Source organism: Aotus nancymaae, unplaced genomic scaffold, assembly GCF_030222135.1.
Source record: "Aotus nancymaae isolate 86718 unplaced genomic scaffold, 86718_ANA_hifiasm-v0.15.2.pri h1tg000040l, whole genome shotgun sequence".
In the NCBI taxonomy this organism is placed as follows: Eukaryota; Metazoa; Chordata; class Mammalia; order Primates; family Aotidae; genus Aotus; species Aotus nancymaae.
In genome coordinates, this window is record NW_026988454.1 from 37,116,471 (window position 1) to 37,260,649 (window position 144,179).

The 144,179-nt window shown below is 38.3% G+C and overlaps 1 protein-coding gene across 2 annotated transcripts; it reads right to left on the bottom strand.

Moving 5' to 3' along the window:
- Nucleotides 1–8,953: 8,953 nt before the first annotated feature.
- On the bottom strand, nt 8,954–95,606 carry TMEM200A (transmembrane protein 200A). 2 transcript variants are annotated; one of them, XM_012458338.2, is made up of 2 exons: nt 95,094–95,606; nt 8,954–11,931 (listed from the first exon to the last, which is right to left on the bottom strand). In XM_012458338.2, the coding sequence occupies exon 2, from the start codon at nt 11,913–11,915 to the stop codon at nt 10,440–10,442; it is 1,476 nt and encodes a 491-aa protein (XP_012313761.2). In that variant the 5' UTR covers nt 11,916–11,931; nt 95,094–95,606; the 3' UTR covers nt 8,954–10,439. The 2 variants fall into 2 exon arrangements, with proteins under 2 accessions (XP_012313761.2, XP_012313762.2); XM_012458339.2 differs by lacking the exon at nt 95,094–95,606 and adding an exon at nt 12,794–13,107.
- Nucleotides 95,607–144,179: the final 48,573 nt, after the last annotated feature.

A 144,179-nucleotide genomic window follows, 5' to 3' on the forward strand; every position in this document is an offset into this window, starting at 1 on the left:
AGAGGTAGAAATAATAAAAATAATTATGCTTTTAAGATAAAGAGGGTTACATTATGAAAATATTATTAAAAATTGAACAACATCAAAATTATTTTGATACCTGTAACTTACTTTGCAATACTTCCTTCTGGACAAAGTAATGTTACTATATGTATATTAGTAATGATGAGTAACTTGGCTGTTGTCACAGAAAATCACGGAAATCTTAGAGGCTTAATCCAATAAAGTATTTCTCAAATCCAACAATATCCAATTTAATATTCATCTTAATATCACAGGAAGAGACCACAGATATCATATGCTTCCTAAGGCGATCCAATAAGAAATACACAATACCATGTATAAAATATTCTTGTCAAAGAGCCCTACCTGCTCAAATGACCCATATGCAGAATATATGGGGCAGAGAACCTTGTACAAACAACACTAAAAGGAAGCAATCAGCTAAATCCAGAAGGTGGAAAATGACGCAGGACAAATTGGCCTGGTTTCTTTAACAAAGAAATTACAAAGAAAATTAAAGATGAGGAAAAAACTAAAAGAGATATATTAAAGAGATATAGTTAACCAATTATGATGTGTGGACCTTATTTGCATCCTGACATAAAGAAACCAACAGAAAAAAAAAAAGAATTATAAAACTACTGGGGAAATTTTAATACCAAGTGGAATATTTGATAATAAAAAATAATGTTACTTTTTTTGGTGGGACAATAGTACTGTGATTCAATTACAATGAGAGGAGACTCCTTTGGGGATACTGAGATATTTACAGATGAAATAGGATATCTTGGATCAGCTCCAAAATAATTCGGTGTCTAGTGGGTGAGACCTTCACTTTAAAAAAACAAAAGAATCTCATTAACAATGGAGACTTTGCTAATAGTAGACTCTAATACTATTAGAAATAGTACTGAAGACAAGAATGGGTGCTTTTAAAGATCTGGCAAGCATAAGAGATTTTGTGTATGCTTGCAAAGGGTAAAACCATTTACTTAAGTATAAATATATTCATTTCATTGTTAGAGATAAAAGGCTCCAAATCAAAATGGAAGCAATTAATTAACAAGCATCAGTGGTCATCTTAGATCTCTTTCTCTTGGGAGCTTAGCTGTTGAAGGATGTTGCTCTCATGACGAGATAGGAAGGGGAGAATAGTGAAGGCTGTGGAGCAAACACACATATATTAAAAATTTCCCTAGGGGCCTCCTCCAGGCTGGGTCAAGTACACCTCCTGGCCTGGGTGCTCTTTCAAAGTGTAGCTAAGAATATATGCTACCTTGCTTCTCAAGTTATGAGAAGACTGTGTTAGCCTAAGGGACTTTTTCTTTCTTTTCTTTTTTTTCAAATAATGATTTTAGTTCTCAGACGATCTTTCACTGAGAAGGCAAAAACCCCAGAAATTACTCAAAGCCATTCATTTACAGGTGACATGACTTAATAATCGTTGAGTTTCTGGATCATCTCAGAAACAGTCTTTTCAAAATTGTTTGCCTTTGGTCTTCCTGGCCTTATCCAGCCTCTTCATTCTGAATTCTTTGTTTCCTTTTCCTCATCCTTCACGCTGTCAGGAGGGGGTTCTCTGCATCTATGAGGTTAGTATAGGCCCCAAGTCGGGAGGATGATCCAGGCCAGAGGGAGTGGTTAGTGTCCAGGGTGGGGAGTGAGCTAAAGGTCATAGCACACGGCCACTTCCCTGCACTAGTGGATGATTTGGTTATTTAAATCTTGTAAGCTCCTTGAAGGATGGGGTAACGTCTTATTTGGCTTTGTTTTCTCAACACCTTACATGATGCCTGATGTATAATGGGTTCTCAAAAAGCGATTGGACAGTGGCTATCTGATGGTGGGATCGTGGGGGACATTTCATTTTCTAAGTCATACAGTTCCATTTTATTTGAATGTGTTTTTATATGGTGACCACACATTATTTCCATAACCAGAGATATTATGCAAATAATTTTAAGTATATGGATAATAATTAAAGTTTTAAAAGCAATGGTGAATTATAGCTTGCTGTGTCTAGTTGAGAGTCTAGACAGGGAACAGTTAATGGAAAGATTGGATGTGGGGCATGAAATAAAATCTAGTGAATGATGATGCAAAGGGTTTCAAGCTAAGCGGTTTGAATGATACAGCTGTCACCACTGAGAAGAGAAAAACTATAAAATGGACTAAATTTAGAAGGAAAGGTATAGAGTCCAGTTTTTGCTATGATAAATTTCATTTGTCTATCAGACATTTAAGTAGAAAAAACAAGAGACTGATATAAAAAAGAGTTTGGGAGTCATTGGCATTCAATAGTTTTTAAAGCCATTAGATCAGCAGTGAATGAGGGTAGATTCAGAAAAGAAACAAAGACAGCTCTAGAGCACTCCATTGTTAAGTGCTAGTGAAGACAGAAAACCCAGCCATGGACACTGGGAAGAAGGGATTAGCAAAGTAGGGAAAAAAAAACCTGGGAGGGTATGGCATCCTGGAAATCAAGATTGAGAGGGAGAAACACAAAGAAACGTAGCTATTATGTTGAGATGACTGAGAGTCAAAATGTTTCCACCTTTCTTGCTACTACATGGATCCAGGTCCCAACTACCCTTAATTTTTCTCTTTGCTTCCAATATTTTCCAAACCTCAGATCATGACCAAGTTTATATTCCTAGAGAACCATTCCTGATATAGTTCTCCTATGCTTACAAAGTCTTACCACTACCACAGAACCTGGTTACTTGGCCTGGCTTTTAAAGCTGTTACTCATCTGAATTACAAGTACCTTTCCAACCTTACCTTCTTTTCCTCTCCAATTAAATTCAATACTCCAGGCAGGCCACGTGTCCTGCAATAGACTTTACTTGTTCCTAATGCTAGGTCTTAACTTTGGCTGTTGTGTTACCCTCTGTAACATTGTCTTTGAAATATTTCCTTGGTTCATACAAATCCTTCAAAGTCTACCTCAAGTTGCTTCATGCAGAGAGCACCACTTTCTTTTTAATGTTCCTTCAGGATGTCAAGGATAGTACAAGTCTCATAGGTTGGTTCCCAATGCCATAACTAGAAGTTACATGAGTGTGCATATGATACTTGAAAGTATTCTTAAAAATCTGTTCTTTACCTGTTTAATAAAATTTATAATGCCAAAATACTTTTCCTATTCAATTTGAAAGAGTGAATATTTGCATCTAAAATTTATTTTCCTACTTTTCTGGTATCTGCTGTTACCAGAACGTGTAAATGTGTAAAATTTCATTGAGAGTAGGTTTCTATTTCAGGTTTACATCTAGGAAATGAAGGTAATTTGCATACACAGGTAATATTAGAATTCCTGGGAGACTAGAGAATGAGAAAAATGTGCTATACCAATGACAGGACCTTGGTAAATGTAATGTAATCTGCAATTCTCATGAAACTAACTGAAAATGGTCATTTTGACTTACAAAATCATGAAATTGAAATATTATGTACACCTGAGTAATTGTTTCATTGACAAAATGGAGGTAGTAGTTCCTTTATTTCAAATAGGGGATGGGCCTTAAGGTTAAATTGAAAATATATGTGATAAAAAGATAATACAAAGTTAATGTGTCAATAAGCTCTTTGGCCAGTTTTGCAAGTATTGAATTCCTTTTGCATGTCAGCAATAGCTTTTATATTTTCTATTTTTTTGAAAAGATATACACAGCCATTGAAATTCCTTTCCTTATTCATTCTGTGTTCAAATGAGACAGAGGACCATTGTATGCATGCCTCCTCTAACTACCTGCAATTGGTTTATAACCTAGTCACTTGCCTTGTATCACTGTAAAACATAAAATTTTGTAACCAGCCACATATGTTCTCCCTTTCCTGTCATAGAGTCTTTGGCAAACGGACCCCTAAGTATGGGACAATGACATTTAGCTTGTATTTTCCACCATGAACTAAAAAGTGAATTAATTCCACTAACGTTCCTTGGGAACCCAGTAGGTACCAGCAGTGGGTAAGCCCTTGATATGTTAAAATCAATTTCAGAATTTTCTGGGCTTTTTGGAGACATATAATATTCAGGGACATATGTGGATTGACAGTAATTTTCTTTGACCAGTGAGCCAATTCTTGACTGACTATGGCAATAGAAGTGGGTGAGTGAAAACAGCACATATAAAAGATATACTTATTTATACCTCCTCTGTCCATTGGACATTTTCACATATTCTCCCCTTTCTTCCATTGTAAGCCCACGGCCAGTGTTACCATTACATTGCAGAATGGTCAACACTCAGTTCTAACTCTCTTTTAACCTATCAATGAGAGAACACATAAAAGGATAGTACAAGTTAACCCAATTTTAGGTGTTAACCCATAAAATTGGGTTAACAAAAATAAATAAATAGTTGAAAGAGAAGGGGCTGAATGAACCACAGATTAAATATTAAGTATTTAAATATTTGAGAGCAGACCATATTTTTAGAACTAGATCTTTTTGGTGGAATTTCATAACATACAATAATTTTATGTCAGAATTTCTTAGTGTATATCATTTCCAGAAAAAGCCTGGTAAGAAAAGACTGGTTTATAGTAAATGTACTTCATAAGTTCCTAAATGCCTTGGTAACCAATATAAAACAATGTGGTGTTCACATGCCAAAGAGAGTGTATTTCACTTACATTACTTCAGAAGAGAAATTTTTCCTATCACTTAAATTATAGTGAGCATATTACACAGTAAGGAATAATTAATTATATCCATATATTCAATTTGTTCCAGATTCTAAATGTCCTTCATATTTTTTGCTCATATATATTTTATGTGACCCTCTTCGGGCCTTGAAACAGTAAGAGACTTTAATAACAAACTCATAAAATGCAAGAGCCTTTGAAAAATAATTCCTTAACTCTTCAACTAACTGGCTGGAATGTTAATTTGACTTTTCAGGTTATTACCTTGTGTTATTTACAATGTTAACACACTTGGAATTTGGAAATGCTTTAGGGAAAAATACACACCTAATAAACATAGAAAATATCTGAGTACAGGAAAAAAAGTGATTTTATTTTTTAAAATAATAATTTCTTAACAGCTTTGAGCTATTGATGACTCATTAGCTGATGACTTCAAATGAATGATTAATTCACTAACCCTTAGGGTGACTGACTCAAATGAACTAGATAATAAGCACTGTTAATGCCTACTAAAATGTATTTTAAAGTCCACTAAGAATATTTTCTCACTGCCTCAGTGATTAAAAATTATAAGCTTGGTTTTATTCCAAAATTAAGTATAAATGGAATGCCTTTTACTATGCATGTGTTTTTAATAAGTAGGAAAAACATATGGCATTCTTTCCTCCTCTCTTATCTCCCAAATACCACACTCCTTCCTTCCTTCCCCCTTGTCTTTTTGCCTTCCTTCCTGTACATGTGGTTTATTGAATATGGATGCAAATGTCTTATTTTAGTTCCATACATCTTGCTGAAAGACAACATAATGATTTGGAAGGGCTTAATGGCACAATTTTCATAGCGGTGTTAGAGAGTTAATACTTTAAAACATGAGAAATCAAAGTAAAATATGAAAAATTCCCATTCTAAGCTTGGTGCTGTCTCCAATATCAGTCCCAAGTATAACCTTAACCCCAACCCAACGAGATGTGTGGACATTTCAACACTATGTTTCCTTTCAGAAATCATAGATACTTCCCTCTTTACCAGTCCTAAGAAACTCCAAATCTAATCAACAGATTTTGTGCGTATGTGTTTTTTAAAACTTGGTTTGATTCTAACTGATGCAAATACTAGGAATCAACAGTCCCGAATTCAGGTCTTGACTCTGCTGACTTCGGTGCTGCACTGGGTGTCAGCCTTAATGTCCTGTTTCTTCCAAATTCCAGGCGTTTCTGTTTCTATTAGCAAATTATTCCATCTTTTGTATTATACTGTGGCCTTGTCCACATTACAAACAGTTGAGCTTTACATATAACTCTACACTTAATTTGTAGAGTACACATGCTCCTGGGGACAGAACATATACTATTTGGTAAAGAGAAAAAACTAAAAAATTATTGTAAGTCTCACACTTTTAAATTGTGAATTAATAAGGGAAAAGACCAAAAAAAGAGTGATATTTTTCCTGTTATTTTTGTGATAAAGCAACTGATGAACCAACCAGGAATAAAGGACTGCGATAAGATGAGAATAGCCCAAGCTGAAGATTCTGCCCAGTTTGCTGAAAACCGCCTTGTGAGAATAACAAGATACTATGCGTAGATACTATGTTTTTTTTTTTTTTTTTTTTTTTTTTTTTTGAGACAGAATCTTGTTCTGTCGTCACCCAGGCTTCAGCACAGTGGCACAATCTTGGTTCACTGCAACCTCCACCTCCTCAGTTCAAGCAAGCATATCCAGCTAATTTTTGTATTTTTAGTAAAGACGGGGTTACACCATGTTGGCCAGGCTTGTCTTGAACTCCTGACCTCAAGTGATCTGCCTGCCTGGGATCCCAAAGTGCTGGGATTACAGGTGTGAGCCACCCTGCCTGGCTGAGGTTTCTTATATCCTCTTTGTTACTTCCTTTTTCTTATGCACTGACAGTAAGAGAGGAAATAAAAACGTAGTTTACCTAAAATGTATCTCAAGAACAGGAATTGATCTGCTGATATATAAGGGTTGAATTTCTTCATTTTGTCACTTTAATGAGCCCTGTTCCTGGGCAGGCATTATTTAAAAATTATTATTCGTTATGAACTGAAGTGTTCCCCCACCTCCAATTGCTATGTTGAACTAACCCCCAGTACTTAAGAATGTGACTGTATTTGGAGATAGGGTCTTTAATTAGGATATTAAGTTAAAATAAGCCTGTCATGATGGGCCCTAATGCAGTCTTACTGGTATCCTAATAAGAACAGGAAATTTGGAATCCACAGTCACCAGGGATGTACAAAACCACATGAGAGTACATTGGCAAGCCAAGGGGAGAAGCCTCAAGAGAAATCAAAGCCACCAACACCTTTTCCTAGACTTGCAACCTCCAGAACTATAAGAACATACATTTTATGGCTTAAGCCACCCAGTTTGTGGTATTTTATTATATCAGCCCTAGAAAACTAACTACTATCTTAAGACGGCATCAACTATTAAGTAAAAGGTACTTCAATGAAGTGGGCCTTTTTCATCTTATGCCATCATCCTGGGAAAAACGGCATATAGAGAGAAATCAATGAGTTACGTCAGTGTGAAAACACCTCACAAAGGACTTTAATCATCAAATGGGAGATTAAAGACAAAGGCCTTCAATAATCCAATAACAACGTTATACACACTGAAAGCTTGATATTAAGGTCTAAAATAGGATTACATATGGGGTCAAGGAAGGGTGACAGATCAATCTGTCGAAAGTAAGAGGCAGGATAACCAAAGTACCACTTTCACAGTTCCTACTTGGAGAAGAAGCGATTAAGATCTCTGAACAACCTGAACACCACAGTAGGCGGATATATGTCAGTGGTGAGCCAGCACTCTAATATTTAAAATGTTATAGGAAAATTATTGATAGACTACTGGATCTTTTTTATATGTATTTTACTTATTTTAGTTATCTGTGGCAAGTATAAAAGCTGACTGCTAAACAAGTAACTCAAAAGTTAGTAAATCATTAAGAGCTACTATAGTATCCATTTTGATCCACACTTGTGTTAAACAATGTTTTTCGTTTTATATTGCCATTGTTTCTTTGAAGATTATGCAGATGGAAACGTATGTAAGCCTGAAAGCTTTACAAGTGATGGATGCCAGGTCTTCTGGCTCCAAAATCCACATGTCCCACCACTCTGCTCTCTTGCAGGTCCTGCCCTCATACTTTGAGAAGCATCCTGCTACAGTGAGACCGGGACAGGCCGTGGATCTCCATCTGAGAGCATCAAGAACGCTGGACCTTTAGAATTAGAAAGAACTTTATGGTTCTTACTCATCTCACTTCACAGGTAAGGAATTCAAAGCTTGACATTAAAAAAGTAATTGAAATTGAGGGACTGATTGGCTCAAGGCTACATAGCCAGGGTGGCAATGGCATTGAGGGTGTATTGCACTCTTCTCACCTACTCTAGACTAAGAACCTTTTCTCACCTCTCCACATCCCCATGTTATGGGCTAATTTGTCCCCCTGAAACTCATATGTTGAAGTCCCAACTCCCTGCCCCTCAGAATAACCACATTTGGAGATTTAAAGAAGTAATTAAGGTAATTAAGATTGAACAAGGTATCTAGAGGCAGTTCTAATCTATTATGGCTGGCGTATTTTATGAATAGTTTTTAATATTCATAAAAGCCTAATGGAAAGGCACAAAATATGGTCTAACTAGAATTCCAGGTTTCATTGCTTTTAGGTAGAATTATACAAATGTGGTGACATCAGCTATTTCATATGCATCTGAAACTTTAATTAGTAATATACATCTTTGATTAATTTCAAATGAGAAAATTATGTATCATTTAACAAAGCTGATTTGCTTGATAAATAAAAAACTAGGGCTTTTTGATGAAGAGAAGATTGAGCAGGAACCACTCCTTTAAGCCTCCAATTCCTTTATTTGGATCATCTAAGACCCATGATATTTAATCCTCCTCAAATTTCTAGAGCTCTTTCAGGGATGAACTGAACAAATTATATGGCTTCAGTCATCTGTCACATCAGGGGTGTTGAGAGCCACTGTTTTCAAATCTCAATGCTACTGAGAAATACAGCTTGCTGGATGCTGTATTTGGTTATTTTCCTGAGAAAAAAATGAAACTTTAAGTGAAAGCAATCCCAAGATAACATTTAAAAACAGTCTAAATAGGTGGATAGACCTAGCTCTTTAACTTAATAGAAGCAAAACTTAAAAGCTGAGATACTCAGTACATGTACTAGGGTATCAAGTGTCTGCAGTAGAACATATCTGAAAGTGTGAAAAACAGTACTTTAAGCAGAAATGTACATTTTATTTAAAAAGCAATAGCAAAGGTGTGAAGAACACAAACTTCTATTAATAACAGAAGTTTATTAAATGCTTTATAGTAAAATATTGAGCCCACTCTATTACAATACACAGGCTTAATGTTCTGACAAGCAAAAGTGTGTCTCGATTGAGGGAAGCTTGTGATGCAAACGCAAGGTGGAATTTTGGGGAGCAGCACAAATGGATCCTCCTTCTGCTCTTCCATAACTACAACACTGATGTTCAGAAATGCTTAGGTATTGGGAGAAACCTGTAGAATTTCCTGAGTATTCTATTCAACAGTTCTTACAATTATGTTACCTTAAAGGAAAACATGAAAATTTTTTGATGGAAACATCCATTTTAATATTTATTATCTTCAGTAACTAAGAAACACAATCCTAAAAACGTATTATACCATAAGAAAGTCTTTGGAGTTAGTTATCATAAGGCTTTCCAGCACAAGGTAAACTTCAAGGCAATTTATCAAGAACTAAATATTTTTGAATTACCAAGCTAGTGGCATGTGAAGGTGAAAAGAAATGTCAAGGTTAGCTGATTGTTTTCCAAATACCAGGATCTAAAACATATTGAGGGAAAATAGGATGTGGGAATGAGGGCTATTGGAAGTAACAGATGGCTAGAAAAAGGTACTGAGACTAGTTAGCATTAACTAGCATGTAATGGCATTCATTAGTCAACATTGCCTTCATGTGTATAATTATTTCAGGATAGTATTTCTACAAAATATATTGGTTTGTTTTATCAAGTCAGCTTGCCAATTTTGATTCTGAATACCTAAACTTATAGCTACTATAATTGCATTTTGATATTTATCCATAAGTATATCTGGCATTGTCAGCGATGGCTCTTGAATACATTGTTTCTTGATATAACATCACTGAAAACAGAACTGATGTTGAAAAAAATACTACCTATCTAAAACTCAGGATTCACAATGAACTTAATCAATTCACATCATTGAGCTCACATTGAAACTAGATCTCTTTCATTTTAAATAACTTAACTAAATCCTACAAAGAACAATTATTCAGAAAATCACATCGTAAGGTTTGCACTCATAGTCATCCATAATACATATTGAGTATTGGGACTGAATTTGTACTCCTGGTCCGCACTTTGGTACCCTATGTTTTCCATATTGGACATTTCATTCTATAAATAGGGCAATCAAAGAACTTAAAAGTAAAGAAAATAAGTTTTAATTTGGATGCAAGTATTTTGCATTCATATTACTGAAAGAGATCATGCTTTCAAAGGAAGAGAAAATAAAATCATATGTGATAATATAGAGTACTGCAGTCACAAGTAACCCAAACATACAACCATCTTCATTACAGAACTAAGCAGCCAATTCTAATATGCTACAAACCATTTGATTAAAAAGGCTTACAGCCAATGCTTTAAGAAGGAAATAACAGTGAAAATAGTTTTTAAATATATACCCTTGTAAAATGATATATTCTTTTAACACTAAAATCTTGTTTCAGAAGTTCCCCGCTTTAGGTTGTTACTCAAAAACTCATCATGTTCAAAACTCAAATTATTGTGAGATCTTGAAATCATAAGAAGCTTCTCCTTATTGGTAAAGTCTTTTTTGATGGCAACTTGGGGCACAAGCAACCTATCCATTGGGTCCTCTTTGTTCTCTAGTTTCATATACCCCTTGCTGTTGTTCCGATCCAACCTAGGCCAACTTGGATGTTTCCGTTGTTCTGCCTGAACAGTTAGAGTGGAGGGACCCCGGTCTAAGTCTAAGGACTTTGAGTGTGATGACAGCAAATGCAAGGATGTATTAGACCCAAACTGTCTTCTAGCAGCCCCAGGAGACAAGAGCTGTCCAGGCCCAGGCCCGAGAGCCCTAGATGACTTGTACTGACTCGACAATGACTCCCCGATGGAATTATTCCTTGGTAGCACTGTGCTGACAGGCTGGAAGGAATCACTGGTGTTGGGCAAAGGAACCACAAGGGAATCCATTGACAAATTCCTTGACCTGCTTTTGAGATTGTCAGCATCTTCAGTGATGTTATCTATACTGGGCTCATCAATAACACAGTTATTAAGTTTGATCACAGGCAATGTAAAAGCACTGATGGATGATGACACAATTGACTTGGTTTCACATTTCTTAGAGCTGCTGGTCTTATCATCAGATGTCTTGGAAGGAGGTGGATAGAGGCCAAAGACAGAGACAGAGCTGTCAGAGAGCAAAGGGGGCATAAGATGCCCAGAACTCCTACTTTCATTTAGCATAAGTTCATCCTCCTCCACGGAGCTGTCCATTCGAAAACTGTTCCGAAAACCCGAGAAAGAGGCGATCGTATTTGCTGCCAATCTGGAGGCACAGGAGCGCCCATTCTGTTTTACTTCTGTTTCTCCCATCAAGCCAGCGTACATGCCGTTCATTTGCCTTTGCTCCTTGATTCTTAGCGTGTGAATGTCAATGACTGTGGAATAGATATCCCGCATGTGTATGATTTTGGTCTCTTTGTCACGGTTTTCATGAAGAATGGCATTAGCACAAATGAAAATGAAAATGCCAATCCCCATGGTGAATGGACCAAGCATTTTCATCTTATCAGAATGCAAATGCTGCTCGAAGAAGCGAACCACCACACCGCCCTCATTCCGAATGACCTGAGTTTCATTTGTTGACAGTGTTGTTTCAGCATCAATAAAATGTTCTTTTTGGGGCCAATATCCAAGAACGGCCATGGCAATTCCTATAATGGAGATGAGCACTCCTAAAACAAGAAAAAATCCAGATGGGGAATAAAGCCGGATTTTACCACGAACAACCACGACATCTGCGCGGGGCCGGCGCCTGACAGGTTTCTTCTCTTGGGTAGCAGGAGATGGGCTGAGGTTGACATGCTGCTGTGATCTGGCAGAGTCTTGCCTTTTCAAGGCGGCCAGGCCAGTTATCACTCCACCAGTTGCTATCATAGCTTGGCCTTTTATTCTGGCAGAAAAAAAGAAAAAGGAAAAAGATGATCTAAATATGTTCTTGGGGTATCAGCATCAATTCAATTAAACAACTGTTTGTTTACATAGAATTTTTGTTGCTGTTACAGTTTCATGTGATTAAATGGGGTAGAATATCTTTTTAATTGACATAGTTTTGGTACAAATTTTATTTATTGACTAACGTAAATTTCTTGAGATTTCTTTTTTGGCTAAGTGAATATTTCTGGGTTTTTTTTTCAGTTACTCTTCTATTGATAAAATGTGAGCTTGAGGAATATGTTGTTTAAATAATTTTATCATTTATAAAATAGTCCCCTGGCCACAAGACTGATGCACTGTCTTTCTCTCTCTCTCACACACACAGAGTTATCTGTGCTATTTTAAATCACTGAACACTCCAGACTGACAAAGAGGATACATTCCAGCAATTCATGGTTCTAAGACCTCTCTTGTGAAAGTCATCAATTAATTCTTAGCTACCACATTTAATTTCTCTCTCTCAATTTTCATCTTCCTTACCTCTCTGCTTCCATAGATATTACTGGCCCCTCCTTTCTCCACACTCTCTCTTCCCTAGTCTTTTATGATGCGAAGTTCTCCTACTTCTGCTCTGACCTCACTATTTCAATAGACTCACCTAAAAGTAGAACTTCTCCCTAGAGTCTTGTTCTTGGCCATCTTCTCTTCCATACTCTCCCCTGGCATTCATATCTGTTCCTACATCTTCCACTATTTCCTTTATGCTAATGAGTCCCAAGTCTATATTCCAGGTCATATCCTGAGTTTCGATTTCACACTTTCCACTGCCCATTAGGGAACATACACACCTCATGTACTGCTAGCGAAGCTGAACTTACCTTCTAGCACACACCGGCTGCAGCACTTGTCTGACTTTTTTTTTAGCAGGGTTAGTTCTCAGGTTTGGCTCTTTACAGTTATCTTCCTCTTCCAATCAGGTTCTAAATCCTAGACATTTCCACTACATGATGTCTTTTAATTTCACCCCCCGTTCTAATCCTACTCTTCCCAGCCTTGTGCAGATCTTATTACCTTTTACTAGACCATTATTATAACCCCCTAACTGGTCTTCCAAACAATTTCTCTCCCTTTACAATCAAGATTAATCATCTCTGAAGTTTGTTTAAAGAGCAGAATAATGACAAAATATTCTCCACTACCTACCAAAGCTTAAGCTGAAATTCTAGACCCACTGACTTTAACTTTGTCTCTGACTTTTCTCTTTAATTTGCATAAAACTAAAATCTAACCAATGTTCTGTATTTCTCATTCATAGTCCATTTTGTATAATTTCTGAGATTTTTGTTAACAATGTTCCAGCTGTCCAGAATCCACCCCCTCCCCACCCTTGGTCATCACATATGGACAACTGGCTAGGCATCAAAGCTCCTATTCCACTTTCCTTATAAAGTCTTCTCTAGCTGACCCACTGCACCTCATGCAAGCATTTATTCCTCAGACCACTTTTTATAATGGCAGGTTTTCTATGGCACTCATACTATAATATCACAGTTCTTCTACTTCTTATGATCAAACATCAAATTTAATTCTTATTTTTATTACCAGAAACATTCACTGTAGTGGCTTCACACGGCCAGTGTTCAAGAAATATTTGCTAAAATGCTGAATCAGGGATAAATGACTACCATATTACTGTACTAACTTTCCTAGTTGAAAATATGAACAAACTATCCAAACAAAAATCAACATTTGGTAAAATATCCTGATTTATAATAAATGGTTCTCATGCTGCCATATCTAGCTGGTAGGAAACAAAAAGATATTTTAAGTCCCACAGGTCTTTGGCAAATTTCAGAGAGAGTTTCTTCAGGGCATCAAATCTCATCTTGCAGCATTGAGCTCTCCTTTTGAATTTCTATTTATGATTTCTAAATTGTGTTTAAATAACAGGGTTGTGGTTGGTATCTACAGTTTCAACAAGCCAGTGAGTAAATCCAGTCTTCAGTTAAATTATAACTAGGATTAAAATAGTTTATGTTGGAAGAACAAACTAAATTGTAATCTGTTGCTCTAGTCTATGAAATTTATCAAAGTATACATACTACAGATTAGAACCTTCCCAAACCTTTGCTAAAATAAAGCTTAGTGTCAACCTATGTTTTCTTGAACCAAAAGCCATTTCAAATGTTTCAATTAAATGCTTAGATTAGATAGCAGCCATCTAGCCCAGTTATTTCCATACGGCAGGCTTAAGGATTTAGTCCGAAATCCTTCTGAGTAGAATAGAAACAAGGGCAAAAGCCTTTCATTTAATTTAAAAGCAATAAAAGTGAATTACATTCCATACAGATTTCTAGTCCTCCCCCACTTTTTAAAACATTAGCACTACCATTTTCTGTTCGGGAGGCTGATAGAGGAAAGGAGGTTAGAAGAGAAAAGATATTTTAAGAAACATATGAGGAAGGAAAGGTGAAAAAGAGAGATGGATAACTGAGCTTGCATGTGAGCATGTGAAGAAAAGTGAGACAGGAAGAAAAAGCAAGGGTAGCTTAGAAGTATGAAAATGTATAGAAACAAAAAGAGGCAAAATTCCAGAGTAGTTCAGAAATAAAGAATATAATGGATGGGGGGATCACAGTTTCTTCAGCCATTCTACCCTGCTCAGGCCCAAAGATTAGCAAAATCAAGTTTGGTGCCAATGTCCCTTAATTCTGTTCAAGGCAATTCAATACTATACAAGGCTCTATTATGACTCAGGGTCCCAATCTAGACCCCGAGAGGAAAGCAAAGGCGAGAAAATTCAATCATAGTTTCAAAGAGCTTGAAACCTAATGAAGGAGCTAACAGATCCACATAAAACAGAATGAGATAACTCCCAGAATGAAAGTTTCCATTAGGGAAGGATCTTTCAATAGGCTTCACACAGGAGATAGCACATAGATCACAGTCAAAAATCAGGTTAGCAGCATTTCAGGAAGGTCATGGGAAAGAAAGCAGGCTAGGGAACAGGAACTTGGCCAGCACACAACTCAGTGCTACAGGAGGTCAACTAGGTAAGTAAGGTCAGAGCAAGAGGAAGGGTCAAGTCTTGGGAGTTGGCAAATTCTATTCCTAAATGCTGGAATTTTATGCACATCTGCCATGGAGTTGGAGTAAGACATAAATAATGCTGTTGTTATTTTAGAAAAATTAACTAGTAGATGAAAGCAGGAATGGGGGACCAATACTGGGAAATGGCATGAGGATGCTAAAGGCAGTTTCACAGTAAGGAGCCTAGTGAAGACTGGGTGCAGTGGCTCACACCTAGTACTCTAGCACTTTGGGAGGCCAGGCAGGAGCATCACTTGTGGCCAGCAGTTCAAGACCAGCATTGGCAACTTAGCAAGTTAGCCAGGCATGGTTGCACATGAGTGTAGTCTCAGCTACTGAGGAGGTTAAGGCAGGAGGATCAACTGAGCCCAGGAGCTGGAGGTTGCAGTGAGTTATGATCATGCCATTGCACTTCAGCCTGGGTGATACAGCAGCCTGGCTCTCTGAAAAAAATAAAAGAGAGAGAGAGAGAGAGAGAGAGAGAGAGAGAGAAGAAGCTGAGGATTTCTGACAAGATGGCCGAACAGGAACAGCTCTGGTGTGCAGCTCCCAGTGAGAACGATGCAGAAGGTGGGTGATCTCCACATTTCCAATTGAAGTACCCCGTTCATTTCATTGGGACTGGTTGGGCAGTGGCTGCAGCCCAAGGAGGGTGAGCCGAAGCAGACTAGGGGTCACCTCACCCAGAAAGTGCAAGGGGCTGGGGAAACTCCCTGCCTAGTCAAGGGAAGCCATTATGGATTTTTCCCAGCACTTTGGCTCATATACTGTGCTTTTCCCACAGTCTTCACAACCCGCAGAACAGGAGATTCCCTCCAGATGAGTGCTCCAGGTTTCTAGCATAAAACTGGGTGGCCATTTGGGAAGACACCAAGCTAGGTGTTTAAGGGGATCCAGAGGGAAAGGTTGGGTTACCCACAAACGAAAGCCCATCAGACTCATAGCAGATCTCTTGGCAGAAACCCTACAAGCCAGAAGACAGTGGGGGCCAATATTCAACATCCTTAAAGAAAAGGATTTTCAACTCAGAATTTCATACCGAACCAAAGCTTCATAAGCAAAGGAGAAATAAAATCCTTTAAAGACAAGCAACTACTGAGAGATTTTTGTCACCACCATGCCTGCCTTACAAGAGCTCCTAAAGGAAGCACTAAACATGGAAAGGAACAACCAGTACCAGCCACTGCAAAAACATACTAAATTGTAAAGACCATCGACACTATGATGAAACTGCAGCAACTAATGGGCAAAACAACCAAATAGCATCAAAATGGCAGGATCAAATTCACACATAACAATATTAACCTTAAGTGTAAATGGGCTAAATGCCCCAATCAAAAGACACAGACTGGCAAATTGGATAAAGAATCAAGACTCATCGGTGTGCTATATTCAGGAAACCCATCTCACGTGCAAAGACACACATAGCCTCAAAATAAAGGGATGGAGGAAGATTCACCAAGCAAATGGAAAGCAAACAAAAAAACAAAAAAAAACAAAAAACAGGGGTTGCAATCCTACTCTCTGACAAAACTGACTTTAAACCAACAAAGATCAAAAGAGACAAAGAAGGGCATTACACAATGGTAAAGGAATCAATGAAACAAGAAGCTAATTATCCTAAATATATATGCACCCAATACAGGGGCACCCAGATATATAAAGCAAGTTCTTAATGACCTACAAAATATTAGATCGAGACAGAAAATTAACAAAGATATCCAGGACTTGAACTCAGCTCTGGACCAAGCAGACCTAATAGACATCTACAGAACTCTCCATCCCAAATCCACAGAATATACATTCTTCTGAGCACTACATCACACTTATTCTAAAAATTGACCACATAATTAGAAGTAAAACACTCCTCAGCAAATGCAAAAGAATGGAAATCATAACAAACAGTCTTTCAGACCACAATGCAATCAAATTAGAACTCAGGATTATGAAACTCACTAAAAACTACACAACTACATGGAAACTGAACAACCTGATCCTGAATGACAACTGGATAAATAACGAAGACAGAAATAATGATGTTCTTTGAAACCAATGAGAACAGACACAACATACCAGAATCTCTGGGACACATTTAAAGCAGTGTGTAGAGGGAAATTTATAGCACTAAATGCCCACAAGAGAAATGAGGAAAGATCTAAAATTGACACCCTAACATCATGATTAAAAGAGCCAGAGGAGCAAGATCAAACAAACCCAAAAGAAGACAAGAAATAACTAAGACAGAAATAACTAAGAAGATAAGAAATAACTAAGATCAGAGCAGAACTGAAGGAGAGAGAGACACAAAAAACCCTTCAAAAAAAATCAATGAACCCAGGAACTGGTTTTTTGAAAAGATCAACAAAATACATAGACTGCTAGCTACATTAATAAAGAAGAAAAAAGAGAAGACGCAAATAGATGCAATAAAAAAGTGATAAAGGGGATATCACCACAGATCCCATAGAAATACAAACTACCATCATAGAATACTATAAATACCTCTATGAAAAGAAAAACAATAAATCTAGAAAAAATTGATAAATTCCTAGACACTTAAATTCTCCCAAGATTAAACCAGGAAGAAGTTGAATCCCTGAATAGACCAGTAACAAGGTTTGAAATTGAAGCAGCAATTAATAGCTGACCAACCAAAAAAAGTCCAGGACCAGACAGGTTCACAGCCAAGTTCTACCAGAGGTACAAAGAGGAGGTGGTACCATTCCGTCTGAAACTATCCCAGAAATAGAAAAAGAGAGAATCCTCCCTCACTTATTTTATGAGACCAACATCATCCTGATACCAAAACCTGGCAGAGACACAATTAAAATAGAAAATATCAGGCCAATATCTCTGATGAACATTGATGCAAAAATCCTCAATGAAATACAGGCAAACCAAATCCAGTAGCACATCAAAAAGCTTATCCATCATGATCAAGTCAGCTTCATCCCTGGGATGCAAGGCTGGTTCAACATATGCAAATCTATAAATGTAATCCATCACATAAACAGAACCAAAGACAAAAACCACATGATTATCTCAATAGATGCAGAGAAGGCCTTCGACAAAATTCAACACCACTTTATGCTAAAAACTCTCAATAAACTAGGTATTGATGATAATAAGAGCTATTTATGATAAACCCACAGCCAATATCATACTGAATGGGCAAAAACTGGAAGCATTCCCTTTGAAAACTAGCACTAGACAAGGATGCCCTCTCTCATCGTTCCTATTCAACATAGTATTGGAAGTTCTAGCCAGAGCAATCAGGCAAGTTAAAGATATAAAGGGTATTCAAATAGGAAAGGAGGAAGTCAAATTGTCTCTATTTGCAGATGACATGATTGTATATTTTGAAGACCCCATCGTTTCAGCCCCAAATCTCCTTAAGCTGATAAGCAACTTCAGCAAAGTCACAAGATACAAAGTCAATGTGCAGAAATTACAAGCATTCCTATACACCAATAGCAGAGAGCCAAATCATGAGTGAACTGCCATTCACAATTGCTACAAAGAGAATAAAATATCTAGGAACACATCTAACAAAGGATGTGAAGGACCTCTTCAAGGAGAACTACAAACCACTGATCAAAGAAATAAGAGAGGGCACAAACAGATGGAAAAACATTCCATGCTCATGGTTAGGAAGAATCAATATCATGAAAATGGACATACTGCCCAAACTAATTTACAGATTCAATGCTATCCCCATCAAGCTACCATTGACTTTCTTCACAGAACTGGAAAAAAACACATTAAACTTCATATGGAACCAAAAGAGAGCCGGCATAGCCAAGACAATCCTAAACAAAAAGAGCAAAGCCGGAGGCATCACGCTACCTGACTTCAAACTATACTACAAGGCTACAGTAATCAAAACAGCATGGTACTGGTACCAAAACAGAGATATAGACCAATAGAACAGAACAGAGGCCACAGAAGTAATGCCACACATCTACAACTATCTGATCTTTGACAAACCTGACAAAAGCAATGGGGAAAGGATTCCCTGTTCAATAAGTGGTGTTGGGAAAACTGGCTAGCCATGTGCAGAAAGCTGAAACTGGACCCCTTCCTTATACCTTAGAAAAAAATTAACTCCAGATGGATTAAAGATTTAAACATAAAACCTAACACCATAAAAACCCTAGAAGAAAACCTAGGCAATACCATTCAGGACACAGACATAGGCAAAGACTTCATGACTAAAACACCAAAAGCAATGGCAACAAAAGCCAAACTGGGCAAACAGGATCTAATTAAAGAGCTTCTGCACAGCAAAAGAAACAATCATTAGAGTGAGTTGGCAACCAACAGAATGGGAAAAAATTTTACAAACTACCCATCTGACAAAGGGCTAGTATCCAGAATCTACTAAGAACTTAAACAAATTTACAAGAAAAAAACAAGCGACCCACCTCAAAAAGTGGGTGAAAGATATGAACAGATACTTCTCAAAAGAAGACATATATGAGGCCAACAAACACATAAAAAAATGCTCATCATCACTGGCCATTAGAGAAATGCAAATCAAACTACATTGAGATACCATCTCATGCCAGTTAGAATGGTGATCATTAAAAAATCAGGAGACAACCCATGCTGGACAGGATGTGGAGAAATAGGAATGCTTTTACACTGTTGGTGGGAGTGTAAATTAGTTCAACCACTGTGGAAGAGGGTGTGGCAATCCCTCGAGGATCTAGATCTAGAAATACCATTTGACCCAGCAATCCCATTACTGGGTATAAATCCAAAGGATTATCAATTATTCTACTATAAAGACACATGCACACATATGTTCATTGCTGCACTGTTTACAATAGCAAAGACTTTGAAACCAATTCAAATGCCCATCAATGATAGACTGGATAAAGAAAATGTGGCACATATACACCATGTAATACTACGCAGCCATATAAAAGGATAAGTTCATGTCCTTTGCAGGGACATGGATGAAGCTGGAAATCATCATTCTCAGCAAACTGATACAAGAACAAAAAACCAAACACCACATGTTCTTACTCAAAAGTGAGTTTTGAACAATGAGAACACATGGACACAGGGAGGGGAACATCACACACCGGGGCCTGTCGGAGGGTGGGGGATAAGGGTTGGGATATCAGGGGAAGGGGGCATAACGGAGGAATAGCATTTGGAGAAATACTTAATGTAGATGATGGGGTGATGGGTTCAGCAAACCACCATGGCACATGTATACCTATGAAACAAACCTGCACATTCTGTACACATACCCCAGAATTTAAAGTATAACAAAAATAGAAGAAAAAAGAAGACTTGTACAACTGTAAAATCTAGAGTGAGTAAATCTACAGGCTCTGCATCTTCAAACTGTAATGCCAGTTGGTCCACAGTGTTCAGTATATGCAAAAAGAGCCCAAAAAATACCTTTTCTTTGTCAGTGCTGCAAAGCTACATGCCCTCCATCCTACACTTTTATGACTGTTTTTCATTTTGTATGTTTTTCTATGGCATGAGGGTTTAAGAACCCTGTTAACTAGTCTCCTCCTTGTAAAAGCCATACTTTTCTAAGTTTTAATATTAGTAATAACGGACCATACTGCTTATGGTCAGGCACTGTTCTAAGTGCTTCAATACAAAAACATTTATTCTCACAACAATTCTGGAGGTGAACTAATTGTAATATCTATTTTTCATGTTTCTGAGGCTAAAAGAGCTTAGGTCACTTGCCTAGGGTCACATAGCTGGGAGGTGGCCCCAGAGCCTGTGGTCTTAGAGTATTTGAAATGGGGAGGGGCCTCCAGATTTGCTTTAATTTGAGGTTTTCTTTTTTCTTATTCTGGTTCCTGTTTCCATAATAACACCAAATGCTAAAGAATGCTGCTCGGCCTTTAAAACTAGGCCTGTGGACCAACCAACTTCCATTTTTCAAATCCCAATGATTGCCTACAAAAAGCGAGGGGGAGTACATAAGTTTGAAGGCCTCACCTTGGGTGAGTATCTGGTCTCTTGCACCTGTCCAGATCCCCTTTAGCATATGAAGACGCAGACTCAAAAGAGACCATATCTCTACTTCCACATCCTCCTCTTTGCTCTTCACCATGGCTGAGAGGGCAGGGCTGGGACTTACTCCCTCAAAGATCCAAGTGAAGGATTTTACTACACTGAATTTCATTTTGTTAACTTGGGCACAGAATTTCTGCTTAACAGTCTCTTTGGATCCTAAGCCTGGCTTCCAAAGTCATGTTGTCCCTCTCAGTTTGTATTCATCTGTAAATATTACAAATCTGACTTCCAAACTTCACCCAAGTTTTTGGAAATTAAAGCATAGAGCAAAGAAAGCTCTGTGATATTCCACTAGATACTTCTTTCTAGGTAGACAATGTTCATTTGTTTAGATATTCATGTAATTCCAATAAAAATGGACACCTGGCATCAAAGTAGACACTAGGCTCAAAATATGTTTCCTGGCCTCAGACTATATTGATCAGCAACCATCATTTTGATGATGTCATTCAACTGGTTATAAGTAACTCTAACTAGAAGGCCAGCCACACTTAATGTTTCCATATACCCCAAAAAGAGATCATGATTTTGTCAAAGGCTGAGTTAAAAGACAAACACGGGCTGGGCGCGATGGCTCACATCTGTAATCCTAGCAACTTTGGAAGGCCGATGCACGAGAACTGCTTTAGCCCAGGAATTCAAGGCCATCCTGGGCAACATAGCAAGATTGCGTCTCTTAATTTAAAAAAAAATGACAAATATGTATATACTCTGCAGACAACCAAAAATACAAAATTAGTTTGGGCTAGCTTTTGGCCACATGTTGATCATCCTTTTTTTTTTTTTCCCATTCCCTGCTCATAAACGAGCCACAATTTTGCTAAGCAATAGACATCAAGATTACCAGCTTGAAATTCACAAAACACTTGTTCTTTAGACTTTGCAAACTAGGATACTGCTGGGCTATCTCCAGGCCTTCGCCATCTTGCATAAATCTGAGTCATTGTGGGTCTTGGAAATCAACTGTAGGAAATCTTATTTTTCCACCTTTCTCACTAGAGAGAGATGTACTCATGCCTGCCCTCAAGCCCACTGTCTGCATGCCTCTCTTGGGTTTACTTCTCTTTGAGCCATGCTTATTTTACCCTTTGCAGACAAAAGCTCTTCTTGAGAGAAGATTTCTGCTTTGTGTATCACATGTACACCACATACCGTCCATTCTAATCTTCAGGCTTACCTCCCCTATTTTTGTTCTCATACTAATCTTAAAAGCCTTATTGCTGTTGTTCTTTACCCTTTTTACAAGCCTAAGCACATTCTGGTATTTGCTTTTTCTGGCACTAATCCATCCAGTTTTCAGTATTCACTCTCAGAAGTTTATTCCTATATATTTAGGTCTTCTAACCACACTGGCCCACTATTCTGACCACATTGTGAGCCTGTAATACATTAGACATGATTCAGTTATATCTGAGATAATGATAATTACATAGACTTACAAGTTGAGAGACTTTAGATATCTTTGGGTTCAGACTTTTTTTTTTTTTTTTTTTTTTTTAGCTAACTAAAGACCAGGAATGTTACTGAAGATCAAACACCTAATTAGCAGACAGAATAGAATTGAAAGACAAGTTTTCAGACTCCCAGTCCAGTGTTCATCCTTGTTTATATGTTCCCCTTTCTACTGTTTTTTTTTTTTTTTTTTTTTTCATGCTGTCCCAGTGCCTGGCAGAGTGCCTGGCATATACTAAATGCTCAGTATCTGTTGACTGTGAACTGAGTTGATGAAGTCTTGAGTATGGTTAAAATGTTCTAGGCACTAGGGACACAAAGTTCATAAAACCTCATCCCTGATTTCAAGGAGTATGGAGTCCAGTGGGAAAGCAATAGAAGTAAACATTTAAAATAATTGCTATGATGGAGTTACAGGAGCTTTGGAGAATGTTCTTCTATACTATCTGGAGGAATCAGGAGAGGCTTCCAAGAAGTGGTGGCAGTTAATGAAGGCTTGGCACACCAGTGAGGGTATGCCATGCAGATAGATTCTAATTCATCCTTGTTCCTGACATTTCATGAGGGTCCCTGCCCTCCAATTTTTCATCATCTTCCCAGTTGAAGTGTGACTTATTTTAAATATAGTTGATACTGACTTATTTATATGTTTGAATTTTTATCTTTATCTGGAGGTTTAAAAATTCACCAGAATGTGAGGCTGTCTGCCCAAAGGAAGTAAAAATTAATCTATGCCTTGAGTACCAAACAAAAACATTATATAAAAACCCCATGTGGTATTCACAAATGTGACAGATGGAAATATTTTCTGTTCAAGCTAGAACAGTTTTAGGACTTTCTTCCCAGTTGAGACATTTCAAACTTTTAGAATAGGATTTTTAATCTATATCTTTACCAGAATTGAAAAGAGAAAATTCATATGGGTTACTAAGAGTTCAATCATATAAAGTTTAAAAAATAAGAATAGAATAAAAATCTTTGGCAGGCATGGTGGCTCATGCCTGTAATCCTAGCAATTTGGGAGGCTGAGGTGGGCAGATCACCTGAGGTCAGGAGAATGAGACCAGTCTAGCCAACATGGTGAAACCCCATCTCTACTAAAAAAATAAAAAGTTAGCTGAGCATGGTGACAGTCACCTGTAATCCCAGCTACTCAGGAAGGTGAGGCAGGATAATCACTTGAACCCGGGAGGTGGAGGTTGCAGTGAGCAAAGATCGTGCCATTACACTCCAGCCTGGGCAACAAGAGTGATACTGTCTCAACAGCAAACAAACAAAATATTTTAGTGTGTAACATAATGGTTTTTCACATCAATACTGGAATCAGAGATGGGGGCCCATGTCTTTGCTTCCTTACTTGGTAGCCATACAAGTGGCTTTTCTTATCTCAGTTCCTCCATCTATAAAATGGCAAAGCCTTCTTTAATACACACAGTATATAGTGCACTTGAGGCAGAAGATCTAGGGGGGCTTGAATCCCTACACAGCACTTAATACTTAATAACCACACTTGAACTGAATCAACCTCTTGGAGTCTCAGTTCCTTCATTTGTAAAATGGGTATAGTAACAGTACCTGTAGGACTGTTGTGAAGCAGAGGAGATAATGAATGCAAAGGACAGCTCAGTGTCTGGCAATTAAAGTCTACATGAGTGATATTAGTGATATCAGCTGGGTCTGACTACAAGGAATTTTCAAAGATATGTATATGATGCTTACTTTTGTGTTGATTATAAGAGGTTCTCAATAAACAATAGCTATTACTAACTCTTCATAGCTCACATTATCCTTTTACTGCTCTGCTAGGCAAATTTAAAATGTACTAAGTTAGGTAATTAATGATGGCTTGCTGTCCATGAAGAGGACTGCAAGTTTGTTCTGAGACTTAGAGTCAAAAAACCGTCTGAATGGAATCTGTATATTTTAGTGGCAAAAGCATTAACAGTTTCGTAGTTAAAAAGAACAGTTGAATTTATGTGAGAAAGACAGTTGGGAGATATAGAAAGAATAAAGCATACCTTTTTAAAATTCATTCCATTTCTTCATATTTGGAGACTTGTCTTGTGACAAACATAAAAGCAATAAGAAAAACAAGGTAGGAAAACCTAAATCAGTCCATCTGATGTTTTTAGTTATCTTAGTGATGTAATTGGATCAAATGCATGAGTAATCTGATCAATTGTGCAAGCACTATTCTGTTTCCATTGGGAGACCCAGGCATAAAACTAACTGAAAATGAAGAGCAATATGGGGCCTGGGCATATGGGAAGTAGAGAAGATGCCTTAAGGGTGATATGATGTGAAAATCTGCAAAATGTTAATTCTGTGGCTACTTTAAGCTATAATTTTAAGGACACATTCTGAAGATCTTTGCTGGTCTACCTTGGAGAGAATTGTTTCTCAATAATCAGTATGGTTCTACATTCGCATGAATGTTGGAACTAAAAGGAAATACAAAATGTTTAGATAATTCACAAAATGATATTCAAGTCATTAAATGTAAAATACCACTTTATGGTCAAGTACATCTTGATCCTGCAGAAAGTGCTAGAAATAGAGACTAGATTGCCTTTGGAAATCTATACCTGTTCTGTTAGTAATACCTTCAAAACCTGCCAGCCTGACAAACTGTAAAATATGGGCCCACACCAATTATGAGCAGTGTAACAATGACAGAGAACAACTGCTCTCCAAAGACTAAAAGCCAGAAGCCCGTAGAATACAGATGTCTCCAGGAGGCTAAGTAACAGATCCATAATGAGTTCAAAAAACACCCTGCTGAGACCCTGTGGGAGATATTTTCTGCAGGAACAGAAGAAATTAGAAGGCTGTTTCCCTCCAAGTAGAAATATGCTTTCCGTTCCGCATCCCAACTCCTCTAATCTGGACAAGCTCTTATACAATCACTGTCACACTCCCCATTCTCTGCATTTCCTGACAGGAAGGAGACTTGAAACTAGTAATAGAGAAACTATCACTAAAAATGTCACCAATCTACTAAGATTCAGGACAGTAGCTGAGATATTCCTGGATGAACAATTGAGGCATTTAAAATCACAAAGTGGACTTTTTATAGAGATCTCTCCACCGCAGGAAAACAAATAGTAATTTCACTTAGAGGATAGTGGCTATGTTTTTGGAGACACCATTGAATAGTGAGACTCTAATAAGTATTCATATCCTTTCCAGTGATTTTTAAATACCTGTAAAATCCCACACACTGTTGGCTTTCCTACAGGACAAGGCGGAAAGCTGGGGGATAATAGCAGTTTAAATTCTAGTTGCTCTATGTACTATTAAATATCTTGCATAAATAAGTCTACGCTTTGGCAGGTAACACAGCTGTGTCCATACTGTTAGAGCTTAACTGCTCCAAATTAGGAGCCATTTCTCACCAAGATAAAATCACCATCTAAATGAGCAATGAGTTGTGCCATCTTTTAAACCACAGACTAATATACTGTACATTAAATTTCTTAAGTTTTCCAATTGATGGTAGCTCAATTAATAGTAAAGCATTCTTAAGAATCTATACAAACATAAGAAAATGGTTCAAATTACATCATTTCTGCTGGAGAATTTTACATTTTTTTTTCCGTAAGTAAAATTTAAGTAAGATCGTCCTTAAAGCAAGGTAGAAAGAGGTGTGAAGGGAGACTTCCTGGGGGATGGCAAGACCAAACTTCGCACCACTCACAAGAAGAATGATCCCACTTGGAAATGCAAATTTCTTTTAGCATTTAAGGATCATATAGGGTTTTTTCAGAGAAATCCCACAGATGAAACCTTAATGGTAAATGTAGTATTAAAAAAAAAAAAGGAAGGTAGTGGAGATGCTTGCAACTATTTCTGGACTATTTCTGTTTTCATCTTTTTCCCTCTCTTCTCCTACTTGTGCAGGTTAGTGGCAACAAGGTGAACTGAAGAAATCATAGATTTTCAGATTTTCATTTTTTAAAATGTATTTCTCAGTCTGTTTTTCTCTCATCTATTTCTCTTTGGAAACTACTTGCTATAGACTGAAGATTCATGTCTCCTCAAAATCCACATGTTGAAATCCTAGCCCCCAAGGTAGTGGTATTAGGAGATGGAGTCTTTGGGAGGTGATTAGATCCTGAGGGCAGAGTCTGTGAATGGGATTCGTGCCTTTATAAGGGGAGTCCCAGAGAGCTCCCTTACCCCTTCTACCATGTGAGGACACAACAAGAAGACAGCATCTATGAACCAGGTATACTGTATCTGCTGGTATGTTGAACTTCCCAGCTTTCAGAACTGTGATAAGTTTCTGTGGTTTATAAGCCATCCAGTCTATAATGTTTTTGTTATAGCAGTCAGAACAAAGTAGGACACTCCACATGCTCATGGTAAAAACCCAGCTGTGCAAAATGAAGAGCGAGTCACTTCAGCCTGTAGTTCCCTTTCCCCAGCGTAAGCATGGTGTTGGATTTCTTATAGCTATATCCAGAGAAGAGAGAAGAATGTTTTCTCATTTATTTTTTCTAGAACTGATTTTTACAATTTTTTACATATTGAGGAAATCAGGTTTCTGGTTATAATATGCATGGCAAGCATGTTTAATTTATATTTTATTTGATTGTATCTTTTATCATATAGGAAAATTCAATTGTATATTCAATGGTTAATCCTATCAGTATGTTCATGGATGGTTTCATGTCATCATTAGAAAAAGCTTATGCAGTCAAAGATTATATTTAAAGCATTCTCTCATGTTTCTTTCCAGTAATTTTATGGTTTAATTCCTTGAATTTAAATTTTCTGATGTACTGAAATTTCTTTTTGTGTAAGAATCAGGCAGGGATCTAACTATTGTTTACAGGTAAACAATCTCTCTTCCCTTGGTTTGAAATACTACCTACATTACATATCAATTTCATATATTTGTACTGTATACCAAATCCAGTATGTATTTGGGTCAATATTAAGAGTTACCATTCTGTTTCATTAAACTGTCAATTAACATGGCAGAACCAAACAGATATTTGAATATCTGATTAAGATTAGCCTATTCTCATTTTTTTCATATCTTATGATTTTCTGGTGTTTTCCAGTGAGTTCTATTGCTTCTGGTTTTTGTTGTTGTTTGTTTGTTTGTTTAGAGATAGAGTTGCCCAGGCTGGAGTGCAGTGGCACAGTCTTGGCTCACTGCAACCTCTGCCTCCAAAGTTCGAGTAATTATCTTGCCTCAGCCTCCTGAGTAGCTGGGATTACAAGCTCATGCCATCATGCCCAGCTAATTTTTGTATTTTTAGTAGAGACAGGGGTTTTACCATGTCAGCCAGGCTGGTCTTGAACTCCTAACCTCAGGTTATCCACCCACATTGGCCTTCGAAAGTGCTGGGATTCCAGGAATGAGCCACCACTCCTGGGCTCATTATTTTTCTTTGTCAGAAGTTTCTAGTCTATTCTTACACATCTTATGTTGCACATGAACTTTAGAATTTGATTTTTAAAAACCTAATTAGTAATTTTTATGGAATCATGCTAAATTTATACATAAATATATGGAAAATTGATGTTACACTGCTGTAGAATTTTATCAACAAATAAGTTTTGTGTCATAGTTCTTTTTTTAACATAGACCTTTCTCATTTCTTGTTACTTTTTATTTCCTGGGTATTTTGTCATTGGATTTCTATCGTACATTGGTATACAGTACAATTGGTATTGTATATTTCTTTTACTCCCATGTCTATTTTCAAGTAGTTGTTTGAATGTTGGAAGGCTACAGATTTTGTGCATTGATTTTGTACTAAACCACATTACTAAACTTGCTAGCTATTTAAGAAAAAGTTTCCATTTCATTCTCTCAAGTATTCTAGAAATACAATAGGTTATGTATTATTATTTGCCTCCCTTTTCCTAATTTTAAAACCTACAAATGCTATTTTCTAACTGTATCACTTAGTACCTCCAGAGCAAAGGGAAACACAACTGGGATGAACGTATACATACTGGCCTCACTCCTGAATTTAATGGGCACACCTATTGTTTCGCCACTGAAGTATCAATCAATCAGTGCCTGCTTTATTAAGAGTTTTCACCTAGAATTCCAGGAGACAAAATTTATTGGTTCAAAGTTGCTGTCAGACAGAAAGCTCTGTACCTAGAGAGGAAAACAGAGAAAGTGAAACAAAGGAGCAGAGACAGGGCAAAGAGAAGAAAAAAGAAAAAGGTGAAGGATAAAGTATAGGAAGAGAAGGAGAAAGTTGTATTGGGGAGGAGAAAACTATGGTTTAGTGACACCATTAAATATTGGAAAGCATGAATAAGAATTCCTATATACCTTCTTAAATGTCCTTACTTCTTAAAAACAGTATCTTCTTTGAAAAAAACATGTATCTAAGGACAGGAATTTTCTGCCTGGGATTTTCAAGATTACTGAATTATCTACAGAATATATGAGGTGAAAAGGGAAAATTGAGAAGAATGATAAATTGCCTAAGATGTCAGGAATACAAAAGAGATCAGAAAGAATGCTTAGCAGTAAAAGTGAGTTCAAGGGAAGCCTCACGTAACAATAACAGGACAAAACAATGTTTCTAGAAACACCATACATACATACTACCAGTTTCTACAAGGATAGTGTAATTTGGAATCATGCCTCAGATATTCTTAACCTCAAGTATCTGCTACAATTTATAATGGTTTGTTTCCTCTGCAACATCCTGTTAGAGATAGCAAGCCAAGAGAAAAGTGGGCAAAAAACTTTGATAGTTGATTCACAGAAGAAAAAAACATAAATGTTGTGTTAAAAAATGAAAAGAATAATGAGCAAAGAAATGCAAACTAAGGTAATCTCAAAAGTAAAAATATTCACTTACTAACTGGCAAAAATGAAAACAAAAAAGTAGATTGATTATGACCATTATTGGGGAGGTTTAAGGAAGAAGCTCTAATAAGCTGTCAATGAGAGGACAAATTGGTACTGTTCGTGAGGGTAACGTGAGAAAGACTTTCAAAAATTGAAATGTCCATTCCCTTTGCCACCCACTGCTTGCTGACTGCCAAGTTCCCTTCTATGAATCCTCTTTTCAAAAGATTTGTCCAAGAATACATGAAACTATGTATAAGGATATTCACTGCAGCACGATAGTAATGGCAACAACTTGGAATCAACTTAAATGCTCAGCAACAGAAAAGTGATTAAATCAATCATGCCGCCTCTATAAAATGGAATAGTATACACTATTTAAAAGGATTAATATACGCTAATAATCAAAAATGTTCATATGATATTTCTGAGATTGTAGAACAGAAATAAAGAGTTAGATCCTGTTTACAGCAAATATACAGAATGTTATTGATGATAGGTAACAGAAGGCTCACTTATATGTAACTACATTACTGATCTTATGCAAGGAACATTCACTGCTTTTATCTCATTTCCAAGTTGGAACTCTAAATACAGAGCAAAAAAAGGATGTTGAATCCAGAAACATTAAGAGTAAAAGGCAAACCAGTCTGGTACCTATTAGGTATACTTGCTCATTTAAAGCAGGTGGAGTGAAGGCTTTGAGGCAAAAATACAGGACCGAAACAACTAGAAAATAGCTAAAATCACAAACCAGACTAAATGAGAAGTTCAGGAAAGAAAGACTTATTTATGACACATTATAATCTTGAAGCACTGAAAATGATTCTACCCACTTGGGTAACACCTGAATCTATTGGGTATAAGGAAACATAGAGGATGAATTAAGAATTGGTGTCTGCCTTTATGAAATTTATACTCAAGAATCTGTTTAAGGCTAATGCTGTGCATTGTAAAGCAAATGAGAAGTAAGCCTTAAACAGCATTGATGAACTTTCTCTGCATCTGGGTCATCGTAACTTATTGACAGCTTCCTTCTGGTCTCCAAAAGGAGGTGGCTTGCTTTCTTTCCCCAAAGCTCAGTTCCCACTATTTCTACCTACCTTCATGCCACCTCATCAGTGATCTTTGGTTGCTCTAATCTTACAACTTTGATTCACATATGGAAATAGCTTCTGAGAATATTCTGTGACTTCAGAATGATTACTCTCATAAAGCATGCAGCCACAGAGGCTTGACAGAGATCTTCAGCCTTGTGATGAGAAGAAAACTGAGCTGGGGCTCCAAAAAGGATTCTTCCCCTTAACCTAATTTACAGTCATCTCATTAAGATGGTGAAGCAAGACTGAATTTTATTTAGTTTTCATGCCTTGAAATTAAATCTCCATTCCACTCCCTCTGTTTACCCTGTTTCACTTTTTGTGTGCTGCACAGCCCTGTTTCTACAGAGACCCATGAGTCATCCCAGTCGGCAAGGGTCTGTTTCATCAAGGCCTCAGGGCTGGAGCTGGGCGAGGAAGTGAGAGGCCACTGTCCCTTGCACTCAAGGGTTACCCCACTGGAGGCTTTTCCCTGTCTACTCTCAATCTACAGAAGGAGTATTTACATATGACTTTTCTTCAAAGCATTACAATCCCTGGGGCTTATTTAAAATTAGTTTATGACAAGGGAGAGCAGTCTCCTACATTCAAATTACTTCAACCATAGTTTTCTTGATTTTTTTCATCAAAATCAAATACTAATAGTGTTATAATGAGTTTTTGATGCGTGAATGCTTTCTAAACAAATACTTAGCATTTGTTTGCATTTCTTGATCCTCACTGGTATCAGATCCACAGATGAGCAAAACTTACTGTAACACTATTTTTTTTTAGCTTTGCTGTGGTTTCATGCAAAACCATAGATTTATTTGTAGTCTTTTGGAGATTAATGGAACGTTTGTTGGCTTAGTCACATACTCATTCACTTAATCCTCATAACAACCCTGAAAAGTGGTTATCAACATCCCCTTAGACAGATGAGCTAAGGTCCAAGAGGATATGTAATTGGTATGTAAGTGGCTGTTTTAGCAGCTCTTTCAACTCAAGTTCTGACTATACAACTTTCGCAGCCACTATATTACTTCTGAACTGGCTGTGTCTTCAAAACGAAAATGATGTAGAGAATTGAAATAATTGCTCATCTTTCTCAGGTTTCAATATCCTTTGCTTTAATATATTTATAGGGTGTCTGGATTATTTTTATATTTTTGAGTGGTGAAGAGGACCCTTCTTTCTTCCTAAATCTAAGATAATGAAACCAAGTAATTAGGTAAATCAAATAGCATTCCTAATTCTTCCAGAACAATGTTGATAATTGGTTCAAATTTCTAGTTCACTATAATTAGAAGCAGACTCCAACTCATCTCTATTTAGCTCTGCTTGTGTTGTTTTCAATCCAGACCAACAATTATAACTTCAAACTTCTATGCTCCTTTATCTAAGGGAATCATGACTTTTATCTTAAACTCTTGTGATGTTTAACATTGATTTCTGCAGAAATATTCAATAGATGCTTGCTGAGCACTGCCATGAGCCGTGACCAGAGTCTATCAATCACTGAATCCAACATCTTCTGTGCTCTAACTGCACTGAGGGTCTAGAAGCAGGGAGATGAGCATTATTAGGAAGCATTCTAGGCACAAGGATGGGCGTATTCATGGGGCACAGAGAAGGCCAGAAAAAGACCTCTGGGGATGGAGTAAGAGGGAGGGAGAGAGCAGGAGAGGTTTCACAAAGAAGGCAACCCTCAAGCTGTTTTCAAAGAAAGGAGGAGGAAAAGCAGAGAGGCAGAGAGGAATTACCAGCCAGAAAAATCAAGAGAAGATGACTATTAGCATAGCATGATTTGATTTGCATGCATTCAGACTGGTTGGGGTTTAGAACGAAGAAGCATAACCTTCTATCACCAATTGCCAAGCGGAAGACAGAATTCACTGGTAATATATCTAGGTTTTACTTGAAGACACCAGTCACCATCACGGCTCCCCCACCCATCCCTGGTGATCCTGGGATAATAATTTCATTCCATAAGATAAGTTGAAGACTATCTACTGTTTAAAAGGTGAACTCAGGACTCACTCAAATTGAAATTAAATAAAGTTAACTAAACTAAGGTCTACAGCCTTAGATCAAAGTAAATATTAGTTAAATGGAGACTTTTTAATAATGATAAAGTCCAGGAAGAAAGAAACAAAAGTTTTATCCTAAATCTTTCCTTAAAGAACTGCCAAGAAGTTTTAAATTATTCATCTGGAGACTTTGGGAGAAAGTATGAAAAATGAGAAGAAATAGTGAAAATTAGAAATGAGAAGCGAACTGGTGTTTATTGAGTCCTGATTTTAGTTTTTAGCAAGTCAATATATATTATTGAATTTAGTTTCATAAAAATGCAGGAGGAAAAACCAATTAATTGAGGCTCAGAAAAGGTCTGTAATTTGTTCAATGTCACACAGCTAGGAAGTGGTAGAGAAAGCTTTCAAATCCAGATCCATTTAGCTTAAAGAACACACAATTTCTTCTTCCTCATACCAAACATTTAACAGAAAAAGGATTAGGAGAAGGAAACATAACTGAAAATTTTGGGAGATAACAGATGAGAAAGAAAGAAGACTTTATGAATTTAGAATGCAGTTAGAAAAAAATATGCTAAAGAAAACATTTTAAAAATATGTTATTTAAAGAAAGAAACCAAATGCATCTCTGAATTGCATGGCACAATGCCTTGCCCTTGATAACTTGCAAGTGTTGCTGAGGACAAAATAAGTTCAACTTCTATCCTTTAAAGGAACTCACTTCTAGAAAAAATTATCAAAACTGTATGTGAGAAGTAATCAAATACCTCAAAACAGAAGCAAAAACAAACACACACCACCCAATGCATAAATCGAGCCCAAATATTCCAAGTAGCATGTAATGGTGACAACACATAATCTATTTAGTTTCTTATGTATCTTGTTATTTGGAGACATAATTTCTGTTGTTTTTATCTCTTTTTTGCTATAGATTGGATCATCTGTCTCCAAAGCTAAGAGAATACTAAAAAAATGACTCCTATCACCCCAAACTGACTGATGTTTTTAAACCTCATCAGGTTAAAATTTCATTTTCCTCCTAAAGTATCACACAGAAATATTAACAAAAGGTTTTTTGTTAGCAACATTTGTATATATATTTTCTCTCTCTCTGGAGGGTAATTTGGCAACATGTACTTTTTTTCTTTCAATTATTTTGAAGCAATGATTTTCCAACTAATTAGGGTGTATTCAAATAAAGGATTTCTATGTAATCATTTAAAAATATAAGACATCATTTAATGATAGGAAGAAATGTTCAGTAAACATGTCAAGTGAATATAAAGACAATGTGGCAAGCAGTCTCATTTATTTGAGACTTTTCCACACATACACATGGCTGGATAATAGATACCAAAATATACACAACTGTCTATATTCAACTGCTGATTCAGCAACAAAAATGTCCCTGTAGTAGCAAGAGGCACATGGAGAAAAGATATACACAGAGAAAATACCCAGATAAGCCATTTGAAAAAGAGCTCACTCCATGGTCTAACTAAATATAATTTTAATTTTCTTCATCTGTTAAGTAAGACCCCAAATAGAAGGCCACTTAAAATACAGCCTTTCATTTCTTCAAAGTCACATATATCTTTAGTCTAAAAAGTCAAATTACTTTGTTGTTATGCCATTTGAGAGCTATAACTATGAATTTCTAGCTTAATCAGTCAATTAAATGATAAAATTCCACGTCAAAATTACAGATACATTAATCTTATCTTCTACGAATATTCCTTTTTAATGATTTCAAAAAGGCCAACTGGCTAATTAGCTAGATACCAGAAATATAATAAGAATGCTCATATAAGTTTTTGAAATAGTTGGTTGAAAGAGTCCAAATGTCCTTACTATTCTGACCATATATAACTTTAAGTGCAGAGTGGAAAACCCTCTCTCAGGTCTTCTGGTACAAAACAGTTCTAAGTTTTGGAATTTGCAGTCCATAACAATCAAAACAACATTCAGGAAGACACATAAAAGACACCCGTATTATGATATTCAAAGGAGAAATAATTAGGATCATTTCAACAGTTCAAAAGCAACATTAAAAACTACAATGGGGCTGGGTGTGGTGGCTCACAGCTGTAATTCCAGCACTTTGAGAGGATGACATGGACAGATCACTTGAGGTCAGGAGTTTGAGACCAGCCTGACCAACATGGTGAAACCCCGTCTCTACTAAAAATACAAAAATTAGGTGGGCATGGTGGCATAGATTTGTAGTCCCATCTACTCAGGAAGCTGATGCAGGAGAATCGCTTGAACCCAGGAGGCAGAGGTTGCAGTGAGCCAATATTGTACCACTACACTCCAGCCTGGGTGACAAAGTGAGACTCCATCTCAAATAATAATAATAATGAGATACCTCCTCACACCTGTCAGGAAGGTTATTACCAAAAGGACAAATGATAACAAGTGCTGGCAAGGATGTGGAGAAAAGGGAGCCCTTGTACACTGTTGGTGGGAATGTACATTAGCATAGCCATTATTGAAAAAGTATGAAGGTTCCTCAAACAATTTAAAATAGGACTACCATATGATCTAGCAATCTCTCTTTCGTGTATTTATCCAAAGAAATAAAATCAGTATGCTGAAGAGATACCTACAGTCCCATTTTCACTGCTGCATTTTTCACAATAGCCAAGACATACAGAATCAACCTAAATGTCCAGTGACACATGAAGAAAATGTGATAAACATGTGTAAATATATATATATACACACACATACATACATATACACACATATACCCACACTATAAAATATTACTCAGCTTTTAAAAAGAAGGAAAGCCTCCCATTTGTGACAACATGAGTCAATCTGGAAAACATTATGTTAAGTGAAATAAGTCAGACACAAAGAAAAATACTGTATGATCTCACTTACATATGGAATCTAAAAACGTCAAGTTCATAGAAGCAGAGAGTACAATGGTGGTGAGCAGGGGTGAAGGGAGAAATGGGAGATGGTCAAAGGGTACAAAGTCTTAGTTACATTAAGATGGTAAGTTCTAGAGATGTATACCAAGGGACTGTATATAGTTGATAATACTGTGTTGTATATTTAAAATTTGCTAAGAGTAGATCTTAAGTGTTCTTAACATGCATACATACATTTACACACTAAGGTAACTATGTGAAGGAATGGATGTGTTAATTAGTGGACTATACTCATCAGTTTACTGTGTCTATGCACATCAAAACATCATGCTGTGTACCTTAAATATACACAATTTCATTTTTTTAAAAAACAACAACAACAACAACAAATAAGCAAAACCAGTACCTGAGAATAAACTAGCATCAGCATGTCTTGGGATGTAAGGAGGTAAGAGAACAGGAAGAGTTCAGATGGAGTAACGTTGCCCAAAGTACGATCCTTGGGCCAGCAACACTGGTATAACCTGTAAGCTTGTCGGGAATGCAAATTCATGGTTCCACTTCTCTCTACTGAATCAGAAGCACTGGACCAAGTGGGCCCAGCAAACTCATTTCATAAGCCCTCCAGGTGATTCTGATGCCTGCTAAAATTTGAGAGCCACTGAGATGGAAGAATTTCTGGCACAGATGCAGCCTCTACTCAGATGAAACAGAAGGGGAGGGGACTTTCTAAAATAAGATTCTTTTTGGAGGGTGGGAGGAGGTGGGGAAAGGAATACTGTTACTAGAAAAACATGACTTGAGGCAGCAGTGTCCAGCATGTCCTCTAGGATCAGGGAGGCTTCTTGGTGCTTCCCCAGTGGTCACAGCCTGGCCATGAAGGATGGAAGAAGAAATGAGTAGGAAGGGAAAGACGACAAGCATAGGATTTCAGGAGCCCTGCACTGAGAAAACGTCCCCTTGTGCTCTCCCTATGCCTAGAATTCCTTTTAACGGGGACAACGCTTCTTGTTGTTCACTCAGTCCATTCTTCACTCACTGTTACTTGAAGACATAAACGGGAACTAAGGACCCAAGGCTGAAGAGTGCCAGAATGTGTACTCCAGAGGAGCTCACAGGCCAAGAATAACACATTTAAGATGAAAGTGCCAACTGAAGTCACATACTCCCATAGGTCCATTGTTTAACCGCAATTTCCCAACCCTATGAAGTTAGGCATAGAGAGGTGACTTGCTTAGGTCAGAAAAATGTGAGTGGAGAGATGTTCATCTCTTCCTAGTGAAAACCTTTAAGAGCTAGTGTGTGACATGACGTGATCCCTTCCCCTTGCCATAGTGACCAACAACCTTCCAGATAGCAATGAGTTAGTCAACTCAAGCTCTCATGTAAGGATGATGTGGAAGAGGGACTGACCAAACCACAGTGGACCTGAGTAAGTGAGAAATTCATCTTTGTTGTTTTAAATACTGATATTTAGGGGTTGTTACTGCACATAACCTATTCTGACTGATACAAGTAGGTATTAGTAATATTCCAATGTTATATATAAAGAAATAAAAGATTAAAACAACTTACTAAAATACAGACAGGTGATGCTATGGTCTGAACATGTCCCCTCCACCAAAATTCAAATTCATATGTTGAAACTTAATTACCAATGTGATAATAATACTAAGAAGTATGGCCTTTAGGAGGTGATTAGATCATGAGGGCTCCACTTGCATGAAGATTAATGCCCTTATAAAAGAGACTTCATACAGCCTTCATCCCTTTTGCCTTTCTACGTTCCACCATATGTGGATACAGCAACAGGTACCATCTTGGAAGCAGAGAGGAGCTTTCACCAGACACTGAACCTGCTGGCCTTGATTTTGGGAGTCTCCCAGCCTACAGAGCTATGAAAAATAAATTTCTGTTGTTCATAAATTACTCAGTCTGTGGTGTTTTGTTATAGCAGCAAGAACAGACTAAGATAAGTAGTGTCACTGAATAAATGTTTTTGGTTTAATTCCTGATGTTTTGGCTTCAGGAGCCAAGAAAATGAAATTACTTGATTCCACAAAGATTCCCTCTTGTAGCTCTAGTTCATACTTTGCCATATTGATATGTGTTTATATCACATGACTAATAATTGATCAGAAATTGCCCTCAACTAGACAAAAAATAATGAATGCTGGAAAGAATGCAGAGAAAAGGGAAGTCCTACACACTGTTGGTAAGAATGTACATTAGTACATCCACTATGAGAAACAGTATGGACATTTCTCAAAAAAATAAAAATAGAAATACCATATGATCTAGCAAACCCACTACTGGTTGTTGATCCTAAGGAAAAGAAATTAGTATATCAAAAAGATGGCTGTACACCTATGTTTACTGCAGTACAATTCATAATGCAAAGATATGGAATCAACCTAAGTGTCCATCAACAGATGAATGGATAAAGAAAACGTGGTATATACACACAATATAATACTATTCAGCCACACACACACACAAACAATCATAAAACCATGTCATCTGAAGCAACATGAATGGGACTGGAGGTCATTATGTCAAATGAAATAAGTCAGTCATCTACGGCCATACCACCCTGCACGCACCTGATCTCGTCTGAAATAAGTCAGGCACAGAAAGACAAATATTGCATGCTATCACTCATATGTGGGACCTAAAAAAGCAGATCTCATGGAGATAGAGACTAGGATGGTGGATTCCATCCTAGGAAGAGACTGAGTGGGAGTGGTGGTATGAAGAGGTGCTGGTTAATGGGTATAAGCATACAGTTAGATGGAAGTTCTCATGTTCCATAGCAGAGTAGGGCAACTGTGGTTAACAACAATGTGTTATAGGCCTGGTGCGGTGGCTCACGTGTGTAATCCTAGTACTTTGGGAGGCCAAGGCAGGTGTATTGCCTGAGCTCAGAAGTTTGAGACCAGCCTGGGCAACATGGTAAAACCCCATCTCGACTAAAATACAAAACATTAGCTGGGCATGGTGGCGCATGCCTGTAGTCCCAGCCCAGCTACTGGGGAGGCTGAGGCAGCAGAACTGCTTGAACCCAGGAAGGGGGAGGCTGCTGTGAGCCGAGATCCCGCCACTGCACTCCAGCCTGGGCGACAGAGTGAGACTCTGTCTCCTCCCTTGCAAAAATAAATACAAATAGAAACTGTAAAATACAGAGAGGATTTGATATGTACCCAGTACATACAAATGATAAAAACTTGAGGTGATGGATACCTTAAATACTCTGAATTGATCATTACACATTCAATGAGTAACAAAATATCACATGTACCCCAGAAATATGTAAAATATATATTAATTTTTTCAAAAGAAACGGCCCTCATCAAAAGAGGCTAAACATATTGCCCACTGTGACTCAAACCAAAGGAAGGACCCAAACCCAGATCATTCTGACTCTAAAGACAGTGATTTTATCACAACGCTACATTGCTTTCATGGCTAAACGTACCCTAAACCAACTAAAAGTTTTGGTCTCAATTCCACCCTTAATAGCAATAATCTTGAGGTAATAATATAAGCAATGGCTTCAAGTTTTTATTTGTAAAGTGGGAATGTTTACTCTCTCTTCCTCACAGGTTGCTATGAGCTAGACTGAGTTTAAAAGGTTTGCAAATCATACATCAAAGAATTACAAGTAGTAAATCATAAAATTTCAGCTCTGAGACACTCTGGTTCGTGAGTGGCTCTAGAAAAAAGTAATAATTTTGCATTCATCTCTTTAGAAGAAAAGCTTTTTACTTTCATTATTTGTGATGGAACTAATACTTCATTCTAGGCTCCTCAAACAACATTAAACATAATTTGATTTTCTTTTGATGACTCAGAGTTGTTTTGGTATGTTTTGATTCTGTCAACCAGGATATGGTTTTGTGCAATACTCTGACAGCTGTGTGAAAAGCTAAGGTCTTTCCTTAAGAAGCTTATCTACATATAATCGAGAATGAGAAATGCCTTTTTAAAGACATAATCATGCCAAGAGGCAAATGTGGTTAATGTGCTCACACTAGTGAAGGTCCGCAGGAGTCTGGAGGAGGAAGAGATGGCCACTAGGCCAATACCACCGTTGATACTGGTGGGTTACTGCAACTGCCTTTTCCTGTCCAATTCATGACTGAAGGTTTTAATTTGCTGTGGCCCTGGAAATGAGATAACGAAGTAAATGATGTGTGTAAATTAAGAACAAGCAAAGTTGAAGTGAAGACTGAGTATACATACGTGTTGGGCTTTATGACATCTATTTGACTTGTTTTTTTTTTAATTTTCTGTGTGTATGTTTACTTCCTGGTTTTGCTTCCTCCTTAATAAGCAAAGGTCCATCAAGTGTAAAGTTATGATACCGTATCGGCCTTTAAATAAGAGTTGTTGAATATGTTGTAGCATTTGAGTAGAGGAAAAATCTGTTCTAGATTTTACATTCCATAAAATACAAAGAATTCATAAAGAATCCTTTCCACTTGTTCAGGGCTTACCAATATATTAAAATGTTTCCACCTAAAAGATTCTTTCTATACACACTTATATGTTGCTAAATCAACTTCAACCTGGGTAGATAAAGCTGTTGATATTTTCAAACTAATTTTTAAAAAGCACCACCATTTGTGCTCAAATTTTCACAATTTAATTTTTTTTCAGACTCAAATGGTCAGAATAATTCAACACCAAAAGTAAGTGTTTGAGTAACATTCAAATCAGTCTTTCTTTGTTCACTCACTTGTTTCATTTATTTATTTTCATTTATCTAACAAATATTTAATTAGCATCAACTATGTGTCAATCACTCTGCCAGGGGCCCAGGGATAAAATGATGAACAACTCAAGACTTGATCCTCACCTTCTTAAATCTAAATCTTGAGTGGAAAGACAGAAATTAAACAAACAATTATACAAGTGATATGTATTAAAAAGAGAAAATGTAGTATGGTGTGGAAGTTAATATCAAGGTGAGCAATCTTAGTCTGGAAGGTTTTAGAAGGCAGTTTGAGGAAGTGACTTTAAACTGAGATAGTGCAGGGAAGGGAGGAAAGAATAGCATGTGCCAAGTCTCAAATACTAGAGTACCTGGTTTCAAAGAAATGAATGAAAAACAATGTGACTTGGGCAGGGAGGTGAGTAGAAAGATAGCAGGGCAAGATCATATGATGTTTCATAGATCATATTAAAGGAGTGCGAACTCCATCTTAGGAGACACAATGAGTAAGCTTCTAGCAGAGATAGAACAGGATCAGATTTGCATTTTTATAATATTCATGCTGCTGTAGGGAAATGGACAAAAAATAGACGTGGGAAGGCCATTTAAGAAGCCCCGACAGCAACCCAGGAAAGAGATGATAGTAGCTTGAACCAGGGTGGCAGTCAGTAGGGTGAACAGAGTGGACAGAACAAACAGCTATTTAGAAGACAGAATACAAAGACCTTGACATTGGATGTGGGCAGAAAAGATGAGCAGCTATCAAGAGGATGCCCAGTTGCTGGCTTGAGCAATTTGATGATGGCACCTTTTACTCGAATAAGAACAAATGAAAAGAAGCGGTTTGAAGAGTTTAGTTTTGAATATATTATTGGTTCTTACATTCCTAGAGACTTGCTGTTAATTGACTGTATATACAGATACACATACACACAGAGAGAGAGACAGAGAGAGAGAGACAGAGAGACAGAGAGAGAGCGAGAGAGCGTGCACAGTTCTATAATCAAAACTAAAAATTTAATCCACTAATAAGCATGAGGCTTAGTGACTGTGAATCATAATAATGTTGTTTCTCTTAGTGAAATACAATCTCTGAATCTTCACACTAGAATCGAATGCTAACTGATGAGTATAATTTGGGACTAATTTCTGTTCTCTTACATCATCATGTAATAGCATGTAGTATAAAGTAATTGTTAAACTCGATATCCTATTAAAAAACAAGAAAAAGCCTGCCTCCAACTGCTTCCAAAATAAAAAATCTTAGTAAAAATCAATGTAATTGTGACATTAAAATGATAAAAGAAAAAAAAGACACAGTATTTATAAACTATTTGGTATATAAAACACTTTGAAACCCTGAAATTCAAAGTAGTATTGTTACCAAATTATTACTAGTTTGATTTTCAAATGACTTGTTTCAACATGGATAATGAATTTTCAGTAATGATGCTTGCAGTGTGACACTTCCTTACATACACATAGCACAGTAATTCATCTACACATCATATCACAGCTTTTTCTTTTAGGTTTGGGCACAACCTCAGACACCCTTCAGTAACTGCCTTGTGGCAGCAGGAAAAGGAGGGTTTCATGACACGTGGGTAGAGGAAAGGATATCTCATGAGCATGGGAGGGGTGGGCAGATTTCTTGTAATTTAGTAAACAATGAAAGTAGGGCTCAAAGAGACCCCTAGCTCCTTTCAAAATGTAAGGATCTGCCATGTTATGGAGATGTCAGGTCTTTTTCTAACTACTGGTAAATAGTTTTCTTTTCATTATACAGAACTGATTTCTTCACCAAGGAATGGTGCAATTCATTAATAATGAAGCTTGTTATTGGCAGGTCAAGTACACAAAAGTAAGGAGACTATATGAAAGTATGCATTCCTCCCGGTTTGAATTTTATCTTTTAGTCTCACAGGGTATACAGGACCTTCTGCTCATGATCTCAAATCCTCCAGTCCTAGTACATTTTGTGCTCAGTAGGAAAAGAAAAACCCTCTCTTTGGGGTCAAACTTCTTTCCAGCCCCTAATGGTCCCTAAGTCCCCTGTTGGGCTCTTTTCCTCAGAGTAACCCCTTTCCTTCTGCTTCCCTTGAGGATAATTCCGCAAGTCCTTCCATTCCATTGAATTGCATTCCACATAGGGTGGCAGGGATGGGCTTTCAGTCCCCATGGGTAGACTATCTATATAGCATTTCATACTGAACCAAATACTTGACCTCCTATCAAGGAATATGCTAAGGAGCCTCTGACTCTTCCTTTCTTTCATATTTCTTATCCAAAGATGAGTTTGGAAGTTCAGTATGGTACCGGCCCCATAAAAACCGTCTGTGCAGAGCAAAGGAAAACAGCCCTCAAACCGTACATATGTATTTGCTAGTTTACTTGTTTACGATGTGTCTCTTCCACTAGATTATAAAGGGAACATTTTTGTGCACAAGTTCTGAGCATAGTACCTGACACATAGTATGCTTCATATGACATTTACTGAATGAAGGTAGAATCTAGAGAACTGGACTTGGCCAAATGATGTTACAGGAATCATTGAACTATTCTGTGCTCATGAGGTTGTGAATTTCAAGAGAGACCATGCATATATTCTTGTACTGAATTATGGACAAGTGACAAATTATTACAGTATTTACAAGCACTGGTAATGAAAATTCATCTTTACCAGAATGAGTCATTTGAAAATTAAACCAGTAATAATTTGGTAACAACACTTTAGGTTCCCTCTTCTTCCAGAGTTTTAAAGTATTTCATACACCTAATATTTCTAGATATTGCAGCTTTTTACTTTTTGTATTTTCTTTTCTTTTTCTTTCTTTCTTTCTTTTTTTTTTTGAGATGGAGTCTTGCTCTGTTGCCCAAGCTGGAGTGCAGTGGCATGATTTCAGCTTACTGCAACCTTCACCTCCTGGGTTCAAACAATTCTCCTGGCTCAACCTCCTGAGTAGCTGGGATTACAGGTGCCTGCCACCACACCCAGCTAATTTTTATATTTTTAGTAGAGACAGGTTTCACCATGTTGGCCAGGCTGGTCTCAAACTCCTGACCTCAAGTGATCCACCTGCCTCAGCCTCCCAAAGTGCTGGGATTACAGGTGTGAGCCATAGCACCTGGTCTCTTTTTATATTTTCAATGTAATAATTACATTGATTTTTATTAAGACTTTTATTTTGGAAAAGTGAGATGCAGGTTTTGTTGTTTTCTTAATAGTAAATTAAGTTTAACAATTATGATTTCCAAAGAGATTCTCCTTCAAGTATAAAATAAACAATATTCTAAGAGAACAAAAATTAGCCCCCAAATCATACACATCAGTTAGCTTTTAATTCTAGTGTGAGGATTTAAAACTCCTATTTGGAAGAGGGAAGATAATGATATTCTAAGCACATGATGCTCAAAGGCTCTAAAGCAGTAAAAAGTTTGATATGTTCTGGGAACAGAAAGAGGGCCAAAGTGGCTGAGGCAGAGAGGGACAAGGGGTTGGTCATGCAGCCTAGATAAAAAGTGTGTGATTTGTTAGGTGTGTTTAAGCAAGTTTATGACACAATCTGATATGCAGAAATCACTCTGGCAGCTGTGAGGATAATGAATCCCAAAGTGGCAAGAATGGAAGCAAGAAGTAGACCAGGTGAGGGATGCTGGTGGCTTGGACCAGGGTTGTGATAGGAGAGGCTGAAAGGAATAGAAGACAGGATGCACTGCGTAGAGGGTGAAGGACAAGAATAAAGGGCACTTCCAGATCTCTGGCTGGGGGGATGGCTGTGCCATTTATTGACACAGGGAAGACTGTGAGTAGGAAGAATATTTGACCTGAAGAGGACAGTCAGTATTGAAACTCATGAGTTCAGGTGTGGGCATGCGGGTCCGAAATACCTGTGAGACATCAAAATGCAGATGTCAGGGGCTGGTCCTGGTGGCTCATGCCTGTAATCCCAGCACTTTGGGAGGCCAAGGTGGGTGGAACATGAGGTCAGGAGTTTGAGACCAGCCTGACCAACATGATGAAGCCCCGTCTCTACTAAAAATACAAAAATTAGCTGGGTGTAGTGGCGCACACCTGTAATCCCAGCTACTCAGGAGGCTGAGGTAGGAGAATCGCTTGAACCCGAGAGGTGGAGGTTGCAGTGAGCCAAGATCGTGCCAGTGCACTCCAGCCTGAGTGACAGAGTGAGACTCCATCTCAAAAAGAAAATGCAGATGTCACATAGATACTGGCTACAAGTACATGAAGCCCCGGGATGCCTACTCAACATCTGTTTTGATCTCACAGGCATCTCAACGACAAAGCTTTAACACAATTGAGACAAAAGAGCAATCCAAAGTATAGGACTTCACAGGCAGTTCCAAGGCCAAAATCTGGGCTGGAATACAAACTCGGGATTATCAGTACATATTCCATGTGTAGAATGAGATCAACCTTAAACCTCTGTTCTTTTTAAAAGACCACAGATATGATGCAAGGCAAATGAAGAACTGCTGGTACTTGATTCTGAAGTTTCCATCATCAATTACTTCAGACTCAACATCCTCTGAAGACAACTTACTCCTAAGTAATTTATGTATATATATATATTTTACAGAAGATATGTTATAAATATATGTTCATTTCTCAATGCAGAATTAATCAGACATCAAAGTTTTGCTTCATTAAAATATGTATCTTCACATTAAAAAGTAAATTGATATGAAGACATTTAAAAAATAATTTCTCTTCAATTATGTGTTCCAGAATCTTGGTTTCAAAATATGAACACAGATACACTGCATTGGCAAACTGTTAGGTAACTTCTAAGTCAACATTCCAAACTAGCATCGAGCCCCATGCTCCTTCAAGAACACATCCCTGAAACATTCAAAGTGGGTGAGCACAGCAGGAATCTACAGCAGAGCAGAGGATTCCTGGTGACCAAAAGTGGGTGTCACGGCTTAGCTAGCATGAGGAGGATGGTTACTCAAAAGGGTGGTAGCCCCAGTGGGGTATTCAAGTCTGAGCTGGTTAAAGAGGGCATCCCCACAGGGAGGGGAGTAGGGGTGTCTAGGCACAGAGTTTCAGAGCCCAAGCTGAGAGAAAAGCCACTTCATCTGGGGCTGTGGGCCAGCACAAGGTGTTAGTATGTGAGGGAGCTGAGATAGGACTCCCTGTGGGAGGGGCAAGGTAGATGAGGAGTGGCAATGAGGGGCACAGCCCTGCAGGGAATCAGCTCTGACAGTGAGAGGCAGGAGTCCCTGTGGGTTAGAGGAAGGGCTGCAGGGATGGGAGACGGTTTGCACACAGAGGGCCTGTGAGTGGCGGTAATATCTGGATAGCAACAAGCACACCCATCATTCAGACCTTGGTTTCTAAATACCATTTTCCACTAAAAAAAAAAAAAATCAGGCTTCTGGGAGAAGTAGCTAATTTCAGAGCTAGAGCAGGGAAAGGACAAGATGAGCTCACAACAATTAGTGCCAATAAATAAATAAAGGCACAGAAACGTTCAAAGAATGATGGAGTATGTCAAAAATGAATGAATATTCCACTGGTCAAATATGGGATAACTGATCATCAAAATAAATAATGATAGTATCAGGTTTTACCTATTAAACCACGAGACCATAATAATATAAACAAATGTATACATTGATAGTTTAAGAAGGAACAAGATATTTACATACATTCAATTTACCCCCTTACAAAAAACTTAGTAATTAAAAATGTAAAACAATATGCAATTTTACAGTGATGGACATGCCTAATCAAGTGATCAAAGTGAACTTCATTATCATGGGACAAACTGAAATGCAGTAACCAACACAATGAGAAGACAGCACCATTTCTGGGATAATCCTGCCAAACTTGAATCCAACAATAAGCTAGCACCAAACAAACTCACCTTAGGAGACATTCTATAAAATCACTGGCCTTTCCAGTTTATTGAAGTCAAACAAATACTGAAGAAATATTCCAGACTGAAGCAGAGTAGAGACCTGACCACTAAATCCAATACATGATTTTGGATTGGATGCTTCTGCTATAAAAGGCATTATTGGAAAACTGGTAAAACTGAAGTGGGATCTGAGAATTCAACGGTAGTAATATGCCAATGTTATTGGTTTGAATTTAATGGTTATGTTACATAAAAATGTCTTTGTAAGAATGTTCACTAAGGTACCTGGAGGTGAGAGCAAGTTACTTTCAAGTGTTTTAGGAAAATAGTTTTTTGTTCTATACTTGCAAAATTTCTGTAAGCATAACATTTTTTAGAAACTCTTAAAAATGGCATTGATTTGTCTTAGCACCCTATAAGCTAAGACATTCAGCCCAACACGGTCAACTACTGGTGTAAAACAAATCTCAAGAGTCAATGTAAAATGCCATATTTATTTTCTTTTTCTGTTTCTTTCTTTCTTTTTTTTAATTAGAGATGGAGTTTTACTCCTTGCCCAGGCTGGAGTGCAATGGCAGGATCAGCTCACTGCAACCTCCACCTCCTGGGTTCAAGAGCTTCTCCTGCCTCAGCCTCTAGAGTAGCTGAGATTACAGGCATGCACCACCACACCTGGCAAATTTTTGTATTTTTAGTAGAGACAGTGTTTCACCATGTGACAAGGCTGGTATCAAACTTCTGACCTCAGTTGTTCCACCTGCCTGGGCCTCCCAAAGTGCTGGGATTATAGGTGTGAGCCACCACACCCAACCTGATTTTCCAAAACTTCCACTCAAGTATGCAGTCTCCCTACAGTAGTCAAGTCTAGAGTCCACTGTGGCTTTCCTGGAGCTTCAGTAACACTGATAACTTATTCTTAATTAAATAAGAAGGTCATGCTCCTAAAATCCAATCTTATCAAAATTAAGACATAAGTTCATCAATATTTCACCTGGGCTTTTGAAGTGCTAATTCTTGTCATGTTTTCTGATTATCACTTAGCTTTGTTGAAACAAGATCTGCCACACTCAACAGGAGCAATGACTTATTTTTGTACATAGGTTCTAAATACTACAAAATTACGAGACCATATGAAATCTTTTCACCCAAAAGACTTGTAGCTCTAGTAGACAATTTCAGAGAAATATGAGGTTTTTCTTTACATGATTCTTTTTCTATTTAAGTAACTTCTATATATTCCCTTTAAATAAAAACTGTCAGGAAAATGCCCACAATTACCATGAGATCATCTAGACTTAGACATTTCATTTAAAAATGAAAAAGTTAATGGTACAGGACCTTATCTCACTCCACAGATTTTGAATTCATTTGACTTTCCCCGGCCCTTTAGTTGTCTCTTACTGATTTCTAATGTGTAAGATGAGAGCAAAGCAGCGAAGCCAAAGCAATGAGCTTGGTCTTCAGCCCCTTCCTAAATCAGCCAGACCGCACAGGGAATTCCCACTCACAGAGAACTCACAAAGAAACTCTGATCACAGGAATACCCAAAAGTCTATCCAGGAGGTAAGTTAAGGCTCAATTCCATAACTTAACTCAAACACATTCACTTTAGTTTCAAAATATATGATATTCAATCCAGCATTTTATTTTAAAGAAATGTAGTGTGTATTGCTGTCAGTCATATTATATAAACTGCAATAAATACCATAAATCTTCTAAAAACTAAAAATTAACTCCTCATACTTTTCTGATATTTAAAGATTGCAATATTCTTCAAGAACATGATTCATTGTTTTTGCTTAAACAGTGAGTTTTCATTAAAAAAAAAACTGAGAGACAGAAAGGAAGTGCCTTTCATACATAAGGCATATTATTCTATAGAGAACAACTGCCTCAAAAATCATATCGAGATTCACTATAATTAATCCTGGCCTCCCAAATTCTAGGTCACTAGCTTTTAAGATGGCGAATTATCCTCTTCTTTTATCTAACCACCTGTTAGTCATGAGATATCAAAATACTTTGTATTGTAAGAATGACAGGGAAAAAAAAAATCCCATCTATCTGAAGCATTACCTGTCCATCAAATCTTTGAATTGGAGGCAATTCTGTCACAGATAGAATGTGGGAAATAGTTCACTAAGTAGAATTAAGCAAAGGCTGGCACCTCCACACTGGTCCCTGGAAGCCTGTCAGATCCCAGGTAGTTGTAGAGACAAACTTGTGCAGAGAAGGCTGGCATGGCCCAAAGGTCCAATCAGTCCTGAGATCATTTATTTAAGATTATTTCTGACTTTATTTAAGTTTATTTCATATAAAGGGAGGCATGCTTGTTCAAAGGGTAAAACATAACCACTTAAAGATAAATAATTAAAAATAGACTTTGAGGTATCATGTGTCAGTTCATGTCCAATGGGAAGCAGACGTCAAGAGAGAAATATGACTGTTGGGAAAACACTTGTGACAAATAAAGAAAAGAGGATACAGGAATAGATAGTGAAAACCTGAGACCACCATGAAGCCTTGGCACCCATGAAAGGAAGGAAAGGAAGCAGGACTGAGAAGGAAAGAAAGGAGATGCATGTGGTTCTGAGAAAGTATCAAGCAAAGACTGCCCATTAGAGGAGTCCCATGCAAGACACAGCAGGCCTGGCCCTCGTATCCCACCATGCTTAGTTGCTGGGAACATCCCAGGGTCGGGGAGTGGGAGGTGGTCCTGTGTGAACACTGTGGTGGATCAGATGTAGCACCTGCAGGCTGTTGGCCAACTACTTATTCCTACGGTCATTTTCCGCTAAAGGGAGATCTGAGTGGCACCCTCATCGATGATGTCAATGCAGAAACAACCAAAATAGAAACAACCAAACTAGAAAAAACAACCAAACCTAGCATGCATATACTACACCGGTAGTTTCATATCACTCCACTACTTGAAAGCCTGTCAAACTTCTCCATTATCCACATAATAGTACCCAAACCCTTCCACAAAGCACATGATCTTTCATAATCTGGACCCTGCTTTTCTGGTCAACTCCATTTCCTACCTCTTTTCCATAAGCACTTTACTACCTACACTTGAGCCACATGTATTTCCTCATGCCCACCCACATGTCTCCCTTGACTTTTCAAATGCTCCTTTCTTTGTCTGTCTGTATCTGATTCCCCAACCCCATCTAAGATGCAACAGCTGCCAAATCCATTCAGGCCTCTGGGGCCATCAAGAGGCTCCGGGGATTATGGAAAGTAGATAAGGAAGAGGTCAGGATCTGAGGATGGAAGCTAGAGACAGAAGCAGTGTCTCAAATACTCAGGAGGGTCTGGGAAGAGGTTTATCACAGACTTCCTCTGGCCTCAGATGTAGTTGGATGAATATATCTGGGGAAGTGCCTACCTGGGCAGAAAACCCAGAATGCTTCCCTCCTCATCCCCCTGGCAAATTCCTATCCATTCTTCAAGACCCTCATTGGGTTCTGAAGCCTCTACAGTCTGCTCTGCCCAATCCATCAAGGTTCGTAACTCCTTCCTTTGGGCCACTACAGTACTGTGCACTATGGGGCACTTTTAATACTATCCTGGGAATACTGTTTCTATATCTGCCTCCGTACTGCTCCAAACTCCTTGACCATGCCTGATCAATCATTGCATGCCCCACACTTTGCAGATGGAGCATGGTAAGTACTCAAAATAGGTTTGATGAATGAATGACATTTACCACAAATATAACCATATAGATGATATGTAAATAACACATCAATATACTTGTATAAAAAAAAAAAGGATAGCAGATGTAAAATTCAGAGACGGTCTGAGATTGAGATGCAGTCTTTTTTTTTTTTTTTTTTAAGAGGGAAAGAAGGCAGGGAGCGGAAAAGCCAAAAGCCAAAAGCCTCCAGCACCCGGTATTCCCAGGCGGTCTCCCATCCAAGTACTAGCCAGGCCCGACTGCAGTCTCTTAAATCTACTTCCAAAAAGAATAAATTCAGTTTGTGATAGTCAAGCTCCCTTCCTATGACCCTTTATATAACTTTTCTTAAATGTTATTTGTAGTCTGATTTGCAGTTTAAATTAATTGTCTGCTTAGTTTTTTCCCTCTACATTAGAAGCAACTTGGAGCTTATTGTCTTTCATCTCTACATATCTTGAAGCACCTATCAGTGTTTTAAACACAGAAGGCATTTATGATACTGACCAAATCAAGCATCTCTATGGATACACCTGTATTCATAGGTGTAAAAGGATCTGAGTAAATGATTATTGAGATAATTTCTCTGAAGAGTGATAACTGAAGCAACAAAGGTTTTGGTTCTGAATTATCTAGATCATTATTTAAATTCTCCTTGCTAAAGTCTGTAAATACAGACAAAATATATCTCTTGACCATTAACAATACTACTGTAGCAAGCTCCTTGCCCAAATGAGAAGAAACTACTAATCCTGTTGCCATATTTCACAATCTTGATGCCCAAATGAACCAAAATGAACCAAATCCCTAAATAAAAGAAAATATTAGATTAGATTTCTTCCAATTAATGTTGCTTCTGTGACCGTATTTCAGATGGTACTTAAAATCCATTTGAGCATTTTCGGATGCAAGGTCAAGCTTCTCTGTCTCTCCTCATTCCCTCATCCACATAGGCTTATTACAACACCACAAGACTTCCAGAATACAACTATAATTCCAGGCACCTTTCACATTATGTAATGGAGGCTTCACTCCCCACCAAGTGAAAATAAAAGGAAAGCTACACTAAAATCAGGTACAATGTGCTCAAAACCAAGAAAACCAGATTATAAACTGTAAGGTTTACATTTAGCATTTAGCAGACAGGAAAAAACAGGCTGCCCATGAGTTTTGTTCAGGAAACTAAAGGAGAAACTTTAAAAAACATGGAGAGATCAGCCATCAAGAGATCAAACAAGGCCCAGATGGGAGGCTAAGACATAAAGACAGTGAGTATGAACTACTCTCACTAAGATTTCAGTCTTAAAGGAAAGGAGAAAGAGCAGTAGTTAGAGATGGGTACACAAGTAAGGAGAGAGGATTGGGCTTGTGTTTAAGACAGAAGAACTGCTTCTGACAAGGCTAACAAAGTCAAACCAAACAAACGATTTCCAGGGTGTAAGACTGAGAAGGAAAGTTCTTTCATTTAGAATTCAGGACATTATGTATCAGGTATAGAGTCTACAGCAGTACACCTGGAAAATGGGAATTGGTTAAGCAAAAACTGTCACATGTATTAACATAACACAGATCAATCTCATAAACACAGTGGAGAGTGGAAGAGCTAGTTTCAGAAGACTATATATATTTAGATTCCATTTATATTTAAAAATATGTGAGACTAAACAAGACTTTTAAGGGATGCATACATGTGACTAAACTATAAAGAAATGCAAAAGGGAATAAATATAAAACCCAAGATATTGTTTAGGGGAATGTGGGAGGAGGGATCACAGCACACAAGGGGTATAGATATACTTAAAAGGTTCTAGTCTTAAGCTGGATAGTGTTTTTCTCAGTATGATTCTTTTTTTTTTTTTTTTTTTGAGATAGAGTCTTTTTCTGTCACTAGGCTGGAGTGCAGTGGTGCAATCTCGGCTCACTGCGACCTGTCTCCCGGGTTCAAGTGATTCTCCTGCCTCAGCATCCAGAGTAGCAGGGACTACAGGCATGCACCACCATTCCCAGCTAATTTTTGTATTTTCAGTAGAGACAGGGTTTTACTATGTTGGCCAGAATGGTCTCAATCTTCTGACCTTGTGATCTGCCTGCTTCAGCCTCCCAAAGTGCTGGGATTACAGGTGTAAGCCACTGTACCTGGCCACTCAGTATATTTCTTTAAGCTGCACATACAGTTTATATTTCTCCTTTGTGCATGAGGTATATTCTATATATTTTTAAAAATCAAATATAATTAAGACATAAAAAAACTTGGCTATCTTATATGTAAATGGAAAGGTGCCAAGAGGAAAAGTTAGATATTGAAGATATGAAAAGACAAGGATCTGATGGAGATAAATCCTGGAGGAGAAATGATGTATGAGCTCCTTCCTAAGGAATGCATTAACTTTGGAGAAGAGGGTCATTTATTCCCAGAAGCCAGGGAATGATAGAGGGTGAAGATAAGCTTGTATTAGTTTGAAGTAGATAAAATTAATGGCTTTGCAAGTCAAAACCTAGTCAAACATGGGCAGTGTCGTATGTGTCCACTCAAGACATGAAGAAGCAACCTGCCACTGAGGTGTTAAGTGTGTGCATTGTCTATCATTTGGATTAGGAAGCAGCCTATCTACCGCAAGCTAGCAGTGTGTTAGGAGGCCTGGGGAGGGCGGTGAGACCCAGCATGGGGAAAGGACACTCCAGGTGTGCACAAGGGGACTGCTGAGCAGTGCTGAAAGCACACAGGCACTAGAAGCTATGACTGTGTAATGGCAATAACCCACTAAATTGCATGATTTTCTCTAGGAACACTGAGCAACCCAGTTGCCAGAGGAAAGTGAGTGTTCCCAGGAATATGAAAACACAATGATTCCTCATTCTCAGAATGGTTCTCCTATCGTGATGCAAAGTCAACTAAAGGAAAGAGAACTGTAAGAAGAGACCAAAACAAAACTGCTGCAGTAGTCGAATTTAAGTGATAAGAGCTATTCTTAAAAGTTTCTGAAAATGAACTTCCATTCACCATTACCACAAAAAGAATAAAATACCTAGGAATACAGCTACCTAGGGAGGTGAAAGTTCTCTACAAGGAGAACTACAAACCATGGCTCAAAGAAATAAGACATAATACAAATGAAAAATATTCCATGCTCATGGATAGAAAGAATCAGTATCATTAAAATGGCCAGACTGCCCAAAGCAATTTATAGATTCAATGCTGTTCCTATTAAACTACTACTGAGATTCTTCACAGAACTAGAAAAAACTACTTTAAAATTCATATAGAATCAAAAAGATCTCCAATAGCCAAGGGAATCCTAAGCAACAAAAACAAAGATAGAGGTCTCATGCTACCCTACCTGACTTCAAACTATACTACAGGGCTACAGTAACTAAAATAGCATGGCACTGGTACCAACACAGACCGATGGAACAGAATAGAAATCCCAGAAATAACCACACAACTATAACTATCTGATTTTTGACAAACCTGACAAAAACAATGGGGAAAGTATTCCCTATTTAATAAATGTGCTGGGATAAGTGGCTAGTCATATGCAAAAGACTGAAAATGTACCCCTTCCTTACATCATGTATAAAAATTAACTCAAGATGGATTAAAGACTTAAATGTAAAACTCAAAACTATAAAAACCCTGGAAGACCACCTAGGCAATACCATTCAGGACATAGATATGGGCAGAGATTCCATGATGAAGATGCCAAAAGCAATTGCAACAAAAGCAAAAATTGACAAATGGTATTTAATGGAAGTAAAGAGCTTCTGCACAGCAAAAGAAACTATTATCAGAGTGAACAGGCAACCTACAGAATGGAAGAAAATTTTTGAAAACTATGCATCTGACAAAGGTCTAATATCCAGCAAAAATAAGGAACTTAAACAAATTTACAAGAGAAAAATAACGCCATTAAAAAGTGTGCAAATGACATGAACAGACATGTTTCGAAAAGACATACATGTAGCCAAAAAGCATATGTAAAAAAGCTCAACATCACTGATCATTAGAGAAATGCAAATCAGAACCACAATGAGATACCATCTCACACCAGTCAGAATGGCTATTATTAAAAAGTCAAAAAATAACAAATGCTGGTGAGGTTGTGGAGAAAAAGGAACTTATATACTGTTTGTAGGAGTGTAAATTAGTTCAACCTCTGTGGAACAAGTGTGGTGATTCCTTAAAGATATAAAGACAGAAATACCATTGGACCCAGCAATCCCACTACTGGTTATATACACAAAGGAATATAAATCATTCTATTATAAAGACACATGCCCATGTATTATGTTCATTGCAGCAGTATTCACAATAGCAGAGACATGGAATCAACGTAGGTGCCCAACAGTGATAGACTGAATAAAGAAAATGTGTTATGTTTACACCAGGGAATACTATGCGGTCATAAAAAAGAATAACATCATGTCCTTTACAGGGACATGGATGGAGCTAGAGGCCATTATCTTCAGCAAACTAACACAGGAGCATAAAACCAAATACCGCATGTTCTCACAAGTGAGAGCTAAATGATGAGAACACATGGACACATAGAGGGGAACAACACACACTGGGGCCTACTTGAGGTTGAAGGGTGGGAGGAAGGAGAGAATCAGGAAAAATGTCTAATGGGTAGTAGACTCAATACCTGGGTGATGAAATAATCTGTATAACAAACCCCCATAACACAAGTTTAGGCAGTAAACCTGCACTTGTACCCCTGAACTTAAAAGTTTTAAAAGGCTATAAGTCATGTTGAAAAAAAGAAAAAACAGCAAAATGAAAAAAAAAGTTTCTGAAATAAGGAGGATTTACTAAAAACCTATAGATGATCCAGGTTTTTCCACTGTAAAAAATACATGTTATCAAATCTTATAAATTTTTCATTCAAAATTCTATAATTTAAAGCATATAATTTGCCTCTTCTAATAATGTTCTGATTATATAAATGATCACCAATGTGAATCAGCAGGTTAAAAGTACCTCAAAGTTAAAAAAGAATAAATTCTGGATACCACTTATCAAAATAACAATAATTAAGAAGAATTCATTATTACAGTATCTAAAATTTACTTGGTATGAAAGTGCTATCTTCTATGGCCATACATTCTGTCTGAACATCAGAAAACAAAATCTGTGATCTACTGTCATCAAAATTCATTATAAAATGGCTTCCTATGAATATCTTGCTATATTTATCCAAAGAGTTCAATTTAGAAATTAGTGATTATTAATGTAGTCACATGATGGATGCCCCTCAGAATGGAGGGGACCATCTTCTACCCAAATGCTTTTCACTGGTAAAACAAGTGGGTTTACATGTTGTTGCTGCACTTAGAGATATAAAGAAAGAAGCAGGACAGCCAGGAATGGAAATTACGCCAATGCAGATTTGGAAGATGGAGAGTGGTAACTAGAGGCAAGATGCAAAAATTCAGTTAAAAGTGATATGGGGGCATAAAGAGATGGAAATGGACTCTTGCATACATGGAGATAACATAAAGAGGCTACATTTTTACAACAAGAAGTTATTTATGATATAATTTCTAATAGAGGATAGGGATATTAATAAATAAAATTTCTAATAGAGGATAGGGATATTTCACTTCATCTAACATACGTACTTTAAATAAACTTTGTATATCAACTTTTTGTACAATTACAAAAGTTGAAAACCAAGGATTTATAGAAATTCCTTGAGTTTGTTATGAGTTGTTTAAACTATACACATTATATTCCTCTTTTGTGTCTGCATATATTCTATGGGTAGATAGCAAAAAGAAAAGTCTTGGCTATGATATATGCTGAAGGATGAAAGCTGAAAGGAAAGGGAAATATCACAGGTATAAAAAGACAGGAAGAATCAGTAGAGTCAGGTTCTGGAAGAGAGAGCAAACTATGGAATCTTGAGATGGATAAATGAGCCTTGGCTCCTCCTGGTAGCTGGGGTGGGATGGATAAGAGGCTGGAGGAGAAAAAAAGGAAACTAAACTGTTGTTAGATTAAACCACATAAAATTGCTGACATGGCAGGTCAAAAGTGGTCAAACATCAGCAATTTCATTTGGATCAATATAGTAAGCCAAAATTATCACCCAAAAATTATTTTTTGGAACATAGCCTGTAATCAGTACATGTTTAATGAATAATAAATGAAGTTTATTTAAAGTTGAATAGACCCCAAGTAACTCTCATAAGTATAATAAAAAGTTCCTTTGTAGGTCTTATCCAGTTAGTAATAAATCCCTAATAACATAAAAATAGATAAATTGATTGTCATTTTTATGTGTCTTTTAATTAGACGCACTGAGTCTCAACATTTTTTTATTTTTTGCTCAACTGATTCCCATTTTCCATGAACAATGTTGTACTCTCTCCAGTGGATACAGTGTTTCCATTTTTATTTCTTGGAAATTGTTGTGTTTCACTTTAAAGTTTTCATCATTTCATCATTTTATGTCTTTTTTGCATAATGCTCCATTTGTTTATTATATGAATGGCAAATTGTAAATTTTTCCCATAAAAGCAATTCACAAATTCCTTCTTTTCAGTTTTATAGTCATAGTAATAAAACCAAAAGACTTAAGGTTTTTCTTTAAAGAAAGGCAGCTATGAAGATACAAAATTTTAAACTCCTGTAAGGCAAAGCCACCATAGTCAAATTTAGAGCACAAACAGCAAACAGAAAAAAACTGCATGACAGGCAAAGGTACATTGTCCTTACCATATAAAGAGTTCTTAGAAATCAATGGTTTAAGGAAAGTGGAAAAATAGGACATAAACAGGCAATTTACAAAAGAGAAAAACTGAAAAAAGCTCATAAACACACACACACACAAACATTAATAAAGAAATACTAAGTAAATAAGTGAGCTATCATTTTTACCTATCAAATTTACACATTTAAAACAACTGAAAAGACCTACTGATGGCAAAGTATGGAAAAAGTGTGAAGTGGAAGTACAATGGGTAAAAACTTTCAGGAAAACACCTTGAAATACTTTTTTTTTTATGGAGTCTTGCTGTGTTGCCCAGGCTGAAGTGCAGTGGGCATGATCTCAGCTCACTGCAACCTCCACCTCCCAGGTTCAAGCAATTCTCCTGCCTCAGCCTTCCAAGTAGCTGGGACTACAGGCATTTGCCACCATGCCCAGCTAATTTTTGTATTTTTGTAGAGATGGGGTTTCATCATTTTGGCCAGGCTGGTCTCAAACTCCTGCCCTTGTGATCCACCTGCCCCAGCCTTCCAAAGTGCTGGATTACAGGCATGAGCTACCGCACCCAGCCATCTAGGCATTTAATATACAAAATTATTTGACAGGCACACAAAAATATATGTATACAGACACCTGGTTGTAGCACTGTTTAATACAGTTAAAAAAGAAAAGAAAGAAAGAGAGAGACGAAGGAAGGAAGGAGGGAGGGAGGGAAAAGAAGGAGGTAGGGAAGGAAAAAAGGAAGGAAGGAAGGAGGGAGGGAGGGAAGGAAGGAAAGAAGGGAGGGAGGGAGGGAAGGAAGAAAAGGAGAAAGAGAAAAAGGAAGAAGGGAAGGAAGGGACAGAAGGGACAGAGGGGACGGAAGGGACGGAAGGGACGGAAGGGACAGAAGGGACGGAAGGGACGGAAGGGAAGGAAGGGAAGGAAGGAAGGGAGGGAGGGGAGAAGGAAGGGAGGGAGGGGAAAAGGAAGCAAGGGAGGAAAGGAAGGGAGGGAGGAAGGAAGGAAGGAAGGGAGGGAGGGAGGGAAAAGAAAAGAAAGAGATTACAAAGGGAGGGTATACATTTTCATGTATTTGACCCCAGGATCCTTTCTGCTTATCAAATGTTCACATGAATATACTCAAAAAATATCCCAAGGAATCTTAGCTGTCACAGGCAGGCAGGCAACAAGGAAGGAAGGAAGGGAGGGAGGGAGGGAGGGAGGGAGGGAGGGAGGGAGGGAGGCAGGCAGGCAGGCAGGCAGGCAAAGGAAGGAAGGAAGGAAGGAAAAGAAAGAGAAAGAAGAAGGAAAGGAGGGAGGGAGGGAAGAAGGAAGGGAGGGAGGGAGGGAGGGAAGGAAGGGATCTGTAATAGAGATTAGTCAAATAATTTATGGTTCAGTTGAATAATGGAATACTAAAAGGCTAATAAAAATAATAATTTACTGATGTAAAAAGATGCCTACCATATAGGAAGTAAAAATGAAAGATATTAAACATGACACCTGGATACAGTGAGGTGGCACCCTGAGGTAAGATGGACCTCCTTGCTAGAAATACACAGAATTGCTGAATAAACTATAAAAACAAAAAAGGTTAATGCATAGCTGAGCTCTGATGAAGAAAAGAGACATCCCCACTCCCCATTTATTTCCAGAAATGAAGAGGTACCCGAAGCCAGAATGAAAAATTTCAGCTGATGGCAAGGCATCTCAGGGAAATTTCAGACCTAGATATAAGGTCCATCACTTAATGACTACATTTTGTTTGTTTATTTGTTTGTCTACTTCTGTAACAGCTGTGTGGGGTCAGGTGGTGTGATGAGAAGGCCACACAAGGCAGGGGGTTGGACTTTGAACCCCAGAATAGAGTCTGTGCCCTGGACAGTCAATTATGCTGAAAAGAGACAAGAAAATTTCAGTCACTGGCTCAGTCAAACGACGAGGAAGTTTATCTTTGCCTGAAGCTCCAAGTGTGTGGCTAGGCAGAACCCAAATTAAACTCTCCATGAAGCACAAAAATCTTACGTCACAAAATTATAGTTAAAAAAAACTAATCTTGGACTAATGAAACTCCTCAAAACCCAGCAGAAATAAACGTAAGTCTATTGAAACAACTATAATTCAGGGCTTACATATGAAAATAGTCCCAGTTAAAGATAAGCTCACAATTTAAAAAAAAATCATAGGAGCTAAACTGTCATTATGACAGAGTCAGGAGATTCCCCAAACAGTAGGACTCATAACCCCAAGAACTGGAGATAATAAAAAAAAAAAAAAAAAAAATAGGAAGGTGACCATAAAGAAAGCTGTGGATGCAGTGAACAGGGAAGACTTTCACATTGCTGGTGTGAATGTAAACTGGTACAGCCACTATGGAAAACAGTGTGGAGATTCCTTCACGAAGTAAAAGTAGAACTACCATTTGATCCAGCAATCCCACTACCGGGTATCTACCCAGAGGAAAAGAAGTCATTATTCGAAAAAGTGACTTGCACATGCATGTTTATAGCAGCGCAATTGACAATTGCAAAATCGTGGAATCAACCCAAATGCCCGTCAGTTAATGAGTGGATAAAGAAACTATGGTATATATATGATGGAATACTACATAGCCATAAAAAGGAAGGCATTAACAGTATTTGCAACGACCTGGATGAGATTGGAGACTATTATTTTAAGTGATGTAACTCAGGAATGGAAAACCAAACATTGTCGGTTCTCACTGATATGTGGGAGCTAAGCTATGAGGACACAAAGGCATGAGAATGATACAATGGACTTTAGGGACTGAGGGGGAAGAGTGGGAGGGGGGTGAGGGACAGAAGACTACAAATATGGTGCAGTGTATACTGCTTGGATGGTGCGTGCACCAAAATCTCACAAATCACCAAATCACCACTAAAGAACTTACTCATGTAACCAAATACTACCTGTATGTACCCCAATAACTTATGGAAATTTTAAATTGAATATAAATAGGGAAAAAAATAAAAGAAGAACTAGAAAACATAAGTAGAAAATGATATACTATAAAAAAAAGAAATGGTGTTTTTAAACAGAATTTGTTGAATGAAAAATATAATAAATTAAAAGCTCAGTGGCTGGATTGAGCTACAGATTAATCACTGCTAGGGATAAAAGTGGTACACAAAGATGCTTCTGAGGAAAAGGCCATGAATAAAGAATTGGAAAACACAGTAGCTAGAATCAAAAGATCTGAATTGGTCTATTAAGAGTTCCTAAAGGAAGCAATAGCAAGGATGGGAAAGAGGCAATTCAAAGACATAGTGGTTGAAACTTCCATTGATGATGGAAAACATGACTTAGCAAGTTGAAGAAATATACTAAGTTCCGAAGAATTTTTTTAAATGTATACTTACTTACAATGAAGTAAAACATTATACAAAAAAGAGATAATCTTGAAAACAATTTAAAAAGGTTACACACAAAGGAACAATAATGTGAGTGAGTATAGACTTTCTATAAGAAATTGTAGAGTCAGACGTTAAAGGTAATGGGAACTTGAAGATGTTGAAGAAAAGGAACCAGCTAAACTATCATTGAAGTCAGAGAAAAAGATAAATATATTTTCAGAAAAACTCAGATTGTGTTTACACTCACGGATCTTAATAACTACTAAAGGATATACTTTAGTAAAGGAAATTGAACCATGAAAAAAAGAAGAGATATGAAAGGCAATTGGGAACTAAGAAAATGGTAAACTAATCACTAAATAGCAATAAGAATTTACTATAAAAATATTATAGTATCATTAGATGGTGACAGTTCTCAAAAGAAGACATACATGAGGTCAACATATAGATACATGAAAAAAACACTCATCAACACTAATCATTAGAGAAAAGCAAATCAAAACCACAATGAGATTATCTCATACCAGTCAGAATGGCCATTACTAAAAAGTCATAAAACAACAGATGTTGGTGAGGTTGTGGAGAAAAGGGAACACTTATACACTACTGGTGGAAATGTAAATTAGTTCAGCAACTGTGGAAAGCAGTGTGGAGATTCCTCAAAGAACTTAGAACAGAACTATCATTCGACCCAGCAATCCCCCTACTGAGTATATACCCAAAGAAAAAGAAATCATTGTATGAAAAAAGCACATGTACTAGTATGTTCATTACAATACTACTCATAATAGCAAACACATAGAATCAACTTAGATGCCCATCAATGGTAGACTGGATAAAGAAAATGTGACCACATATACACCAGAGAATACTACACGGTCATACAAAAAATAATGTCCTTTGCAGTAACAGGGATGCAGCTGAAAGGGATTATCCTGAGAGAACTATGTGGGAATCAGAAACCAACCACATGTTCTCACTTCTAAGCAGGAGCTAAACATTGACTACACATGGACACAAATATGGGAACAGCAGGCACTGGGGACTACTTGAGGGAGGAGGGTGGGAGGGAAACATGGGTTGAAAAACTACCTGTCAGGTACTGTGTCACTACCTGGGTGATAGGATCATTTATACACCAAACCTCAGAGACATGGAATTTACCCATGTAACAAACCTACAAATGTACCCCTTGAAACTAAAATAAAAGTTGAGAGAGAAAAGAAACATCTATAAAGAAAAATAATTCATGTAAAAAAATCTAGGAATACACACTAAAATAAAAATTTTACTATATTTTATACAATTATTATATTTTATATTATTTTATATAATTAGTATATAAAAATTATTGCAAAGGATATGATTATTATAAAAATGTATACTTTCCAAAGCAACAGAACGAAAAAATGAAAACCTATGAAAGGTAACCAATGCAATAAATAAACATAAAAAAACCTGGTGAAAGAGAAACAAAATAGGATGGTGGAAATAAATCCAAATTATTTGGTAATCATAATAAAACCATACATATTAAATTTACCAGATAAAAGCCAGACATTTTCAGATTAGATTTAAACACACACACACAAATTTAAAACATAAATGACACAAAGTAAAAGAACAGAAAAAGACAAATACTAACCCAAAGAAAGCTTGTATAGCAATATTAACATACCAAATAGACTCCCAAGAAGGGGAAAAACATTATTAAGGATGAAAAGAATTATTACATCATGGCAAAAGAAATAATTGGCCATTAATATATAATAATTTTAAATCTATGTTTATCCAGCAACATGAGTTCAAAATATAGAAAGCAAAAATGGACTAAGTTACAAAAAACTGATCCTTGATAATGGGGATATAAATTGGTACAATCACTTTAAATTCCATATTTGCAATTATCAGTTAAGTTTAAAGCTGCCCTTAATCTATGATTTTACTTGAAAATATAAATCCTAGGAAATCTTACATGCATGTACAAGGAGACATGATGTCCTCTGCAATATTGTTTGTAATACAGAAAAACTGGCAACAAATTATTAATAGTTGCCCATCAATAAGGGACAGATGATATAACCATGTAATCTAACACTACACAGCAGTTTAAATAATCATCTAGAGCTACAAGTATTAATCTGGTTAAATTCAAAAAATATATTTAATGACAAAATGTGCAAAGAACATGTGAACTAGGAAATCATTTATAGGAATTTAAAAATACACAAGACAATGCTATAAATAAGTGTAAGTACAAACATAGAAAGTAAAAGTATGAAGCAGAGCTGAAGGCTGCACAGGTCCTACTGCCTGCCAGGAGGGCGAAACATGCAAGTGGGGGGAAGAAGCCTCCAATAGTACCTTCTGTGCCCTCATTTGATCTCTTAAAAAGTATTTACACAGTAGTTTTTAATGACAAAATGTTAAATTTCACCTGGACGATGGGTACATAGGTGCCTTCTATCCTCTGTATGTTTTGGATACCTGAAATATTTTACTATTAAATATAAAACCTTAGCATATTAAAAAGTATGAGTGATTCCACTTTTTAAAAATATACTAAGTATAAATGTATGTGCATACATATACAATATGTGTGTGTGTGTGTGTGTATATATATATATATATATAAAACATATATGGTTTTGATACTTTTTAAAGGCTATGCTCAAAATATGGATTATTTCCAACTTTTATTTACTTTTTTTTCCAAATTATCTGATTTTTTTTAAAAAGAAAAATGTTATCTTCCTAAAACCAAGCTAACAACAAAAGAAGAAATTCCCTCCTTTCCTCCTAAGATATTTTACTCTTTACAACCTTTATCTCACCAATTGAAAATATTCTTAGTTTAAAAAGAAAACAGACTGATCAGAATCCAAAATAAGTTCTCAGTCATTTTTTGAGGCTCCAACAAAAATGCATACATAAAAAACTAGTGCAAAAGGTTTTTCTTAAGTTTTTAAAAATCTCTATCATCACTAGCATTTTCAGAGCACCCATTACACGCAAGCAACTGATGGCCCTATGTTCATAAGCATTAGAAATACTAACGTAATAGATAAAAAGTCTGGGAGTAATTTGTAAAAGCTTTAGTTGATACTTTTAGGCAAAAAGAAAAAGAATTAAACCATATCAGCTTTGCATACAGTTTACAACTAAAGCATGTCTAAGACCTTTCTTTGAAAATGATTCCAATATCAAGTATCCCTTTTCATATTTACTCCAGAGAGAAAGATGGAGCTGTTCAAATGTTAAGTTTTAGCCACTAAAGGCACTATGACAAGCTGGATAGCCAAGTCCTCTTTAGAACTGCCATCACAAAATGACTGACTTAAGTGACCACAGTACTATTACCTCAGTATTTTAAAGTGCTGTTAAGTGTAACACTTGCTTTAAATTCAATGACTTTGATCCAGCTTGATTTACCTTCTTGGATATGTAATGCAGTCCCGTCAAGAAAGTGTGTGGGATGAGCCTGTTCTATCATCATTAACAACAAAACCTTCTCCATCTGACCAGTCATCCAAAAGCAATTGTTATAAACAGAAATTTAGTTCTTTAACTATTTATTTTTAAATCGCTTCCTAATATCAAGTTTGTTGAAAGCTTTTTTTAAAAATTACTTGACTACTTAAGATTCTCAACCATAACCCAAAACATTTTCAGGGCTACTTTCCCTCAAATTAGCTGTTTAGAATAATCATTCCCTCTGAAGAGACCGTTTTTGAGATCTGTTCTTTCTGAGTTATGCCTTCACAAATCTGCTATTCATGTTTGAGAAAGTTTAATAGAACAGACTGTCCAGGGAAGGTGATTGGAGCTGCTTTTCCACAGCCTCCAAAATTACAGATTGATTTTGACACCAGCTCTTCAACTAAGGGTTCCATCCTACTTGGGAAGGGAAAAACTAGTCAAATGACCGCTTTCCTAGGCAACTCAATCTAGCTAGAATCATAAGCAATTCAACCAGTATGGCTAGACAGCTTCTCAGAATTTTTTGTGTGTGCGTGTTTCTGAGGGAAAGGGGGAGTGGAATTTTTCCCAACCTACATGCAGGAAGGAGCTGTGAAGACAGGTATTGAGTGGACCAAATATGTATTTCCTGAGTGTCTACTACATTGCAATGCAGTGAAAATGACACAGGACAAAGAGAGATGACCCGGATCCTGGTGGAGGCTCTAGCATGGGTCAGCTGGATGGACTTGAGCAAGCCATGTAACTGTTCCTGGCCTCAATTTCCAGGAGAAAGAGGCAACAGATCACACAAACTTTCACATCCTTACCCTCATACAAGTTTAGGATTCTGTGATTCACTGTTCACTATGGGGCCTTAAGACTTTTGCAAGAAGGCAAGTAAACCATGTCCACTATCCTCTGTTTACCCTGTACCATACCTTCTATACCAGACAGACAGCCTCAAACATCTCATATATACCTACTGAAAGCTCCAGAATGTAAATGCAGTCTTCAGTGCTTTGCATGTACCTTTTGACATCTTAACACATGCATAAGGGATGCCAAAAAAATAAATTAGCAAGGGTACTGTCAGCCAGACATGAAGAGAAGAGGATAATCTGTGCCAAAAAATGTCCTCCCACAAATAGAGAAACTGGTAATTGGAAGTAAGAGGAATCCCCCACCTCCCCAGAGCAGACTGTGCAGAGGCGGGCGCCCCTGCCAATATTCAAGCCTTTGCCAAAAGCAGAAGCAGCGTGGGGAGAAAAGAAAGCTCTGCCACCCCTGCCACTCTGAGTATTTACGGGGATGCATTCCAGCTCCCAACAGAAACCTGCTGGCAGAGGTAAGTATTCCCTTCTGTGGGTGCCGAAGGGAATTTCAATATGACAGTTGTGAAACAGCAAAGATCACATCAAGCCTTGATAAAGGTTCATTTTTTTTGCATAGCAGTTCAGCATTTCTCTTTAAGCAGTCTCAGCTTTACAGACTCTAGGCTGGGTTCAGAAAGATGTTGGCTCCCTCAATATAAAACAATCAAGATCCAAATCTTCTGAGGTTGGTACAAGGTTTTGGGAAATAGACAAATATTGACTTCGAACCCTAACAACGAAATCCCAAGTACAGTTTATTGAATCACTAAATGCAACTAGGGATGTGATTCATTGCTATTTCACCTCAACAGCAAAGCAGCATAAAATAATGGGAACAGAAACTCATTCATTATTCCAATCAAAGAGGCATATGTGATATTCAATCTATAGGATCAAGACAGGAAGAAAAGTCCTTACTCAAAAGGTGGGATATGAGATTCCAATAAATAAACCATGGTTAGAGATGTTTCAAATGTAATTTTAAAGAGGATGTATTTGGACAATGCAGCAACTATTTCCTGGGCCACAGAGAACAACGTGGTTTCTTTGAAGAAATCATGCATAAAATGGTTAGTGATGTTACTAAATGGTGTTTTGGTTATCTCCACAGTGCTGAGAAAACTGTACACCATTTCCCTGTTTTACATGACAGGCCTGAAAAATAATCTTGAAAAATGACTCTCGAGACTATTGTTCCTAGCAGCAAACTAATCTAAAAATTATGCTTACATAGAAAATGACAAAATACTATCACCGTTGGCAGCTGAAGCAACGTGATCTCAACCCATTCAGACCCCTTGAACGTGATCTTTGCTTAGGCTCCCATGTGAAGCCGTGTTGACATTGGAGGCCTTAAGACTGATGAAACACAGCTGCCCATTGCACCCTATCCTCTGATATTTGAACTGGTCATTTCTGGCCCACAGGCAATGACATGACACCATTTGTTGAAAACTTACTTCATTTCTATTGCCATAACACTAGGTATATATTTTTAAAATAGCACTCTATTATTAGAATTAGTATTTTTTTTTCTTCTGGTATTTCTCCCTTACAAGATCAAATTTCTTAAAATTAGGGACAATTGAAGATGGCATGACTTAACACACAGACCCTTGGTCTTCCCCTCCCTACTTCCTATTGCAGATTAACTTACTCAGCTAGGACCTCTGACTAGATCCCAGCTTTTAGCTTCACTTTGGATATCTACTGATCTCCTGGTTCTATCTAACAGAGCTGCCTGCATGGTTTATTCATTCATAATTTGGCTGGTTAATTTCATCAATGAATTCGTATACAATTTTGTTCCTGTGATTTTTGTAAGTCTGTACTGCCTGATTCAATCTTATGAAATCCTAGCTGTATTCAACTACAAATAGTTATTAAACACCTACTACATGTCAAGAAATATGCTACTCACTGTAGAAACCAAAATAAATGAGGAACCAAAATGAATAAGATGTCGAAAACTCACAATTTACAGGTGAGGAGTCAAGAAATACAGTTATGCATGGTAAGTGCTAGAAAGTACATGTGCACAAAGTGTTATTGGGGTAAGAAGACAGGCACAAAGTGTAGCAATGATCTCAGGGCAGGGTGGTTAGGTGTTACTTCTAAGATGAAGAAATGTTTGAGCTGTATCTTAAAAATAAGTACATGTTAGCTCAACAAAGAAAAGAAAAGAAAAAGAAGAGGGAACAGCCAGCACAAAGGCATAGAAGCATGTTGGGATTTGAGTTACTAGGCAATGGGAGACACCAAAAAATATATCTCTTTCCAGACATCAAGAAAATGGACAGAGAGGCTGACATTGAAACTGGAGGTGGAAAGCCCTGTTAAGAAGCTACTGCTGTAATGATTTGGTCAAGTAAGGATCAAGGTCTGCACTGAAGCCACTGCACTGGAAATGAAATGGGTAAGGATGAACTGTGCCTACTGCACTGAAATGGGAGGCAGGATAAAGAAAACGTAGAAACCTAGGCAGGGCGCAGTGGCTCACGCCTGCAATCCCAGCACTTTGGGAGACTGAGGCAGGTGGATCACCTGGGGTCAGGAGTTCGAGACCAACCTGGGCAACACGGTAGAACCTCCTCTCTACTAAAAATACAAAAATTAGCCGGGTATAGTGGCACGTGCCTGTAATCCCAGCTACTCGGGAGGCTGAGGCAGGAGAATCACTTGAACCTGGGAGCCGGAGGTTGCAGTGAGCCACTCACCATTGCACTCCGGCCTGGCCGACAGGGCAAGTCTCCATCTCAAAAAAGAAAAAGAGAAGAAAGAAAAGAAAATGTTGAAACTTGAGTGGGAACAGAGAAATGGTGAGGGGAAAAGTAAGAAATAGCTCTCAAGTATTTGGTTAAAGCTTGTTTTGAGATAGCATCTACCTTTATTAAGCAGGCTATTGTTTTCTAAGTGATTTATATGCATTATCTCATTAAGTAATTTATATGCATCACCTAATTTGATCTTCACAATAACACTGGAAGATCAGTATCAATGTGACAGCCGAGGAAAATGAGACAAAGAGAGGGTAGGTAATCCGTACAAGGTCACTGGGTTATTAAATAGCAAAGCAAGATTCTCACTCCAGAGCCTCTACACCATTCCCTGGGATAAAGAATCTTGAAGGAGGTTTAAAAGAAGTGAAGGCCGGATGTCGTGCCTCACGCCTGTAATCCTAGCACTGTGGGGGGCCAAGGCAAGCGGATCACAAGGTCAGGAGTTCCAGACCAGTTTGACCAACACGGTGAAACCCATTTCTACTAAAAATAGAAAAATTAGCTAGGCGTGGTGGCACATGTCTGTAATCCCAGCTGCTCAGAAGGCTGAAGCAGGAGAATCGCTTGAACCCGGGGGCAGAGGTTGCAGAGAGCTGAGATTGCACCACTGCACTCCAACCTGGAAGACAGAGCGAGAATCCATCTCAAAAAAAAAGAAGTGAAATAAGATGGTGAGTTTAGTTTTACGTGTACTTCGTTTCTGTTTCTGGAGCTTGCGAAATATGTAAGAGGGGACCTCTAGTAATACTAGGAGCCAACAGGTAGGTTCTAAGCTAGAGATAATATGTTTGGGGATCTTCAGGTTATAGGTGGTTGCTGGAGCCTAGGTACGGGAATTGCTACAGAGTTTAAGAGAAAGGGGGAGAAAGAAAGATGCCTTTAATTTCCGCCTGGATCTTGAAGCCTAACATTTCAGGTATCCAATCCCAGATTACCCTCTTTTTTGAGTGAACACATTGTCTAATTATATCAATGATGGGGCACGGGCAAGAGAAAGATCTGAGAAGGTGGTGGCATTAATGGTTTGAGGAAAGAAATCTGAGGTTATGGTGAGTCCTTGTGCTTTCAGTCCAGAAGAAAATAAAAATCCACTGCATATAATGAACCAACACAGGTATTATAACTGATGATTTCTTTAAGTATTTCTTAAACCTTTTACTCTTTCCATATTTATTGCACTTCTACGTGTGTCTGAGCTGTGGCACCAGAGAAAGACACCGCACTACCCTCCAGGGGCTGGCAGTCTGGTGAGAAGGGGCACAGGCAAACTGATATTTACATCACAAAGCAGTGACTGCTGTATGTTTGTAGTGGTTCTAATTCCAAGGTAATTTTGTCCCCCAGAGGACACTACGCAATGTCTGGAGACATTTTTTTGGCTACACCTTGGGGTAGAGCACTGCTAGCACCTAGCAGATAGAGGTTACAGATGGCGCTAAACACCCTACAATGCATACAAATTATTCAGTCCAAATTGTCAATAGTGTAGAGGTTGAGAAACCGTACTGTGATGAAGGTGAGCTGATACAGAGCAGAGCAGTCAACAAAAAGTCAAAGGCACCTGGGAGGTTCAAACCAGCCCCACCAACATGGAAGCTGACTTCAGAAGGAGCAATTTGCTAGGCTAATGTGTCAGTATCTGATTTTCTTTTTTTTTTTTTTTTTGCTATGCAGTATTTGCTTTTCATGGTCTCACTCCATTATCAGTATTTATTAAGAAATACTATTGTACGCAACACATTGCCCTCTATGCTATGGAAGATAAATACTCATAAAAAAACAGGATTTGTATCTTTAAGTGTACAAAGAATATTAAGGCTTGTCAAGCTTTCTAACGTACTTTATCATTTAAACCTCAGCAGTCCTATCAAGTTGGCAGTACTAGTTTTACTCTGTAAAGTCAGAAATAGCTCCCTGAGATTAAATGACATACTGCAGCCCACACAGGGCTGCTCTGATATACAATGTGTGTTACATTCAGATGATGTGGCAAAGAGCCGTGGTCATTTCACCAAAACACAGCACAATTGAATTTGCTCTACAGCTATGGTTATAGAACTTCAGAATGCTTCTTGGTTAAAACTATAATAGATGACACAGAGGTATAAGATCTTATTCCTCTAGCATTCAAACCACTGAGATTAATTAAGCAAAACTGTATGACTCATAACCATATCTATCAGATTCTGAGATTTAATAAATGAATAAAAGGTTAAATTATATTCAAAAATGATTTGGGGGTTGTTGGGAATTTCATTTTTTATACTTTTTTCGAAAACTGAAAAGCATTTACAGCAATTCATGGTTAAACAGAACATCTAAGAAACCAAAATACATTTCTGGCCATTCTTGACAAGTGTCTAATAAACTTTTAAGCAAAATAACTTTTATTAGTAACTCTTAGGTATCAATATGAGCAAATTTCACATGGCTAATTGTTCTTAAGTAAAACATTTTAACATAGAACTGGATAGGGATCCTAGAATTTTAACAACAGAAGCCCATGTAATAAACCCAGGGAATCTTGAACTGAGTCCCTTAATTGGCACAACTGGTCTGGAAATTTTACTGAGTAATTTTGAAATTTCTGAGAAAATCTGAAGTTCTGTGTCTCTCTGAACCCACTGCTGGTGTTAAAAATCCGGCCTGTGATATTATGTATCTAAAATTAATGATTTCTCAAAATTCTACCAATCTGTATTATTGCTTTCCTCCTATTCAAAATATTTCGGTAGAGGGTCCTAGGATACATTTAACTTTATCACTTTCAAGGTTATAACCACTTTTCTCTCTCAAATTGTTCCTTACATAGGATATAGAGTTGTGAGTTGAGGGAAGAAGCAACATAGTAAAAGAGAAAGCGCTTAGGTGACAGACACCTTCCCTAGTAGGCAACCAAGGGCAAGTCCCTTCACCTTTCCAGAAAATTCTTAGATGGAGTATCATTACCTCACACAGTACAGTGAGAATCAAATGAGAAGGCATGCACAAAATATTTAGCAAAGTACACAGAATTCACACTAATAAATGTTAGCCATTTACCTTCCCAGAAAGATGAAATCCAAAATCTAAAGTAACTTTTATCTCACATAGCCCTTCATACTAAAAGGGTGTTCCACAGAGTTCCCATGCGTACAGTAGACTTGGCTAGTGAACTGCAGTTCCTGGTCCCCACGCCCTTAATACTGCAGGGTCATGACCAGTTTCTTCTCTTTACCTAATGGTACAAGCAGAGTGAAGTTTCTACACTCCTCAGCATCTAGAGTCCCAGCATGCGCCCTCACTGTCCATTTCAAAATCTGCACTTGAAATTCTGGTCAGTGCACTACAGAGGAGAGTGCCCAGGAGTGGAAATCAGGAGAGCCCACAACTGCCTCTGCTTCCACTCATATCTTGTTGTGCGACTGGGTACCAGTACTAAATCTTTATTTGCTCATCTGTAAAACCAGGGGACTATATTACAAGATCTTCTAGTCTATCCAAATCTAACAATCGATAGTTCTAATCTAAAACTGTATTTTACAGTTCTACTCTGTTGAAAGACAAAGACTTATGTAAAGATAACGGAGCTAGAACATAGTGCTACTTTCATGTTTATTTTTATATTTTCTATAAAATTCATTTTATCTTATACTTATTCGAGAAATCATTGTTCAAAACATGATTTAGGTTTTGTAAATAATTTCTCTTAAATATAATAATCGATGTTAAAATTACTGCCACTTACTGATGTGCCAAATGTCATCAGTTAGGTGATTTCATAAACACACATACCTGCAGTGCTGATACAATTCCCACAAACCGATGCTTTCTATAAGGATATTCTAATGTTTTATTTTTTCATTCTTGGCAATTTCAGTATTTACAATTGAGTGATGCACTGGATTACTGTAAAGGTTGCTGTAAAAGTCAACTATATATTTACAAATATAAAAATGAATAGCCATCATTTCTGGTGACAAGATTGAGAAATATGATTATCTACTTATGCCACTCAGCAAAAGAACCAATCATCTTAAAAGAAATAGAAAAAAGGACATATGAATTTAATTATGAAATACTATGCATGAATGAAAACATGCACAAGCAAGAATCCACATTTAACATCTACAGAAACAGAACTTATCTAAACAGTGAATTGTCACATCCTGAGGCTATGCCTCATGTTTCTTACTGAGGACAGATACAACACCTCTCTTGATAATTCAGTCCAGGGAGTTATCAACTTGGGAAACATCTGCATAGCTAATATCCTAATGTTGTAGTTTAAGTATATTTCCTTTTTAACTGGTTATTCCTCAAGAAATTAGATATCTGAGTCCTAAATCTTCTTAAAGCCATAAATACAAGTCTTCTCTTCTCCAGAATAATACTAGTTCCTTTCACATTTTCCAACTTCTTAATCAAGTCTTATTGCTTGCCTAGAACTTCAACTCCTTCACTTCCTTCTTTTTTGTTAATTACTGAAAGTGACACAGTAATCTCCAAGGGATCTCCACTAGTGCATAGTATAATAAACTTACAAGTTTTAAACTGTTATTCTCCCCTTTCCAGAGCGGCACTTGCCATGCTACCTTCAACTCCCATATAACTCATCATGAAAATTTCCACCTGTGAAAGGAAAATTATTCTGAGAATCAGAAACTAACTGTAAATCAATGCTCTAAGACTTAGGAATACCTACGCTTACACTTTTGTATTCTTTCCTACCTTCAAAAAGGCAAACAGGATTTTAAAAGCTTTTTAAAAGAAAAAGATACCAGAAGTTGGATAGGGCACTAAACCACTGTAGTAAGAAAGTTTAAACCTAAATATTCTCAAGTCTAGTAGCCAAGGAGCCTCATGCATAACTGCTTTGGGGAAACATAATTAAGGGTATGGAAACTAAGTTACAATTTCGATCTAGAATTCCCTTTACATATTTGAGTTCTGTTGGCTTAACCAATGGCAAACAAGACTTAAGAAGCCATGTGGCCAAGTCCACATGATTGCATTCAAACAGAAAATAAAAGGGTTGTTTGCCCTTTTAAGAACTCTAACCAGGCCAGGCGCAGTGGCTAACACATACAATCCCAGCACTTTGGGAGGCTGAGGCAGGTAGATCGCCTGAGATCAGGAGTTCGAGACCAGCCTGGCCAACATAGTAAAACACTGTCTCAACTAAAAATACAAAAATTAGCCAGGTATTATGGTGGGTGCCTGTAATCCCAGCTACTCAGGAGGCAGAGGTGGGAGAATCACTGGAACCCAGGAGGCAGAGGTTGCAGTGAGCCGAGATCATGCCATTGCACTCCAGCCTGGGTGGCAAAGCAAGACTCTGTCTCAACAAACAAACAAACAAACAACAACAACAACAACAACCTCTATCCAAATTAAAATATCCATTCTGCTACAAAGGAATTACGGAAGATTTTGCAATGGCCTTTAATGATGTTCTATTATTTTTACTATAAACACAGGTAAAAAACATTCTTTCCTTCTAGGCATCTCAGTGTCTTGCACTACTACCTTCATATAAGAAACACATATTGTCACAAAATTATAGAATTAGAATCTTAAAGGTCAAGTCCTTTTAGCATTGATAATTAAAGGCCATCTTCTGCCTACTCACTTCAATAGCATTCAAGGATTATTGATGTGAACTGTGTGACCGCCTCCACACAACTGGAAGGTTTCAGTTTTAGAAATAAGTTCTCCATGAACAAGTGCCTGGGAGTACCACAGGAGTGCCTTATAAAAAACATGGCTTCCAAATGATGCTGGCAAAGAAAAAGGAATGTGCCTTTGAGCATAGTTTTAAAGTAATGGTATGTTAATGCAAGGCAAATATGTTTTATTTGAAAATGCTCCAAGTTCCAATCTGAGAAGGACATTCTTACTAGTTCTTGAGATGACATTCTTCTTAGTTCTTGGGGGGGTTTTGGTTTGTTTGTTGGAATTTTTTGGTGAAAACAAAATCTCAATGCTAATCACCTAGAATATCTTCTAAAGCTCTATGGTTTCCTTTCTGCACTAGACATTGATGTTTAAAAGGGGTAAAGATTTAATTTTGTATCCATGTGGAGGGAAAAACCAGACATATAAGATGAAGAGGTAAGAGCTTTCCTAATCTCTTCCCTAGATTCTCTCTACTGGTCTAAAAAGATCAATTTCAATTCCCATATGCCAGTCTTTGGCTGATAATAACATAGTTTCCTTTAGTGACTCTCAGAGTGGCTTTTAAACGGTACATCTTTAGAGCAGTTTGCTCTGACAAGCAGAATTCTAGTCCACAGCAGTTTTCAGCCCTGTTCTAAGCGAACTCAGTGGCTACCCCTTTTAGCAAATAAGACTTTGAAACACTCAAGTGCCGCACACAGAAACCACTCCCATGTACCTCTAACCGTTCCTCTGAGCTTCAGTGAACGAGATTGGTCCCTGTTCAAGCTCCTAGATTTACTGTATTAGAGATCATTTATCTTTGAGGTATGAGGCTGGGATTACTTCAGAGAATAAAAACCAAAAGGCTGTCTCAATAAATTATTTTCTCCCAAAACTGAATGTTAGTTGTTTTATAAGCCAAGTTACACACCTAGATATATACACACAAGTGAAATAAAGAAAAATTCTACATAATTCAAGTTCAAGAGTCCCCTTACAAATACACAAAACAATTTTCTTCAGAATATCAACATTATTTCAGAAACATGGGATTTTCTTCAACTGAAGGATTATTTTCTCAACTGTTCATTTTGCATTTCAAGGCACCTTTTACCAAAAGGGCAAAAGGTGATCCCCAAAAATTCATCTGAAAATTATTTCTATAGTTTATGTAAAATAATGTGAGATAACATAGCATCATGAAATGGCTAATGCTCAGACTCTTAGAGAGATTTTCAAAAAGAAAAACAGCATGAAAGATTACAGTTAACAAGGTTATAAACCTCCTTTTATTCCAAGCAGAACAAATGTAATTTTGAAATTACAGAAGAGCAAAGAAAATTATTTTTTCCTGTAGACAATAAGCTTCTAATTAAGGGCCTTTCTCTTGGGGATTTGTGTGGAGAGAAAAGAACTAGAGGAATGAGGAGCAGTCTTGCTAAAACAGCCTTTGCTATAAAATGACCTATACACTTATTTTTACAGTGAGTGTTTTACCAGAGCAGAGACCTATCTCTATCTCAATTTAAAAGTGCTTACTGCAAGGAACTTTGAAATGTCCAAATAAGACATCTGGTTTATTTAACCAAGCTAACGAAAGAACTGCCTGACAAAGTTCCACCAATAAACTCTGTTTAGAATTTAAATAAACTCAGTTAGATCACTTGAAGAATAAACCCATTACAAAATCATCATAAAAAGTCACCATCCAGGTGGTGATCGGTCTCCCAGGTCCCTGCCATCGTTCCCTGCTGTCGCTCACCTCCAGAGCCAGGTGTCCCAGGAGAGCCCTGGCTCTCTTCAGTCCTTTTCAGTGGCTCTATGTGCTAAGAAATTAAGAATTTTTATTATGTGAGCTCCATAATTGACAATGTCGCAAATGCACACGCATGAAGCATAATGTAAACAAGGCAAATCCTCTTTCTAGATATAGACTACTTTTTTCTGACTACTTTCTTTCATATTTGTATCCAAAAGAATATGTCAGAAATGACTGAATGGTCACATGTTTCTCTCTGCCACTGGATGAGATGCTATGATAGAGATAAATCCATTTGCAAAAAGATTACAAATAAATGTACTCCAAAAGTAAATTTTTGTATATTACAAGAAAAGCAAAAATAATCCCAAACTGTCTAACATTCTCAAACTTTTAAAGAAAAAGGAAAACTATTCTGCTAGAAAATTTTATAGGAGAGATATCTAACCATTGACCAGTGTGATTTGATTATCACTTCAAAGGTTAAGTTTGATAGAAAATAAAAATATCAAATGATTACATATCAGAAACATGCTATTCCTTTCTGAATCAAGGAAATTGCAAAGGAAAGTTTGAAGTTTCACAGCAATTTACATTTCCTTTTTTATTAATTAAAAACAATAATTTTTTGGTTAGGTAACATGGATCATGCCTATAATCTCAGAACTTTGGGAGGCCAACATAGGAGGATCACTTGAGTTCAGGAGTTCAAGACCAGCCTTAGCAACATAGCAAGACCCCTATCTCTATAAAACATTAAAAAATTTCACCAGGTGTGATGGCATACATCTGTAGTCTCAGCTACTTGGGAGGCTGAGACAGGAGGATTACTTGAACCCAGAAATTTGAGGACACAGTGAGCTATGATCATGTCACTGCTTTCCAACCTGGGAGACAGAGTAAAATCCCTTAAATAAATAAACAAAACAAAAATAAAAATACAGGTAACAGAACATTATACAGCCTTTAGAAAGGCATGTTTACAAAAATTTCATGTTTACAAAAAAACATAATAAATGCATATAATAAACTACAAAAAAGCATTCACAAACAGTAAGCTTATTCCTTATAAAAGACTAAAAACAGCTTACAATGTTGAGAAAGTACTTAACAAGTGATTTCTTCCTTTTTTTTTTTTTTTTTTTTTGAGACAGAGTCTCACTTTGTTACTCAGGCTGGCGTGCAGTGGCGGTATCTCAGCTTACTGCAATCTCCACTTCCCAGGTTAAGGAGATTCTCGTGCCTCAGCCACCCAAGTAGTTGGGACCATGGGTATGCGCCACCACACATGGCTAATTTTTTGGATTTTTAGTAAAGCTGGGGTTTCACCTTGTTGGCCAGGCTGGTCTCAAACTTCTGATCTCAAGAGATCTGCCTGTCTCAGCATCCCAAAGTGCTGGGATTACAGGTATGAACCACCGCACCCGGCCTCTTCTGTTCTCGTGTAATTTGAATAAATTATTCCTACAAACTTCTTTGGGTCTCATGGCCTTCAAAATTTTAATACTTGTCAGAATTATTCAAAAAATATTAAAAAGGAAAAAATAATCTTTTGTACTCATAATGAAGACAATATTTACCATGTCTTGGTATTCATTTTTATATCGATGCCAACCACATGTAATTTGTTAAAACACTAAAAATTAAAAGGAAACCAAAAATATTTACTGGTTTTTTAAAATCACAACAGCTCATAATTTATTGATCAGTATTTTCAGAGACCCAGAAAGCCATGTCTGGATACACGGCTGAGTGAAGATGGCTATGGGAACCAGATTATTTTCCATCACAGGCATTCAAGTGTTCACATTTCAATTTTATTAAGATAGCATCATCCATGTTCCAAAACATCAAAGTGAATAAGGTCAAGAATGGGAGCGGATTATCCCCTGCCATGAATACTCCCCATCTGGCTGTTGTGGAATGCCAGCATTCTGGAACTTGCTGCTCACCTCACAATGTCTCATTCTCTCCAGGACAGCATTGCTGACTTCCTAGCAATCAGGAAGAGGAAAAACTCCAAGCCTAGGGTGGCTTTTTCTGAGCTCATTAATGCCTTGGTTTGATATGACATGTTCCTCAGTTGAATGACACTGTCCTGCCCAATGCCACAGACAACTAATGAATCCCATGGAGCTGCCATCCTAATTCAATTGAATGTGACAAATTTAATAATGCCTGAACAAATAGATGAGGGCCATAAAGAGGAGTTGCAGACACAGTGTGACATCATGCCTGGCCTCAAGGAACTCACAGAGTTTCCTGGGTGAGATGGTTTGCTTCCTGGTCTAGAGTCACTAGGGAGCCCAAGCAGGTGCCTTGAGGAACCTGGCCACAGACAAATGACTTCACATATAGCACAAATGTTCCTGCTTCGTGCTACTGCCTCGCCTCTGCCCCAAGAAGCTGGAGGGAGAAGTTCTTAAAGGCCAGAGGAAGGGGGATACTTTCACTGGGGCTGCAGTCATTCCCCTGAATCAATCCACTAGTCTCCAAAAATCAAGCACTCAATTCTCCATCAACAGAGCTGAAATGGGCTCTACTCTTTGGTAACATTGCCAGTGGTAAAATCACTAAATGGGAAAAAAAAATCATTCGCGTTCCACTCTCCACTCAACTCTTTTTGTAGTCCTAAGGACATGAGGTCCACTTCTGCCACTTATAGCCCTGGGTTTAGGCTAAAGACAGAAGATAGACCAGTCACTGTAATTTCATACGAGCTTAGCTGCTGGCATGAGCAAAGCTAAAGGTGCTAGAAGGTGCAACCAACTCTCCTGAGACAGGTCAGAGAAGACTCCATGAAAGAGTTGAACTAATGGAAGGTGGGTCTAGAAGAGTGAAAAATGCCTCCCCAGCAAAGACTTCCCATCCAGGCAGAAGTAACAGCTGTTTCCAATAGCGCATGGGTGCCTGCCAGGAGGGAAGGGAATGACACTGAGCAGTGTCCACTTTGTGCCACACACTGTGCCACATCGTCATTTACATGACCTTTCATACCGACCCCCCACAAGTTCTAAGGTGGTCATGCTGGCCTACACTAAACTGGGACTCGCAGGGTGAAGTAATTTGCCCAAGGTTTCATAGCTCTTAGGTGGTAATGCTCTAATCCTCCTGTGATTTTCAAATTATCCTTGGCAATGGGATTCTTTTTTCCAAACAAAATCTCAATTGAATCATAAGTAGCCCAAATCATAAAAGGTTGACTATATATCTTTAAAACTATCTTTGAAGGAGAGCCACCCCAGTAAGGCAGCCATATGGCAGTGTGTTCTGGAGTGAACGGAAAAGGAAGCCACAGATCATGGAAGCTGCAGACAGGTCGGTTAACCAGCCTTTCAAATGTTAACCTTCAGTCAGCAATTTCTCAAATTCTATTAGATAAACTATGAAACTCAAGAGTAAAAACCAAATAAACTTTTCTGGTTCCTAGATTTGAATTTTAAAATGACACTGTCATTCCATAAACTTTTAATTTGTGCATCTCAACAGAATTAAAAAAAAGTAGCCTCCCAATGTCCAGGTACAGTATCATCCTGTCTGTGTGGCATAGCACAAGGCAGCTTTGGGACCGCCCTCCACGTTCTGCCGTTGTCACAGAAACATGGTGGACATTCTCTGATCATTGTATTGGGAGAAGAATTATGAGAGAGTCTGGCACTGTAACCCGAGGCTGATACTTGTTCTTCACTCAACTTCTGCAACTGATGTACGTGTCCAAAGGGAAGTCAACTTCTGCAAATATAAATATCCTCCCCAATCAGGAAAACAGCTCTACTCCCCTCATGAGCCATCTTCAGAGGTGGTTCACCCAAAGGCACAGATTTAAAAAAACAAAATTATATTTTTTTGATTAGGGGCAGAGAAGAGGATAGATCATCAAATACAGCCAGCAATATCCAGCACTGCTTCTTATGACACGTTGCTGATAAAGGTCATCCATAACTGACAGATACTTATGCCAGGACAGATAGGACCACTGATAAGTTCCCCTTCTAAGCATTCAGATAAGAAGAGAAAGGTGCCACAGGATTGATTAGATGCTTCTTAATAAACAGGAGACCCTGAATGGCACCGTGCTAACTCCCAGACAACCAATGTCTAGGGGAGTTTTCACTTTATACTTCTAAATAATAACTTAAGAGAGTACTGCAGATATATTAAACATTATTAGGTGCTTTGATAACTTCATTTTAAAAATTACTTCTGAAACTTAATTTTTATTTTTTTAGAGACAGGGTTTCGCTCTGTTGCCCAGGCTGGAATGCAGTGGCATGATCACAGCTTACTGCAGCCTTGAATTCCTGGACCTAAACATTCCTCCCGCCTTGGCCTCCCAAAGTGCTGGGATTACAGGTATGAGCCATCACATCCAGCCTTAATTTTTTAATAGTATAAAAACTGTAAAAAATGAAAAGACTACATTGGTAGATTACAGAAATGTAAAATAAATGTAGTCACCCCCTAATTTGACAATGCTTACACAAGGCTGATTTTTAATTTTTTCATATTCATTTCATGTACTACCAGTGACTCTCTGGTGTGTATTTCATGGTAGGAAAATAAGAACAAGGATGTTATGTTCCCTCAGGGTCCACCATCACATACAGAATGGGCCAAGATAAGCTCCCAAATGGAAAGGCTAAAAGCAACCTCCACTAAAAGTTGTATTTTCTTGTCAATTTTAATGAGCTAAAATGCATTCATAATAAAAGCCAGGGCAGCCTTCGGAGTCTTCCGCTAGCTATTCCAGTACTTCTCTTTTAAATTTTATACTTTCCTTACAGTGTCCTAGCAAATAGCTTAAACTTCTATTTGTGGCTTTAAAAACATCTATAACAAAAATAATATATCACCTGGTAGTAAGCCTGCAGATGCTTTAAAAAAGTATAAAGGCCTACTCAACTGGAAGGAAGCAGTGGAGTTGACAGTAAGAATAGATTAGTCATCAGCATGATCATGAAATCGACCTTCAGATGCACTATTCTATCATTATTTTATTGTGAAGGTATGACTATGTCTATTCTGTTCTAACAGTATCAACAACTATGACATGGAATTCAAAAAAAGATTTTCAGTTATTTTTAATCCCATTTCACTCAAAAATTTTAAGGTTATACTGCATCAGAGTTGCACTTACAGAGTAAATTGAAGAAACTGAACCCAAATATTCAAAAAGGGCTTCAGTAAGGACCAGGTGCGAGCAAAGCTTTATTGCTAATATCATGGAGCTTTCATTAGCGGCAGCACACCCCAGCTTTTCTCCTACTACTAGGGCTGCTGCTTCTCGGTATGCTCTCTAACCACCCTGAAATATAGAAATCCCCAAAGCTTGTTCCTAAGCCTCCTCCTTTTCTCAATCTCTATTCTCTCCACAGCTTTATTTATCAGCTACATACTAATGACTCTTAAATTTGAGTCTCCATTCTGTATTTCTCAGCTGAGCACCAGCCCCATCTGTCTGTCTGAGCTCCTGACTCATTTCCTCTGAGGTCCTGCCTCATCTGTCCCATCTGTGCTCTTTCCCCTAAGATGTCTCACAGGCATCTCAAATTTAATGTGAGTGGTACTGAACTCATGCCCTAACTAGTCACACCGACTGGTTCTGGCCAGTATACGGAGAATGCACAGTAAGGGTTTTTGTATCCTCTGTGTTTGTATCCTTCACCATTTGACAATGGAGGACGGAAAGGTCCACCCACAGATCATTCAACCCATCATTTTTTGTATATGGCACCCATAGAGAGGCATGAAGCTCAACTGCGCATGTGCATGTTTCTTCATTAATATTTATGACTCCTATGGCTTATTGAATATGCTAATTTGGCCACTATATTCAGCATAAATTCCTGTTCCCTTTGTCCCTCCCTCTGAGTATCTGTTTCTAGCTTCTGGCTGGAGGCTATGCTTCCCAGACTGTCAGAATGTCCACCCTGCAGGCTGTAACCCTTTATAAGTAAGTTCCCTCTTCTCCTTTTCTAAATTTCTAAATTGTAATATTTTTCAATTTAACACAGTGTTGTCTGAAAAATTCTCTTCACAGCTCTCTACCAACAAGACAATTTTGTTCACACCTGCTATGGTTTGAATGTGTCCCCCAAACTTCAAGTATTAAAAACTTAATCCCCAATTCAAGAGTATCCAGAGGTAGGACCTCTGAGAAGTGATTAGGCCACGAGGCCTCTGTCCTCGTGGATGCATTACTGCCATTATGGAAGGAGTGGGTTAGTTATTACAAGAATGGTTTCTTCATGAAAAGAATGTGTTCAACCCCCTTCTTCTTTTGTACCCATATGCTCTTGTCCTTCTGCCTTCTGCCATGAGATGACACAGCGAGGGAGAGAGATCCAAGATGGCTGATCACTAGCAGCTTGGGCTCGTAATTCCCAGTGAAAGAGCAGAGAACAAGAGGACGCCACACTTTCAGATGAATATTTGTTGCTCACGGACTAGGAGATTCCCAGCAGAGGAGCCCCACGGGTCGCCAGGGCGACTCTTGTGGCCGGCGTGGCGGTTTTGCTGGCGCCTTAGTGCACCAGTTCTTGGTGCAGAGTCCAGAGATTCCCGGGCAGAAAAGCACCATCAATCTTAACACCGCTATTTTGGCCAGTGCAGTGGATTGCTCAGATTTCGGCGCTGGGAATCAATAAGTTGGACGTGGGCTCAGAGACCTAGTTAGAAAGTCGGTAATTATAAAGACAACAGACGGATAAATATATAATGAAGGGAAGAAAACAGCGTAAAAAGGCAGAGAATACTCAAAATCAGAATGCCTCTCCCTCTACAGGGGATCGCAATTCCTCATCAGTAACGGAACAAGGCTTAATAGATTACGAGTGTGTTCCAATAACAGAAGCAGGTTTCAAAACGTGGGTGATAAGAAACTTCTGTGAATTAAAAGAACTTGTTCTAACCCAATGCAAAGAAACTAAGAACCTTGAAAAAAGGTTTGACGAAATGTTAACAAGAATGGACAATTTAGAGAAGAATATAAGTGAATTGATGGAGCTGAAAAACACAACACGAGAACTTCACGAAGCATGCACAAGTTTAAACAGTTGAATTGATCAAGCAGAAGAAAGGATATCAGAAGTCGAGGACCAGCTCAGTGAAATGAAACGAAAAGACAAGTATGGAGAAAAAAGGATGAAAAGGAATGAGCAAAGTCTCCAGGAAATATGGGACTATGTGCAAAGACCTAATTTACATTTGATAGGTGTACCTGAATGTGACGAAGAGAATGAATCCAAGTTGGAAAATACTCTTCAGGATATCATTCAGGAAAACTTTCCCAACCTGGCAAGGCAGGGTAATATTTAACTCCAGGTAATACAGAGAACACCACAAAGATATTCTTCAAGAAGACCAACCCCAAGGCACATAATTGCCAGATTTATTAGGGTTGAAATGAAGGAGAAAATACTAAGGGCAGCCAGAGAGAAAGGTCTGGTTACCCATAAAGGGAAACCTATCAGACTTACAGCAGATCTCTCAGCAGAAACCCTACAAGCCAGAAAAGAGTGGGGACCAATATTTAACATCCTTAAAGAAAAGAACTTTCAACCCAGAATTTCCTATCCAGCCAAACTAAGCTTTATAATCGAAGGAAAAATTAAATCTTTTGCGAACAAACAAGTACTTAGAGAGTTCACCACCACCAGGCCTGCTTTACAAGAGCTTCTGAAAGAAGCACTACACATATAAAGGAACAACCAACATCAGCCTTTCCAAAAATATATCAAAAAGAAAAGAGCATTAACACAATGAAAAATTTACACTAACTAATGGGCAAAACAGCCAGCTAGCATCAAATGCCAGTATTAAACCTATATATATATATTCTAATTGGATAAAAAGCCAAAACCCATCGGTATGCTGCATCCAGACCCATCTCACATGCAACGATACACAAAGACTCAAAACAAAGAGAAGGAGGAAGATTTATCAACCAATCAGAGAGTAAAAATAAACAAATAAACAAAAAGCAGGAGATGCAATTCTCGCCTCTGATAAAGTAGACTTTAAAGCAACAAAGAGCAAAAGAGGCAAAGAAGGACATTACATAATGGCAAAAGGATCAATGTAACAAGAAGAGCTAATGATTTTATAGATCAACGAGACAGAAAATTAACAAGGACATCCAGGACTTGAACTCAGACCCGGAACAAGTAAATAAACATTTATAGAACTCTGCACTTCAAATACACAAAACATACATTACCACCTCACACCTATTCCAAAAGTGACTACATAATTGGAAGTAAACCACTCCTCAATAATCGCATAGCATTTCATAGGTTTAAATGAAATATTGGTTGGCTGCTTGTTTGTTGTCTACGTCAAGTATAATTATTGGTATAAAAGAGGTTTTCAATACCCATTACTAAACTGCATTCTAGCCTGGGCAAGAAAGCAATACTCCCATTCTCTCTCTCTCTTTCCCTTCCTTTTCTTCCTCTTCTTCATTTTTCTTTTTCTTTCTTTCAAAAAAAAAAAAGAGAGAAAGAAAGACACAGCGAGAAGGCCCTCACCAGTTGCCAGCACCCTGATATTGACAGCACTCTAATAACCCAGCCTCCAGAACTTGATACATTTCTTTTCTTCTTGAATTACCCTGTGATATTCATGTTATAGCAGCATTAAATAAACTAAAACATCATCCAAAGTAAAATATCTCCCATTAGGCTTGGGAATTCTCTGGGCTATTCTTAAGATATTTATCAATATCACTTTCACATGACCACATGATTTCTAAGAACATTGAATTTCAGTTCAGGCCCGATCAGGCAGGGCCCATAGCCAATGCAGACACCTGGGATTTTGCTCACTGTATATTTCCTTCTGAGACTAACAATAAAAGTGATAGTTGGGCCCACCAATGCTGATGGGCCTGAACTCTAATTCGATATTCTTAGAAATCATGTGGTCACATGAAAATGGCATTGATAGAGGTAGCCTCCTAGCAGATACTTCCCATACAACTCAGAGTAAAGTCCAGTTTCCTTGTAACCCCAAGACCCTCTGTGAGCCCCTGCTTTGTTCTAATCACACTGGCCTCTATGCTAATGCTACTCACACAGTCCAAGCCAACTCCTACCCAACACGCCAACTCCTCATGGCCTTTGCACCTTCTATTCCTCCTGTGGCACACTCCTTCCTGAGATATTTTAATGATTTCTTCCCTCACATCATTAAGGTCTCTGCTCAAATGTCAGACCTTATCAGAAAGGCCTTCCTTGGCCATGCCACTCTAACTCCATCCTAATTGCTCTTAGTCCCTGGGCTCTGCTTTATTTTTCTTCCTATTATTTGTCACAATAAATTATACGTGTACTGCCTGTCTTTCCCAGCTGGAGTATAAGGCTCATAAAGACAGGAAATTTGTTTTGTTTCCTATTACATTTCCAGTGCCTAAAATAGTACATGGTAAGTACTCAGAAAATATTTATCGAATGAATAAATAAAGGAATAAATGAGTGAGGCTCTACTGGAAATGAAAGCAGCAGGATGGAGGCCTCTTCCGATCCAAAACTGCAGGAGGACTTGGAGGAGCAGCTTAGGTCACTGTACCCCGAGACAAAAGAGTCAATATGCAGCCCCACATGCAGGAGGATGAAGAAGGGACGGCTGGGCTCATGGGACTCTAGGTATGGATGAGTACCAGAGGCCTGCAGCCAGATGGGTCTCCTGCCAAATAAACGGATGAGATTCTGGCAGCTGGGGCAGGAGAACAGGGAATCCCTAGGGCAGTAGCTGTAGAAATGAGAATTGGGATGTGGGTGGCCTTGTTACCTGGAGATGGATGGCATGTGCTGCTTTTATTATTTGTTTTTTCTTTTTTGTTTTTTAAGACAGAGTGTCACTCTTGTTGCCCAGGCTGGAGTACAATGGTGCGATCTGGACTCACCACAACCTCCACCTCCCAGGTTCAAGTGATTCTCCTGCCTCAGCCTCCCAAGTAGCTGGGATTATAGGCACCCGCCACCACAGCCAGCTACTTTTGTATTTTTAGTAGAGACGGGGTTTCTCCATGTTGGTCAGGCTGGTCTAGAACTCTTGACCCCAGGTGATCCACCCGCCTCAGCCTCCCAAAGTGCTAGGATTACAGGTGTGAGCCACCACGCCTGGCCCATGTGCTGCCTTTTTATCTTTGACTTCTTTTTTGTAATCTGTCTTTTGAAATCACTTAACTGAATACCAGATTTAAGGAATTCCTGAATTAATTCAGTTTCACTCCTCATCACTGCCACCCCAACTTAGACTCAGGGAGTCCCATATATCATCTTATTGCAAGACTCTTGCCCTTGCTCTAAGTACTTAGAGTATTACCTGATGGCTCTCTAGCCTGTCAGTTTCTTGAGAAAAGCTTGTGATGCTCTTAACATAGAACACAATGGCCAGCACTTAAGTATGCTCTCCATAAATGTCTGATGGCTTAGTAAGTATATTTGAATAGATCTCCCAGAAGACATTGAGCTAAATATTCATTAACAACCCTCATTAATTACATGTTATTATCATCTTATATTCAATTATGCACAGAAATTTCTGAATAGAGGTTAGCTTGAGAATTGGGAGACACAAAATAAGGAATTTCCACATGTCAAGTAAAGTGTGATAAGACCAAGTGATATTAATAAAATCTTTATCTAAAATGTGGACTTCCCAGAGATTTCTACTTAACCAGGAAGGAAAAGAAATGTATGTGAGGAAAATGATTAAACTTGGGTATTTTTTTATTTTTCAATATTTCGATTTTTAACATTTTGAATACAATTTAAAATTACTATTAACATTTAGAGTATAAGCAACATATTATCTCATTTTTTTTCAAAAAATGGCTTAGTCTTTTCATAAAAATACTGTTTTGTGTGATTTTGCTGGGTGCAGCGGCTCACACTTGTAAGCCCAGCACTCTGTGAGGCTAAGGACAGGTGGATTGCTTGAGGTCAGGAGTTCAAGACCAGCCTGGCCAACATGGTGAAACCCCATCTCTACTAAAAATACAAAAATTAGCTGGGCATGGTGATGCATGCCTGTAGTCCCAGCTACTTGGGAGGCTACTTGTGGAGTCCCAGCACAAGAATCACTTGAACTGGGGAGGGGGAGGTTACAGTGAGTCAAAATCACATCACTCTACTCCAGCCTGGGCGACAGAGGAAGACCCTGTCTCAAAAAATAAATAATTAATTGAACGTGATAATTATTTAATGTAATAATAATTAAATGTGAAAATAATTAATTTAATTAATTTAATGTGATTTTATATTTTTATATCCTAGGGTAATTTTTTTTCTTAAAGGTAGAATATTCCATATGGTTAATTCAGCAACATTTACCAAATGCATATAATGTACAAGTCATAATGCCAAGCTCAGTTGAAGAATACAAGCTTTACCTAACAAAAACTCTGAGGTGGACTTACTAAGCTCTCTATATTCTATTGAAATTGATATTTGTATTTAGTTACATTTATATATTTATTAAATATATTCACATTATATTTATATTAAAACCCCTTTGTAGGTAGACATACATATAGTATGACATCTCTTGAGCATAACAACATGTAGCCTCTAACGTGAGCACCGTTTTTGCTCCCAATACCAATATCATCATTACAGTGAAGTACTACTTTGCATTCTTCATCTCAACACTCATTTTTAACAAATGACTTCAAACATCATGCTCCAAAAGAGCAACCTTCTAATGGCTTTCCGGTGCACTGAGTATAAAACCTACTCTAACCCCCTTCCCCAGATACGTGAGGCTGGCTCCTTATTATCTTGCAGGTTGTAGCTCAAATTCGTCAAATGAAGAGAGGTCCTCTTTGACCGTCTGATCTAAATGAGCCCATGCCCTCTCTATGACATCAGATTTCTTGACTTCCCTTACAGCACATTTGACTGCCTGAAATTGCCTTGCTCATTTATATGTTTCCTGTTTGTCTCCTCCATTTACAACATAAGCTCCTCCATAACTCTTCGTTTTAGTCCTTACTGGATCCCCAGCTGCCAGCACAAATACTTAATGAATCCCTTATTAATTAATAAATGTTCTCCTGAGCCATTTACTCTTTAAACATGTTATGAGAGCTTTTAGGTGTCTTGTAAGTAAGCAAACAAATGTATAGGGCATGAATTCCCACACAGGGTTCTGCATTATTGTTGTATAAAAAGATCTGTCTCACATTTGACAAAATGGTTCATAAATATAACTTAACAGCACCTGCTGAATCTCCCTAATCATTTGTTGAATAAATGAATGAAAATAATTTTGTTCAAAATTATTGACTGAGATCCATAAAGGAGAATAGTTATTACAATATAATAATACTATCCTTCAACTTTTAGAAGAAAACTGAAATATTTTTTATTTTAGTTGTAAATTATTTTTGTAGAAATATAATAGTTGTGGAAAACTGAAACTGGCACTCAAAAACCACCTCAAATTGACTGCTATAGTAAGTTTAATAGTTCCCTTTACTCTCAATAAGTGTTTCTTAGACAATAAAATACCCTGCAAAGGTATATGTAACATCCAAATTCCTCCTTCTGGAATAAGTCCAAGTTCATTGCCATAAAAACTTAGTACTGTGATGTGGTTGAATTTTCTTTGGAAAACAGAGTAAAACCAGAAGTTTCAAAATTCAGGATCTTTGTTTCTGGGGAATTAGTGACTAACACAGAAGTTTTCTAGGGGAAAAATCTCAAGCATTTTCATGGCTGGGTGTGGTAGTTCACGCATGTAATCCCAGCACTTTGGGAGGCTGAGGCGTGTGGATCACCTGAGGTCAGGAGTTTGAGACCAGCCTAGCCAACATGGTAAAACTCCATCTCTACTAAAAACAACAACAAAACAACAAAATTAGCCGGGCGTGGTGGTGCACCCCTGTAATGCCAGCTACTCGGGAGACTAAGGGAGGAGAACTGCTTGAACCTGGGAGGCAGAGATTACAGTGAGCTGAGATCATGCCACTGCACTCCAGCCTGACTGGTGAAAGAGCAAGACTCCGTCTGAAAAAAAAAACCAAAAACTCAGGCATTTTCAGATTCTACCTCCCAGTACAACTTGGTCTAATGTCACTTGTTGAGGATGCAGCCATGGCCAAAACAGATACAGGCCTCCTCTCACTTGGGTGACAGCCCCAGTGGAGAGTACAGTTAGAAAACTCCATGTCTACTAGGACCTACTATCCAAGGGTAGAGAGGCGGGGCTGTCAGGGGTTTAGCTCTGCAAAAAAAGACTCTCATCCTACATCAATCATCTTCTCTCAAAGGCTTTCCACACTAGGGTCTGAAGAGCGCCCCCACAGGATGTGTAGAACACTGGCTTTCAAAAAATCATTCACTAGCTACTTTTCCCTCTGTCATGGACCCCTATCTGCATGTTCAGAAACACTTGTAAGTAAATTTTTTAAAGTGAAATGAATCACAGTATCTTACACAGTCTACATTCTAAAAGGGAGATTTTGGTAACAAAGGAACAAAATCAGCAGTTAGCATAAACTATTCCTTTTTTCAAAATGGTAGTTTTAAATTTAAAAACAAAAACAACCACCTAGTGAGAGCACATGGATGGTAGTTTCATGAACTGTCAGTCATAACTTCATTTATTTGAAAATCAGTTTGGCATTAAGTATCAATAAACATATATAAAATGGAATATAAATACATTTATAACTCTTATGAACAAAAAAGAGAATCTGAAATTTGAATAAAGATTCATCAAAGTGCCATTTATAATACCAAATATTTGGAAATGGCCTAAAGGTCCAATTTTAAGGGAATAGTTAATAAATTATGATATGTCCCCATAATCCAATATTATACTGACATTAATAAAGCTTGCCTAGAAGTTGGAAAATATTTAGGATATAAGATTAAGCAAACAGAGTAGCTTGTAATATGCTATTAAGCAATATGGAAAAAAATCATTAAGGAGAAAGAAATTGCCAAAATGTTATGCGTGCCTTTGGGTCATAGGATTACAGGCAAATTTTCTCCCTGACTTTTTATACTTAATATATTTTCCAAGGTTTTTATTGGGAGTATGTATTGCCTTTATGATTAGAAAATATAATATCTCTTCGGAAATGCTTACTCCATTTTATTACAAATACTTGCACATGTATGTTCACTAAGCCGATCAGACTTCCTTTACCAAGGGAAACAAAATTTGTGTCTCTCCAATGCCAACCTCAGCTTAGAGACGGTGCTGAGATTCTTTGGATTCACCCTGCATTTAAAACCAAAGATGTTGATTCTCAAAAGGAAAATATTTTCTTTTCTCCCCAGCAGTTGCTAATCTATCAGCACCTCTGTGATTATCTCACTATTCACAAAAAAGAGCCTACTCCTATTCGGCATTGCTTTTGTATCACGAGCCTCTAATACTCTGCATCTCTCTACCAGCTTTATTTTAAAGCATTGCAATCATTTGTTTACATATTATTCTATTGAGTTGTTTAAAAAGTTTTACGCATGGTGGTTTTACCTCTCCGAAGAGGCTACAAGGTTCTCATAAATATGTCTATTTTTATATACCTTCTCATTCCCCTTCTTGTCGTACATATATACACAGTCAATTGCACACACATCCAGTCACACACTAAGCAGATACAAATTTGACCTTGCATTTGTTGGGGAATGATATGATGTCACTCACATTCTATTAGTAACTCATTTTATTTAGAGTATCTTCAAGTATACACCTTTATAACTAGAGTGTGTTTCAGGAACCTACTACATTCAGCATGTGCTAGCGAGTGTTCTCTCTCCCTCTCTATACGGATCTACTTCTTATTTTTCACATTTCAGGGCAGAGAATCCGCATGTATAAAGGTAAATTCAGGCCATGGCAGCTGGCAGAGGTCCCTTCTCTTTAACTGAAATCGGTGACTTAAATTAAGCCTTCCAAACATCTGACTTGCTGACGTATCTACCCTGCATAATGATAGAGATCCTGTACTGAGGGGAAAAAACCTACTAGATTATTAAGTTTTCTGCCAAAGCCGGATATAATCCTGCTGGACAATTCTCTTCAGACTGTCTGCTCTTATCTCACACTCAGATGTCTAAAAGTTAGCTTACTGTCTTCCTTCACAACACATGCCCCTGCTGATTTCCCCATTTCCATCTCAGACTTGATATTGACCTTGCCCCGCTAGCACCAGGACGACTCCCTGAAGATCCAGGAAGAGGTCTGGATTCCAACAGATCTGAGTTCCATGCTAGCTCTTTCACTTTCCAGTCTAGCTCCAGGAGCTCAGGCAAGTCACTTAACCTTCTGAGACTTCATTTCCTGGCTCAAGAAAAGTGGTGGGGGTGGGAAGGCATATTTACCCTTCTGGGACAATAATGAAAATTTAGTGAACTTACATATCTAAGGCACATGACCCTACAAATGTTAGCTCCTTCCCCTGATAGTGCCTGACAACTAATAGAATCCTGCCTCCCTCTGAGGAGCTGCCCATTCCGTATTCTTATTGACTTACACCAGGACGGATACTTAAAGCCACAGAAGATGGTAGAATTCCTTTCTCAGATCAACAATCAAACCTCAGTTGTTCTATTGATCCGTCCATCTGTTCAACTTCCTGATAATTCTTCCTTCCCCTTTCCTTGCTATACCCCAAACCCCAAACTCAGAATGGATGCATACGATATTCTTTCCTTTCCAAGGATGTCTTACCTTGGCATTCTTGTCCAGGTTGGCTCTGAGCATGCGTGGATGCTATGTACTTCCACCCTAATAACCTCTGTTCTATGCCTTCTATTCGACCTGGACTTCTGGCAATCTCATTTCCTATCAGAAGGGCCAACCTTTAGCTGGTCCTTCAGTTTAGCCTGATACAGTGGATTTGACCTTGGGCTTGAGATGCAGTATTGCAAAGTGTTTAAAGCAAGCCTTTGTTGTCCAACTGCACAGAGTTTGAATTCCAGCTGTACCATGTAATGACCTCATCACCTTCAGCAAGTTATTTACCTCCCTGACTTTCAGTTTTCTCTCATTGGAGGGCTACTGTGAGATTTACATAACATTAATATAATAACTTTAAAGTATGCAACACAAACCTACCATACTAAGGAGATCCTCAACAAATGTCAGTTCTATACATGCCCTTAGGACTCATGGTGACCACAGGCCTCCTGTCTACACAATACCATTTGCTATTGACATATCTGCCATGCACAGCCATTTCACCTACTGGCCCAGGCTGTCTTATTAGTCTAGTCCCTCCTTGTTTATTTCATTCCAAAAATGCTTCTGTCAACACAGATGCTCCTTCATCCTGACATATGACCTCACAAGAACTTCATAATATTGCTCACAAATTCTTGCTGCCAATACTCTAATTGGAAACCAATCATCTTATGCCTCCTAAGTGGCAGTCTTAATCTGTGCCTGCCACTCCCCTCTGCCCACTTCCAACAATCCAATGAATTTACATAAACAATAGTTCTGTGTTCATCACTTCAGCTCCCCATTCAAACTTCCACTGGCTCTGCAATGGCCAAAGTAGGGGATCTCCAATTTCATCATCACTAGATGGAAAGGGCTTTTGGAAACAAAATCTCTGGGCTGGAAATAAGGCACAGGGATGTTTGCTAGAAGTGCATAGATATAAATAAATGGTGGCTTCCCATTCAATAGCATTCTGGAAACAAACCTCCTTTTAATAAAGTTTAAATGTGAGGGCATTATTTCATCACTGGGCTATACCTTGCTTGGAAGGAAGGTCCCACTTATGGGATATGCATTGCCTTGGGCATCTGAGTTGCTACCATGTGCAAACTCCACAGCACTGTGCAGAGGGCTGTCCCAAAAAAAGAAGGAATTATTCCCAATAATAGATATATTGTTTTTGATTGGCAACATTATTTTCTTAGGAGAACCACACCTCTATGTAATCTTGACAGAAATGCCTATCATGGTGCCCTATCAGCCTCCTCCTCCTCCTCATTCCAGCACCAGAACCGCATATACACAGAGTTGGGCACACAATCCAGTCCAATACAATCAGAGTAGCACTCTCTGCTAGACACAGAGACCGATTCAATTACCACGGAGCAGGGCCAATCAGAGCCCTTCAAGGAGATTTATATAAATGGGACCTGGAAGAAAAACAACCTTTCTCTCTCTCATAGATGAAAAGCCCAGGAACGTAGGTTTAGAACTACCCACATTCATCTTTCTCCATGCACAGAAAGAGTGCCTTAGAATACAGCTGACCCAGAGAGAAGTAGGGCCGAGAAACAGGGAGAGAAAGAACCCCAGCAAAGTTGTGTAAGTCTCTGTTCCAGCCATGATTGAAGCAAGGACCATCTTTGGATTTTCTGGTCACATGAGCCAATAAGTCCTTTTTTGCTTTACCTAAATATTCACACGTGTAAGTAAATGAATCCTGAATAACTCCCTTCTACATGAATACAGAGCAGGGTGGTGAACACAGAATTGGGTGGTAAGGAGGGACTTGTCCCCCCTTGGTGCACTTCATGCTCAGGGCAGAGTGATTAGGGCTTTACAGGAAGGAATGTACAGATGCTCATCCTACACCTTGCTAGATTTCTATGCCTTCTGTGTAATCTCACCTCTGGTGACAAAGTTTCCAAAGCACAACTTGCAGAACGCATCCTATTAATTAATGATACAATGGCCCCAGAATCCTCAATATGAAATGCATATATTTCCTTTTTCCAGCATCATGAAAAGCTCTTGGAAGAATCATACCAATTACTCTGTGACAGTCAAACCCCCAGAATTCCTGCTGGGGAAGTAGCAGGGAGCGGGGCGGGGAAGGGGACCTGAGGTGAGGAGGGGGGACAGAACAGGAGCAATCAGATTAAACATCAATAATCAGACTTCAAGGCATTTCAGGAAGTCTTGAACTCATAATTGGAAACTTCTGTGTTCCAGAATGTAACCTAAATTCTTACTCAGAAATTCAACCTCACCTAAAATCTGACGCCAACCTTCTATCTCTCCCCTGTTTACTCAGTTTCCAAAGTGAGCTTTAGCTTCTCCTATGGCTACAAATCCTGCAGAAAGGCAGTGGAGCACACTGGTGCAGTTGTGCTTCACAGCATTAGTCCCGGCTTCGTTGCCTTTCCGCTCTAATTACTTCTGAGGGTTCTTATGAAAATCAATTGCCATTATTTGTGAAAATTCGTGGAAAACCACCCAGTACTAAGTGAAAGTTGGTATTTTTATTATTTTATTATGTATGTTCAATTCAGATAATCAGTGTTAGGCCAGATGTCCCAGGCCAGACATTTTTTACTTCTCTTTGCCATTTCCCTTTCAATACAACCAGCAAGACCTCCAGCCTGTCTTCCTCCAACCAAAACCCTACAAACCACCCTCCCACACACATGATTTCTCTTTCTTTAATTCTGCCAGAATTCGCCTTGCAACATTTTAAAAAGAGAATATAAAGCTCACCAGTCCAAAGCCCTCATTCTGCAGAAGAGGGCACCAAGGACCAGTAAGGCAGAAGAACTTACCCACAGCCACCTAATCAGTGACTCAGTCAAGATGACAACTCCCCATCCAGGACCCTTTACAACCCACTATGCTGCTCCCCAGTCTGCACTGGTCCCAGATGCTCTCAGACCACCTCGGCTTCCAGGTGATCTGTGGTACGTTTATTAGTTCCCCTCTCTCCATCAGCCTATAAGCCCATAGCAGAGTCCTGGAGGGGTAGCTAGAATGACACCACAACAAGCACTCATCGACGTTTTCTGAGTTTTTGAGCACATATCAGATAAATATAGTGTAAGTCCAGGAACAAGTGGATCTGCTTGATAAAACTGTAAATCATATATACATTCTTTAATAAAATGAGGTCCATCTCATTGCAGGTTTGGTTTTCTGTCCCTACACAAGTTATTTTTCCAAATGTGTTTTGCTTGACAAAGACTCCCTATGATATCCTGTTTAGGGAGAGTAACACTATACGAAATTTATTTTTAAACTGCCTCCTCTTTTAAATTCTACCCTCTATTTGATAAGTAATGTGTATGACTACAAGGACTTTTTATCCTCTACTAATTTTGCTTAAGAAATGTAAAAGATGACACTTGCTTTTATCTTTGTTCTTATCTATCTTCCTAAGCTAAATATGAATTTCTTTCCTTTATGCTAAGAGTCATGAGAAGTAGAGAATCTAACCAATCAGTTCAGATCCACTCCCTCTATATGTCAGTAGTTATCCTTTTCTGTCCAATGAGCTATTGTCAAAATTCTGAAACTACACAAGTCCAAATATAGCAATCCAACTCTTGAAGTATTCAAAAGCTTCACTAAAAATTCCTCTAAGTTAAAATAACAAGTGCAGCCATCCCTCTTTACAGTGATCTTTCCTGAAGAATCCCTTCTGATTATGGGAGTCTTTAGACACTATACCCATTTACCTAAACCTGTCTCAAAAGCAACAGGTGAAGCCTTTCTGTGCTAACTGCCTGGAAATTACTTGCTTTACCGAAGGCTTTCCACAAAGCTAATTATAACTAGGGTTACAAATTGTAGCTAAATTATCTCATAATTATGAGCTGTCTAGTAGGACTTGGTTTAAAAAATCATTCTAAACACCTCAGTGTGTATTTTTAAAGTAAAAATATCATAATGTTAAATTGTCAAGGTATTTAACTATAGTCTCCACTTAATGGAAGCATTATTTTGTTTAAAAGGACTTATATTCTTCACTTGAGGTGTTTAAAAAGAAGAAACTATGATCACCTGCTTCTGTGTAGGGAAACAGTAGTGGGAAAATAAAGGTTCAAAAAGTTTCAAAATTTAGTCTACTTTTCACAAAATTATATTTTCTAGTATCAATAGCCAAATATCAAACTGAAGGTCTTTTGATAAGTGTTTCCATAACTCAAGAAATGACAATATAACTAGCTTTCACAAGCTCTGGTAATATTTATGCATACAGCACTACAGAAAGTGTGCCTCTGAACTTGGTTTGACGGCAAAACCGAGAGTTCAATATTCTTTCTCACAAAGAATAATTATCGATTCTCGAAATGTTTTCTATGCAGTTGTCCATAACTACTTCTGAAGGTATTCAGAAGAGACAAGGCAAGACACACGTTAGTCCCACATATTTAGTTTTTAAATACACCAGACAACATATTTAGTTTTAAAACTAAGTATTTAGTTTTTAAATACAACATAGTTAGCTTTTAATTGGACCAGGCTGATTCCAATTAGTCAATTACACATATGTGCTGCATCTGCCTTTCTCTCTGACATTACCAATGCCTGGTACTGAACAATGAATTGTTATTAAAAACACACACACAAACACACGCACACATTTCTCTAAATCAAACAGCGGTAAGCACACACAGAGAGCTTGCGCCTACACAATGTGAAGTGTTGGCTTGAACAATTTATCGCAAAAGAATGATTAATGAAGCAAATCTTGAAAGCCCCAGTCCTTTCTCTTACGGACAAGACTGTACAGGGAGAAAAGTAATGCTGAATTTTGCAAATAATTGCTTTGCCTCTCCATTTTGCCTGTGTAGATTCTATCCCATCCAGATACTGCTTTAGGAAACCCTGACCATACTTTGCTCAAGCATAAATTAACGCTGTGGACATTACAGAGAATGCTGACTCTGAGGAACCGAGACAAAGGAGGGTGTTGCTTGGAGAAACCCAGCTGGGCGCTCTAGGACTCCGGGTTCTCCGAGGGTGCCCCGCACGGCTTCTCTGGCGTTCTGGGCACTGGGGAATCCGGACCCAATGGAGGACTTGGTTTATTTCCCAAACTTCAGTAGAGACAGCGTTTACCTAACTCTGGAGGCTGCAGTGGAGAGAAGTGCCCGGTTTCCGCTGCGGTGGCCGCCCACCCACCTCCCCACGCCCGGCAGCACCCTTTCCTTCCCCTCACCTGTCCTGAGCACCGGGCCCTGGGGGTCGGGTCGCCTCTCCCGGTTCTCAGTCCTGGTCTCACTCCAGGAGCTGTCGGGACGTCGGGCGCCTCTGGAGGCGGACGAAGAAGGCGGTGGGGTCGGGGGCGTCAGCGGAAATCTCAGCCGCCGCGGGCAGCCGCGGTCTCCCTCCCCATCCCAGGGCTTGTGCGGCCACCGCGGGCGGATGAGTCAGGCGAGGGGGCGGGCGGCGAGGGGCGCGAGCTGGCGGAGGGTGGGGCTGCCCCTATGCCCGCGCCGGGGCGGGGGGCACCGGTGGCCTCCGGGCAGGGGACGCTCCGCTGCCGGTGCTCGACGCGGGCCGCCGCCACCGGGGCGCAGAGTCCCGGCACGCCTGCCCTCGGAGGGCACCGGGCGCCGCGAGCCGGGCAGGGGCGAGGGAGTCGCAGCTCGGCCGGCGCCGCCGCCGCCGCCGAGAAAGACAAAAGGAATCGGGAACTGGGAGGGGAAAAGTTTTCTGCTCCGCTCCAGATGGATCCCAGCCCCAAACCTCACGCCTTAAAGCCCCGAAAAGGCGGGTTGGGGGCGGGGGCCGGGGCGGGTTTCCAGGGGCGTCGCTGCGCGCCCGCGATCCCAGACGGAGCCAAGCTCGCCGCGGCCCCAAACCTGTGGGAACTTGCGGTCCTGCCGACCCTCCTCCTGGAGGACGCAGCAGGATCCGCTCTTCCCTCTGCTGGACCCCAGGCCGGCCGATCCGCACCCCGGCCACAAAGTTGCACTTGGAGAGCCCGAATCACCCGCAGACAAAACCCATCTTTAGGAACAAAGTCCCGCTTCCAGGCGCTCTTCCCCAGCGGGAAAGACGGCGTGCGGAAGCGGACACACCCACCCGCGGGGCCCGCCGCTCGCTACCGCGGAACCACGGCTTCAGGAGCAAGGAACCTGGCTCCCCCAGTTCTCCGGAGCGGCGGGGCAGCTCCGGCCGACTCGGGGTGTTCCCGGAGCAGGCGCCGCAGGACCCCGGCTCCACGCCCCTCGGACGCTTTCTTGTCAGATGCCGCCCGAAGGGTCGGGGTCCCCCTGGCGGGCTGCGCGGGCGCTGCGCGAGCAAAACCAGACCTGGCCCGAGAACACCCGGCCAAGGCCCGCCCGGTCCACTAGTCCCGCCGGCCCGGCAAGGGGCTCCGGACAGCGGCTTGTGGGGAGGGGGTGGCGAGAACCATGGGCGGGGGGAATGGGAGACAGAGGGAACTGACGCGCAGGGGGCTTCGATGAGCAGTGCGGTTGTTCACCTGCAAAGATGAAAGCCAATGAGAGGTTCAAGTTCCTTGACCCCGAATATCCAGTGAGTGGAGACTGTGTCCTGTTCATAAAGTCTGTCATCTCTAATTCGGCAAAGACAGTGATGACTGTATATATGCATACCAATTCTGTAAGTACATTTTCATGTAAAACTGATTACCTGAGATTTCAACCACCGCCTAGACCTGTGCAGAGCAGGCCAACTGTGTGCACAGGGGGTGTGCTATGCTTGTGTCCTTGGATGTGTTTTCAGTGATAGACTTAGAAGGCAAGTATGATATTCTGGTGGACTTAGAAGGCAAGTATGATATTTTGATGCAGTGTATTTGTGTATTTCAGTATGTGATCTGTTTATCTGATTTTCAAGATAAGTTTGCTTCTGGGGGGTATAAAATGTATGTGTAGGGGGTGGAGGAGATCCCTACAAAAAATTCCACATTAGAAAAAAAATCTTTAAAATCAGATATGGCAATGAGAAGAGACTGTAGGAACGGTTTCCTGTGGTATAACTTTCTTGCCTTGACTAGAAGAATATAGAGATTGTGAGCTTTTAGTGGAGATTTCACAATCAAAATGTTTTATAAAAAGAAAGAAAAGTAAAGTAAAGGAGTTGGGGTGGGGGAAGGATGAGTCACCTTTATAAACCATCTGTAGTTTTATTTTTACCCCACCTGCATCTAGTATTCTAGCCCACAGCCACCTGCTCAATTCTCTTAGGTTTTCTTAAACGCATTTGTCAAGCACCCTATCAAAAGAGTGTGCTTCCATTGGACCTTCCTCCTAGTTGTCTCTGTATTTTATAAAGAAATACCCTGAAGCCACATTGTCCATAAAGCTCCTGAGAGGGACACCTTCTGCTTCCCCTCACCAGCTAAGGAATGAGTAATAAAAATAGGTTCATAGTCCATAGATCATTTGCAATGACATCCTCTCTAAGACCCATGGCAAAACGTTTAAAATGGTCATCTAGCCATTTTAAGCATTGAATGAGCCTTCCTCAAAAAGAGGCTGATAAGAGCCATGAAAAAAAGGAATAAGCACATTCTTAAGGCCACAGATATTGATGATTCCTCATTTATGAGCTATGAACTCAGATTTTAGTGATTTACCAAGAAAGAAGAAAGACTAAGTAAGGTCACCAAAAAGGGAATCATTTAGATTTCTTTTAAAAATAATTACTGTTAGTCTCAGAGAAGATGGGTAAAATGGCCTGTAAATAGAGGATTATCTGCAATTCAGCAGTCCGAGCAACTCTCAACATATTAGTTATAAATTTTCCCTGACATTGAGTACTCAAGGGAATCTCAGGTAAATTATTTATCTTTACTAATGGCCAATATCTTCCCATCTGAAAGTGAATAAACTGTGCCAGTAATGGATTTTGAATTTAGCTGCACATCTGCTTTTGAAATAATGGATAGAAGTCATCTATTTTCTACTTCTCACCATCAAGCAGCACTGCACTTCACACATGATACTTTTTGCTATGTCCAAATGAGGTGTGTAAATTTCCACTAGAACAAGCCCATCTTATAAGAGTGCATAGTAGGAAGAGAGTAATCCAAGTTTCCTGTAATCCAAGCTCAACCACCTACTAACAGAGGGACTTTGTACTTCATTTCTCCCATCTCTGAGTAGGAACAAAGTGTCTATTTCAAAGTGTTGTGAAAATTGAATGAAATGATGTGTATAATATTCTTACGAGTCCTCAACATTTATTTAATTGAACATGTATACATTCACATCAAACTTTTTTAAATGCAATTAACAGCATCCAAAAAAAAAAAAAAAGACTATCTGGAATCAAGAATCAACTTAAAAAAAAGTCAAAATATGAAAGTCAACATTTTCACTCGATATAACATTATGAAAGTCTAATGGATGTCAATTAATTTTTAATGAATAAATTTTGGAAACATACATTGAAATGAAAAAGAATCAGTATTCATAAGAGGCCATGTAACAAGTCTAAGGGAAGGGCTATTAGAAAGTTTGTGTGGGATTAGTCTCAATTTCTCTTGCTATAAATTTAGTCCATAGCATTTTTAGAACTGAGAAGGGGTCCTCAAACAGAAAATAAAAATGTCTTCAATGGGAAAAAATGGAATTGTTTGCTAGATTTTTATCTGAATGGCTTTGTTCTTGATGTGAAATTGATAGTCTTAAAACCCCTGAATGATTTCTGCTGGTAGCCATAGTCACTTTTTCAAAGTAGAGGGTAAAGTCAATAAAGAAAATGAACTTTCTGACTTTATTCTTGAAATAAGGAAATAGGGGGGAGGAATATGTTTAAAAGCACAGTTTTAAGGTCATTTTTATTTCAGTGTGATTTTGAATAGCACTTTGTCATACTTTTCATTTTTTCTTTCTCATTATGTACAATTGACTAATAGTTCAGTGTATTTCACAGTAGAAAGATGTTGGTAATTTCTGTTCATTAAATGTGCAAGTAACAATGCCAACCCCTCTCAAATTGATGTTTTATAATGTTGAGGCTGATACGACTACTTAAATATTTATAAATTCTGTATTACAGAATCATCTATATTAGATAATTAGATACTTCCTTGTTAGATAATAAACCTGATTAGATTCTTTTTGCCTTAGGGGCACTGGCAGCATACCATTTAGAAATGTGAAAGGAGCCACACTGTCCCTTCCAAAGCCCAGTTTTTCCTCTGAACAGATTTGTGCAATAATTGAAGGCAATAATCACCAAGTAGCTTATAGAAATCCAAAAATTACTTTTTAAAGATTTTGACTGTGTTTGTTGCAAGAGTCTACCCATAGAAGATAATAGAGATTGGACTGAAATGAGAAGATGGTAGTGGTGGCCCACCTGTTACACTGTCCATGGTACTGAAATAGTGCCTGACTACTCAAAAGCATAGTCTGAGAATCAGAAATATTTGCATCACGGGGGAACTGTCAGCATAGCAAGATCTCAGGCCCTTGCCCAAACCTATTAAATCATACTCTGCAACTCAACAACATACTCAAGTGATCAGTCTGCTTGTTAATATTTGAAAAGCACTGCAGTAGGGCACAGTTCACATGTACTCTGACTTCCCTGGTTCTCTGCTTATATCAGCCTTCACTTCAGTCCCTTCCAGAAACACAGCCCAAATGCTGTCTTTTTAGCTACATTTTATTTAGTGATGGCGGTGTGGTGTTTCACAGAGAGCACAGGCTTTGCATCTAACAGCTGGGCTAAAATATTAACCTTTACTAATTATTCTGGGTTCCATTGCCCTTATCCATAAAGTCCCAATAATTTTAATATGTTCATATAACACTGACTTAAATATTCGCTGATAGTAAAATGATAGTTTTAAAACATTTAGCTCTTCATGTAGCAGATATTCAACAAATCTCTCAGGCACTGTATGAGTGATACATCCTCAACCCAAGAAGGGGTGCCCCCTCAATATAATACTCTCAGGCATGGTGAAAATTTATTGTAAAATAATTTAATTCTCTAATTTCTGCTCAATCAAAACAGTACAACCATATTAAATTAGTTGAAAAAATAAAATTTTTTAATTCACTAAATCATCTTTCTGTTTGGGGTTTCTCCATCCATAATCATGACCTAGAGTAAAGAAAAATAAGGCTTTTCTTGACAATTAGATTTGTTTTATTAAGTTAGGACAAAACTACTTGGCATCTTGAATTCTAAAATGTTTGTAAATATCGAGATGTCTTAATCCTGCAACCAACAGAAATCTGTACACACATACAGCTGAGTTTGTAAACAGTAATCATTTAGACCTGAATTAACCCAAAATGTTGGTAAAATAGAAAGCAGTTGAAATCATGCTACTTAAGGGCCCAGGGAATACCCTTTCACACATTTCTTTTGGAACATGAGAAATATGTTGACACATTCGTTTTTCAAAAGAAGCTTCAAACTTGATAGTCATGTAATGAGTTTCGACACTAGAGATTATTGCTCATTGTGTCACTTCTGATCTAGAAACACCTGTCTATATAAGGGAATATGTTATAATGAACTTGAGTATGTCAGATCTTCTTTTAGACATTAAATTTATCCTTTGCCATTAGATACCCTTTTTTGCCACTCCTTCATTTTTTAGTTTATGAATACAAGTGTCCAGCTTGAGATCACATAACCACAGAATGATAGGGCAATAGCTGGAACCTGGATCTACCTATTCCTAGTTCAGTGCTTATTCAACACTCATAAAACATGACTCATGTTAGAATGCTTTATGGGTCCCATGTGACTGAAAGATTTCAGCATATCCCTGGAGGCTATGTATTTTCCCAGCCCTACTACACCTTCACACCAAAGGAAACAGCCTTGTGATAAAATATGAGCAGAGCTTCAGTTTTAGATTGTTGTTTTATTAATTGAGAAAGCAGTCACATAATGTATTGGGCATTATATTCAGTTAGGGCCCTACAGAAATGACCAAGTGAGAGCCCTTTTCCACATATTTATTGTGATCTTGTGTGTTTGGCACTTTTGTAAGCAAATAGCTGCAGTATGAAAAGTGTCCTAATGGGTACAAAATGGTGATATAAAGTAAGGATAATCATAAATCCTTTGTTCAAAGGAGATTTCAAAGACATAGGGATCCAAGATCTTGGCTTTGAAAGATGCAGAGCTTCAAAAGATGGACAAGGATGTAACAGAATTCAAAAACAGGGAAATGTGTGTGCAAGTTTCAGAAAAGAACACAGTATTTTACACTCAGAAGTGTAGGCAGAATCAGTATGGCTGGAGTTTGGGAAGGCAGGGGAGAAATAGGCAGAGGCCAGCTTGCAGAGGGCGTTGCATTTCAGGTTAAGAATTTGTTGTATGTCCTCAAACAAATCAGACCTATTCAAAAGTTGAAGTTTAGATACATATAAAATCAGTGGATTGTAGTATTGCATATAGTGATAAAAATATCATATAAAATTATTATGCAGTACCTAATGAAATAGGCACTATTATAAAGCATTTTCTATTAGCTCTTCATAATAATCTTCTAGCATAAGCACTAATTGTTTTTCTCCATTTTACAGCTGAAATAACTGGAGTAAGGGGGTGTAAGTAATTTATCCAAGTAAGTAAGTGGAGGAACTGGGCTCATGAACCCATGCAATCTGATGCTAAGGCCTGTGCTCTCAACAACTATGATAGCTGCCTCTCAGTGAAACTGGAAATCACCTCTGTGCCTATCAATAGGAGACTATTTAAATTATGACATGTTTATACAATAGAATATCATGCAGCATTAAACAGAAAAGATCTATATCACCTGATATGGGTAGGTGTCAAGGAGACACTATTAGTGAGAAAATAAGTTGTAGAATCTTGTATAGTGTGATCTCATCTTTTTTAATATGTGCATGTGTTTGTGTGTAAGACATGGTGGGATATACACAAATATATTTACAGAGGCTACCAGTGGGGAATGAAATTGAAGAATAAGGATATTACTCTAATTTTTAATTTTGACAATTTTGTTCTTTCAAATTTTTTTGGTGAAATTGTATTATTTTGATAATGAACAGTTTAAAAAAATAACAACAGCAACTATCAAGCCCTTTGCCTCCTCTGTCAACTGTGGACATAGCAGTGAGATGGAGCTTACTGATAAATGACAGATTTTGGAAGTTCACCTTCACATTTTCAGAAGTTTCCTGACATGTACACACAACAACAAATTTAAAAACTGAATTTCACCTTAGAATTTATCAGCTAAAATGCAAGATTTTTAGAATCCTTACTGAGATCTACAATCAGAATTGAAAGCTTCCTAAACTCTCAGTGTGTCTAAAAGAAAGTTTTAAGGAATCTTCAGGCAAGTGTAATCAATGTGCAGCTTCCTTCTATTTGCTTCTTTTAGATACATGAAAGAATAATTTACTTCAAAACACAGAAAACGGCAAGGTAATGGTTGCTTGATTTTTTAATATCCTGGTAGGGAAAATGCTATCTACTTAGATTCTTCTGCCTCAGTGGCAAGGAAAATGCAGCTTTTTGCCAAAGGATATTTGATTAGCAACCCACAGCTGATAAAAGAACAGATAGAAAATAATAAATTTCTGCTATGAAAGAAATTAACCCTACTCATTGGTCTTATACCTAATTTAGTATTTCTTTTGTTACTGACAAATCTTCATTCCTCAAGTGCTTGTCAAATCAGCTCTTTTGTCTTCCTGTTAACTTCCCCATTACTTACTTAAACACAATTTTGACATGTGCCAACAAAAAATTTGAGAACTGTGCTTTTATAAAGTTTACCCAAACATACTCATGAGCAGTGCTCTTTACAGTGTTTAATAAAGTGTGTCGAGTACCAGTAGGTTTTTCCTTCACAGGTTGATCAATTACCTACTAGAGATTTAAAATTATTTATTTAACCTTGAGAGGGAAGATACACATTGGAATGTTGGAGCTCTGAGAGTTTCACATGCCAAGGATCTGGCAACAAACAAATGTTAAGGCTAGGACAAGAACACAGGGCTCCTGTCTTCTTGCTCATTATCTTCTAGGTAAAAATACTCTTAGAGGAAATGGTTATAACAGGAGTACAGGTGGTTTGCCAGGGGCTACTGCAAGTCAGGAGTTAGTGTGGTACAGCCTCCTGAATCAGCAATTTTGCTGGATGATTGAAGAAAGATTTTTTTTTTTAACTGAAATAAAAAGATGCTATAGCAGATAATTTTTAAAATCACATAGATTTTTAAAGGTAAAACACAAAATAGCAAGAAACTCTCCATTCCCATCTAATGATTTGACCTATGTCCCCACTTCATAGTACAGTAGATATAAATGTAGAAGTCCACTTTCCTCAGCAAAAGAGATGTTTTGATGGAAGTCTTTTGAATCACTTGCAAAATGGGAAGCTAAGCAACATTGAGTCACTCAGATTTGAGAGCATATGAAACATGAATTAATTGTGGCTGATTGTCCTCTTAATTTCTTCCCTATAGTTCCAACAGGTAAGTGACTTCTTCATAGAAAGGAAACTTACTAGGTCCAGAAACAAGCAAATGATTGAGGATCAAGCTCAATTCAATGAATTCTACCCTCAGAGAAAAAAGGAAAACTAAGAAAGCTGTTGAGGACTCTGGTACCATCTACAGGAATGTCAGAAACAATCAACTTGTGATAACAACGATTCGTTCCTTTATTCAGTACACTTTTCATGAGTCCCTACTACTATGTTCCAGACCACAGTCTTCACCCTTAATGATGTATATGCCAGAGGGGCAGATAATAATCACATACATAATATAATGTTTGGAAGTGATACATGCTATGAAGAAAAATAAGGTAGGGTAAGAGGCTAGACTGTGATCCTGAGATGAGATTATGTAGAAGTATCAGAGAAATTCTCTTTAGGATACAATAACAGAGCAGATATCTGCATAAAATAAGGCAGGAGCTTTGCAAATATCTGCAGCAGGGGCAGACCAGGCTGAGGGAAAGGCAAATGCAGAAACTGAACTAGAGTGTTCTGGGCATGTGTAGGGACCAACCAAATGGCCACTCCAGCTGAGAAAATGAGGAAAAGGGTGAATACAGATTGATGATAAAGGAGAAGGAGTCCGGGACCTCATCATCCAGGGCTTTGTAGGACTTAGGTTTTGATTACAGGTTTGATGGGAAATCAAAGAGACTTTAAAACAGGTGAGAATCTTGATCTTATTTGTATGTTGTACAATCTTATTTGCATCTTTACAATTCTGAGAATTTAGTATGATTTTCAAACAATGATGGCAACTAAACAAAGGAACAGACAAAATAGGCTGCACCTCTACAAGGCTATGGCAAGGAAAAAATGGAACTAATGGGAAAGTGTCTCAGAATGGAAAAGATAGTGCAGAATTTTCATTGACACAAATCTTTTGTGATTTCTCCAAATGTTCACTAAATCATGCTGCTCTACACCTTGTGTAGATGTTTATCTAATAGCCACTGGGCTGAAATACCCAACTACCCCTGCTTACACTTGCAGTATTTCTGGGACTGCCCCTCTTGTCTCTGATCCCACTTACTGGTACTTCTCCATTTTCCCTGTATCTGTCTTGCCATCGTGCCTCACTAATGATAGACCCTGGGGGCTACCCCACTGAAGCACAATTTCCTTTCATTGCCTGGTGAGTTTAGCATTTTTCTTTTTGAAAATGGAATTCCCTGGTAGTCACAGCATTATGTGACCACAGGCTTCCTCCAGTAGAGAAAATGTTACATCTTTTCAGTCATTGGAACCACATGGATAAACAAAAATAACTGCATTAAGGAAGAGTTACACATGTCATTCAAGTTTAAAAATGGAAGTGACACCAATGTTAGTTGCATCTTTTTTTTTTTTTTTTTTTTTTTTTTGAGTCAGAGTCTCCCTCTATCACCCAGGCTGGATTAGAGTGGCACGATCTCTGCTCACTGCAACCACCACCTCCCAGGTTCAAGCAATTCTCCTGCTTCAGCCTCCTGAGTAGCTGGGATTACAGGCACATGCCACCATGCCCAGCTAATTTTTGTGTTTTTAGTAGAGACAGGGTTTCACCATGTTGGCCAGGCTAGTCTCAAATTCCCTACCTCAGGTGATCCACCCTCCTCAGCCTCGCAAAGTGCTGGGATTACAGATGTGAGCCACCACGCCCGGCCAGTTGCATCCTTGTTGAAAACAAATGTACCCTACAGGCACTGCTACAGATGTCAAATAGGATGCAAAGTTCTGAAGTTCACTTTATCTGGGAAACCCACACATCACTGGTTGCTGAGAAGGCCAGCGTCTTTAAAGAGAGACTTTTTCTGTGTTTTTAATAATCAGTTGATTTCCCAAGGAAAGTGTGGCTCTGGAATGCCATAACTTTTTTAAAAATTTAGCATTGGGTTAAAAGATTAGCAAGTCTCAATCAGAGAAACATCATCTTGATCCCATAAACAAAAGGTGACTCTGCTATCTCTTCCAATTTGAATTAGCATCGTCAGGTTGTGCCAAGGGACATCAACTTTCATTTATTTTTGTTAACTTTTATTTTAGGCTTATGGATACATGTGCAGGTTTGTTATATAGGTAAACTCATGTCACAGAGGTTTGTTGTACAGATTATTTTGTCACCCATATACTAAACCTGGTGCCCAATCATGATTTTTTTAATTCTCTCCTCCTCTCAACATTCACCCTCATGTAGGCCCCAGTGTCTATTGTTTCCCTCTTGTGTCCATGTGTTCTCATCATTTACCTCCCATTTATAAGTGACAACACGTGGCATTTGGTTTTCTATTTCTGCATAAGTTTGCTAAGGATCATGGCCTCCAGCTCCATCCATGTGCCTGCAAAGGATGTGATCTCATTCATTTTTATGGCTGCATAGTATTCCGTAGTGTATATGTACCACATTTTCCTTATCCAGTCTCTAGTGGTGAGCATTTAGGTTGATTCCATGTCTTTGCTATTGTGAATAGCACTGCAATGAATATATGCATGCATTTGCCTTTATGTGTCTTTTTTTCATATGCTTGTTGGCTGCATGAACATATGCATACATGTGTCTTTAAGACAGAACAATTTGTATTCCTTTGGGTATATACCCAGTAATGTGATTGCTGGGTCAAATGGTAGGTCTGTTTTTAGGTCTTTGAGGAATTGCCACACTTCTTTCCACAATGATTGAATTAATTTACACTGCCATCAACAGTGTATAAGCATTCCTTTTTCTCTACCACCTCACCAGTATCTGTTATTTTTTTTGACGTTTTAAAAATAGCCATTGTGACTGGTGTGAGATGGTATCTCATTGTGGTTTTGATTTGCATTTCTCTAACGATCAGTGATGTTGAACTTTTTTCATATGCTTGTTGGCTGCCTGTATGTATTGTTTTGAAAAGTTTCTGTTCATGTCCTTTGCCTACTTTTTATTGGGGTTGCTTTTTTCTTGCAAAGTTGTTTAAGTTCCTTATAGATGCTGGATATTAGACTTTTTTCAGATGCATACTTTGCATATATTTTCTACTCTTCTCTAGGCTACCTGTTGAAACAGTTGGTAGTTTCTTTTGCTGTGGCATACCATACTTTTAAGGAAAACTGATGTCTGAGAGATGGCTTACAGCCTGCAGACACAGATGTGTTAGTTGGTTTTGTATCCCTCTGTGAGTCTCGGATTTTTAGGAGAGTTAGTCTGATCTTTTCTTCTGGTCTCGTTTGTCTTCTGCTTTTCTCTTTATCCCTTTGCTCCCTAAAATAGTATATTTGAGATGGCTGATGTAGAAGTCAAAGCTTATTTTGGATAAGCAATTTTATTTCTGTAGTAAATTTTAGGGTTACAAAATCTAGATTAAAAAGAGGGCTGGGGCCAGGCGCGATAGCTCACGCCTGTAATCCCAGCACTTTGGGAGGCCGAGGCGAGTGGATCACAAGGTCAAAAGATCGAGACCATCCTAGTCAACACGGTGAAACCCCGTCTCTACTAAAAATACAAAAAGTTAGCTGGGCACGGTGGCGCATGCCTGTAATCCCAGCTACTCAGGAGGCTGAGGCAGGAGAATTGCCTGAACCCAGGAGGCGGAGGTTGCGGTGAGCTGAGATTGCACCATTGCACTCCAGCCTAGGTAACAAGAGTGAAACTCTGTCTCAAAAAAAAAAAAAAAAAAAAAAGAGGGCTGGAAATCCCGGCTGACATCCTACTTTGTTGTTGAAAGTTATCGCAAATCATGTTATTTGAAGTTGTACCTTTATTTCCTATAATAAGTGCAGATATAGAAATTAGAATTTTATTTTTGGAAATCCATTTAAAATATAAAATACAAAAATTAATAACCTAAGTAAATAAAACAAAAGTATATGTGTTAGGTGCTTATGTCCTGGAAGGCTCGTCTCCTCTCCTCTAGGTTTAACCAACTGCATGTACACAAAACAACTGATGGCCAGGTAGAGGCCAAAGTATCCATTTTATTCATGGTAATGCAAATAAATTAAATAACTCCCAAATGCAGAGCTATCAAATCAAAGCTGGTTTAGATATACTATTATGGCCTGAATCATTCTACTCCCTGTCTCTCCACCAATAGATCTTCTGTCTCAGACAGTTAAGCTGGAGCAGAAAGAAAGACTAGATGCAAGCCAGGCATGGTGGCTCATGCCTATAATCCCAGTACTCCTCACCCACTCTGGGAGGCCCAGGCAGGTGGATCATGAGGTCAGGAGTTAGAGACCAGCCTGACCAACATGGTGAGACCCCGTCTCTACTAAAACAAATACAAAAATTAGCTGGGCATCCGGCAACCAATAGAATGGGAAAAAGTTTTTGCAATCTACCCATCTGACAAAGGGCTAATAAATATCCAGAATCTACAAAGAACTAAAACAGATATACAAGAAAAAAAAAACCCCATTCAAAAGTAGGCGATGGATATGAACAGACACTTTTTAAAAGAAGACATATATGAGGCCAAGAAACATGAAAAAATGCTCATCATCACTGATTATTAGAGAAATGCAAATCAAAACCACACTGAGTTACCATCTCATGCCAGTTAGAATGGTGATCATTAAAAAATCTGGAGACAACAGATGCTGGAGAGGATGTGGAGAAATAGGAACACTTTTACACTGTCGGTGGGAGTGTAAATTAGTTCAACCATTGTGGAAGACAGTGTGGCGATTCCTCAAGGACCTAGAAATAGAAATTCCATTTGACCCAACAATCCCATTACTGAGTATATATCCAAAGGATTATAAATCATTCTATTATAAAGTCACATGCACACGTATGTTCATTGTGGCACTGTTTACAAGAGCAAAAATCTGGAACCAACCCAAATGCCCATCAATGATAGACTGGACAGGGAAAATGTGGCACATATATACCATGGAATACTATACAGCTATAAAACAGGATGAGTTCTTGTCCTTTATAGGGACATGGAGGAATCTGGAAACCATCATTCTCAGCAAACTGACACAAGAACAGAAAATCAAACACCGCATATTCTCACTCATAGGCGGGTGTTGAACAATGAGAACACATGGACACAGGAAGGGGAGCATCACACACTGGGGTCTGTTGCAGGGGGACTATGGGAGGGACAGTGGGGGATAGGGAGGTTGGGGAGGGATAACATGGGGAGAAGTGCCAGATATAGGTGATGGGGGGATGGAGGCAGCAAACCGCATTGCCATGTATGTACCTATTCAACAGTCCTGCATGATCTGCACATGTACCCCAGAAACTGAAGTGCAATAAAAAATATATATAAATTATCTAGGCATGGTGGCATGCCCCTGGAATCCCAGCTACTCAGGAGGCTGAGGCAGGAGAATCGCTTGAACCTGGGAGACAGAAGTTGCAGTTAGCCGAGATCGTGCCACTGCACTCCAGCCTGTGCGACAGAGTGAGACTCCATCTCAAAAACAAAAAAGAAAACAAAGAAAGAAAGACTAGATGCAGAATAGAGTGCTGGCCTTTCTAACTGGTAGTGAGTATATCATTTTAAAAGGAAATAGATGTGAACAAGAGGAACCTTTCACACAAGATCCCAAAAGAAAACAAGAAAGGAACAAGAAGCATTTACTCTTTGCTTTTTTTGCTGATAGAAATGTGAGGAAATAGAAAATAAATGTGTCAACTCCTTCCAACATTTTAGTTTTAAACAATTATTAATTAGGTAAAGCCAAAATTTTTTACAGTATATCATAAATGATCATTTTAGCTAAGGCTCATTAGTATAAGAGCTCTGACAATCTCAGAATATAGATACATCTGTTATAGGTATAGCTCCCCAGAGTAGCATGTTTTCTTGCTGCTCATAGGAACTGTGAGTTCTATTCAAAATTAAAGTCTACTCTTTAAAATGTTTAATTTCCAACTCAGTGAGTGTGAACCCCAGACACACTCGAAAGGCAAGTTCTGGGAAAGAGAAATTTTCATAACCTTCAATGGTCTTCACTCTAAGTGCAGCTACACAATGAGCTTGAGTGGCCCTATCCTTCACTTTGCATTAGCACTTAGATGCGTAGATCAGGTGGGTATTTGGGGTCCCTTTGACTGGAGGTAATTTGCAATCATAAATAGGAGAATCAGTGTTTACTAATGGCTGGGATGATGTTTTATTTATAGTAAGAAAAGTCATAAAGTGAAGAGGTTCCAATTCAAAACCCCTTAAGTTGTAAGTCGTACTGGAGTTTTAAAATATGATGAGAAAAACTGCTGAAATAATTTTAATGGGCTTCTACTCATAAAGCCTTAATATCTCAATTCATTAATATAGCTCCTTGACTCGAGTTGATCCCCCTTTCTTATGTAAAACAACCATATTAATTTTTAATCACGTTTTTTTTCCCTGAAAACATCCATGACTGTATATTGCAACAAGATAAAGTGCAAACTATTCAGCTTGTCATAACAACCAAGTGTGCTTTTTACCCTTCTAGCCTTATCTAAAACCCCTCTCATGAAACTAACAGAGCTGCCTTCCCTGGATGTCCTGACAGTTAATTTGGGAACAGGCATAATGACACATGACCCATGACAGATACTGAGACTTTTCTGGTCCCAATTATGAGAATCTGTTCTCTGCCTTTTGCTTGTTGAACTCCCTACATTCATCTGTGAAGTCAGGCAGTCTTCTTTTGTACCACTTGAGGACAGCTAACAAATTCTCTCCTTCCTGCTGTGTGATGGGGCTCAGAAGCTCAGAGTCTGTATTTATTCATCCAATAAACAGGTGCCAAGAGGCTGCCATGTGCCAGGTACTAAGGATTCAAAGGCATTCCAAACCCTGCTGCCTCTTGGGGCTGTTTCAGGAGACTTGGACACACTCCCTATCCCCATGTCTCCCAAACCAATCTCGTCCATAATTTTACCTAAACCTTGTCATAGCCTGTGGGATTCGTATTTGCCAACACAAATACAGTTCCATCTAGATTAACACAGCATCTCCTGTTTCATCCAAAACACTCCCGGATCATGAACACCCTGACAGGCAGGAGGAGCTGAGTTGTCTACACAGCTGCCTGACAGGAAATACCTCAGTGGATGGCTACTGCTTGTTTCTCAGAAAAGAGGTTGTGAGTTTCTGAGGCTTGTTTATTTCATTCCTAGGCTGCTTTTTCTAATATCCTTCTCCCTTTAGGGGAGCCACCTGTCCTCTACCTCCACCTCCACGCAGGCATCTAATACCTTCCTGTTCTATGCATGCTTCTGCCACCTCCACCCCCACACCCCGATCCCCACAACAGAAAATTCAACTCAACTCTGCACTCCTTTATTAAGATATATATATTAAGTATTGGGCCACTCATTGCCCCACCTTAAGAGGTTTAGAATAAATGAATGAATTGATGGAAATTTAGTCACAGCCTAGTTTTAGATCCATAAAACACCCTTTTCCTCCACTTGGGCACTACGATAGAAACAAGTTGTGTAGACATTTTGGTAAAGGAGATGGAGGGGGTGGGTTGGGCTTGGGTGGGGGCAGGTGTCCTGAAACAGTAGAAGAAAAATCTTTTAGAGCAAATGAATGCAGTCTCTTTTTTGTGTTCTTTCTGCTTCCCTTCCCTCCCCTCCCTTCCCCTCCTCTCCCCTCCCCTCCCCCCTCTCCCCTCCCCTCCCCTTCTCTTCCCCTCCTTTCTTCTTTCTTTCTTTCTGGAAAATATGCATATATTGAGGTGAGTGGCATCTGCAGCAAAGGATTGCCTGATAGAATCCAGGGAACGGCTGGACTCCATGGCTCACGTCAGTAATCCCAGCACTCAGCACTTTGGGAGGCCAAGATGGGTGAGTCATTTGAGGCCAGGAGTTCAAGACCAGTCTGGTCAACATGGTGAAGCCCCATCTCTATTAAAAATACAAAAATTAGCTGGGTCTAGTGGCATGTGCCTGTAATCCCAGCTGCTCAGGAGGCTGAGGCAGTAGAATGAATTGAACCTGGGAAACGGAGGTTGCAGTGAGCAGAGATCACATCACTGTACTCCAGCCTGGGTGACAGAGCAAGACTCTGTCCCCACAAAAAAAAAAGAAGCCATGGAAAACTAGAAACAAGTATCTCCAGAAGACTGTTTAAGCATAATATATTAAGAAAATAAATTTAGATTAAAATATTAGATTCCAGGATTTTGCCAGTGGGCAAACATAGATAGCTAGAGATACACATGTAGGGAAAACACTGGGAGGACAAAAAAACAAAATGTTAGCAGCTGTTCTTAATAGTTTAGTTGGGGTTAGAGGAGAATTTTCTTTTTTATGTATTAATAAATTTTCTGCAGTGAACATTTGTTACTCTATAATAAAATCAATAAATTGGTAATAAGACAAGGAAAACAAATGCCAGAAAAGCTTTTGTCTCTGAAGGTTACTTGCTGCCTAGGGTGCCCAGTGGGCCACTGTCTTATAACTGTTATTGAGGTAAAAGAGATCCATGACTTTTTTTTTTTTTTTTTTTTTGAGACAGAGTCTCACTCTGTCGCTCAGGCTGGAGTGCAGTGGTGCGATCTCAGCTCACTGCAACCTTCACCTCCTGGGTTCAAGTGATTCTCCTGCCTCAGCCTCCTGAGTAGCTGGGATTACAGTCGCCTACCACCATACCCAGCTAATTTTTTTATTTTTAGTAGTGACAGGATTTCACTATGTTGGCCAGGCTGGTCTGAAACTCCTGACCTCAAGTGATCCACTCACCTCAGACCCCGAAAGTGCTGGATTTACAGGCCTGAGCCCCTACTCCCAGCCCATGACTCATCGTCGGTGATCTCTTCCAGCACTGATACCTTTTCTCCTGCCATTTTCTTCCGCTTCTAAACTACTTCTCAGTACACCCAGCCCCTAATTCACCCAGCCCACGTATACCCTTTGCCCTGGGACTGAGCTCTCCCCACAATGAATCAGCTCTCATAGTCTGACTTCTAGGAGAGGAATATGTGGATAATCTTTGATCAGGAAAATAACAGAAAATTGAACCTATAGGACACATATAGCTTTGTTATAATACTGCGGAGATATGCCTTTCATTATTTAAATATTTCTTCACCATGCATCAGTATGTTATTTTTGTACTGGTCGTGAAGTGTGTGACAAAGCCCTATGTGACTATGAAGGATTCTTTTTGTTGTTTCAGTCACGACTTTTGATATCGGTAGCTCACTTGTGATCCTGATTTGTGGAGACTTGGAGTTGACTCAGGGGACCTCAGGGAGAATGTCTGAGCTTTCAGTGAAATGAAATCTTTTTCATGATAAGTTTAAAAGACTATTTGAAAAAGATTCTGTGTTTATTGATAATACAGCCCTGAAATTGCCTTTTATACTAGATTTAATATAAAATTAGACAAAAAACTAAAAGTACACAAAAATCAATAATTCTAGAAGTGATTAAATTTTATTTAAAATTTCCAAAAAGTTATCTACTTTCAGAAATTTTCTAAAATGACTTACTTAACTCATTTTAGAAAAGCCAAGCTTTGTTCCTTGCGTAATGGAATCAAGGCCCCGGCATGGTCAAAATTTCCTCGGTTTACCATCTACATTGCTAACTAAGTCATAATCAGCACTTCCTTTCTTTTTACACTCTATAGATAAAGCCTTTGGGAATTTTATATGATTTGAATGGTATTTCTTATTGCCACCTTTCAGGAAAGCTACTTAGGTCAAGAACAGTTCAAATCAATTAAATATTGAGTTACATATAAAATTTACCACACAATTAAGTGTTGGGTTAAACAATTTTCTTTTTAATTTTTAATTTTACTAATAGAGTCTCACTGTTTTAGTTATAATTAAAGAAAAAGAGGTGTTTATGTATGTTTATTGCAGCACTGTTCACAATAGCAAAGACTTGGAACCAGCCCAAATGCCCATCAATGATAGACTGGATAAAGAAAATGTGGCACATATACACCATGGAATACTATGCAGCCATAAAAAAAGGATGAGTTTATGTTCTTTGCAAGAACATAGATGAAGCTGGAAACCATCATTCTCAGCAAACTAACACAAGAACAGAATACTAAACACCACCTGTTCTCATTCATAAGTGGCAGTTGAACAATGAGAACACATGGACCCAGGGAGGGGAACATCACACATCAGGGCCTGTCGAGCGTGGGGGGTTAGGAGAGGGAGAGCATTAGGAGAAATATCTAATGTAGATGATGGGGTGATAGATGCAACAGACCACTATGGCACATATATAACTATGTAGCAAACCTACATGTTCTGCACATGCACCCCAGAACTCAAAGTATAATTAAAAAAAAAAAAGAAAGATGTTCATTCCTAGTATTATGAAACCCTGTCTAGCTGATATGGTGTTTTATATTTTTTAAAGAAGAGAAATTCCTTAAAAAATAAGATTACATTATGGTTTATAGAGTCTCTAAAGTGAGTTTTAAAGAGATTAACTTTAATTAATTATAAATGTGATTGCAAGATATTAAAATTAATAACCCAATTCTTAGCTAAAATTAATTGAAAATTATGCTTAATGCACAGGTTGCTTAGCAATTACATTTTTATGTTTTCACATTAATTTTCCAAAAAGCTCCTGCTCAGTTTATGCATGATAGACAAAAACAGCTCATTATGATTCCAAAACAATTTTTCTGGGGTTTGTAATCAACATCTTGTTAAAAAACAAACAAAAAAAGCCTTTCAATCTCTAGTTCTCAACTGTTCTATTTTATTTGATATGTATTTATTAGACACAAGGTCTTTTGAGAATCTGGTAAAAGCTATGGCCCCTCATCCCAGAAAAAGACTGATGTAATCATATTCACAATTTTTCATGCTCATAGAGGGTTTCCTGACAACCTGATAGATATCCTTCCGTGGACCACCCAACTAATTGTAAACCCAAAGTTAAGAACTACTGTCCCAAAACCAGGCAAACAATTACGGTAAGGTCAGGAGACATGTCAGTGTTTTTGGCTATAGGAACTCTTTATTTCCTTATCAAGTTTAATCCATTGGTGGAATAAAAAAAAAATTATGGATGTTTTAAATGTATAGAGCTAAATTTACAAAGGTGTTTGGGTATAGAAAACACATGATTATATATTTTAATATTTTTGGCAGTTAGCAGGATCACAGAAAATGGAGAATACATAGTGAAATGTCATCCTTTAGCCATTTATTTCCTAGAAGCCCTCAAAAGATCATGTTTCCATGTGTTTAACAATCTGCTACAATAACAAGCCTCCCACTCACAAGTGCTGCCATCAGCACAACTCTCATTATACCAATTCCAGGATGTCATCCACGTTCTCACATACTGACAGATGAAAGGCACTCCTCATTGTCAAAGTTCTCACTGCAAACACGCCCTGCATGTGCCTTGAACTTTACCAAGAATAGTTTCATTCACCTTTATATAATTTAAATATTGTTAAAGATTAAAGCTGGAGTGGGCTTCAACTAACCAGAGTTGGCTTCATTTAATTTTGAGGCAAGTGAAGTATGATTTTATCCCACTTCTTACTCAACAAATCTGCTCAGCAGGTAAGAGAAAACAACAAAATAACTAGCATCTGAATTACAAAACAAGAACTAGGCATTCCCATGCATCTTTATTCTAAAAAGTCATTTAAGTTTGACCATTTTGCATTGTACATGGGATAGTCTAAATCATCATTCAGCTGAAGGATTTTGATGTGATGTCATGTGTTAAAGTAAGATAGAATCATAGACCACATTGGTTATTATCACTAATTTATTTCCTTCCTTCCCTCCCTAACTCCCTCCCTCCCTCCTTCCCTCTTTCGTTCCTTCCTTCCTTTCCTTTCCCCCTTCCCTCCTTCCCTCTTTCCTTCCTTCTTTCCTTCACTCTTCCTTCCCTTCTTCCTTCCCTTCTTCCTTCCTTCCTTCCTCCCTCCCTCCCTATGTCTTTCTTTCACAGCAAACTCAAACAATACACGAACAGTAACACTGAGAGTTTGTGGAATCCCACATCAATAAGGCTTAATTATTAAAGGTACCTAAAACTTCATGTGCTCCAACTGTACTGGAAACCTTTTAATACTTCTGGCATCATTTTTTGCATCCAGACAAATTTCACTGAAGGATGACACACCCTGAGGCCTGACTACATCACAGAAATCAAACATCATCAAACAAATAAATAAACAAAAAGGTTCAAGAAAAGACTGAAGCACATAACCTTCACATTCATCATAAAGGATACCAGACGACTGGCCACGGTAGCAGGAAATTTCATGCTAAGCTGTTTGTGAAGTCTCAAAATGATACAAACATAAATATAATCAGAATATCCAATTGGATCAGACCTAGTATTTTCTTCCTTTTAGCATTTCCAAGGAATTTTTGTAGAATTAAAAGATGAAATTGTGAGAATCTATTTTCATTTTACTTTAACCCTTCTAATTTTTACTTAATTGATTAGTATTTGTGGTAATAAGAATAACGGCTCCTCAAAGATGTCCATACCCCAATCCCCAGAAACTGTGAATATGTTATGTTGTATAGCAATGGGGAATTATAATTGTAGATGGAATTAGGTTTGCTAATCAGCTGACAATGAGATGGGGAGATTATCTTGGATTATCCAAGTGTTCCCAGTGTAATCCTCGGGATCCTTATAAGTGAAAGAGGCAGAGAGGCAAGAGAATCAAAATCAGAGAGAAATTAGAAGATGCTATACTAGTGGATTTAAAGATTAAAGAGGCCACAGGCCAAAGAATAAGGGAAAAGGCAAGGAAATTGATTCTCCCCAGCGCCTCGAGAAGGAACAAGCCCTGTGGATACTTTGATTTTAGCCCAATAAGACTCATTGTGGACTTTTGACTCCAGAAATATGAAATAAAGTTGCATTGCTTAAACCACTAATTATCTTGTCATTTGTTATGGCAGCAATAGAAAACTAACACAATATTATTTAACACATATTGTGTAACTATCTGTGCATTATAGATTAGATATAAGTCATGGTCCCTAACCTCAGTAAGATTAGTGGGGATTATATCCTCTGCATATCATTGAGTGAGACCTCTGAGGGTACCTATCACAATATTAAGAGTCCCATATTTGAGGAGGATATAGATGATTCCATAAATGGAGAGAAATAGACTTAGAAATGAATGGAGAATATTCGAATTGGGAAGGCCATCATCTTTCATTGAATCAGGACTTGTATCCTGATATCCACACTACTACTGATGTTATTTCTTCTACACTCAACCACCGATTGTAGAAGGTAAGAGTGTGAATTAATTCTTGAGAGTCCTAGTTTCTGAAAGAGGAGTTTAGAAGGGAGAAAGAGAATGGAAAAAAAGAGGAAAAAAAGCTTAAATGTGTATTTAGTCCATTCGCACTGCTATAAAGAACTGTGCTAGAGTGGGTAACTTATAAAGAAAAGAGGTTCAATTGACTCAAAATTCTTCATGGCTTGGGAGGCCTCAGGAAATTTACAATTACAGCAGAAGGGGAAGCAGTCACATCTTACATGGCGGCAGGGGAGAGAAGAGTGTGTGAAGGCAAAACTGTCAAACACTTATAAAACCATCAAGTCTCATGGGAACTCACTCACTATCACAAGAAGAGCATAGAAACTGCCCCTATGATCCAATCACCTCCTTCCAGGTCCCTCCCTCGACATGTAGGACTTATGGGAATTACAATTTGAGATGTGATTCAGGTGGGGAAACAGAGACAGACCACATTATACTGTCCCCAGCCCCTCCCAAATCTCAAATTCTTTTTACATTTCAAAACCAATCATGCCTCCCCAACAGTCCCTTCAAAGTCTTAATTCATTCCAGCATTAACTCAAAAGTCCACGTCCAAAGTCTCATCTGAGACAAGGCAAGTCCCTTCCACCTAGGAGCCTATAAAATCAAAAGCAAGTTAGTTACTTCCAAGACACAATATGGGTATAGATATTGGATAAATGATCCCTTCCAAATTGGAGAAATTGGCCAAAAGTAAAGGGCTGTAGGCACCATGTATGTCTAAAATCCAGCAGGGCAGTCATTAAATTTTAAAAGCTCTAAAATAATCTGCCTTGACCCCATGTCTTACATCCAGGGCACACTGATGCAAAGCGTGGGCTCCCATAGCCTTGGGCAGCTGTGCCCCTGTGGCTCTGTAGGATTCAGCAACTGAGGCTGCTGTCATGGGGTGGGATTGAGTGTCTGGGGCTTTTCCAGGTGCATGGTACAAACTGTTGATAGATCTTCCACTCTGGGGTCTGGAGGATGATGGCTTTCTTCTCACAGCTTCACTAGGTGGTCCCCCAGCAGGGACTCTGTGTGAGGGCTCCAACCCCACATTTCCCTTCTGCACTGCCCTTGCAGAGTTTTTCCATGAGGGCTTTGCCCCTTGCAGCAGACTTCCGCCTGTATATCCAGACATTTCCATAAATCCTCTGAAATTTAGGCAGAGGTTCCCAAATCTCAATTCTGAACTTCTGTGCATCCACAGGCCCAACAACACTTGGAAGTTGCCAAGGCTCGGGGCTTGCACTCTCTGAAGCAATGGCCCAAGCTGTATCTTGGCCCCTTTTAGCCCTGGCTGGAGCTGGAGCAGGTGGAATGCAGGGCACAGAGTTCCAAGGCTACACGAAGCAGTGAGGGGCCTGGGCCCAGCCCATACAACCATTTTTTCCTCCTAGACCCCCAGGCCTGTCATGGGAGGGCCTGCTGTGAAGTTCTCCAAAATGCTCTGGAGAAATTTTCCCTATTGTCTTGGTGATTAACATTTGACACCTTGTTACCTATGTAAATTTCTGCAGTGGACTTGAATTTCTTCCCAGAAAATGAGGTTTTCTTTTCTACCACATGGTCAAGCTGTAAATTTTCCAAACTTTTATGCTCTGCTTCCCTCTTAAACATAAATTCCAATTTAAAATCATCTCTCTCAAGTTCAAAGTTTCACAGATCTCTAGGGCAGGGGCAAAAAGCCACTGATCTCTTTGCTAAAGCACAGCCAGAGTAACCTTTGCTCCGGTTCCCAATAAGTTCCTCATCTCCATATGAGACCAGCCCAGCCTGAACTTCATTGTCCACATCACTATCAACATTTTGGTCAAAACCATTTAACAAGTCTCTAAGAAGTTCCAAACTTCCCCACATAATCCTATCTTCTTTGGAGCCCTCCAAATTATTCCTACCTCTGTCTATTACCCAGTTCCAAAGTTTCTTCCACATTTTGGGGTGTCTTTATACCAAAGGCAAAGGGTACCACTCCCAATACCACTTTACTGTATTAGTCCATTCTCACACTGCTATAAAGAACTGTCCAAGACTGGGTCATTTATAAAGAAAAGAGGTTTATTGACTCATTTTATGACACACCTTATTGACTTACAGTTCTGCATGGCTCAGGAGGCTTCAGGAAACTTACAATCATGGTGGAAGGGGAAGCAGGCATGTCCTAAATGGTGGCAGAAGAGAGAAGAGCATCTGCATGAGGAACTGTCAAACACATATAAAACCATCAGATCTCATGAGAACTCACTCACTATCACAAGAACAGCATGGGGAAACCACCCCCATGATCTAATCACCTCCTACCAGATCCCTCTCTCAACACATGGGGATTGTGAGGATTATAATTTGAGATGAGATTTGGGTGGGGACACAGAGCCAGACCATATCAAGGTGCCCAGCTATACTCAGTGCAAATGGTACTGCTGATGACGGTAGAAATCAACATTGCCCAATTTGCATTTGTGTCAGGCTGGTCTCACAATCTTTTCTGGTAGCATTAGCATCTGATGGTCTAGTTAAGCCTTGGTTATAACTTATATTCAGGGCTTTATAGCTGAGGCATATATTTGCATGAGTATAAACAGTGATTCACATGTAAAGTGGCCAGAAACTGATCTACAAAGACCACCACAAGATTGTCTAGCAAGGTGCAAATTCCACATCTTGAATGAAAGGGTTGAAAGAGAGTGAATTACACATTCAGATTTTGATGTAAGTACAAAGAAATGGCATCCTGCCCCTCAAGGGAAAGCAATTACCTTTCCTTCCTAGCACAGGGACCCAAAGAATCACCAACCAGCATTCTTCAAGCATTTAGCTACACTATATAAGCAGGAAGCACAATGATGGCAGGCACTTCTCCATTACTCATGTTAACAGGTGAATTTTTAGGTGTCCCTCTTATAGGAAACACAAATATGAAAATGGAACAAAATGTGGAACAAAAATAAATAGGGAACCAGTTATCTAAAATGTTACTTCCACTCACCTAGTATGTTCTCTACAGCTATAGTAAATATGCTTTCCTTTTTTTAGAATAAAACTTTCTCAGAGATAGTCCCATGCACTAGGTTTGAACTCTCCAAAGTAGTATTACATAATGTTTAGAGGCAGACATATCAGAATTCAAATCCTGGCTCTGCCACTGTGTGACCCTAACAATCTAAACCCCGTTTTCCTTATCTGTAAAGCAGGGATACTAGAAAATATCTCATAAGTGTTTTTTGATCATTAAAGAGATAATTTATGTAATATGCTTAATATATTGTATTACTAAATGTTAGCTTTTATTTTAATAGCTGAAGCATAGTCATCTACTGACAGAGTATGCGTCTGATAATGTTGGCTTACAAAACCCCAGCTTTGATCATGTTGATTGGGTAAATAAATGAATAATGAGTGTGTATCTGACTTGTTTATATCTACAGCATGTAATGAGTACATTGTCCTTCATTACCAGGACATAGGTGGCCCTCTATCATGAAGATTCATTAATGGAATTGTTTTCTGATTGGCAATTCAATTGGGCTGATCCATCACATTCCTTGATGTGTTTGGTGACAAGTCACATACATTGGAGAGTTGGTGTTGGTTGATTTCAGAGCTATACTACTCAGTCTTGGCACACTGTTTTCTGGTTTTGGAATGAACCTACTCATACAGGGAGAGAACCCACAACCTTGGCCTTATTTGCATTCGCCCTGGAGCATGAAAAATCTGCTAATTGACTGCCTGCTGACCACTTGGCTCATCTTTGGGAATAGGAAAGCCAACTTTGAGAAAAATAGCATCTGGGTGCCTGACCCTTTGCTGCTTTCAGGTCTTGGCCCCATCCCCTGCATCTCAGAGAAAAAGGTGATTGATATTGCCAAGTGTTTTGCAAATACCATAAATCTTTAAAATGAAAAGAGTTAATTGATAAATGATATGTTGTCCTTTTCACACTAAGCCTGCACACTGGCTGTCTGCTAGTAACAGATTTGTCTACTGTAAATATAGCCTGGTTGTTCATATCTCCCTGCCTTTCTCAGATAACCACACTGATGGTGCAGCATAAAGAAATACCAGAAGTTGGGGAACATGGGCTTTCATTCTGGATCTGCCACACATTGTATATATAGCTTTGAGTAAGAGGGAAGAAACTAGCATTGTTGAATGTCTTCCAAATACAAGTCTGGATAAGATACTGCATATGCATGTAACCTCTTTAAATCTTCCCAATAACCTTGGAAAGCAAGAATAATGATCCTCATTTTATATATGAAGAAGGTGAATCTCAGAGAGACTGTAAAACTTGCCCAAGATTACTGACCTTAACAAGTAGCAGAATCAAGAAGCTAACTTAGTTGTGCTCATTCTAAAGCCATTGCTGTTTCTAGCATACTACGTTGCCTCTGAAACTCAGTTGTCTCATCTGTAAAATGAAGGAGGAGAACTATATGGGCATACACTGTTTTCAGTAAAGGACTGCACAAGAGCAAAACCCAATGCCTTGAGGACCACAATCTTTTTTTTTCTTTCTTTTCCCTAAAAGATTTCTTTAATAATGTGTCCATGCCTTATGTAGAAGTGTTGCAGGATCTTCCACTGAGATAATAATTTGTTTACTCTTTTCCCTTCCCATCACCAATTTTAAGCAATGAGCAGGGTTGTGCTCCTTTGCCTCAGAGGACATTTATGGCAGGATGGACAGCAGAAGCCACTTGAAATCACAGAATTGTCTTAGTTTTTTTTTTTTTTTAACCTAAGCTCTTGGATGTTATTATGATAAGCATACCAGGGGATGACGAAGGAGAAAGCAGTGACTTTGAGGTCAACAGAAGAGGAGGAAAGATTTCTCCAGAGAATAAAAGAATGTTATTTCTGTGCAGGAACCTGAGCATAGCTCCTTGGAAGACCCTCAGGGAAGTGGCAGCCCCACTGAAGAGTCTGACTGTCCTCTAAGTCCAAAGAAACTGGATCCCAAGCCCAGAGCTTGCAGCCTTAGAAAAGACTCCTGGGCCTCCATGTGGCATGAAAGCAGAGCACATAGGCTTGAAGCATGACTATAGATGACTGTGATGAGCTAGAAATGAAACTCTTTCTCCATCTGTCAGCATCATGAACATTTCCTTGATGTTTATGCAGCCTTAATGACTAAAACTGAATTTCTCCCCAGTTGGACAGTACAAGGGCTTATATCAGATTTCATATTGATTTAAAATAATAAACAAATGTGATATTTCCTTCCACAAGAATTTGTAACCTGAATCACACCTGCTCTACAATATTGGATATGACTCAAACTTGAGTCAGGTGCCTGTGGAAGCTTTATTGAAACCTATCTTCCTTCTGTTTATAATCTCTCAAAAGGTCCCTTTTTCAAGGTTTAATTTTAAAGGAATTAAATATAAGCTACTCAAAATTCTATATTAAATTAGACTCAGCTTCCAGTAAAATTGCTAAATGATCCAAGTCTATTTAACAATATAATTGCTAGTAGTCAGTCATGAAACAATCATTCAGAAAAGGGTTATGATGTGCTGAACCACTAGTTCATACTTAAGTTACAATATACATCTCAGAATCTTAGTTACTTCTGAGGAGAAGGTAGAGCAATGAGATCAGGAAGGAGCACAAAGGGACATGGGTGGTTGTGGTCAAGTTCAAAAGTCTAAATCTTAAATGGGTGGTGTGAGTATCAGTCTTTGCTTTATTCTATATAATTCATAACTTACATGCACAATGATACTCTTTTGCAGATCTCAAATATGTAAAATACGTTTTCATGCTGAAAACCTCTAGCAAGAAAGACCTAGGTCATAATCCTAATACATATCCCAAGAAGATTTGCTTTACTATTCTGCCAGAAGACTGATTTACATCTTCTCATCACTCCTCAAACTTGTCACACCTGTAACACACACACACACACACAACTGTGGCCACATCTTGAACTTTATTGAGGAACTAAGCACAATGATTATGTTCTAATTGCTAAGTCGACCAAGTGGCTTGCATCTGACCTTTGCTTTTTTCCTTCTCTTCTGCTACCATAGAAAAATTATAGCAGTCCCTCCACAGGTCTGAATCCTATCCCCTCCAGTAGACAAAGATCTTTCTCCTGTATCAGCTTGCAGGTGCTGTAGTATCTCTCCTTCAATAAACAACCATAAACAGCCTCTCAGGACCTAGGGCCCCCTCAGCTAATTCTTTCTTCTTCACAGCAAAACTTCTTTCTAAAAATCTGAACATCCTAATAGCTTACATTTTCTCATCTCCTAGTTTTCTCCTCAGCCTACTTGGCTGTGTATCTCCACTCAAACCACTGATGTTGAGAGCACAAAAGTCCCCCCTATTGTCAAATCCAACTGTTTCTGCTGGCTACTTTCATGAGCTGTCAGCATGTTATTCAATATAGTTGAGTGCTCCTTCTAAAACACTCCACTTCTGTGGTTTTCCAACCACCTCAACTGATCCCTTCTTCAGTCCCACTTCTGACACCTTCTCTGATGAATCCTAACTAGTGCCCAGGACATTTTCTCTGACTTTACCTCTAACCTCTACCTTTTGCTCTAAACTCATATATACAGATGCTTTCTCGACATCTCCCTCTGAATGTCTAATTTACCTCTCAAACTTAACATGTCTAAAATAGAACTCCTGCTTTCCCTCTAATCTTACCCAATCTTTTCCTTCTCAATAAATAGTACCACCTTCTACAGCCTCAATCACTCAAAACAAAAATCTAGTAACCACATTCCATTCATCTCATAACTTCTCCTTTCATGTTTAAATTCTCAAGCCCTGGCAACTCTACTCCAAAGAATGCCACAAGCTTATTACCTCTGCTCTAGTTCTATCTACCATCCTAATTCAACCATCATTGTATTTTGTTTTAGCTACTGCCATAGCCTCCTAACTAATCCATTACTTCCACTTTTACATTTTCACAAACTACCCTCAAAATGACAGAGATACTTTTAAGCAGAAATCAGAGCATGTCTGCCTGCCATGATTAATCCCTAATCATTACAGGGCCTACTTCACCTTGATGTCCAGGTATTGTGTCAAATGTCACCTCTTAAGAGAATACATACTTCAGCATGCTATGTAAAGTTGTAAACACACAGAAGCACATATACTTACACATACATATGTATTTTTTACCATTTGTAAAACTAGTTAGCATACTATGTTTGTACATACAAAAGCTTATAAACTTCATGTATTTATTTTTATCCAGTCACTAATATGACTTCCCTCATCAACTAAGATTTTTTAAAAATAAGTTTTCTTGAATTTTCTATTTGACAATCTTATTTTCTGGATATAATGTTAATGTTGTATTCTCCTTTATACTGTCTTATTTGCCTTGTATTATTGCATTGCACAGAATATCCAAAGCAATGTTGAATCTCAGCAATCATAGTAAACAGCAGCCTTATGGTTCTGACTTTAATAGAAGTAGCTCCAGTATAACATTAGCTATAGTGACTTCTTCGTTTGGGAACTCCATGCAAATTCTACTTTTTCTGCTTATATATCTAATACTCTAATATCTTTGATTTCATTATAAATTTCTTTAATATTCAGTCATGGCTTAAGTTAATTTCTACTCCCTGTTGCACCCGTTTGTATTCTAAGGATATCCTATTCTTTAAAATGAGTTCTGCAGAGAGCTAAACTCATCCATATTCTGTTCATTTTTTTTTTGTATCAATGTGTACAGATGAATGTTTCTGGTAGCAAATGACCTGGAGATTTTATAAATGTTAGAGATTATAATGTTGGTATTTCAGAAGCTTCCTTCCCTAATTCTTCCAAGCTGGGTCAAGGGAGCAGGCAGCACCCAAACAGCCAATGCCCACTCAGCTCATCAGAAGAAATACTCAAGCCACCTTTAATCTACTTTTTCCACCAGTGATTTTTGGTACCCCTCTTTGCTGCTGCGAATTCCAGCTTTTTAGTTCTTCTAGCTCAGGAGCATCAATTACATAATTCTTTAACTGCACTTCCTCAGTAAGATATTAATATGTTCCTCAAATTCAATGGTCACATAATTTAATTTCCTCCCTTTTCCTATTCTAAACTAACCATCTCCAGCAGCCATAACCAGTTATATTTCTAGGTAAACCAGTTTCCAAAAACATAGCCACATGGCTGAATTTCACTGTATGCTTTGAAGTCCTGATATTGGTAACTTTAGATTATTTATGTAGATTAAAGCTTTGATAGCAATATAAACTCATATAGGCTATTTTAAGAAAGTTTATATCACAAAATACAGTCATTTTAACTGCATCCCAGGTCTCCTATACCAGCAACCCAACATGTTTTTGCATCTTAATAGGATGCCCTCCATTACCTACAAGTCCCCTTTGTTACTCACCTCAAATGTAGAAAATATCCTCTCATCTCCTGGTGCTATCTAAATTTCAGGCAACTATCCTTACTTCATCATACATGAAATGTACTATGCTGCAATTATTCATCTCTCCCACACTTATCAGCATCACTGAACCATTTTTGTTTTTACTTTAAGTTCTGGGATACATGTGCTGAATGTGCAGGTTTGGTACATAGGTATACATGTGCCATGGTGGTTTGCTGTACCTATCAACCTGCCATCTAGATTTTGAGCCCTGCATACATTAGGTATTTTTCCTAGTGCTCTCCTTCCCCTTTGGTCTACACCTAGATCCCCTCTCTAACTTACTTGTGGCCATCTAAAGATAATCTCTTATATTCTAATTTCCCTCTGACACTCTCAACCTTGTCTTGGTAAATCTACCATTTTTACTTTATACTCATAAACGTTACATTCACTTTCTTTCCACTTAGATTTCTCTACATTACATCTATATACTTTGGATCCCAAATGATTTTCTATATATTATCCAGAGAGTTCTTTAAGTTCATAATAGATGAATGGAGAATTCTAGGAAACTGGGTCTATATTTGGATGACTAGAACCTTTCTAAGGTTCAGAATTTGTAATTGGCTAAACAGCCTCGGTCTTAAGGTGTAATTGATCCTAGTAGTATTAGCATGGTGGGCTGGGGGCAGTAAACAGAGAGTGTGCAGAGTAGAGGCTGAGAGGACCAAACTTGATTTGGGTTGACCTCATGTGCAGCCATCTAATAATAAAACCTCAAAGTCCAAGACAGCTTGGATTCAGTTTCCTCATAGGCTAGTGTGAATATACAGAAGGCCTACTCTTTTAGGTGGAGTTATGGGATTCGTATTGCCTGAGCATCGATGGTATGTAACCGGTGGCATCTTAACCCAAAAAGAAGTGGGGGAGAAATGAATTTCAAATTGAAACAGGACCCTAGCCAGTGCCTCTAGGTAGTAGACAGAGTTCAGTCCATCAGGAAGTGAGGATTGGCTAGTACTGGGCTGTTGTTTGGCCAAAGCCAGATGTCAGAGTCCAGGGCACATAGCTCCAGGCCCAGAAGGTCCCGTAATATGAGTCAGACTTGGAGCATGGGTCCCATCACTCGATAGGCTTACCAGGAGAAACTGTGGAAAGGCTATCAGTCAATTATTCCATGGGTCCACTTCCAGGGTCTCACATGAGATCTGCAACATAGATCAGCAGGTGAATTTCAAATCTCAGCTTCAGTGGAAAACTCAGAAAGTAGATAGAAGACAGGTAGTTACAAATAGGGGTAAAATAGACCATACCTAGAGAGTTAGAGCCTTCTGGGCTGGTCTATATTTTAATATTTTAACCTCTATTCTGGAGAAAAACAATGTTTGCCTCATTAATTCTCCTGGTTCATTTGAAAAATACTTAGTTTTAATTAATTTTTTATTTACCTCTTCCTTATTTTCTTTGTTGATCTCTTCACATATATGTTTCATTAGTCATAATATGGGTATTGTAGTCACTTCTACCTTATAAATTCTGCTGAGTATTAAAATGACAAAATGTTAAAGTTTCTTACATTTAGCATAATGCCAGATACATACCCCTCAATATGATTATAAATATTAATATCAATATCTGTCCCACACAGATTATAAATGCCAGCTGTCAATTTAGTAAGTCTGTAACCAGGCTTCATGCCAAGTTGACCATTTACTCAGTTTTAATTTAGATACCTTTTTGATGCATAAGTCTAATGGCTATTTTTATAAGATTCCTTTTATTTAAAGAGTTGTCTGGTTTGTCATCCATTAATTTAGAATTTGCTAGTTACTAAATATAGAATTTCATGTTTTTCGGTCCTAAATATTTAAGAGATTTACTGATATTCTAGAGAAAAATGAATGTCTTTTTAAAAGCTATAAGTTTGATATTTAATAATAAATTCAATTTAGTTTAGTTCTAGAATCTGGAGAAGAGTAGTATCTGTTTACTGGCAGCTTTCTTTGGAACGAACTTCTTTAGCCTCTAATTTCTTTTAATCAAATTTTGACTGATGTGTTTCATGAAAAAAAGGCACATGCAGTGCTTATTTTTCATAGTAAAATTCATTGATTTATAGCTGTCCATCTATATAAACGTCATGTTCCAGGGGTTTTAAATTCATTTAAGGAAACAAGAATATAGTCTAGGAAAGGAAGGCAAAACATTTCATAATTTATGAGGTACGTACTGGTAAGAAACATACCATGCTAAAACAAATGCTTTCCTATGAAAACAGAAAGAATCAGGGGAATTATAATAGAATTATTTGTTTATTTTTTAAAATATTATATGTATATTTAAATGTATAATATTTTAAACAAATATTTGTTTAATGTTTGTTTATAAATCCAATTTTTTTTAAACCTGAAACAAATTACAATTTAAAATATAACTACCTTACAGTTTAAAATGGTATTCACTGCAGTATCATGTCTATGTCCACCAGGGTAGTGCCTGGATGATTGGTGCAGTTTACAACTGGAGGGGTGGAGTAGACATTCATATTATCCTCTATGGACTAGTATCCATGCCCAGAATAGTGCAGTGCACAATGTGTACAGCTGTGCTCAGTGGGCCTAGATATGGCAGACACACTCATAATTAGTGGCAATCCTAAATTCCTGTGGCATCCAAATTGTTCATTCCACAAAAAGAAAAAACAAGTATAAATATTTATGGACTGCCTTCTGTGCACCATTAAAATTACTACAATGCCCAAGAAAGAATTCCTACCCGAAAGGAGCACAAAGGGAAAGCCAGACAGATGAACAGTAAAATTGAATGTGATACAAGTATTCAGTTAGGGAAATGCACAAGGTACAACAGGACAAAAGAAAGGGGGCATTCAATACAATTTGGGACTTCAGAAAAGAGTTACTAAAAAATACGTTGCATGGGCTCAGCAGTGAGAAGGAGCAGGAGTTTGCAAAAGAAAAAGAAATGACCAAGCATTTCTAGAGATAGAAACATCTTGGGTAAAGTCATAGGGGCAGGAAATATCAGGGCATATGGCAGAAGACATAACCAACTCAATACTATTTAAGCATAGAACATAAAGGCAAGTGTAAAGAAACATGAAGCTAGAATTAAGGCAGGTGGGTGAGATATAAATAGAGTCAGAAAATCCAAATTAGAAGCTACTGCAATAGCCCAGATAAGAGATGCTGAATGCTGAAACTAGGATCGAGATGGCAAGAGTGAAAAGGAGGGGACAGATTAGATAAATATTCATCATTTATTCATTCCTCTGATATTTGCTGAGTTTTAAGGACTATGATCAATATGCCTCTGAATTTATCAACCCAGTCCCTGTCCACATGGCAGATGCAGTCACATAAGGGAGATACATGGGAGATAAAATTGAGTATTAAGTGTTTGACAGAATTGGAAAGTAAGTAAGTGAAAGCCAGGCAGGTCAACTTCTGGATTCTTGATGGGCAACAGCTAGATGTGGCCCATTCTCTAAAATCAGTATTCCTGTGGAAGGAGAGGATGATGATGAGTATGGGAATGGGCACATCGAACTGGAAACACTCAAACCATGACATTTAAAGAGTAATTTCAGCATTGAATTGTGCCAAAAATATAAAGAAATACATAAATCATACATACTGTATGTAAGGTTTGAATGAAGCAGTCGAGGTTTGAATGAGGCAACTGAGGCCAGTTATTGGAATAAAGAAATTTAATCGGCTCCTGGGTGAGGTTCTGCTGTCCGACAGGAGGGGCCGGAGAAGTGGTGCTTGACTTCTCTTGGACGGGGTTTTATAGGGAGTGGAGGCGTTTTGATTGGTTGTGGAAAAACAGGGCGTGGACAGGGCAAGCTGCCATTGGCAGGTAGACGGGATGCAAAATGCTATTGGGCAGGTTTTGGCGGGGCTTCTTTTAAATTTTGGTGGGGTTCTTCAACGGTTGGCTAGGTGCTGAGTGCAGAGGCTAGTGTTGAGTGCAGATTTGCGTGCTGAGTGCAGAAGAGGGTGTGGGGGAGTTTAACGGCAAGCTAGGTGCTGAGTGCAGAGCTTGGTGTTGAGTGCAGATTTGCGTGCTGAGTGCAGAAGTGGGCGTGGAGTGGTGACGTGGTTTCTAGCTGTTATGGGGGGAGGTGTCTCCGAGCTCCCGGTGAGGCGACCGGCCTTACACTGTGATGGTTAATTTTAGGTGTCAACTTGACTGGCTTAAGGGATATCCAGATAGCTGGTAAAGTATTATGTCTGGGTGTGTCTATGAGGATGTTTCCAGAAAAAACGAGCATTTGAATTAGTAGACTGAGTCAAGAAGATGGCCCTCACCAAAGTGGGCAGGCATCATCCAAGCTGTTGAGAACCTGAACAAAGAGGCAGAGGGAAGGTGAATTCTCTCTCTTCAGGAGCTGGGACACCCATCGTCTCCTGTCCTTGGACATCATTCCAGGTTATCCGGCCTTCAGACTCTGGGGTTTGCAGCAGCAGCCCACGAAGTTCGCAAGTCTTTTGTCCTCACACACCTTCCTTAGCTCTCCAGCTTGCAGACAACATATCATGGGTCTTCTTGGCCTCCAAAATCCTATGAGTCAATTCCCATAAGAAATCCCTTCTTACATATCTCTCTATATACATATAGGTTCTTTTTCTCTGGAGAATGCTGAATAACATACTACATATACATAAATACATAAAACTACTATGAGATTTCTGCTAAACAAAAAACCTGCTAGATAGAGCTCTTATGAATGGATGCAGTTATTCAGAGCTGAATTGTACGTGCAGTATTTCATTTAAGGCTACACTGATATTTATGGCAATAAAAAGATGTTTAATTTAAAATGACAAACTTATAATTTAAAGCAATAAAAAAAAATACACAGGAACCCCTGACTCCGTGGCGAGATTGAACTGCAGCCTCACAGTATGAGGCACCGGGAAAGAATCTGTTCTTGTGCGTAGGCTGGACCCAGACCAGTAGGCGATTGCATCTGGGCAAGTTCTGTGAATGAATTAACATTTTCTATTTAAACAAATGTTCTCTAAAAAGTCATTTTTGTTATTTTACTTTCAGCTGTTTTCAAGGATTATTCAGATTTTTTGAATTCAGGAATTCACTTGAAGTATTTAACAGATCATCCGGCTTCCTCCCAGCCTAATTTTCCTAATAAGTGGCATTTTAACCTACTTTCTTCAGGAAAAGAGAAAGAACTTCAAGGAGAAAGAAAGTACACAGTAAGCTGAAACAAACAGTCCAGAAAGTGCTTCCCAATTTGAAAGATATCTAAGAATGAAATTTTATATTTTGATGGTAAAAAAAGCTAGTTCCAAAAATAATTATGCAATATTACACAAATTCATACAACCATATGAAAAATATAGACTGTCACATACATACTTCACAGACATTTCTTAACAGCCAAATCAACCACAATTAACATACTCATCATATGTATGGCTTTTGCCAAATTGGGGCAGCAATCTGTTTAAACGGGGAAAAAAAGTACTGAATTTAAGTTTTCGTTTCTAATCTGAAAATAAGAGGGTTGACCTAATTATCTCGAAAGTAACTTCTCACTAAAAAAGCCTACTATTCTCGATCAGTATTTTGGTATTAAACTAATCTTTCTAAACTAAAGTTTCTAAACTTTGTAAATTATTAACAGTAATTTGCTCTATGTAAAATGTTAAGATATTTTGAAGGTTTATTTACACTTAAAATGTTCTATTTTTAATCACGCAAGATTGATATGTTATTTTAAAAAGTTCCAAGATGTTAAATGCCAGAGTGTATTTATTCATTCATCCCTTGTGCATCCCATGCACCCCATCATATTGAGCCATTTATTTATTCATTCATTGGTTTAAATATTTATTGAGCATATGCTGCATAGCTAGCACTTCAAAGGCACTAATGAAAGGGAACCAGAAGGCACATTTTCTTCCCTTTTCCCTTAGAAACTGATTGGATGGGAAATTCTTTCTTTCCTTCCTTCCTTTCTTTCTTTCCTTCCTTCCTTTCTTTCCTTCCTTCCTTCCTTCTCTTCCTTCCTTCCTTCCTTCTTTCTCTCTCTAAGACTCTTTTTTTCTCCCTCTGTGACCCAGGCTGGAGTGCAGTGTCACAATCTCAGCTCATTGCCACCTCTGCCTCTCAGGTTCAAGCGATCCTCCTGCTTCAGCCTTCCGAGTAGCTGGGATTACAGGCACAAGCCACCATGCCCAGCTAATTTTTGTATTTGTAGTAGAGATGGGGTGTCTCCATGTTGGCCAGGCTGGTCTTGAACTCTTGGCCTCAAGTGATCCTCCTGCCTTGGCCTCCCAAAGTGCTGGGATTACAGGTGTGAGCCACCATGCCTGGCCTAAACAGGAAATTCTTAAATGGTGCTTAACCATGTACAGCAACAGTCTAAGCACTCATCACAAACACAAAAAAAATTGGAAATGTTACGATGCAAAATATTAGTGTGTCTTTGTCCATAATTTCAGAGAAATACAAGTGAAAGAGTGAATTAAGGTAATTGAATGATGTGACTTGTCAGGATTCGCTGCCAAGAGCATCTCAAGGGAAGCCAGGAGTGTGGGTTGGTAAAGAGGAAGTGGGGATCTGGGGAATGAAAACCCCAACATAGAGGCTGCAGGGAGCCTGGCTTTTGCAAGATCTGGGAAAGCAGTATCTGTTGTCCTGTTCTCTCATTGTCTTTATTCTATATCTGTCTAACATTCACCTATCAGAAGAATCACTTAAAAACTTTATTATGTTTACTGTGAACAGCAGATACTTTTTGCTGTTTTGACTTTTTATAAAAGGCTCCGTGATAACTGCTTGTAAAAAAGTTTTATTTTATATGTCAATGGCCTTTGCATGATAGTTCTTGTCTGACTTTTCACCTATTATTCCATGAACATTTTCTATTGTCAATTTTTAAATGTTAGGGAAAAAAACAAACTAGTGGCTTGAGCTTCAAGTCTAGTTATTCCATTTTCTGTTAACCGGCAAATCACTACCATACTGCCACCTAGTGGGCCATAGCAGCAGCTTCCACGATTGACAAACTTAATTCAAATAAACTCAAATTTAGGATTCTTCAAAATTTCTGCTTTTGCATGAGTTGCTTGGAATACTCAAATCATCTTAACATAAAAACGGTATCATGCATGGTTGTTAGGTTTCCAGCTTGCTCACAAAACCATTGATTCCACAATGTACTTTGTTTTGTCTTTTTGAGACAGTCTCACTCACTGTCGCCCAGGCTGGAGTGCCGTGGTGCGATCTTGGCTCACTGCAACTTCTGCCTCCCGGGTTCAAGTGATTCTCCTGCTTCAGCCTCCAGAGTAGCTGGAATTACAGGCGTGCATCACCACGCCCAACTATCACAATGTACTTTGAATGAACACTTTCCATGTGTGCTGACCCATCTGTAGTCACAGCTTCGTGGAGACTTCTTGTGTCATCTCACGTGTACCTTCTGCTCTTACTCATCCTACAATCTAGAGAAAATGGCTGATTCCCAGCTTTCCATTCTGGCCTTGACGCCTTAATCTGTACTCTGGCTCTGGCAGAAAAGGACCTTCCATGGGATCTGCCTCTCTCTGCCTGCTGCTGGTTCCTGAAGCTATGGCTCAACCAACAGCCAGGTTCTGCCTTTGTTCCTGTCCCAGTTCTGGAGCAGCTTCCACCCGACCCTTGCCTGGCTCTTTTGGATGCCTCACTCCAGGCTTGCCTTGCTGATGGCTCAGTTAAATCCTCACTAATAAGTTCACACAGTGACTGTCACCCTGTGGCTGGATCAGGGCCTTACAGCTTCTCTTGACCAGAGAGGTAGTTTTCTTCTCTTCTATTCCTCTTTTCCAAATATTTCTAAATGTATGATGAATTAGTACTGTGGTTGCCTGGCCCTAGGGCAAAGGGAACACAGTAGCTTAAGGAATTTCTCATTCTTCTGGTTTTCTGTGATGGCCTCTGTCCTTGAGTTGAGGTCTGAATATATGTAGAGTATGTCTAGCTAAAAAGAGGCTGCCTTGCAGTCTAGACTTTTTTTTTCAAATTTTATATAAAGGTGTAAAATATGTAATGGATATATAGGTAATTTGGCCAGGCAGTGTTTTAGGTCCTAGATATAAGATGCGGTTCTCATGGAATTGACATTTTATTGAGGGAAATGAAAGACAGATCAAAAGTTAGCACATATGTAACATATAATTATTATGTTTGGATGATGAAAAGTGTCTTGAATAAGAAAAAACAAGATAAGAGGACAATGAATACTGGGGATAGTATGTGTTGCTGGGGGTAGTTTACATATTTCTAGGGAACACCTCTGGATTAGCTGTCTATAATGCACAAAAAATTATCCAGAAGTTTAGCAGCTTAAAATAACAAACATTTATTACTTCACTATTTCCATGGGTCAGTAATCCAGGTGCAGATGAACTGGGTGCCTGTAAATCAAGTCTCTCACAAGTCAGCCATCAGGGTTGGGGCTGCAATCATCTCAAGGCTTAACTGGGAGAGGATCTGTTTCCAAGCTCATTCACATGGCCAATGACAAGCCCCAGGGACTCACCTGGCTCTTGATCACAGCCATCAGTTTCTTGCCTTATAGATCTTTCCGTAAGGCAATTGACAAGGGTTCTAAGAACGATAGAATTAGAAAGGCTGCGAGAGAGCATGAAAGATGGAAGCCAGACTCTTTGTAACCTCATCATGGAGGTGACATCCTCTCACTTTATTGTAGTCTATTTGCTACAAGTGAGTCACTAGGTCCAGCCCACACTCACCTAGTAAATACAAGGAGGCAGAGTGAATTGGGAGTCAGGTTAGACAAAGTGATATTGGATAAGAGGCCAGAATGAAGTAAGGAACAAGCTCTCTAGGGAAACAGTTCCCATGACAAGGGATCAGCAAATATGTAAACCTTGAGACAGACACATTCTTGATGTGTTCAAAGAACAGTAAGGAGGTTTGCTTGTCTGGAGCCCAGGAAGCAAAGGAGAGAAGCACAAAAGATGAAGTCAGATATACCTGGAAGGTAGATACTGATCTGCTATCTATCACTATAGATCAGTGTGCAATTTTAAGAATTTTATGTAAATGGCATCATACATTTGAGATTTATCCATGTTCTTGAGTATATAAAGAATCCATTCCTCTTTATGTCATTGATTGTGACACTGTTCATCTATTCACCTGTTGATGGACATTTAGGTTGTTTCTACTTTCTGGCCATTATAAACAAAGTTGCTATAAACATTCATGTGCAAATCTTTGTATAGATATATTTTTATTTATCTTGAATAGTTACATGAGCATGCAGTAACTGAATCATACAGCAGCTATATTTATCTTTTTAAAAACTGCCAAGCTGTTTTCCAAAGTGGCAGGACTATTTTATATTCCCACCGTTCAATGTATGCGAGTTTCAGTTGCTCCACATTCTACCCCAACACTTGATTTGATCAGTCTTTTAAATTTTAGCCATTCTAATAGGTGCATAGTGACAGTATTTTGTGGCTTTAGTTTTCCTTTCCTCAATGATTAGTGCTATTTAACATTTTTTCATCTACCTACTTGCTATTCATTTATCTTCTTTGATGACGTTTCTGTTCAAATTTCTCCCATTTCTTTTTTTGAAGAGGGAGGAGTTGCATGAGTTTTGAGAGTTCTCTGGATATGCTGGATTTGAGTCTTTTATTGGATATGTGTTTGATATTTATTTCCCATTCCTGCCATTTGTTCTTTATTGCCTTTTTCCTTTGACTACCTTCTTTTGGATTGATTGAATAGTTTTTATTATTCCATTTTTATATTCTCCACAATTTTTAAATGTATTAGGAGATGTGTGTGTGTGTGTATTTTTCTCTTCATATTTCATTTTGGATACTTTTTATTGATCTACATCAAGTTTACTGTTTCTTTTCTTAACCATGTCAAGTCTACAAATATTTCTATTTTTCCCTTCTGGGTATTTTTATTTGTTTTGCTATTGCTTTCATGCATTTTACTTTTACATGTTAAACTTATATGTTAAAATCCCACAATATTTGGTTGTTAATTCTGCCTCAAGCCATTGATTATATTTTAAAGATATTTAATAAGAAAAAAGTCTCTATATTTTCTACATGCCACTTATAATTCTCTTCATTACTTTGTATAGGGCCAAATTTCCATCTAGTATCATTTGCCTTCTGCTTGAAAGACTTCTTTCAACATTTTTTGTAGGGCAGGGTCTGCTGGTGATTAATTCCTTTAAATAATTTGTGCCTTCATTTTTGCAAGATGTTTTCCCCAGATAAAATATTAATATTGACCGAAAATCTAGAAGAAATGGATAAATTCCTGGACACTTACACCCTCCCAAGTCTAAACCAGGAAGAAGTTGAATCGCTGAATAGACCAATAACAGGGTCTGAAAATGAGGCAGCAATTAATAGCCTACCAACCAAAAAAGGGCCAGGACCAGATGGGTTCACAACCAACTTCTACCAGAGGTACAAACAGGAGCTGGTACCATTCCTTCTGAAACTATTCCAAACAACAGAAAAAGAGGGAATCCTCCCTAACTAATTTTATGGGACCAACATCATCCTGATACCAAAACCTGGCAGAGACACAACTAAAAAATATCATGCAAAGTGTTTAAATATTTGGGAAAAAATGAAAATATTTTCAAAACAAATAAAAGGAATAACAGATAAGTTACTATCCTAAATAACTTAGGCAGGTGAATGAACGAAACAACCTCTTATGTATATTATCAGTTCTATTTTTCTATGATTCTATTCTTGTCAACAATTCAAATTTGTGTAGTACATGTAGCTTACAAAGTGCTTTCATATATATTAATTCCATAAATCTTCATAGACTTCTTGAGAGTTGGGAAAGAGGCAGGTATTATCTTCATTTTACAGATTTAAAATTCAGATAGGCCAAATGACTTTATGTAAGGTCACATAACTCAAAGTTTGAGCAGGGAACTTGTGGTTTGTCCATATATTAAGATTTAAATAAGTCATAATACAATGGAAATATTAATTCATATTTAATGAGGATGTGATAACCAATAATTTTTAAAGTGCTGGTATTCAGAAAGCACTGATTATTCCTAGAAGCATCTGGAGGGCATTTTTTTAAATCACATATAGCTATACCTGTAGAAAATGCAAAAGAGGTCAAATGCCAGGTCAAAGTTTTGTTCATACGACACTTAGTTTATTTCATCTATTATGTTTTTTACAATTCCCCTGTTGAGGGAATTTTATTCCTGAGAGATCCATGACTTTTCCAGGGCCAGATATTTATCTGTGAAGATTACCATCCAGCATTTTGTTAATTATTGGATTTAAATTCAATATCTTTTTTGGTTATTTCTTATGGCTAAATGCCACCTGATCCCTTTAAAGTCATGAGTTGAGTTCTTTCTCATCAATGAGAGGAATTATACATGAGTGAGTATGACTAATACCTAAATAACACTTTCAGATTGCATCTAAGAGTAAATTAAAGAGAAAGTCTAACTGTAAGAACGTATGCCTTTGATTTTGTGGGTAAAATGGTGACCTGTAATCTTTAAGTTTTTAGGTGATGAATCATAACCCAACATAAGTGTCTATTTGGAATTTATAAAGGGTTTTCATAAATACAATCTTGCTCGAAGATGTCTATTTTGGAGGTCCCTTTATTTCAGAGCCTCTTAAGGGCTATATCGTTAGTTTCAAATGTTGCTTTTGTTGAACAGATGATAAAAATATAACAATCAGGGCTTTAGGCAGAACAAAAAGAACATAAAAAATGTGTGTTTTGTACCTTCAAATTTCCATTCTTTTTCTTTAACCAAAACCATTAATAACACCGCTCCAAATTACATATTTTACATCCTTTCCACCTTCCCTCTTATCAAAACCTAGTTTCAGATAAGCAGCTGGGAATTCTGGCTACACGCAGCAGATTAAACACACATGTTTACCATTGCTCCTCTGTAACACACCAAAATGAAAATAAATGCTTAAAAAGGGATAAATCTACAAGAACAAAGAGAATGGGAGAGCAGATATCAGCAGATGAGAGATGTCAACAAAACTTTAGACTCAGGGAAGCAGATGGATAAATAGCAATTGATTTGGCAGACCAGAGGAGACAGAGCTGTGAGCTTCCAGGGGAGGAAGCTGCTTAGCCCTGGTGAATCTTGGAAAGACTTAAATCTTAGGGTTAGTAGGTACCTCTGATAGCAGAACTTCAGGTCAAAGCTGCAAATGGGATGATAGACCGAAAGTTTATGTGAGGCTCAGTTACACCCCCAGATCCTCTCCCCAGGAACGTGGCCCTCTTCTACCTCTATCGAACAAATTTACTTTTGGAGAGACTTATAGCTAAAAATGGACAGTGGGGTGGCATTGGTGAAAGGCAACACAGAAAATGAGGAAATTTAATAGCGTCTACTAACTGAATAGTGAGTCTCAAGCCCCTTTACCCTTTGTCTCTCGGACTGCTTACAGCTGCACTTTTATTTTCCAGGCAGGAGACAGAAGTCCTTAAGGAGTTAGTGGTTATTAATGTAGGGCAATTTCATCCACTAATGGGACATGTGAAAATGTCTCAAGACATGTTTGTTTCATACACCTGGTGTGTGGATAGGGGCTGCTGGGGATTGCCTCTGGTGTCTAGTGGCTAGAGGCCAGGGATGCTGCTAAACATCCTGCAAATACACAGGCCAGCACCACACAATGAAGAATTACCCAGCACAAAATGTCAATAGTCCCAGCATCAAGAAATCCTGCACCACGACAGTGCTCTTCAAAGTGTACTCCCCAAACTCACAGCATACTCGCAACTGGGAACTTGTTAGAAATCCAAGACTCCCCAGATCTACCCAATCACATACTGTGGCGGTGAGTCTTGGGCCTCTGTGTTTTAACAGGCTCTCCAAGAGATTCTAACTTCGTTACAGTTTGAACCACTACCGAACCACTGCTCTTAGGAAGCCACGACCCAAAAGAAAAGCCCCACAGATGCTGCGAGCTGGTGATCCTCAGGGTGAGGGTGTAACTTCCCTGTGTTCCCATCATGTGCTAAACCCCATGAGACTGCCATCAACTTATCAATGCATGACTCTTAAAAAAGAATAACCAGCCAGATAAATCACCAAATGATTGAGAAAAAAGTATCTAACATGAAAAGGACGCAAACAAACAAAAGGTATATGTGTGTATGCGTGTATACTCACACATCAGGTCTATAATTAATATCTTCAACAAAATCAGGTGGGTTTCAACAAAACAAGACACATGACATTTTAGGCTGGATTATTTTAAAAGAAAAAGAAGTTAAAAAGCAAACATTATCACCAAAAGAATAAAGAAAAAGAAGAAAAGACAAGGCACAGAACCAAAATAGGGAATTGCAAATCACAGCCCAACTGAAATGAGAATAATTTGAAGCTGAGTCCCAGAGTGAATGGGGTAAGATTACTTTACTATCTCCTACTCAAAGACTGGATTGGCCCTGGACCCATAGGTGGTTAAAATAAGAAAAGACTCCACCTCTGGCTGAGGAGGACCATAAGGGTAAGGGACAGGGAGGGCCTGAGGAGGACAGAGCACTCTAACAGTGTGGTGAGCAAACACGATTCAGGAATCAATGCATTACTTTCCTTTCATTTTCCACCGTTGTTTTACAATTTCTTCAGTGGAAAACACCTTCTGCTTTTTGATAAAAGCATTAGCAGTTTCCTGACTTCTCACTCTTAAGTAATAGAGAGTTCAACCACCACTTAAAGTCACAAAACGAAGTCTTAATTTACACATGAAACGTGTCCAGTACAGTATATCAATCAACACTTCCATATTTATTTAGGGTAAGATGTCTCCTTCTCCTCTTTTAGCTACATGCCACAGAAGAAAGAACTTATTCATTAGCAGGAGGCATTTGTTAGCTCTGGCTTCCCTCTTTCTCACACTGCTTTTCCCCTCTTGCTGTCTGTGGTTTCAGCCCTCAAGCCTGCAAGTGGGGGTGAGGGGAGAGGCAAAAAGATGCTTTCTGGGCTTGTTTCAGGCAGGCTCCTGCTCTCACTCATACTTCTTTGGGCTCATCAGAGGCCCCTCTCCTGATGGGGAATGAAATCTATTCCTGTAGTTGTCATTCTGTCCTCGGATCCTCATTCTCTAGCTGTTCAACCAGAGACCCTGTTTGGAAGTTCCTCTAGGACAGGACTTGAAACTGCTCCAATCCATCTCATTTGGCTCTTTTATCCCCTCTCCCCAAGATGGCTGTCATCTGGTCCCATAAGACACTTATATCCTTTGCCCTGGTAAATACGGGCATAGGGACCATCTCAGCACCGCCACCTCCACTCTGCTGCACAGGCCTCTTAAACTACTGAGCCTAAAAGAAAGCTGTAGTCTGGAAGATGTCTTCATACATTTTTTTTTCAACACTTTAGATATTCCCTTTGCTCTTAGTCTCAGCCAATTTTTAAGAACTATAGGGTGCTCATGCCTGCAAAATATCCCCTCACTTTCTTAGGAAACTTCAGAATACTGCTCTGGGCACACTGTACCCTGAGTGGCTGCAACAGCAACCAGGGAGCTGTGGGCTAATGGAACCCTCCTCGGCTCTGCCTTCAGGATGGCACATAACTTCTCCAGGCCCCAGTGCCCTCGTCTCTCATAAAATGCATCTTTTGTAAAATGTAACTGCTTTCTAAATAAACTTGCAGTCCTAATATGTTTTGATTCTGACCATATACATAAAACACTATTTTGGTAGCTGGATGGGTAAAATCTATATTCACAATAGAAAAGACTCAAGAATAATAAAAGATTCAAGATTCTTTTTAAATGCAGCTCCTTCCCTCTCTCTGTAGGTGCACGATTTGGGGGAGGAGGTGAGGTGGTGCAGGGGATGTGTGGTTCTTTGTCAGGGCTCCTGGCTCAGCTTCACTCTCTATTCAGCCCTCCCCAGCGCTGGAGTCATACATCCAAGATACACCTCTCCAGTGCCCTCGCATTGGGCTAATACTGACAAACTCTCCCCGCTTAATCCCCAGAAAAACAATATCAGCTGTGATTTCAGCTTTTATCTTTGAAAAATCAAAACCTACTAAATTCAGCACATAGCTGTAGTTATTGAGGGTCTCACACTGGAGGATCCATTTATCCGATGCAGTGGAAAAATTAGTGGCTATGTAAATAAATATACGTTTACAATCAGTCTTCGGCTCATTATTTTTGCAATATAATTCAGATCCTTAAGCCTGTGAGATATGCAGTCTACAGTTGTAGGGCATGGAAATTCACAGGTGTTAAATTATCTGAATAGAGCACATTTACTATAATTCTGAATTCAATAGAAGTGCATTATTTATTGCCTGGAAAAATTATAGCACTAAAATAGAATATAAAAACATTCAAGGAAATTGTGTTCCCCAGCTCACAACCAAAACTATATGTATGTACAATGTGTTGAATTTTGTTATAATGTGGTATGTTGTGCCTTGTTTTTTTTAAACAATTAAAATATTTTCATTAACCAAAAAGTATTTTTAGAAGACAGAGATAATTAACCTTGCAAAGTAAATTATTCCTTTGGTTAATTATAAATAAAATACAGATAGAAAACATTTCTATCAATAAAAATTCTCCTCATGAGAGTTCTAAAACTCACCATATATGAAATGAAATCTTCTCAAAAGGCAATGCAGTATAGTTTTACTAAGATTACATTCGCATTACAGATATTATGATATTCATAAAGATGTGGGAGCAATTACGGTGATGATATTTTGCATTCTTTGAAACAATTGAAACTGATTCTGTTTCAGATGGATAGGCATACCAGAAAATTCCGGGACAATATTATTCTCTAAGGTAAGAATAAAGAAACCATGAGTGTACACGATTCTTCTCTTATTTTTCTATGCATCTGCAGCCCATTTGGGGTTTGGATTTGGAACGCAATATTATGCTCAGACAGAAACAGGTATTATCTTAATTGAATAACAGAATTACCTACAATTTTGTAAATTGCAGAAAGGTTTTTTTTTCCTCTCTCTCTCTTCATACGATATTAGTAAATGGTTGCTTTCTGAGCTGGAAGGAGAAAACTGGGAAACCTGAAGTATGCAATTGAAAAGGTGTTAGGGAGCTTTTACCTCCCAATGGCACAGGAGTCTGGCAGAGGACAATCAAGGACATTGGTTAACAAATGCAATGGCAGTGAAAATGGATTCTGACTCTCCACTCAGCAAAATAATTGGCGTCCCAAGTCCCTCAAATTTTCTTCTCTCCTCTGGCAAGTTGCCAGGAAACTCATCCTTCTGGGTTACTGTTAGGCTTTTTGCTGTTTTCAACTCCACTGCTTGGTGGCTAGATGCGCCATGGCTTCAAGAGGACCACACCTGTGCTTCTTGGTCTGATTTAGACCATATTCTTTAGCTGCGGATATCAATGATTTTAAAGGCACTAGCATTGACTTTGTGGACTTAAAAGCAACAATAATAATAATGGACTCAAGTACATTAGCTACAATTTATTGAGGATTTTTTGTGTGTCATGGTATTAAACATAATACCATCTGATCTGATTACCACAAAAACCCTGTGAAGTGGGTTATGATTATGCCCATTTTATGGATAAGGAAAGTGAAACTTGCTGGAAGTCATACAATCTAGAGTTGGATTATAAACACAGAATTTGGAATCTAACATTTATGTTCTTATGCCTCACATTCTAGTTTCCCCACATGATAAGAAATAGTATTTTCTGACCATTTATACCATGGTAGGTATGATATCAAGTACTCTGCATGCATCTTTTCAGTTTTGACTACAACACTTGAAATACTCTGACTCTAGCCCAATGAACTTGGAGAAGGCTCTCTTCTCACTTGGGTCAAAATTACGTAAGACTGCTTAAAGTTGTAGGCAAACCTTACTCTCAGAGATCAAATATGAGTGTTGATTTTGCCATTCACTAACTTGGTGAAGTTATTTAAATGCTCTGATTCTTTATCATTAAAAATAAGGATAATAGTTATTCCTGTTTCATGGGTCTTAAAGATAATTATGAATTATTTCATTAAAGAACACCATGTACTCATTCTCAGTAAATTTCATCTATTCTGATATTAATGTCGATATTTTACATATGAAAGGCAGACTTATAACTCTCACCCCCAAGTAGCTTGGGCCATTTTTATCTGGAGATAGGTCAAAATGGCAATTGTGAATCAATATCTATGAAGTGTTTCAGCATCTTGATTTACTTCTATATTGGGGTAAATTCATTTCTCACTGAAAAAAATTTCCTCTTGATTTGAGGCAGAGTTTATCCTTCCCTTGTTCCAGAGTCTTAATCTAGTTATCTAGAAACTACTCACCAGCCCAGAAATTCGTTTCATTTATCTTTTGCAAGGTCCAATATGTTACCATCAAAATTGGGTCCTATGCTCTTTCCAGGATGGCCGAAGCTTCTAGATTGGTCTACAGATGAGTTTCTGCCCCCCGCCAGGACATTTTCTACACATACAGAAAGAATGGAATGGAATGGAATGGAATGGAAATCTATGAACTTGCCAAATTGAGGAGGTTGAGATAGAATGAGTACCTCAACACTCTCCAGAATTTATAAGCGTCTAAAAACCTTCCAAGATTATTTTAACTTCCTGGAGAGAGAAGCTCTCCCTCATACCCCAGGAATTTCTTAGTCATGCACACCAGTTTCTGATTTAATCAAGACTAACAGAGCTAAACCAACAAACCCAAACAAATAAAGTAAAAGTCAAACAAAACCTTGTTTGATCAGAGAGGCCAAATGTGCATCAGAATGTGTGAGAAACCTTCCAGGATTATATGGTATATAAATTTAACCAGTGATGGGTGTTCTTTAGAAACTTAAGTTTAAAATATTTGATGGGAGGCCTTCGGACTACCTGTGAGATGAAACTCTTCTGGCTCGTGGTTGGCCACAGACATCTATGTCAAAAGATGTTATGAAAGCACAGGTCTTAACTGGCAATGCACAAACTGATTTTTTACAATCTTTAGTTCTAAAACAACTGTCTAGACTTCGATAGATACTAAACCCTTTCAGGCCAGCATCTATCTACTTATACAAAAACATTGTTTATTGTGATTAAGTTAAATGAAGTATGGGCCTAGTGCATTTTGTAATTAAAGCTTTTAAAAGCTTATTCTAACTTGTGGACATAACCATTAGCAACCAATTGACCTAAATTAATTCTATAGTAAAATTCTATAAAAATGAACTGAGGATCATAGTTATTTGATTTTCAAAAGTAAATTCTCTATTTTCCCCATGGTTTGTGGAATAATCTACCTAAATATGAAGCCCAATTCTTCTTTATTAAATTATAAACCTAAATTTCTTAAATGAATACTCTAATTCCTCTCTTAAAGAATATTTGAATAATACTATTAATAAGGTATTTGAAGAACTCTTATTTTCACAGTTATTTACAAGGAAAAAGAAAGCTTAACTCCAAATCTATCTCTCCCAATACTCACAAAAAAAAATTAGCTACATAGTTTTCAGAGAACAGTGCAAAATATTAATGTGGGACCTGTTGTTCAAAAATTTTAAACTCCAAGACAGCAACAGAAGAGCATTAAAGTGAAAGGGAGACCCTGTGGACCTGCACAGATCTCATGCCCTTATGAGCCTTGCTTATAACTGCATTCACTCCATATACAATCTCTCACATTTAGGGAATGCTTCCTTTTTCACTCCATGTGAAAGTTTAGATATGTGTATAACGTTCTATCTTTTTTTCATTCCATGTGTAAGTTTAGATATGTGTATAACATTCTATCTTTGTGAATTCACAAATATCACAGAATACTTTGGATACATGAAAGTGTTTCCAGAAACACAAAAAATACAGGAAAATGTATTAAAATGATTCCAAAAAGCTGGGAAACAGAGAGAATGAGAGAATAAGTCAGAACAATAGCTAGATCATCCACATCCTTTGTCACATTTTAGCAATAGAACCTCAGTAGTGAATCAATAGTTAAAACTTTAATCAGTAGTTTAAAATATCATTACAGAAAGAAAACACCAGGACCAGATGGTTTATCAGCTGGTTCTACCAAATATTAAACGAACAAATAGTTCCATGTTCACTAACTCTTCCTCTTCCAAAGAACAGAAAAAGAAAGAACGTTCTCTGGCTCATTCTATAAGTTAGCATAAATCCTGATACTTGTGATATCTAATGTTTTCTCTCTTCTCCATACTTGCCCTCTATACACTT

What these genes read in the sequence shown, in the direction of transcription:
- TMEM200A (XM_012458338.2), bottom strand. Translation starts at nt 11,915, where the DNA reads ATGATAGCAACTGGTGGAGTGATAACTGGCCTGGCCGCCTTGAAAAGG.